This window comes from Crinia signifera, chromosome 5 (genome assembly GCF_055691185.1).
Source record: "Crinia signifera chromosome 5, ASM5569118v1, whole genome shotgun sequence".
In the NCBI taxonomy this organism is placed as follows: Eukaryota; Metazoa; Chordata; class Amphibia; order Anura; family Myobatrachidae; genus Crinia; species Crinia signifera.
Window position 1 is genome coordinate 268,096,948 of NC_139221.1, and position 121,896 is coordinate 268,218,843.

The window sequence follows — 121,896 nt, forward strand, 5'->3', positions numbered from 1 at the left end:
GCTACCTACGGGATCAAGAAAGGTAAGTATCAGTATGTGTGTAATGTATGTATTAAACTTTTATTTTCATTGTGTCAGTGTGTGTTTATTGTACTATTTTTTTAACTGTGGAACTACAAGTGCCAGCGGGCCCTTTAATGCCCAGCAGGCTGGGACTTGTGGTTCTCCAAGTCCCAGCTTGCTGGGGAGGCTTGCTGGCACTTGTAGTGCCATAGTAAAAAACAATAGTTTAATCTTTTTTTTACACTTGAATCAGCCCGATGCACACCGCCCAGGGGCATCGGGGACAGTACCAGGCTTCAGCCTGGTCAGGTAAGTCCTGGAGGGGGGGGAACCCTTCATTGGGGGGGTCCCCACTCCCCCAGGGCCCCTGGCCAGGCTGACTGGTCGGTAGGGATAAAAAGTCTCCCCCCGGCTGTGGCATTACCCTGCTGGCTGGTTTTGCCTGGGGCTGGTTCTTAAAATACGGGGGACCCCTAGTCATTTTGTCCCCCGTATTTTGGGAACCAGCCCCAGAGCAGGAGCCTGGGGCTGGTGGTTAAAAATCAGGTAACCCCTATTTGTCGGGTTCCCTGATTTTTAATTACCGGCTCCAGGCTCTGTCAGCCTGGTGCTGGTTTCGGCTGTGGGGGGGACCCCACGCCGTTTATTTATTTATTTTTTTACACTCTGCAGCCTGCACGGATCTGACTGATCCGTGCATACTGCTAGAAAAATTCGTATTAGCGGCCGTATATATGGCCAGCTAATAAGAATGGTTACACCATCGGAGGGTTACAAAGCAGTCGTATATGACTGCTTTGTAATTTCCCCTCCGGAACACGACTTTGCATATGACTGAAACAGTCGTATGCAGTCGTAGGGGAAATACCAATACGAAAAACTAGGTTTTTCGAATTGGTAAATTTCCCCCATTATCACTTTCCCAGGCTTTATACATCTGTCATTGAAAATTTAATTTCACTCAATTCTGTATGGGCAATCGATCAGACCCAATTGTTTACCATGAAAATCTGGTGAATTGGTATGCAACTTTATCATAACCCTGATCCTCTAGGCCACATACCAATGGCATCCTTGCACCCCAGCAACAGTGAATGAGAGGTATTATAAAATATACACTCAGCTCGGGGTTACAATTAGGGATGGCCATCGACCATCAATGAATCGAAAACATCAATGGTTCATGGCCAATGTTGAATACTTTTGCCATCGATGGGGGAGAACCAGATGGTTTCCCTCCATCGATGGAACAGCAAAACAATGTTTTTCTTTTTTCTCAAAGTGCTGGATTTGATTCATGAATCAATCAAACACAATGGATGACCATCGATATGTAAAAATATCGATGGTCATCCAGTGCATAGTTTAGCACTATCGATGGCCAGTTGCAGAATTGCCATCGATGGCAACCATCGATGGTGATGGCAACCATCGATGGTGATGGCAACGATGGCCATCCCTAGTTACAATTCTATTTTCAGGTTAATTAAGCTGTAAAGTTGGAAACTTATTTTATAAACTTCTCTGGCTGTGACCATCTCTTAAAGAGAATACTAACTGACACTCACATAGATGCTCTGTGTACTGCTTGGCAGTCACTGGGATACTGCCTGTATTGTCTGACGGTTGAGTGGTATAGTAAAGACTTGTAGTTGTATACCGCATATTTTCAAGTTCCGCTCATGCACTCCTATTAGTACATATGGCTGTCTGTTCCCAATTAAGCAGTGAACACATTGAGCTTGTTTTATACGATGTCCAGCCTCAACGGTCACCGACGACGCCGTTTGAGACGGAGGAGGTACACTCATACATCAACGGGCTAACCAACTGCCAATAGAATGTGTCTGTGACGTAACAAGGTTGCCGTAAGTCGCACCCCTCACGTGCGCAATAGACCACCAGCCAATGGACGGGTCGCGCGATAGGACGTCGTGGGAAGTTGGAAGCGTGGCGTGCGCAATATGATGGCTGGAGAGTAAGAGCAGCAGCGGTAGGAGGGGAGATACATGTAGGCAGAGGAGGAGCGGTGGCATTCCGGCTGCTCCTGTGTCTCTCTGATCGGCCCAGGTGTATGTGGCTGTGCTGCTCTCTTCCCTCACTGGTGGTAACGCAGGTGGAGAGATGCTTACTGACATAGGGTCCGCCCCGCGCCCATAGTCTAAAGGTGCGCACAGACCAGACACTTTTTATTTACATGTTTGCACTATAAAGACCATTATTAACATTATTGCACATATTGTCTGGTGGATTTTGGTACACATCACGTTTCCTTTGGGGCCCAGCTCGGTTCTGCACATGCGCAGTTCTGATGACCACACATGTGCAAGGACAGTGCTGGAGTGGCATCCCTTTTCTGGTCAAGTCTGTGGAGTAGATAATTTCAATATCTGCTGTGGTCCGCCAGATGTTCATCTAGCAGATACTTATGTGTGGGGTTATGCCACAAATATTCTTTAATAAACCCAATAGCATACTTAAATCATTTTCATCAGCAAAATAATGCTACACATCTGTATTCTTTTAATTTTCATTACAACCCGTAATAGTATCACTTGTAGGAGTCAATAAAATTAGGTGAAAGTTTCTGCCAAGTTTAATGCCAGCACCGCTTCTTGTACCATTAGTGTCTCCAATTTGCATAAATGTGCCAGCAGCCTTAAAGGGCTGTCAGCAGTTTTGCCTGAGTTCAGCCTGTAGTAAAGTGTGACTGTTGCTGCACTAACTCATGGGTGCGAGAAATTCAACCAATTGAATTGACCCCTGACTATGTCACCTGCACAGCAATCTGCTTCCTAAAAAAACACTTATGATATTGTAATCAAAATGGGACATATTCAAATGTTTAATGATGAACCCTAGAATGTTTGTGTGTGTGTATATATATATACAGTATATATATATATATATATATATATCGGGAACGTTGGAGGCACTCCTGGGGCTTGTAGCAAATAAACGTCACAGATACGGGGGTACGGGGCGACGTTTCAGTCTATTTAATGACTTTTTCAAGCTTGAAAAAAGGTCATTAAATACACCGAAACGTCGCCCGGATCCCCGTGTCTGTGCCGTTTATTTGCTACAAGCCCCAGGAGTGCCTCCAACATTCCCGATATATATACCCTGTGTTCCCCCACAGAGGCAGGCACCCGGGCAGATTCTAAACACGCTAAATCCTGGAGGTCCGATCACTGCTGCATACTATATATATATATATATATATATATATATATATATATATATATATATATAGTATAGGAGCTGGAGGTGCGACACTCACAGCTTCAATATTCAGTAAATAACCACACCGTAACACGGTTTAAAGTGATCAACGTTTCAAATAACGTGTATTTGTCTTCAGGATAGAGTATAAAAACAAACATACCTTTATAGGTGAGTACAAACAGTCATGTGAGAGAACATTGTGCAGGTGAAAAGAAGCCTGCCCTTCCGCAGGAGGGGGGGTGACATCATTATTCGTCCAGCCAAGCTGAAGACGCTATGTGGTAACCAAAGTGATCTGATACGATAGACTACACAGGAAATAAATATACACAAGTTATAATCTCGAATGGCATATTGGCATACTAAGTATCTTATTAGCATTTTATATATCAATATAAAACAGAGAGTATTATTAATGAAATATTTGCCCATGGGAATGCCCAGTGTTTCATGGGCATTCCCATAAAAACACTGGGCATTCCCATGGAAATTTTCCAATGAGGCAGGTGCAGGGTGTGGGCAGCTGCCTGCCCGCTTCCCACAGAGGTGTCTCAGCACTGCAAGCACTGTAGAACTCATTTAATGGTCACCAACCATCAAATGATTTCTCCTCTGCAACCAAGGCTGCAAATGGATGATTATGCAAATCATCCATTCGCAACCATGTGGGGGATCGCGGATGCGAGGAGGGGTGGGCAGCAGGCAGCCTCTTGGGGACTCGCAAGGCCTTGCAACCAACCAGATTAAGGTTCTATGTCAATACTTGAGATTAATAATTTGTTGGGTACTTATGTAATATCTGGACTCCCGTTTTTCTTATGAGACCGCGTCCCCTCGCCACGCTTCGGGCACGGTGGCTCGCTGCGCTCGCCACACTATATAAAATCAACTCCATGCGTAGTTGGATAGTAGGGGTATGAAAAAGTGGGGAGCATTTAACATGGGAGTCCAGATAATACATAAGTACCATTTGGTGTTATTTTATTTTGTCAAGACAAACATGTATAATTAAAGAAGTGACCGATAAATCATATTACATTTTCACAGTAGACATTGAGAGCCTCAATTTTAAATATTTGAATAAATACTTTACAACTGTAATTGTCAATGTTCCAGCTAAGTATAAAAACAGAATTCTCAAAGCAGATATAGAAAACTTATTTTGAAGGATGTTTAACTTTCCAAACACATGAAACTGAATATCAAGCCAAATTACATGAAGCCTCAATCAATCTCTTCACTAAGCCCCCCTACTATTTGCTTAATAAGAAAGTAATTGCAGACCTGAAATGGAACCATAAATACTTGCTTCATTAACAGTACTTATTGTGTCACACTTTGAAAGTAAATTACATTTTGTTTTACCCAACAGTTCACAAGGGTAGACTGAAATTGGGAAATGGGCATGTAATTATACATAATAATCTCATTTTTTTTGTTAAAATGTCATAGCAAGTAACACATGAATGAAGCCATTTCTATAGAAGACTGATACAGGGAGAAAGTTTGTTGAATCTAGTTTATACAGTACATTGAGAGAAAATATATAACTTAACAAGTAGAAGTGGTGATTTGGGTAAGCCAAACAATCTCCAAGATACATACTGGAGTTACTGTTTGGAGTATACAAGGATCCAAGAACAAATGCAGGATTTTTTTCGCAGGGGTGTTTGTGTGTGTGTTTGTGTGTATACATATATATCAAGCAATGCTGGAATCGCCAGATTCCCTGTGCTGGTAAGAGCTGGTGGAGAGGAGCTCCGTCTGATGGGGATGCGCGAGCGTCTCACACACACACACACACACGCGTCCCTGTCAACACAGTGGTGGGGAGCGCTTTCTCTGTCTGTCAGGGAGGTGGGCAGGGTTGGGGGGTGCGGGGAGCAATGGGAGAGTGGCAGGGAGCAGAGGGGAGGCCAAGGGAGGTGCAAGTAAATCATGCGCCCTTCCGTCTGATGGCGGGTCCTATCGCCGGGACCTGCAACAAAGAGAGGAGCTCCATCTGTATACTTGTGACAATACATTACACACACACAAACATATACTGTACACACACTGGGTGACATTTAATGGGATGAGATCTACTGACTTTTGCGATTTTTCAGGTTTGCAACGTGGTCACTAGTTGTTCAGTTATTTACGACAAGGTCGCTGATTATTCAGTTGTTGGCAACAATGTCGCTGTGTCTTTTTAGTTGTTACTATCCTTAGGTAGCCCTTTAGTCAGTTCCCCTTTTGCCTTCTCCTTGGGGTCTCTAGATCCTTGTATCCGGTAAGACTTGTGGCACCGAAGTTAAGGCGGACCTAATTCACCCCATCAAATGAGGCTATTATAGATGAATCATAGCAGCACAGGATCTAGTCATCCCCAGGGAGACGCAACAGAGTTAAGAGTGAAGGGGCTCACTGTGACCGTTCTAAACATCGGTCATGGCTTGGTGCTCACACCCTGGATCATAACAGCTTGAGTTTTTATTAATTGGCAAAAAATACTACAGGGTAACACAGAAATAATGCAGTTAGACAGTAAATATACAATGCAGGCATACAGTATAACAGGTAAAACAGATGCTGCCAGGGACATATTGGAATATTTACTAAGATTCATGGCCGATCAATCATGCTGAGCATCACAGGAACTCGGAGGAGATTTGTTTTTATCAAATGTCAGGAATTTACTAAAGGTGCATACACACTGCATATAGCACTGGTGTCTGTGGGGTCTCCACTGTATCATTCACAGTGTCAGCGCAGGAGATGCATAATCACATCCTCTAGCATACCTCCCAACTGTCACGATTCCGTCGGGACAGTCCCGATTTTCGGGTCCTGTCCCGACGTCCCACCCGCGGCAGGCATTGTCCCGCTGCGGGGGGTGGCAGTTGGGAGACCCCCAAATGTAGTAGAATAGACGCTGTGCGCATGCGCACAGCGTCTATTCTCGTATGAAAATGAGGTCGCGGCTAATTAGCATAAGCCGCGCCCTCATTTACATACGCCACGCCCCCTTTTCGGGCGAAGCCGCGCGAGTGTCCCTATTTCTTCACATGAAAAGTTGGGAGGTATGCTCTACTATGGAGGACAGGGAAGAGTAGAAGTGCTGACAGTATACACATGCACAGTAACAAAAGCAGGAAGGTTGTTGCTGATATCAGCTTGCCTCCATCAGTCCTGGTCCCGGCAGTAAGAGACGTAGGGGAAAATTTATTAGGGCAAATACGCCTAAAATTTGTATTTGCATAGTAAAATACTAATTTTTTAGGCATATTCGTATTTTTTTAATTTACTATGCCAAAAATACACATATTCGTATTTATGGCACATTCGTGTTTGTATTTACAAATACGAATGTATACACCACTGGGAAATACGAATAGGAATCACCATTCAAAAGTATGGTGATTCCTAATTTTCCCAAAATTTTTTTTACTAATTTGCTATTAAAATATGGCCACTAATTATCGGCAAACTGCCGATAATTGCCACTCAAATACACCAGGAAAATAGACTTCAATTTCCTGGCGTATTTGGCTTTAGCCTGCATGTATCAGTCAGATCTGTGCAGGCTTCAGTGTAAAAAAAAAATCCATTTTAAAAACCGGCATGGGGTCCCCGCCACGGCCGTAACCAGCACCAGGATCAAAGAGCCGGGGCTGGTTTTAAAAAAAAATCAGGAAACCAACAAAATAGGACTCCGCTGAATTTTTAAAACCAGCCCCAGGCTGCAGGGCCGGGGATGGTTACCAAAATACGGGGGACAAAATGAATAGGGGTCCCCCGTATTTTAAGAACCAGGCCCAACCAGCCAGCAGGGTAATGCTACAGCCAGGGGGAGACTTTTTATACAAGTCCCCCCGGCCAAAGCATTAACCATTGCACTGAAGGAGAGGCAAAAACACACACCGACACACATAAAAATAAAACTTTAATACATACATAGCCCACACATACTGATACTTACCTTTCTTGAGCCTGTAGGTAGCCCTGGGTCCGGTGATCCTGGGTCTGCTGATCCTGGGTCCAGGGTCCACTGATCCTGGGTCTGGGGTCCATAGAAATCCTTTGGGGGACGTGTGGAAGTAAATTCTTCTTACCCAGGTCATTCGGCGAAGATCGGTCCTCTTGGGTCTGCAGTAGTCCCGGGATCTTAAAAATATCAAAATGCAAGTGTCCCGTACCATCGCACTGAAGGAGAGGCACTGAAGTTTCATATTCAGTGCCTCTCCTCCGAATGATTCTATTGGCCGCCTAGCGGCCAATCAGGAACCAAGAAATTTGGCTCCTGATTAGCCGATAGGCGGCCAATAGAAGAGGCGCTGAAGATGAAACTTCAGCGCCTCTCCTCCAAATGATTCTATTGGCCGCTTATCGGCTAATCAAGAGCCAAATTTCTTGGTTCCTGATTGGCCGCTAGGCGGCCAATAGAATCATTCGGAGGAGAGGCACTGAATATGAAACTCAGTGCCTCTCCTTCAGTGCGGTGGTACGGGACACTTGCATTTTGATATTTTTAAGAAGATCCCGGGACTACTGCAGACCCAAGAGGACCGATCTTCGCCGAATGACCTGGGCAAGAAGAATTTACTTCCACACGTCCCCCAAAGGATTTCTATGGACCCCAGGATCAGCGTACCCTGGACCCAGGTTTAGCAGACCCAGGATCACCAGACCCAGGGCTACCTACAGGCTCAAGAAAGGTAAGTATCAGTATGTGTGGGCTATGTATGTATTAAAGTTTTATTTTTATGTGTGTCGGTGTGTGTTTTTTTAACTATTTCTATTACTGTGGAACTACAAGTGCCAGTGGGCCCCCGCATGTTGGGACTTGTGGTTCTCCAAGTCCCAGCATGCAGGGGGGGGGGCTTGCTGGGGCTCATAGTTCCACAGTATTTGACAATAGTTTATAATTCTGTTTTTTACACAAAGATCAGCCCAGTACCCAACGTCCAGGGGTACCAGGGACAGCACCAGGCTTCAGCCTGGGCAGGTAAGTTCTGGAAGGGGGGGACCCCTTCATTGCGGGGGTCCCCACTCCCCCAGGACCCCTGCCCAGGCCGACTGGTCAGTAGGGATGAATGATTTGGCCAGGGGGGACTTGTATAAAAAGTCTCCCCCCCCCCCCCCCCGGCTGTGGCATTACCCTGCTGGCTGGTTGGGCCTGGGGCTGGTTCTTAAAATGCGTGGGACCCCTAGTCATTTTGTATTTTGTTATTAAGTCAGCGGAGCCCTATTTCGTTCCTGATGTTTTAAAACCAGCCCCGGCTCTTTGAGCCTGGTGCTGGTTACGGCTGTGGGGGGGACCTCACACCATTTTTTTTAATTATTATTTTTTTTACACACTGCAGCCTGCATGGATCTGAATGATACATGCAGACTGCCTTTACTAATACGTATTAGCGGCCGTATATACTTAATAATAATTAATACGAATGAATACACCATTGGGAATTTACAAAGCAGTCGTATTTTACTGCTTTGTAAATTACCCTCCGGAACACGAATTTGTATTTGGTTAAAACAGCCGTATGCATTCATATTCATTCGTATTAAGAATACGAATACAAAAAATCAGATTCGTATTCTTAGCAAATTTCCCCCGTAGGGTCAATGCATCCACATCTGAACAGTTTTTTTTTTACTAAGAAGTTCTGTCCCTCTGTTCCCCTCTTTTATGTAAAAAACACAGCAAAGTGGGGGATTTTTATTCTAGCTCTAATAAATTACAAATGGAGAGGATTTACAGGTATTGTAACTCTTTCTTTATCCCCTTCAGTCAGTTCTAGTGAAATAATTTCCCAAGATATGTAATGGAGGGATAAATGGAAAGTCCGTCTTTCACCCTGAGGGAATGTATGTGACCCGATGACCTTACTCCATCAGACAATCACAATATGCGTAGGAGGGTATTCTTCTTTGAGCTACCTGAATGGTCTTACTTCAGATAAACCAAGTACCTCTAATAAATATAACTTCCTCACTAAAGTTGCTGAAGAACATCACAGAGAAAAGATGGACGGAGTTTAAGAGTCGTAACAAGGACAGGGCAAGGAGCACATGTCCCGGGGCTGCCATAACAGGCCCAGCAAAGGGGGAACCATTGGTCAGATTAATGTTAGTGTAGGCTATCTACACTGGTGCTCCAGACCATCCAGGGGTGCAGGAACAGTGCAATGCAGTCTGCTAGGTAAGAAATACAGAGAAGGCTATCCACTCTCTGTTGCTGCTGCTGCCACTTAAGGCACTGCGGTCATGATCCCCAAGGCCTCATTAATTATTGTGCTTTCCAACCCCCCCCCCCACACACAGACACACACACACTGGCGGGTGCCCCCCATTCCCATGATCGCTGATGCCAGTCTGTGCTTCACTTACATTGCTTTCAGATCGATATCTTGGGTCTGAGATTTTTATCTCAGGCCCAACCTGGCTGGATTGGCCCTTTCACACTAAACCTGGGGAGCCCATTATACAAAGGCATATATTCAATGCCGTGGGCGAGCGGTGACTGCGAGCAGGACTTATTGCTCGCAGTCACCGCTCACCCTGTCAGTATTCAACTGACCCCCCCTCATTCGCAAATTCCCCCTCGCTCCGTTTTTTGAGCGAGGGGGAATTTGCGAATGTGCCTCCAAAAGCTGCGAGAGCCGAGGCTAATTACAGCGAGTTTGCTGCACTAGCCGCGGCTCTCGCAGTTTAGGGGAATCCTCGCCGTTCTGTGACGGTGAGGATTACTCCGGAACGTTGCATAGTGCGAGCGGCCGGCGCGCGGGTTAAACTGCGAGGATCACTGGTTTTCTGTGATCCTCGCAGTTTAACCCCCTCGCCGGCCGCTCGCACCGGCATTGAATACTGCACATTGAGCGACCCGGGTTTAACCCTTCTTATCACCGTTATTCAGTTTGGTGATTGCTGCATTTCGACCAGTGTTGACCCCTCAAAAACCGGACAATAACGGTTATAAATGCGATCTGAAAGGATTATTACAATTCTCTATTATACTTCTCCACTACAGCTCTTACTCCTGAGTCAAATTAAGGCACTGAGCAAAACTATAGATCCAGTAGATGTGAAGACATTTCATCAAAAGATGTACTCACCACAAACAGTCCAAGTTTCCTTAATAAGGCGAGAAGGAAAGGCTAAAGCACAGAGGCTAGTAACAATACCACTGGTAAAAGGATGGAGATCACTATGCACTACAATACTGGAACTTTTAGCTATAGGAACAGTTAAATGTCATTGGTCAATTATCCAGTTGGAGGTGGGACTGAATTAGCTTAGTATTATCTATCCAGATTCTATTGTCTCTATGGGGTTTATTCTAGTCCATTCTTTCTGACAAAATCCTTCTTAGATGGACAAAACCATGTGCACTGCGGGTGAGGCAGATGTAACTTGTGCAGAGAGAATTAGATTTGGGTGGGGTTTTTCTTCAAAGTGAGATCTATATTGAAGTGTAAAATCATGCAGTCAGTATTTTCCCTGCACAGAAACAAAATAACTCACCCAAATCTAATTCTCTCTGCACATGTTACATCTGCCCCCCTGAAGTGCACATGGTTTTGTCCATCTAAGAAGGATTTTGTCAGAAAGAATGGACTAGAATAACCCCCTATATTTTTGGAATTGTCATCGTTAGGGAGAACTACCATTATGCTATGTTATTTGTGGGCCAAAAACATCAAGGATATGGTTGTGCACCATGATATAACACACAACCAACCTTAACCATTTGAATGCCAAATGGTGAGGGACGTGCAAAATATCGGCTTTAAATGCCAGCATCACTCACATTTGATATATAAATTCAAATAAAATTATGATGAATAAAAATACCTGCTTGGCAATTTTCGCACCTATTTTGACAAATTCACTCGGCACTCAAAGAGTTAAACTCCCCATGGTAGATCCTTAGCATGAAGCCAGTTGCTATAAATGTGTAGCATGAACAACATACTAATGTATAAATCCATGTTAATTATTTAGCTGACTATTAGGTTGGCTTTATTTTCCCAAAATAGTGACGGGGATATTGAGCAAGTTGATATTTAGGGCACAAAGAGTGCAAGATTTAGCAGAAGAACCCAGATGAGAAATATCCAAGTTTGCATTCAAGTAAAATAATGTGGCATTTTCCCATTAAGTAGCAGCGAGATTTATCAAAGCTTGGAGATAAAATACAAACCAATCCACTCCTTTTACAAATACAGTCTATAAAATGGCAGCTAGAAGCTATTACTTTATTTCTCTCGACTTTATAACCCGTTATAAAAATGTAAATTAAATTATGACTAATAAGTACCATGAGAAATCACAGCTGTGCATAATCTGCTTCCGCCTCTGTGTCAGGCCCTATGGGCCTTATTCTAGTTCACTCTTTCTGACAAAATCCTTCTTAGATGGACAAAACCATGTGCACTGCAGGGGGGCAGATGTAACATGTGCAGATAGAATTAGATTTGGGTAAGTTATTTTGTTAAATACCTTGAATGTGGGTCTTTAACAGATGTAGACCATATTGGTGCAGTTCCTTAGAACGAACGCGTTTTAATTAATTTATCATATTTTCAAGAGTTTAAGAGGTGTCCCTCTTCCACTTCAACCTAAGGAAGTCTTTTGGCCCATACACATGGTGTGATTTGGGTGAGGTTTCAATTCGATTTTGACTATAAAACCAAAATCTAATGGAAAAGTTTTAGCCGCATTCAATGCCAATTCGATCGCGATACTCGGCCCCTCTGCATCGAAATCGAATAGAAAAATAGACTGTGCAGGCAAGACTATATAGTACAGATTTGTACTATATAGTCTAAATCTAATGTGCACACTGCGCCGTGTGATTCAGTACTGATTCGATTCTGGTCGAATGGGAATTGAATAGTAAATGAATCACACCATGTGCTTAACCTTACTCAGGCTGTCTTATTGGGATACGGTCATTAGGTCTACACCAACTAGGTTGACAAGCAATGGGTCGACACCACTAGGTCAACAGGCAACAAGGTCGACATGGGTTTAGGTCAACGTGGGTCAAGGTCAACATGGGTCCAGGTCGACAGGTCATTTGGTTGACACAAGCATTATGTTGACATGGGCTAGATCGACAGTCAAAATGTCCAAATGTGGTTTTTCACTGTTTTTGTAGCCAACATGTGCCGACAGGCGGTATTTCATGCCCTGCCATCCACTAGGGCGTGGTGGGAGAATAAAATAGTGTGCCGAGCATAGCGAGGCACCGTGCCCGAAGCAATGCAAGCGATGCGAGGGGATGCGGTGCACTTCAAACTGTCCATGTCGACTGTGTCAACATTCGGGTAAAAAAACGGTGACAAACCCCATGTCGACCTTTTGACTGTCGACCTTGCCCATGTCGACCTAATGCTTGTGTCGACCTAATGTGCTGTCGACCTTGACCCAAGTCAACCTAGACCCATGTCGACATTGCTGTCCGTCGACCTAGTGGTGTTGACCCAATGCTTGTCGACCTAGTTGGTGTAGACCTAACAACCCAAACCCATCTTATTATAGCCTGGCTTGTGAGGATTTGCGGTGCGTTCTTTGGCCTGGCCACTACAGCCAGTCATTGCCAACCCTATCCCTACTGATGTTTTGCATCATGTTTGTTACCAGGGGCGGATTGGCCCACCGGGAAACCGGGCCGTTTCCCGGTGGGCCAACACCTTTTAAGTCAGAATGGGCCGCCTACCTCACTGGGCTGCCGCGGCATCTACGTGCTGGGCCGCGGCACTGTGCCCTCAATGAAGATGGCTGCGTGTGCTTCGTTCCGTCCGGCTCCCTCCTCCCTGCTGCTGCTGCTGCAATGAGCTGCAGATACAGCCGCTGGCAGCCAGGGGGAGCACCTCTCAGACTGATGACGTCAGCCTGAGAGGGAAGAGAGACGAGGAGCAGCAGCGCTGTGGCCGGCCAGGTCAGCTTCCAGAAAGAATTATAATGTGAGTCACACTTGTTAGGGAATGAGAGGGGGGGGGGGGGGTTGGGGTTTGGTGTAAGGGGAGAGAGAGACACTCACCTCTGTCGCTGTGTGTGAGGGACATGGGAAATAAATCTCCCTGCATGTGCCAGTTACAGTGTAGGTAGGCTTTGCTGGAGGGGAATCTGTGTGTGTGACATTCCTGCACATGAGGGGGAAGGGGGTCTGTGACATTAGGGCAGACAGACTCACTGTGACAACTCAGATCCCCCTCCAGCTCAGCTCCCCCATAGGCAGACATGTGCCATTCAGATCCCCCCCCCCCCCCCCTGGGGCATGGGAATATGTGACAAGTCTGCCTATTTGCTGGGGGGACTTGGGGCTGTGCTGGAGGGGGATCTGATTACGTGACATGTCTGCCTATGGGGGTGGGGGATGTACTCAGGCCCGGCGACAGGGTGGGTCAAAGGGTACAGCTGACCCGGGCCCCGGCGTTCTCAGGGGCCCCAAAGCATGGCTGCGGCGATGATGCACTCAGCCGCCTACACAGCACCCTACTCAGCCGACCGCCCACTTAACCCTCCTGCCGCGCAAGTTCCTTCACCCACCACCCAGCCACACTGTGGGCGTTACATGTATAGGCGTCATTACAACTGCGGGCATTATGTGTAAAAGTATCATTACTACTGTGGGCATTATGTGGATAAGTGTTGTTACTACTGTGGGCATTACATGTATAGGTGTCATTACTACTGCGGGCATTATGTGTATAAGTGTTGTTACTACTGTGGGCATTACATGTATAGGTGTCATTACTACTGCGGGCGTTATGTGTATAAGTGTTGTTACTACTGTGGGCATCATGTGTATAAGCGTTGTTACTACTGTGGGCATTACGTGTACAAGCGTTGTTACTACTGCTGGCGTTATGTGTATAAGTATTGTTACTACTGCTGGCGTTGTGTATAAGTATCGTTACTACTGCGGGCATTACATGCATAAGCATTGTTACTACTGTGGGCATTATGTGTATAAGCGTTGTTAATACTGTGGGCATCATGTGTATAAGTGTTACTACTGTGGGCATTATGTGTATAAGTATCGTTATTACTGCTGACGTTATGTGTATAAGTATCGTTACTACTGCGGGCATTACATGTATAAGCATTGTTATTACTGTAGGCATTACGTGTACAAGCGTTGTTACTACTTCTGGCGTTATGTGTATAAGCATTGTTACTACTGTGGGCATTAAGTGTATAAGTATCGTTACTACCGTGGGTGTTATGTGTATAAGTATCGTTACTACTGCTGGCGTTATGTGTATAAGTATCAGGGTTCGCAAATACGCGCTATTTACCATAAAATGGTCACCGGGGACTCAGTTTTTCAAACTGAAGGGGTCCCCGAGGACGCGCTGAGCAGCGCCTGTGAGCCGCTGTAAGCCAATCACTGCAGCGGCCGCCGGGACCCAATCATTGTACAGTGGCCGCCCGGCAGCCAGTCACTGCAAGTGCGCGCCCTGCCAATCACTAAAGCCGTGCGCCCTGCCTTTTGTTTTGAGAGCAGGTTCAATGTCACCGTGTCTGTGGCTCTGTGCATCTTTCTGCCGCCCCCCGCCATGTAAGTCCATTCTGCTGCTAAGGGCGTGGGAAGGGATGCTATATGGCTGTAACAACGGACAGCCACTCTCAGCATAAGAGGTTGGCGGGCTGTCAGCGCAGTGGGGGACTGGATGTGGCTGGAAGAGCTGACACGCTGCTCAACTCAAAGCAGCGTTTCAGCTGATCCAGCCACATCCAATCCCCCGCCTCGCAGACAGCCCGCTCACCTACTCTGGTGAGCGTTGTATCAATGGCATATGTATAATGGGCATCACGGTGTGCAGCATATGTATAATGGGCATCACGGTGTGCGGCATATGTATAATGGGCATCACGGTGTGCGGCATATGTATAATGGGCATCACGGTGTGCGACATATGTATAATGGGCATCACGGTGTGCGGCATATGTATAATGGGCATCACGGTGTGCGGCATATGTATAATGGGCATCACGGTGTGGGCATATGTATAATGGGCATCAGGGTGTGCGGCATATGTATAATGGGCATCACGGTGTGCGGCATATGTATAATGGGCATCACGGTGTGCGACATATGTATAATGGGCATCACGGTGTGCGGCATATGTATAATGGGCATCACGGTGTGCGGCATATGTATAATGGGCATCACGGTGTGCGACATATGTATAATGGAGCATCAAGGTGTGCGGCATATGTATAATGGGCATCACGGTGTGCGGCATATGTATAATGGGCATCACGGTGTGCGGCATATGTATAATGGGCATCACGGTGTGCGGCATATGTATAATGGGCATCACGGTGTGGGACATATGTATAATGGGCATCACGGTGTGGGACATATGTATAATGGGCATCACGGTGTGCGGCATATGTATAATGGGCATCACGGTGTGCGGCATATGTATAATGGGCATCACGGTGTGCGACATATGTATAATGGAGCATCAAGGTGTGCGGCATATGTATAATGGGCATCACGGTGTGCGGCATATGTATAATGGGCATCACGGTGTGCGGCATATGTATAATGGGCATCACGGTGTGCGGCATATGTATAATGGGCATCACGGTGTGGGACATATGTATAATGGGCATCACGGTGTGGGACATATGTATAATGGGCATCACGGTGTGTGGCATATGTATAATGTATATACGCCACCCTGCTTCCCCCTGCCTACCTGAATCCTCCGCAAACCCACATCCTATGCCACTCTGTGTCTCCCCTCTGTCACCCTACATCCAACGCCACCCTGCGTCCCCCCTCCCTGTATCCTCTGCCACCATGCAACCAACGCCACTGTATCCTCTACCACTTTGCGACTCCCCTCCCTGCATTCTCTGTCACTCTGCGTTCCCCCTCCTACACTGCATCCTGTGCCACCATGCCCCCTCACAATCTGCGTCCTATGCAGTGGCGTCACTAGGCAGGTGCGGGGGGTGCGACCCGCACAGGGTGTCACCAGTAAGTGGGGTGACACCAGTGGTACAAGTATGGCAGTATGGCGTACCGGTAAAAGATATACTGCCGGTACCCCGTACCCCCATAACTAATTCCCCTAAAACTTGTAAATGCGCATGCGCGCATATGTAAGTGGCAGGGGCGTGGCCTCCGCCGCCCCGCCACTGCTGATAGCGTTCGGAGGGGAGCGCATCGCGCGTCTCTCCTTCCCCTCCCTGTGTCACTGTGACACAGACACCAATCAGAGCTCGCGGGCTGGCAGCCAGTCAGGAGCCAGCCCACGAGATAGAAGACGGAGGGGCAGGAGAGACAGAAGATGCGCTCCCCTCCCCAGGGAAGAAGCAAGCAGCGGCGACAGGGGACAACAGTAAGTTGCACTGTGGGGGCATATCTGGCACTGGGGGCATATCTGGCACCGGGGCATATGTGTTGCACTGTGGGGGCATATCTGGCACTGGGACATATGTGTTGCACTGTGGGGGGCATATCTGGCACTACGACATATGTGTTGCACTGTGGGGGGCATATCTGGCACTGGGGGCATATGTGTTGCACTGTGGGGGCATATCTAGCACTGGGGCATATGTGTTGCACTGTGGGGGCATATCTGGCACTGGGACATATGTGTTGCACTGTGGGGGCATATGTGTTGCACTGTGGGGGCATATCTGGCACTGGGGCATATGTGTTGCACTGTGGGGGCATATCTGGCACTGAGGCATATGTGTTGCACTGTGGGGGCATATCTGGCACTGAGGCATATGTGTTGCACTGTGGGGGCATATCTGGCACTGGGACATATGTGTTGCACTGTGGGGGCATATCTGGCACCGGGGCATATGTGTTGCACTGTGGGGGCATATGTGTTGCACTGTGGGGGCATATCTGGCACTGGGGCATATGTGTTGCACTGTGGGGGCATATCTGGCACTGAGGCATATGTGTTGCACTGTGGGGGCATATCTGGCACTGGGGCATATGTGTTGCACTGTGGGGGCATATCTGGCACTGGGGCATATGTGTTGCACTGTGGGGGCTAGGGATGCCAATCCCGGGGCATTTTTTCAATCCCGGATTCCGGGATTGAAAAATGCTCAATCCCGGGATTCTCAGGATCCCGGGATTGGCATCCCTAAAAGAAAAACACACCCTGTCCACCCCTATATGGGCGGGCAGGTGCGTGGCAGCCGGGAGCATGGCAGAGCAGCGCTGCGGGGGTGCAGATTTACTTACAGGCTGGCGGGAGCGGGGCAGACAGCGGCGCTGCGGTGATGCTTGCCTGCCTCCGGGCAGGTAGCGGCGGCACCAGAAGCAAGAGGGGAGGCTAGGAGTCGGCCGGGAGCAGTCCTCTGTAGCAGGACGCTGGCCTGCGCAGCGTGACGGTCAGAGGTCACGCTGCGCAGGCCGCACGCCGGGGTCGGGAACAGCCGGGCAGCTTCTGAGCGGGTGCTCAGAAGCTGACAGGCATTAGACTGCGCATGCGCAGTCTAATCCCAAAATCCCGGGATTGGATACTCCAATCCCGGGATTAAAATCCCGGACATTTTGGGGCCAAATCCTGGGATCCCGCCGATCCCGAGATTGGCCACCCTAGTGGGGGCACATCTGGCACTGGGGCATATGTGTTGCACTGTGGGGGCATATGATATCTGGCACTGTGGGGGCATATGTGTGGCGCATATGATATCTGGCACTGTGGGGGCATATCTGGCACTGTGGGGGCATATGTGTATCTGGCACTGTGGGGGCATATGTTTAATGGACATCACATTGTGCAGTGTAATGGGCATTACGGTGTGGGGAGCATTGGGTAATTGCCATCACAGTGTGGGGTGTAATGGGTATCAAGGTGTGCGGCATAATGTGTAATTAGCATCACAGAATGCAGTGTATCGTGTAATTAGCATTGCGGTGTGGGGCGTAATGTGTAACTGGCATCACGTGTGCCGCATTATGTGTAATTGGCATTACGTCATGTGTAATGGGTATAGTTTGCTAAAATGTGTAATCTGCAGGTACACAGTACAATCATGGTACAGACCACGCCCCCTTCTGATAGGCCACACCCCCAATTTTTCGGCACTAGGGTTCGACACCAACCCTAGTGACGCCACTGGTCCTATGCCACCCTGCATCCCCCCTCCCATCATTCTACACCACCCTGCGTCCCCCCTCCCATGCGCCTATTCTGTAGCCTGAGGGGCTGGGGACACAGCAAGCAGCTCGGAGAGCAACTAGCCATGCCCCCACAGCAGCGAAAATGGGGTGTGGCCTCGTTGAAATAGGCCACACCCCCATAATGCTACACACACACCCCCATTAGGGCTGCTTCAAGATATTTCCCGGGCTGGTTTTAATTCCCAATCCGCCCCTGTTTGTTACATCTATCGGTACTTGTGTATTATCACGGTGCCCCCGATATTGGTTGCGCAATGTTTTCATCGCATCGCATGCCATGCACCCGATGGCATGCGATGCAATTTTAGCCCCCTATTCGATAAAAAAAATCGTACAAGCACCCAAGTGCTTACAATGTTAAATGCACCCCCACGCCAGCCCCCACTATAAACGTGAACCCAAAGCGTGGCGAGCGCAGCGAGCCCGCGAGGGGCGGCGGTACGCGTCCTACGACCTTTTCATACCCCCACTATCCACGTCGGCGTGGAGTTGATTGTATAAAGTGTGGCGAGCGCAGCGAGCCACCGAGCCCGAAGCGTGGTGAGGGGGCACGGATGCCTTCACAGGTATCCGCGTCCCCTCGCTGGCTTCACAGGTATCCGCGTGCGCTCGCCACGCTTCTGGCTAGGTGGCTTGCTGCGCTTGCCACACTTTATAGAATCAACTCCACACCGACGTTGACAGTGGTGGTATGAAAAGGTCGTAGGACGCGTACCGCTGCGCTCGCCACGCTTCGGGTTCAGGTTTATAGTGGGGGTGCATTTAACATTGTAAGCACCCATTAGGGTGCATTTAACATTGTAAGCACCCATTAGGGTGCTTATACAATTTTTAATCGCATCGCATCGCATTGTATGGCATTGTATGCCATATACAATGTCATACAATTTTTAAATTGTATGACATTGTACAACATCGCGCGATATCGCGTTGCATCGCATCCCACGCATGCCTTTTGGTATGCGATGCGATGGGCGCCGTGATAATACACAAGTACCCATCTATCTATCATTTATCATTAGTTACTTGGTGCTAATATACAATATAATATACAAGTTAATAGTTTCTTTAGAATATCTGGTTGGTTTACGCTCTCTTCCCAAAGGAATGGAGCCACTATATAGACCTATTGTTTATCAGGTGTTCCTTCGGTGCAAAGAAAAGCGTCAAGGCATCGAACCCTTCATCATCGTTCTGAATTGTGATCTGTGTTATCTTGAATGCCGGCCATCAGATAAGGGAAAATAAATAATAAAACAGATGGATTAATGAGGATAAATCAAACACAAATTAGCAATCTGTTGGCACATTATGTGTTTACAAAATCAATGCAGCCATGAAAATCTCAATCTAAAAACCCTTTGTAGAACTATACACAAATCATTCACTTTTCCCATGGTAAAAACATTTTATGTGGTGAAAGGTGATCCGCACAAACATTCTAAAGTAACAAGGCTGAAGATGGATTTTAGTGGAATTTATTGTTTAATATAAATATAGCTTTTGGTGTACATTCTTTAGGCTTTGAACTGAATTTCTATAGCTTTGAAACAGTTTGTCTAATTTAATGTTTATCTGAAACAAACGAAAAATGTATTTTATTTATATAATATAATGCTGATATAAAGTTTCTATTAACTGAACATACTGTATACAGAAATATCAAATAGTATCTGAACAATATAATAACAAGCATGACAGAACAGCGGTGCAGATAATACAGGTTATTTGGTTCTAGATCAAAAAAATATCAGCAGGACTGGATATAGGGACACAACATATAACTCACTGGGGTATGCAGATAATGTGCTGCAGGTCTGTACTACACCCCATTGAGTTTTTGTGCCTCTGTAATTATTTTTTCTATGAAATAGTGTAATGCTGGGTACACACCAGGACGACTAGGGCACGATTCTGTCAATTTAGATCCAATTCCGACCGGTTGTATGCAGATTGTATGTACTATCGTGTGTTTTTGACATTTATTTGATCCGATTCCGATCAAATGCGCGTTCACGCCGCTCGTTTGGTCGCATCTTTGGTCCTACGTGCTGCAGGTAGGATCTGTCAATCCCAGGCCGACCGACCGTCAATCGTATGCAGATCGTGAGTGTTTTTTGCCGCCTCCGTCGTCCGTCCGTCGGTGCGTCCGTCGTTTGATCCAGCCTATTTGAGTGGCATTTCCTAAACACTCCCCCGGCGCCATGTTTTTCCACATAGCAAACAGCGCTGGCGCAGCAGTTGGACTCTCCTTCTTGTCTCATCTCCCAGAACAACAACCTGGTATGTTTGCACTCCCAATGCTCTTCTATGCATGCCCACTGTTGCCACCAATGTATATAGTGTGTATAAAGCACTGGTTTGGCAACCGTGCACCCGACCATGTCACTGTTTTTTTTGGGTGGGCCCCATGTCTGTGTGTATACATATAACCAATGTCCACCATTGCAGTATTCAAAGCACTCCTCTCTGCTAGGCCCCATTCACCTGTGTGTGTGTGTTTGTGTATATATAGATATATATACATAAACCATTGTCCACCATTGCAGTATTCCAAGCACTCCTCTCTGCTAGGCCCCATTCACCTGTGTGTGTGTGTTTGTGTATATATAGATATATATACATAAACCATTGTCCACCATTGCAGTATTCCAAGCACTCCTCTCTGCTAGGCCCCATTCACCTGTGTGTGTGTGTTTGTGTATATATAGATATATATACATAAACCATTGTCCACCATTGCAGTATTCCAAGCACTCCTCTCTGCTAGGCCCCATTCACCTGTGTGTGTGTGTTTGTGTATATATAGATATATATACATAAACCATTGTCCACCATTGCAGTATTCCAAGCACTCCTCTCTGCTAGGCCCCATTCACCTGTGTGTGTGTGTTTGTGTATATATAGATATATATACATAAACCATTGTCCACCATTGCAGTATTCCAAGCACTCCTTTCTGCTAGGCCCCATTCACCTGTGTGTGTGTGTTTGTGTATATATAGATATATATACATAAACCATTGTCCACCATTGCAGTATTCCAAGCACTCCTCTCTGCTAGGCCCCATTCACCTGTGTGTGTGTGTTTGTGTATATATAGATATATATACATAAACCATTGTCCACCATTGCAGTATTCCAAGCACTCCTCTCTGCTAGGCCCCATTCACCTGTGTGTGTGTGTTTGTGTATATATAGATATATATACATAAACCATTGTCCACCATTGCAGTATTCCAAGCACTCCTCTCTGCTAGGCCCCATTCACCTGTGTGTGTGTGTTTGTGTATATATAGATATATATACATAAACCATTGTCCACCATTGCAGTATTCCAAGCACTCCTCTCTGCTAGGCCCCATTCACCTGTGTGTGTGAATAGCAATCTGCACAATAAAATGTATAGTGGTTTTCATAAAAGTTTATTAACATTTTAAATACTTAAAACATAAGAACTAGGTAAACTGGTAACTATAACTATAAAAATTTAAATATGAAACAAAACATGGGTATAACTATAACAACTAAAATGGTTTTATCTTTTTACAGTCCCAATGTCCAACGCAAAGGAACAAGAGTTTTTGGAAGGGTTTATTGAAAAATATCGTACACACGAATGCCTGTGGAGAACCAAATCCAAGGAGTATTCAAACAAAATGAAAAGAAACCAAGCCTTGGAGGAGTTGGCACGCTACAGTCTTCCATTTCACCCAGAGGCCAATGTTGAATGGGTGAGGAAACGCATCCAGAATATGCGCACGGTGTTCTTAAAGGAACACAAGAAGATGGAGGCTGCAAAGAAGTCTGGTGCTGGAGTCGACGAGATGTATCAAACATCGCTCTGGTACTATGACCGGTTGACATTCACCCTCAGCCAGGAGTCGATGAGGACAGGAGTAGTCCTTATGGTCGAACAGGAAAACCAAGAAGTCGCGGCGCAGGAGGAGGAGGAGAATTCGCAGTCTGCATCGGTGAGTCTATTTTTTTGGCTATCTAATTGATTCCTCCTGCCAATCCACAGCGCCCTCCCCATTAAAGTAGGCCATGTACTCTTCCCTCACCTGTTTGGCTCGTGCACTCCCTGTGTAGCGTTGTGTTGGGGTTTGCAAGGAGGATATCTGCACTACCTCCTCTGGCAGTTCTTGGTCTTCTTGGAGTGCTGTGCCTGTAGCCCTTTGCTGTGTGGCTTTTCTGCGGAGCAAATTGTGCAGGACACAGCACGCCGTGACAACCCAGTCAATTTTGTCCACCCTCAGGTTAATGGCAGTGTGAAAAATGCGAAACCGGCTTGCCAGGATGCCAAAAGCATTTTCCACAACACGCCGTGCCCTGGATAGCCTGTAGTTAAAGATCCTTTTGTCATGGTTCAGGCCCCTTTGCGCATATGGCTTCATGACATGCTCGTGCAGGCCAAAAGCCTCGTCAGCCACAAAAACAAAGTTAAGCCCCTGTTTAGTTTCCTGGACAGACGGCAAGTGAAGGGTGTTCGCTATGAGCCTTTCGTAGAACTTTGTGTCCTTGAAAGTGCCACCATCCGATGCACGGCCATTCCTTCCTACATCCAGGAAGATAAACTCATAGTTGGCATTCACCACAGCCATTAGTACAATGCTAAAATAGCCCTTGTAATTAAAATAGTAGGAACCACTATTGATAGGCTGGGCTATGCGGACATGTTTGCCATCAATGGCTCCACCGCAATTTGGGAAGTTCCATCGCTGTTCAAACTCCTCTGCGATGACTTTCCATTCATTCACGCTGGTAGGGAACTGAAATTAGAAGTAAATAGAATTGATTAGTAAACATGTTCAATTTTTTTACAGCTTGGTGACTACCCACCTGCAACCCCAGACCTATCTGTCCTATCTGATAATGCATGCACATCTAACGAAGTTCCTACTCCGGCACGCACTCCGCCACCCACCCTGGAACCCACTCCACCACTCCCCCGTGCCAAAAAAATGCGTGGCAAAGGAAAAAAAGGAGAAGCAGCGGCACATGAAGAATTTATGATGCGGGCACATCAAGTCCTGCAAAGAAACCCGGACAAACATGACAACTACTTCACTTATGTGGCAGAGTGTGTTCGCAACATGGCTCCTGACCAGCAACTTACTTTTGAAAAGTTATGCATGGAGTTGGTGTATAATGGCAGTTTAGGGTATCTCAACAGTGGCACTAAAATAGTTGGCATTGGTAGTGCACCAGACACACCACTGTCATTAGAATCACCAGTGCCTACTCCGCCTGCCACCGTAGCAGGCCAGTCGAGCACAATTCCAACACATACCCAGTCAACACCTACACAGCCTTCTCAACCCCCCCAGTACCGTCAATTCTACAGTTCTTTACTGATAGAAGATCCAGAGTGTCCTGTTTTTGAGGATCTGTCTTAAAAAATAGGCTACTTTATCATTTACCATCGACATGGTCTCAGCTGCAGGTATGTGATGGCCACTGCTCACATGGCGTATGGCGCACATCAATGGGGCCGGGACCATTGCATCTGCGCCATGCGCCATGTGGGCCGCAGCCTTTACATATCTGCAGCAGACATCCTCTGCCACACAAGGGCCACAGTGTGTATTTTTGTTTATTTATATGCTGCTACCTGTACCTGCATTACCAGAGGGAGAACAGGATTCTCCTCAATCTGGATAGCAAACTCCATTTATTGCCCTTTTGTCTTTACCAATAGTATGGGGTACTGTGCGGCAGACATGGTCTCGGCTGCAGGTATGTGATGGCCACTGCTCACATGGCGTATGGCGCACATCAATGGGGCGGGGGCCATTGCATCTGCGCCATGCGCCATGTGGGCCGCAGCCTTTACATATCTGCAGCAGACATCCTCTGCCGCACAGTACCTTATCCCTACTGTTGTAAGGGCATGTTCCAGAAGTTACCAGAGTGTCTTTTGTCTTGGTTTTCTACATATATGCTGCTACCTGTACCTGCATTACCAGAGGGAGAACAGGATTCTCCTCAATCTGGATAGCAAACTCCATTTATTGCCCTTTTTTCTTTGCCAATAGTATGGGGTACTGTGCCGAAGACATGGTCTCAGCTGCAGGTATGTGATGGCCACTGCTCACATGGTGTATGGCGCACATCAATGGGGCGGGGGCCATTGCATCTGCGCCATGCGCCATGTGGGCCGCAGCCTTTACATATCTGCAGCAGACATCCTCTGCCACACAGTACCTTATCCCTACTGTTGTAAGTGCCTGTTCCAGAAGTTACCAGAGTGTGTTTTTTGTTTTTTTATATGCTGCTACCTGTACCTGCATTACCAGAGGGAGAACAGGATTCTCCTCAATCTGGATAGCAAACTCCATTTATTGCCCTTTTGTCTTTACCAATAGTATGGGGTACTGTGCGGCAGACATGGTCTCAGCTGCAGGTATGTGATGGCCACTGCTCACATGGCGTATGGCGCACATCAATGTGGCCGGGACCATTGCATCTGCGCCATGCGCCATGTGGGCCGCAGCCTTTACTTATCTGCGGCAGACATCCTCTGCCACACAGTAGCCCGTACTTATTGGGAAAGTTTAAACTGGGTCATACATACTTAAATCTTTATATATAGTGTGTGTTTTTGTACAATATCTTTTATATATGGTATTATAATATATTTTTGTTGACACAATCTATTTACTATTTTACATGTTTTAACCATGAAAGGCCTAAAAAACCTGTTTCTGTCCTAGGCCTAAATTATAAATAAAAATATTTTGTTTGCACAATAAAGTGTACAGTGTATATTTCATCCTTACCTTGCAATACTGGTACTGCAGCACCTTCACAATGGCTTTGCAGGTCTCCGGGATGATGAGGCCCAAAGCTTGCGGGGAGATGAGGGATCCAAACTTTAGGTCAGCAAGAGACCGTCCTGTCGCCAGAAACCTCAGGGTGACCACCAGCCGTTCCTCAGCAGGGATAGCCATGCGATACTTGGTATCCTGCTTCTCGATGTGGGGAGTCACCAGACGCAGCAATTCCTGGAATGTGGCATCATCCATCCTCAAGAAGTTACGGAAATCGTCTGGGTTATTCTCCCTGATGTCCCTGAGCAGTGGCATGTGCGAACGAGTCTGACGCTGAAGTAGCCACTGCTTTGTCCAGCATGATCTTTCTCTCCTGCGCTGGGCTCTCTGACGCCTGAGCTTCAAAACTGCATAATAGAGCAGGTACTGTTGCTGGTGACTACCCATCACTGCATTCTCCATAGTGCAGGGTTAAAAGACACTTTGTAATGGCAGGCAAAACAAAGTAATGTGTAAATAGCTATGTCCAGCGTTCAGCAGGTATAAACCAAGCCTCACTAGTAACAAAGCAGAAATACACTGGTTTAAAATGGCTGCTGCTATTCCTATCCCCCTCTGCTAGTCCTCCCCCTCTGCTAGTCCAGCCCCTTCATTCAAATTTCAAAGGCCCATCTGACGACGGTCGCATGTGTTCTTGCAAAAAAAACAAAAACCAGCGATCCGACCGTCTTAACGACCATCGCGGGCGCATCGGGATCGGATCTAGATCGTTCCGCAAAAAAACACAATTTTTGCTAATCGTTTGCTGGGGACTGCCTGGGAGCTCCCGGGAAGTCCAAGGGAAATCGTTCCATGGTCGTCTATCGGTCGTGAACGACGGTGGTCGTCCTGGTGTGTACCCCACATTACTTGTATGACTGGATTCATATTTCTTGCTGTTTACAAGAAAGTAATGTTGACAAAATGTAGACTGTGTTCCCTCAATGTAAGGCACCTGTGCAATTGCTTTGTGGTTGTCACACCAGGAATTGATCCTCTTAACAAATTAATAATAGTGTTCTCTATCATTTAAATATGTATTTTACTTAATAATTGAAGTGAGGAAACAGTAGAGGTTACAAATGTATAGGCCAGATGTTATTTTAGGGAAAATAGAATTTAAGTAAAAAAAATAAAAAGTACTGTATATATATTGGAATATGGAGTAAGCATAGAATAGTATGGGTCGGAGTTGTATTGGAGCGCTCCAAAAGAGGAGCTGCCTCTTGATGATACAGAGGAGTGTTAAGGTGCCCATACACGGTACAATTGCTGGGTGCGATGAGATACGCGCTCCCATCACGCAGCTTAAAAAGTATGTGCTGCACCTACTCTTCGTACTTGATCTCATCTCCTCTCTATTCATTGCATTGCAAAACCCATGCAATGTGATGCAATACAATGCATAGCATTATTGTATACAATAATTGTACTGTGTATGGGCACCTTTATCCTTTAGACTCTAGAACAACGGTACTGAATAGGGTGTTGTATATCAAATGGACACAACTATGATTCTGGGGAAAGGAATAAAAAATAAGGTGAAAGGCGTAGTGAAATACTTCCCTATTTTCTGTATCACCTTAGAGGGGTGGGAAACCTTTTTTGTGCCAAGGGCCGTTTGTATTAGGAAAAAGTCCTTCGGGGGCCATATGTAAAAATTTATCTTACAAATTGTCCTGCTGCAGCCGTCCCACGCTCCGGCGACTGCCGCTGAATAGAGCTGACAGTCTCTGGCTGCTGTTGATTAAGAGGAATTTCGCGAGAACTACTGACCTCTTGCGAGAATTCCCCTGTACTTGACTCCCGGCAAAGCCACTGCGCGGGTGGGTGGACCACTCAGAATGTCTACGGGGGCCGCATACGGCCCCCGGGCCTGAGGTTCTCCACCCCTGCCTTAGATGGTGATAGGATGCAGATCTGCACCGCCTTGGTTGGTGATGAGACACAACTTCGTCCTATATTCCTGTAGTGATATCACAAATATTTTTTCAGACCATGATGGCTTTATGTATCACCGAGAACAGAAAACAGAAACAAGCACTGGGTGAATCTGACATTAAATTGATATAGGGTTTAGGATGCACTAAAGTATGGCACACCTTTATACCAGGGTTGCCGACTTTAAGATTCTCCTCTCCGGGAGAAGCCCGGAGAGGAGAGTTTCACCAGCCGCTCAGGGGGCAGGGCTTACGAGTGACATCACTAAGCCCCGCCCCCATGCTGGTAAAACAAGGAATTCACAGATTTCCGTGGAGGGGGCAGGGCTAAAATGACGCGATTGTGTCATTTTAGCTCCGCCCCCTCCTCTGAGCCCCGAGGATTGCGGCATTTTAATGCCGCGATCCGGGGGACAGCGGGGGTCCCCCTTGAATCCGGGAGGGTTGCCCACCCTTCCGGGGGGCCGGGAGGGGGTCCCGATTTTCGGGAGACTCCCGGAAATTCCGGGAGGGTCGGCAACCCTGCTTTATACCCTTACTGAAGGGGATTTCCAGTTCTGGGGCTTCCATTAAGCTGCTCCCAATATGTGTGCCCAGGATCAATGTGTATATTCATAGGTCATTAGGTCTACCCAATGAAGGTAGACATGCATTAGATTGACCATTTATTTCGACAACTGAAATAGGTCGACATTGCTAAGGTCGACAGGATGGAAGTTAGACACAAGCATTAGGTCGAAAATGGGACAGTCGACATGAGTTTTTTCCCATTTTGGTACTCTTTACCTAGAACGGCGCCCATCGCGGTGATCGCGACATCGCGGGCAGCACATAAACGGCCGCGACGCGATGCCCGCGATCACCGCGATTTTCCCATAGGGAACAATGTTAAAAAGCCTAATTGACCGCGATTTTGCATTCAATGCCTCAATGCCCGCGATTTTCCCATAGGAATCAATGTTAAATGGGCTACAGAGCCCAAATAGCCCCAATTAACCCTTAAATGTCCCCCCAATTTTTGTACGCCACCCCACGATCCACGCCAACCCGAAGCGTGGCGAGCGCAGCGAGCCCGCGAGGGGCGGCGGTACGCGTCCTCCGACCTTTTCATGCCCTACTATCCACGTCGGCGTGGAGTTGAGAATAGAATAGTGTGGCGAGCGCAGCGAGCCACCGAGCCCGAAGCGTGGCGAGCGCAGCGAGCCCCGCGAGGGGACGCGGATACCTTCACAGTTATACGCGTCCCCTCGCGGACTTCACAGGTGTCCGTGGCGACGCGGACACCTGTGAAGCCCGCGAAGGGACGCGTTTACCTGTGAAGGTATCCGCGTCCCCTCGCGGGGCTCGCTGCGCTCGCCACGCTTCGGGCTCGGTGGCTCGCTGCGCTCGCCACACTATTCTATTCTCAACTCCACGCCGACGTGGATAGTAGGGCATGAAAAGGTCGGAGGACGCGTACCGCCGCCCCTCGCGGGCTCGCTGCGCTCGCCACGCTTCGGGTTGGCGTGGATCGTGGGGTGGCGTACAAAAATTGGGGGGACATTTAAGGGTTAATTGGGGCTATTTGGGCTCTGTAGCCCATTTAACATTGATTCCTATGGGAAAATCGCGGGCATTGAGGCATTTTACAGTAAAATCGCGGTCAATCAGGCGTTTTAACATTGTTCCCTATGGGAAAATCGCGGTAATCGCGGGTACCCGATTTTGATGTACCCGCGATTTACCCGCGATGCCCGCGATTACCGCGATTTTTTACCCCCGACGCCCGCGATTCTGATCGCGGGCGCCGTTCTAGGTAAAGAGTACCCCCATTTTTGTTTGAGCCAACATGTGCTGACAGGCGGTAATTCATACCCTACCATCCACTGGGAGAGTAAAATAGTGGTACACTTAAACAGTGTCAATGTCAACATTCAGGACAAAAAACACACGTCGACCTTTTGACTGTTGACCTTCCCATTGTTCACCTAATGCTTGTCACCTTATGACCATGTCGACCTATTTTAGGTGTCGACCTAAGCCTCGTCAAACTCATTCATAGCATGCTGAGCAGTGCTTATCTTGTTATTCTGGGATTGGTCTAGGCCATTTGATTGCCAAAACCAGTCCATGTGACACCCAATTGTAGTCACATGAGCGTCAGTCAAGTTCCATGCTAATTTAGCGACGATATGTGACTATGCTAACCAATGAAAATAAGCTATTGAGCTACAGCCGGGACTTTTTTCTATTGTAATGCAGTTTGAAACTACTAATGCGTGTACAAAAGTTTATCTCTAGTGATGATCTCCATATATAGATTAAGAAGATAGCCTTCTTTTTAGCCGAATATAATTTTCTTTACTTTTTGAAGATTATCTGTGTGTATCGTGTGTGAATGATTGCCCACATTAGGAGAGTATAAATGCCCAATATGAAAGGGATACAATATACTTTTGATAAAGCTACTTGTCGGGTATGCAGCGAAACGCATCAGTAACCCCTTTTAATTGCATCTCTACACTCCTGGATCGTGGCCTGCAAAGTTTAAACCAGACCCAGACCCAGCAAAGTCAATACCAACCAACCAAATACCGGTGCCTGAGGATATTGCCTATCAGCATTCAGACCTCCCATTGGTACTGGTACCAGCTGGATGTGAACTCCTCCGCCAACCATACTTGCCTACCTTAAGCGTCTCCTCTTTGGGAGAAGCCCAAAGAGGAGACTCTCTGCAGCTTTTTCGGGGGGGCTGGGATGGGGCTTGCTATCTTTAAGTCCACACCAATTCCTGTAAATGCCGTGATTTGCGGCTCTTCAGGGATGGGGTGCTATTAAATGGCGTGATTTGTTTCACTTTAGCCCCACCCCTCCCCAAAGAGCCATGAATGTAGGTATTTGACTGGCCGAGTGATGGGGTGTGGGGGCTGCTCTGGGGACCCCGCTAAATGCTGGAGGCTTGTCCACACTTCAGGGGGGCCTGGAGGAGGACCTGATTTTCTGGCCCTCCTGGCCATTCCGGGAGGGTAGGTATGCTGCCAACTGACGGTGACACCATCTTTGCAGACTCTCTCACTAGTACAGCTCCAAGCTGATGGTCCTAGGGGAATGGACTTGTAGATTGCCCAAAGGGAGTATATGTTACGTGGACTTGCATTTACAAGCTTCTACAATTTTTTTTAAAATGTGACACAGTGTGCACAATTGTTGTTTCTAGTTTTTTAAATATTAAATATTATGAACAGCTCTAGTCTTATATACTATAATCCTCAAGTAACACAAGGAATTTATGTTTCATACCATACTTAGGGGTAGATTTATTATAGAGGCGCTTAACACTTCCTGCTTTGCCTCATTAGCGAGGCAAAGCAGGAGGGGAGACTGTCAAAATGTATTAACATCTTGCCCGCTGAAGCGGGGGAGCGCTAACTCCCCCCTCTGGCGATGCCTCCTCCTGTTGACAGCGCATCAGTTAACACTGATGCACTTTCTACTTCCCCCTGGACGGCTGGACTGGGCATGCGCGGGATGTCACTACTCAGGCAATATCCCCAGCGTGGCTCAGAGCCAGCAGCAGGGACAGTAGCTGTCAAAGTCGATAGCTGCAGGGGGCGGAATGGTCAGCGCTGCTGACCATTCATACATTGGGTAGGAGGCAGGCACACAGTATAAAATATTGTCCCTGGGCTATGCCTCCTGCCCAGCCGCACGTTAGACATACCCACACAGCGGGTGTCCTATATCAGGGAAGCGCTATCCTCTGCAATAACGCATGGGTATAGCGCATATTCCCTTGATCGCCACTTGATAAATCTACCCCTCAATATCATGAAATACATCATTTAGTCTTTAGACTATTTTTCATAATTTCTTATCACAGTGAAAACCTACTGTGGACATTTGTCATTTGCACTACTTGGGACATGATATGAAACTGGCACTAAATATGTGCAGGAAAAAAAAAGGATAGCTTGGCATTCAAATTCAGTGTCTGAGATTGTACACAAACTTTGTTTCATGTTTTAAAACCTTGGGTGACATTTAATAGAATGAGAGATTTTCGCACTTTCAAAATCGCCCATTATCGCACTTTTTTAAAATCGCATTTTTGCTGCTGATTCGCATATTTAATGAGGTGCGTGTTCCGGAAAGAAAAGTGCGATAATGTGCGAATTTTAGGCATGAAAATGTGCAAATTCTCTATTAAATGTTGAAATCATTGATACAGGAAGAATAATGACTGAACTAAACATGTAAAGGTTTTGTGCAAGTACATTTAACAAAACAAAACATGTAAAATGACTATAAATAGCCTTACCATACTGAGCAAAATTCACTAAGACTACGAATCGTACAAGTCGTATTCAGAATATGAATGTATATGACTTGCATCGGTTGCATATTCGTAATATGTGTGTGTTTTTTCCCCTAATTTACCAAGGTGTCGTATTTTGAAAATTTGTATTTTGTGATGTCGCATGGAGTCGTATTTGTTTTGCATATTTTTGTTCGTATATGTGTGTGCGTACGTATTAAAAAATACAAAATCATATGATTTAGCTACTGCATATAAGTTTATATAGGAATTCGTATTTGAAATAAGAATCGTATAGGTTTACGCATTATATACATACAAATTTTTCAATACAAATTGATAGTAAATTCCAAAAACCCATTGCAGTAATGAGAAAATGTATACAATACGAATTCGTATTTTGCAACAATACGAATACCCATTGGTGTTTTTTGGCATTAGTAAATGCCAAAAATATGAACACGCCTAAATAATCATATTTTCCAATACGAATACGCTTATTTTAGGTGTATTTGCCTTAGTAAATTTCCCCCAATATCTCTTTAAACCGAGATGCTTATGGATTACACAGGTTCTGTGGCTGATTAAAACCAGCTGAAATGCAAGCTTGAAATCAGCCAGCCTCAGAATCTGTGTATGCTAAGCCTACCTATAAAGTTTGTCTTCATTGCTCTGCTCCAGTGGTGCCGGAACGGGGGGGGGCGAGGGGGCAGCTTGCCCCCCCCCAAATTACTGAGGCGCTAAAGTACCGTTGTCTGAGGGCGCTGTCAGGGCCGGCGACAGGGGGGGTCAAGGGGGACATGTGTGACGGGCCCCGGCGATCTGAAGGGCCCCAGAGCCTGGCCGGGGCCCGTCTGTGTCTTGATGTATGTGTGAGGTCTTTTCTACACTCACATATCCTGCAGTGCTATGCGCGCTGGCACCGCTGCGCCGGGTCTCTCCATCCGTCCTCCCTGTCAGACTCAGTCCCCTCCCAGCGGTGTTTGATTGACACTTACAGTGTCCGACGCCGCGGCCGCCCGCCCCCTGCTGCTTCAGCGACGAGCGTCGCATGGGCATGGCATCCAGCATCCAGGTCCCCAGCGCGCTCCAACCCCATCCTGCTGCGGCCAGCATGTCTGCCCTGCTGTGTATGGGAGGGATCCAGGCAGCAAAACAAAAAAAGTAAGTTGAGGAGATCTCTAAACTTGCTCACAATTTGAGTTAATGTACATTGGGGATGTATTAAGTTATGGGGAGTGTGTGAACAATTGATGTTCTGGGCATATGAGTGGTGTGGGGACATGTTCTGGGCAAATGAGGGTTATAGGGACATGTGCTGAACATATGAGGGATGTGGGGACATGTGCTGGACATATGAGGGATGTAGGGGCATGTGCTGGGCATATGAGGGATGTGGGGGCATGTGCTGGACATATGAGGGATGTGGGGGCATGTGCTGGACATATGAGGGATGTGGGGGCATGTGCTGGGCATATGAGGGATGTGGGGGCATGTGCTGGACATATGAGGGTTATAGGGACATGTGCTGGACATATGAGGGTTATAGGGACATGTGCTGGACAAATGAGGGTTATAGGGACATGTGCTGGACATATGAGGGTTATAGGGACATGTACTGGACAAATGAGTGGTGTGGTGACATGTGCTGGACATATGAGGGATGTGGGGGCATGTGCTGGACATATGAGGGTTATAGGGACATGTTCTGGACATTTGAGGGTTATAGGGACATGTGCTGGACAAATGAGTGGTGTGGGGACATGTGCTGGACATATGAGGGATGTGGGGGCATGTGCTGGACATATGAGGGTTATAGGGACATGTGCTGGACATATGAGGGATGTGGGGGCATGTGCTGGACATATGAGGGATGTGGGGGCATGTGCTGGACATATGAGGGATGTGGGGACATGTGCTAGACAAATGAGTGGTGTGGGGACATGTGCTGGACATATGAGTTGCATAAATATTTTTGTTAAGCATCATTTCCCTAATGTTAACTCTGCATTATGTTATTTTGTTACTAATAAAACTATAGTGTTTTTCTGTTACTCTATTACTATTGATGAAAACATATTTCATTAACTATCAGGGGGTAACATATAGCAATTTAGGGGGCGCCAAAATTAGATTATATCTTGCCCCCCCCCCAACCTAAAAACGTTCCAGCGCCTCTGCTCTGCTCTAAAAGCAATAACATCATACTAAGCTCAGTTAGTGCCTGGCTGTCATTGATTTTTAGGCTAGACAGCATCCATTATATTATGAAAATGTAAAATAATGTAGCAAAGGAAATTATTTTTCAACTGTACAAATAAATTAATCTCAAGAATGACAGAATGTTATTGAACTGTTCAGAGATCAGGCTGGAGGACAGCCAAAACAAACTTAAGATTTATACATGTTCTTAATAAATTAGTCTTATTTCAATTTAATTTATCCTGTCACACATCAAATGCTCCAATCTTTAAATCTATACCGGGTGACTTCAGGTAAATGTTTTGAAAAATATTAAAATACCCAACTGGTAATAGAGAATAAATATTTCAGCGATATCAGAATACCTTAAATTAGTATGTGAGCTACCTGGTAAGCGGAGGCATGAGGCACAGCCATGCTCTCATGGCTAAAATCTGAGATGATAGTTTCTCCACCCAAGTGTGGGACATATTCATAAGCAGTACAATAAAATGAGATTAATTATAGCAGTCAACCAGGCACAGATTTCACCAAAGCCAATTTATGCGTTTGTCTTGGTCCTGGTGGGTCCCATAACAGGACAGTGACCAATTAGCAAGAGAGTACTCCAACAACAGCACTTTGTGTTCACTTAAAAGTAAATTAGTCTGGGGTTTTTGCAAGACTGATAAACAACCAGGAAAAAAAAACTAGTGTCAATCTTTGTGCAACAAATCTATTTTAGAGCAAGTACAAAAGGCTCAATAATCACCCTTGGTTTGGGAAGTATTTTAGATAAATATCCCAGTGTGTTTATTAGATGACTAGGAAAGAGAGTGATGCAATTCCTTTCATTTATACTGCACAAGGCAGTGTCACAAAACCTTTTTGCATCAATGCAATATACAGTATAAGGCTTACCTCTCAAGTAGGTAAGGGTATTATTTTCAGGAAAACGAGACAGGCTTTCAGTTTTAGACAGCCGTGGAAATCACAATAGAAATCATAATAGATAGCATTGTCAACATATATACACAACTAACAATCAGACACCAGAGGAATTCCATCAACATTATTATTTTCATTCACAGTTTCTTATACAGTGCAGAAGGTTCCAATGTGCTGTACAATTAGAAATAGGGATAAAACAAACTGAGTAGTTACAGACAGGCAAATGGTAGGAGGGCTCTGCTCACAAGCTTACAATCTATAGGAAAAACGTCTCTCCTGTTCATCTAATATCCATAATCGAATGAGTTCCCAAATCAAGGGTTACTACAAGTAGACCCCCGAAAATCCGGCACTCTTGGTTCCGTCACTGTCACGGATTGTGCATTTTTCCAGATTATCGTTAATCTATACAGAACGGCATTCCAACCACTTTCCTCCCACCCCCCACTATCTAAACCCTAATCTCCCACAGTTTAATTAATCAATTAACACCTTCAAACTACCTGAGCCCCCCTACATCCTAACAAACCCCCTCCCCCACAGCAACTAAACCTCCCATAGCCAGAGAAGAATTAAGATCCACTAGAGCTCCCATCTCAGTTGTCTAAACTATCTACTGTGAGCAATAATTAACTGTGCGCCCACCAACTCACGTTTGGAACAAGTGAATGGGACTGACAAAGACCAGAAAATCACTGGATCTCTTAAGCCTTTGGAGACACAGACGTTTGGTTCTACGGCATGGATCATTAGGTCACCACAATGTTGGTCAACGCCATTAGGTCGACAGGCATTTAGGTTGACAAGATTCTAGGTCGACATGGGTTAGGTCGACAGGGTCATTGATAAGTAAACCAAAGAGCCTATCCTAAAGATGACAGACAATTCTCACAAGTATCTTTCTTTCTCTGTAGACAGAATACAATAAGAAACTGATTTAATGAAACAAGACGTGGCATGAACACATATTACAGTATATTAAGAAAAATGTCAAATTAAGCACTGAGTGAGTGCTTATTACAACTAACTTCAGTAATTGGACAGGCTGTATAGGTCAGATGGTTCTCATCTGATGTTATTAGGGGTATTCAATGCTCTGGCGAGCGCAAGGTAGCGAATCCTGTTTTGGATTCGCTGTGCGCTCGCCAGCAAATATCGCTGATTTTGAATTCGTGTGGCTCCCCCAGCCCACACTATTCAATTAGGGGTATTCAATGCTCTGGCGAGCGCAAGGTAGCGAATCCTGTTTTGAATTCGCTGTGCGCTCGCCAGCAAATATCGCTGATTTTGAATTCGTGTGGCTCCCCCAGCCCACACTATTCAATGCGTCAGGGGCTCGCTGCCCCTGACTTCGAATACAGGCGAATGGTAGTGGGGAATGGTAGTGGCGATTCCCCCCACCCCACCCCCCCAGCGCGCACAGCCCGCAGCAGCAGTCCTCCAGCTCCGGCAGCCCCAGCGCTGACATCACCGTGCTGTGGCTGCCGGAGCTAAAAGTCCTGCTGCTGCGTCCCTGTTCTGTGGGGGCTCCCTGCATATGAGTGAGGGGGGCAAGCAGCAGGCGGCAGGCGAATATGGCATGGCGGAGGGAGCCCGCGCACAGCTCCCCCGCCTCTGGCCAGCCAATCAGCTGCAGTGGCGAATCCCCGTGTCCGTCCCCCCCCACACAGCCCGCAGCAGCAGTCCTCCGGCTCCGGCAGCCCCAGCGCTGACATCACCGTGCTGTGGCTGCCGGAGGCAAAGGTCTGCTGCTGCTGCGTCCCTGCGACATCAGTGAGCCCCCCCCCGCTAATCTCAATCAGCAGGGGAAAGTATCATTGCGGAGGGGGCAGGCGAATGTGCAATGGCGGAGGGAGAGCACTACAGAACAGCTCCCCCGCCTCTGCTCAATGAAAGCAGCAGTGGCTGCTATCTGCAAAAGATTGGTCCTTGTCCCCCGCATATCTCTCCCCCCTCCCGTCCTGTCCCCTCACCTCCCTCCCCTCACCTCACGCCCAGGGCTGCAGGGTGCTGCTGGGGTCGGAGCCGCTGCACTCACTGGTCCCGATCATCGGGATCAGTGTGCAGTGAATATATGAATATTAATGAGCGGCTCCGGCTCCCGGCCCCCTGCTGGCGAATGTGTAAAAAAAAAAAAAATAAATATTGTTTAAAAAAAAAAAAAAAATATTGAAAATATATTCATGTGCTGCAAGTATATGAATAAAAATAGCATGCCCTTTCATAGAAAAAATATTCTGATTTTTTAACACCAAAAAAAAAAAAAAAAACGCTTTAATTTAAAAGAACACATTACAGTTCACCTAAAAAAGATGACGAATGCTAAACGGAGACTCATGGCGAATTTCAATGGAGAATGCAGCACTCGAATTGAGCATTGAATACACTGTCGGCGAATTCCACTGAAAACCCCATTGAAAATCACAGGCGAATTGTGGAGAATCATTTTCGGCGAATCGGCAGACATTCGTGGTTCATTTATGGCGAATTGCCTCCATAGAATATGGCGAATTGTTTTTTCTAACAGAAAATTCGCCATTCAACCAGGGAATTGCCAGATTCACTGAAAAAAAACGGCGAATCTGAGGCATTGAATACTGGCCAATGCGTCAGGGGCTCGCTGCCCCTGACTTCGAATACAGGCGAATGGTAGTGGGGAATGGTAGTGGCGATTCCCCCCACCCCACCCCCCCAGCGCGCACAGCCCGCAGCAGCAGTCCTCCAGCTCCGGCAGCCCCAGCGCTGACATCACCGTGCTGTGGCTGCCGGAGCTAAAAGTCCTGCTGCTGCGTCCCTGTTCTGTGGGGGCTCCCTGCATATGAGTGAGGGGGGCAAGCAGCAGGCGGCAGGCGAATATGGCATGGCGGAGGGAGCCCGCGCACAGCTCCCCCGCCTCTGGCCAGCCAATCAGCTGCAGTGGCGAATCCCCGTGTCCGTCCCCCCCCACACAGCCCGCAGCAGCAGTCCTCCGGCTCCGGCAGCCCCAGCGCTGACATCACCGTGCTGTGGCTGCCGGAGGCAAAGGTCTGCTGCTGCTGCGTCCCTGCGACATCAGTGAGCCCCCCCCCGCTAATCTCAATCAGCAGGGGAAAGTATCATTGCGGAGGGGGCAGGCGAATGTGCAATGGCGGAGGGAGAGCACTACAGAACAGCTCCCCCGCCTCTGCTCAATGAAAGCAGCAGTGGCTGCTATCTGCAAAAGATTGGTCCTTGTCCCCCGCATATCTCTCCCCCCTCCCGTCCTGTCCCCTCACCTCCCTCCCCTCACCTCACGCCCAGGGCTGCAGGGTGCTGCTGGGGTCGGAGCCGCTGCACTCACTGGTCCCGATCATCGGGATCAGTGTGCAGTGAATATATGAATATTAATGAGCGGCTCCGGCTCCCGGCCCCCTGCTGGCGAATGTGTAAAAAAAAAAAAAAAAAAAAATATTGTTTAAAAAAAAAAAAAAAATATTGAAAATATATTCATGTGCTGCAAGTATATGAATAAAAATAGCATGCCCTTTCATAGAAAAAATATTCTGATTTTTTAACACCAAAAAAAAAAATAAAAACGCTTTAATTTAAAAGAACACATTACAGTTCACCTAAAAAAGATGACGAATGCTAAACGGAGACTCATGGCGAATTTCAATGGAGAATGCAGCACTCGAATTGAGCATTGAATACACTGTCGGCGAATTCCACTGAAAACCCCATTGAAAATCACAGGCGAATTGTGGAGAATCATTTTCGGCGAATCGGCAGACATTCGTGGTTCATTTATGGCGAATTGCCTCCATAGAATATGGCGAATTGTTTTTTCTAACAGAAAATTCGCCATTCAACCAGGGAATTGCCAGATTCACTGAAAAAAAACGGCGAATCTGAGGCATTGAATACTGGCCTATATGTCCAGGTGGAATGCAGATAAAAAATAACTACTGCAGATAAGTTATTAGGGAACTGAACTAATCTTGTTAGACTGCCCCAGCCCAGGTTATTCTGGCAACATATGCTTCTAACAATTAATCTCACATTGAAGAGCTGAAATTTTTGCAGATGATCTGTTAGAATTGAGAAGTTTGTTAATTCGCACCAAGAACCTTGGGACCCAATAAATCTAATTAAGAAATATTGAGTTGGCTTTGATATAGTATGTTTTACCTCACTACTGCTTTAATTATGATCAACTCTTCAAATCTGCATATCCTTGGCGTCAGTACTGTCTTAATTAGCATAATGAGGCTATTTTCAAATATCACTAAATATACAGCAAACGACTTGCTCTGAATAGATTGCTTTTTATGAATGGCGATTAGACTTCAAAATTAATCAAATTCAATTTGTTTTGCCAGAATGTTCATAAATGATAAATTTCCCCCAACTGGGACGCAGAGAACAACCTGACAAAGCAGAGCCTTATCTCTAACATTTTTCAAGAATCTTGACAACTAGAAAGCACTGTGCATCAACGAGGCTTGGTTTATTCATGAGTTGGTAGATATATTGGGGGACATTTACCAAAATGGATTCGTAGAAAAAAGGTGTATTCGTAGGGAGAAATACACCTTTTTTTTACGAATTTGTATTTTCGGGATTTACAATCCCAAAAATACAACAATTCGTAGTCCTAAAGATGGAACATTCGTATTTGTATTTACAAATACGAATGTCTACACCATCGATAGGATACGACAGAAATCACCATTCAAAAGAATGGTGGTTTCTGATTTACTAAGCAGCCGTACTGATAATACGGCTGCTTAGTGGTGTAAAACACCCACGCAAATACGACAGGAAAATAGAACACCATTTTCCTGTTCTATTTGCGTTTTAGCCTGCACGGATCAGTCAGATCCGTGCAGGCTTCAGTGTAAAAAAATAGAAAAATTAAATAAATAAATAAAAAAACGGCGTGGGGTCCCCCCCCACAGCCGAAACCAGCACCAGGCTGACAGAGCCTGGAGCCGGTAATTAAAAATCAGGGAACCCGACAAATAGGGGTTCCCTGATTTTTAACAACCAGCCCCAGGCTCCTGCTCTGGGGCTGGTTCCCAAAATACGGGGGACAAAATGACTAGGGGTCCCCCGTATTTTAAGAACCAGCCCCAGGCAAAGCCAGCCAGCAGGGTAATGCCACAGCCGGGGGGAGACTTTTTATGCAAGTCCCCCCGGCCAAAGCATTAACCCTACCGACCAGTCAGCCTGGCCAGGGGCCCTGGGGGAGTGGGGACCCCCCCAATAAAGGGGTCCCCCCCTCCAGGACTTACCTGACCAGGCTGAAGCCTGGTGCTGTCCTCGATGCCCCTGGGCATCGAGCTGATAGCGGTGTAAAAAATAGAACAAACGATTGTTTTTTACTGTGGCACTACAAGTGCCAGCAAGCTGGGACTTGGAGAACCACAAGTCCCAGCCTGCTGGGCATTAAAGGGCCCGCTGGGTCTTGTAGTGCCACAGTAAAAAAAATAGTTAAATAAAACACACGGACACCCATTTTAAATAAAAGTTTAATACACACATTACACACATACTGATACTTACCTATCTTGATCCCGTTGGTAGGTCGCTGGCTCCGGTGTCGGCGGCTCCGTGTCGGTGGCTCCGGGGACGGCGTCCTGTCCGAGGATAATCCATGTTGGACCTGTGGAAGGAAATCCTACTCACCCAGGTCCTGCATGGATGGTCTTCTTTTTTCATCTGTCGACATCCAGGTCTTCTGACAGCTGCTGACGACTTCCAGCAGCTGTCGGCATCTTCCGCGACGCTCCCCGGCTTTCAGAGCCGGAGAGAACCTTCCTCTTCGGCGTCTGGGCTCAGAATGAATTCTGGCCAATCAGGAGCCGCCTAGCGGCCAATCAGGAAAGACCCCTAGTCATTTTGTCCCCCGTATTTTGGGAACCAGCCCCGGAGCAGGAGCCTGGGGCTGGTTGTTAAAAATCAGGGAACCCTGGTGCTGGTTTCGGCTGTGGGGGGGACCCCACGCCGGTTTTTTTGTTTTATTATTTAATTTTTTTTTACACCTTGCAGCCTGCACGGATCTGACTGATCCGTGCAGACTGCCTACAAATAATTCGTATTAGCAGCCGTATATACGGCTGCTAATACGAATTCCTACGACATCGGAGGGTTACAAAGCAGTCGTATATGACTGCTTTGTAAATCCCCCTCCGGAACACGACTTTGCATACGACTGAAACAGTCGTATGCAGTCGTAGGGAAAATACTAATACGAAAAACTAGGTTTTTCATATTAGTAAATTTCCCCCATTATATCTGTTTGTTATTGCTTATAATAGGCCTAATTCTGAATCGAGCACATCTAGCATGAAGATATTTTAAAAATGGAAAGCTATGGCCACATTTCTTATGCCAGTGGTTCCCAACATCGGGCCTCAAGTACCACCAACAGTTCATATTTTCAAGGTCAGGTGCACAGTTCTACTTATTATGTACTGACACATTCCAAAAGATCTGCAGGTGGAGCTAATTATTTTCCTTACTGTGGATGGAGACCCTGGAAAACGTGATCTATTGGGGGTATTGGAGGACCAGGTTGGAAACCACTGTCTTATGCAGTTGTCATCGCAAGTATTGGGCTTTACCAATTCTGTTCTGCTCAGAATTGTCAAGAGATACAGTATATATCCACTACAGTGCAATGTACTTCACTTTCAGAAGGGGGCTGGATGGCGCTCCAAGTGTCAGTATACCAACAGCCGGGATCCCAAATGGCCCCCATAGAAGGAGAAAAGAACCTGTGGCGAGCGCAGTAAGCCTGCAAGGGGCTTTGTTGCTCTCACCCCTCTGTCGGAGTACTGGCACTCGGGACTGCAAAGTCAGTATACTGACCATTGGAGCATAATACTACACACTTTCAATATCGACAAAATTAGGAATTGACGTGATCAAGTGGCGCAGAATGAAATAATAGTGAACAGTGCACAAATTAATACAGAGAAATAAATTAGTACATAATAAGAAAATACCTCCCTTGAATTCCAAAACCACTGTGATTATTCTGTGATAGGATGTGAAGTGCTTGCGTGTCCTTCAATATTATAAGGTAAGTATTTGTGATGTCCAACCACTTTAACCGGACGTTTTTTCATCGAACGATTGGAGATATATGTGAAAATTGAAAATCCAATTTAAAAATAAAAAAGTTTAAAAATTGCTTCCAAGATTTGGGAAAACCTCATACATGCGACCAAGGTGATAAAATGAAGGTGGCTGCTCACACTAAAAGGTACCCACCAATGCCGTTCGGTCCTATTGGACACAGCCTGGTTATGCCTTGATAAAAGTCCAATAGGGGTACGCCATCTCAAGCTTAAAAGAGATACCTTTATATGCTTCCTCATCCCTCCTATAGAGGTAGGCAGTAGGAGAAAAGAACCCCAAAGTTCTGAGAAAATGTTTAAAGTGTCTAACATTTATTTATTGGATCATTAATCCCCATTTTACCTTCTTTTTTTGCGTCATCTATAGATCTCCAATCATTGGATGAAATGCGAATGCGTATATTTACCTTATAATTTTGAAGGACACTCAAGCACTTCACATCCTATCATAGAATAATCACTGTGGTTTGGGAATTCAAGGGACGTATTTTCTTATTTTGTACTCATTTATTTCACTCTATTAATTTGTGCACTGTTCACTATTATTTCATTGTGCGCCACTTGATTACGTCAATTTCTAATTTTGCTGGTATTGTTTTGTTTTAGATGTGATGACATCCACCCAGGTTTAGATATATCAACAGGCAGCATAGCACCCCAATTTTGATTACTATAAATTCCGTTTACAAACTTTCAGACTCACTAGATGTGGCCAAATACAGAGCTGTGTACAAATCAAAATCAGGGGGGATTTAATTGTTTTGCATGTGGGCGCACCTCCGATCTCTCGTCTTAAGTGATAGGAGATTGCAGTTCTCAATTCAATTCCTTTTTAATTTTGCTGTGCTGATCTTGCCCAGGCTAGATAATAACATAATAACCAATGGTTCAATGTTGAGTATGCAGGAGCACTATACATTTAATAGATATTCCTGCTCTATATAACTGATTTTCAGTACAGCAAGAAATGTTTTCTCAAATACTATATAATAATATTTAATAATATCTAATGATCTTCAATATTTTGTTTACCTATTGATTATAATGGGTAACAAAAAGGCTGGGCACCACTAGGGCGCCGGCCACTGGAAGGCGGTAGTCGGGAGCAGGGAACCACCCTGGATGGAGGTGAGTGGCTGCCTGTCAATCCCCCCCCCCCCAGCAACCTCAATCCAGGAACCCTCCTGTATGGAGGTGAGTGGCTGCCTGTCACTCCCCCCAGCAACCTCGATCCAGAAACCCCCTGGATGCAGGTGAGCGGTTTCCTCCCCACCCTCAGCTACCTCGGTGGCTGCCGCCGCATCGCCCCCTCCCCCCAGTGGAATGACGGCGCCATCGGCATCACCCCCTCCGCACGCCACCCCAACCCCGCATAGCACCGGTGGCAACCCACCACCCCCCTGTGGAGCGACCGCATCACCCCCCCCCCCCGGTAGCGGGTGGGCGCGGGGCCCTGGCAAAATATACTCACAAAATATGCACCTACTTTTTGGCTTGTGATTTGAACCACGTGGGAGTGCCCATCGCATGCCAAAATAAACATGGTGCGATTTGAACTACACGCGATGCGTTTTGACCTAAAAAGTTCAACGCATCTGAGAATCACAACCAATAGGTTCTCAAGCATGGTTATCAGGACTCCACATAGTTGTTGTGTTTTTCAGGTCTCCTCACACAATCACAAGTAAAATAATTATCTCCACCTGTGGATCTTTTCAATGTTAATGAGAACACCTGTGCACCTGCTGTTTGACCTGCAAAAACGTGTACTGTTGGGGGCCCCGAGGACTGAATTTGAGAACCACTGCTCTATCTGAAACAAATAGAAAATATTATATGAGTATAAGAAATGCACATGATAAAGGTGAGTTATGGCTTCCAGCCTTCCACCCCAGTTGCTAGACAACTGGGATATTTTCTCTATAATGAAGCACACCTCCTAACATGACCCTCGCCAGTTTCCTGCCGCCACTGGGAATAAGTTAGGTTGTGACCCTTCTATCACTATTTGTTATAGAGCAGCATTTAACCCTTAGATTGCCAATGTTGCAGTGAGAGATCATCAAAATATCCACTAAAAATGCCAGCGCAGCTCACAGCGAATGTCCTTTTTTTGGTGCAATATTTAACTACACTTCAATGAATTGACTTGCCTGTATTTGTATTTACTTATACTAAAAGAACAGTCGTTGTGAGCAGCGTTGGCATTTTTAGCGGATATTTTGAGGTTCTCTCACAGCAACGTTTGCACTCAAAGGGTTAATAATGAAGAGAAAGTCAATGAAGCCTCAAGTTATATAATCATAGTAATTGTAGCCATGGGTTGGATGCAAGATGTTCTAGACGTCTACGGAACCCATTCGTTTGTACACATTTTGTTGCACTAAGTGTACTTAATGTACTGTGTAGCAAATTGCTGCAATGTATACTGTACAAATGCATCTGCTGCACATAATACAGGGGGGGATATTAAACAATCATTTATTGCCGACATCATACAAGGTACCCATATTTATTATTTCCCTTTTAATAATTTAAAGATCAAAAAAAAAATCGGAATGATGCACGTCATATTGGGAATTATTTTTTTTTTACTTTGGAAAAGTGAAAAGTTAATAATACAGGAGATTTGCAGGCCAATGTCATACTCTGTCTGGTTTTATTTCTGGATGGATACGTCTATTTTTGATTGAATTACACAAATATTTCAGGTTTGCACATAGTGGATTATTAAGTGCAGCAGAAAGTGGTTCATTAATAGTTTTCTTTTAATGAACCACTTCTGTAAAACATGATGAGGTGTGATGACATGGGTATGCATGGCTTCCAATAGCACTGGGTTCTTAGTGTTTATTGGTGATGTGACAAAAGACACTTAAATTCTGAAGTGTAAAGAGATGAACTGCCTGCTTAGATTAAAGGCCCATACACACTGGGTGACTTTCACGTGAAAGCCACTCGGTTTTCTCGTTTGAGTGTCTTTCAGCATGAAAGTCGCCCAGTGTGTACAGCCTAGCGATGAACGGTGAAGCGCGTTCCCGCATCATCACCAGGATAGCCATTCATCTGATGGTATTACCAGCAGATGAGCGGCTTTGAGGACGACTTTCCATAGCGATGCGCTATGGAAAGCCATTGCCCCCTGCTGAAGGCGCCGGGCAGGGGGAAAGTGGCTCAGTGTGTATGCACTGAGCGGATATCCCGCCAGCGATGATAGCAGTCATCGCTGTCCATACACACTGGGCATAATATGCCAGGGGGGAAAGATGTTTAGTAATTAAGCAAACTTGAATGGTCTGTGCTTCACAGTACAGATAGACAATGATACAGAACATAAAAGCAACCCAAGTCAGCACTTAAATTGTATATCCATTGATTTATTTCAAATCACATTGTGGTGGCTTACAAAGTAAAACTTAGGAGCATTGTGTCAGTGTGCAAATATATACAGACCTAAATGTAAATATATTTAAGGTCACTGAGGCCTTATTGTTCCTAAATAAATGTCCATGGTCCATAAATAAATGTCCATAATAGATTATACATTATTATGTATATTTTTGTTAGATTAAGTTATAGGTAATTGGGTTCTACACCTGCAAACATATGGCACCGCATTCCAAAGAGTATCTAAAACGCTCTCAACACTGGTGCATCAGTAATGGGTACAAAATGTGTCCAGGGGGAGCCACACACCACACACCCTGCACCCATTTATATATACTCATTTCTCCGTCAGTTAGACGCCAGCAGCACAGGGGCAAAAAATACAATGAAAATGGACGCAGTAGCCATTTTATCGATTATCGCCCGGCCTGCGAATTCTCAGCCTTGCAATCAGGTCTGAATAACTCCCCTCTTTACTTTGTAGCTGGACCGAATAGTGCAGAAAATGATCAGATCTGTGCTCCCAATCCACGTACAAACATTTATGGCAGTTCGGGTAAGCGAGGTGATGGGCACCTTATCAGTAGCCAACTGAGACGGCAGATTCACTACACATTTCCCTTCCCTGTCTGTTACTGCGTAGGGGAATGTTTTTTACTTTGTCCCTTGTTCTGATTATGTGTTCCTTTGTTGGGAAAGGCTGCCACCTGCTGGTGTTTAATAAATACAGTAACATAAACACATACTGCATTTGCAAATCTTAATTTGTTTACACCAAAACCCTCCTTTAAGATGAATATATAACATTTTAGTACAGTAAAGCTGGCCATACACTAGAACAACATGCTATTGACGTGATCGTATGCAGGTCGTAAATGTGATCAAACGAGCAATCGTATGTTCTTAGAAAGCACATACGATCTGCTTAAGACCACAAGCAAAGCCGCCAGATCACATATATGCAGCACGTCACTGAGAAGCGACCTCTCAACCTGCGGGACTGCACATCATACCGATATAGCTCACAATGGCCCTTATTCTGATCGGTGCGGCCCGATCAGAAATATGCGGTGATGTCCGTCTTGGCGAATCCCCGCCTTCCATACGGATCGCCACCTCCGTCCGTATGCGGATATGTGGCGGTCCGCATGAATGTGGACGGGGATACGCCTCCTCCATGGTGGGAGCAGCCCCTGCATTCGATGGTCGCCGAACATCGAATGCAGGGCCGCACGCTCCACCAGGTCCCGCAACACAAGACCACACGGACACTTGTCCGTGTGAAATCTTGTATGGGGGCGGGCAGCTGACATCCGGCGATGTCAGATGCCCGCCCCGTACCCACGCGTCACGGCCTCATTACCATGCATACGCCCCGCGTTTGCACGGGAACGCCCATGAAACGCGGGGCGTATGCATAGGGTAATGAGGATAAGTAGCCCCTCACGCCCCTCTACGCCCCCTGTGCGGCGTATAAAGAATCCATGCGGCGAAATCGCCTGCACATGCGCAGAGTGACCTCTGCACATGCGCAGACGATAAACATCGGCGGCCCGTACGCAAGCGGGAATATCCGCACCGATCAGAATAAGGGCCAATGTGCACACACTCGATCGCACAACCCATCAAAATCATGCATTCGTACATGATATTGCTCTAGTGTAGGGCCAGCTTAGGTTTAGAAGTTGGTACAGACTCACAGAAAATAGTAATATGCCTACTGTTATATTGACCTTTAAACCACTATCTATGATATCTACAAAAATGGCAATTCTCTGATACGGTATATAAATATATAGCGACATTTATTTATTTACACATTGTAAAATAAAAAATGTATTATTTTTGGTGTCTTAATAGCTGCAGTCTGCAAAGTAACATTATAAATGTCAGCAAAAAGAGTTAAATATATGGCATGTTATAAAACTGGGAAAACTATAGATAATATATGCCACATTAAGTGGTACAGTAAGAAACAAGCTTGTGAGCTGCCCGTCTCTGTCTGATTGCATCTGACATATAAATGATAGAAGAACAGTGGTTAGCATTGCTGCTTTACAGCACTGTGGTTATAACATTGGTTACCAATCAGGGCCCTATCGACATGGAGTCTGCCCACTTTCCCTCGTCTCAGTCTCGTTTTGCCCTTAGAGAAATTGCTAATTCTAAAGGCGACCAGACATTACTCCATTCAGAGAAGACGAATCTCCCTTGAGCCGCCCTGGGACATGGTGCCAAATATTATGCTTCTCAACAGAAACATATATATACTTTAAGGGCCACATTTGCATCATCAATGTCTTCATAACAGCACTGCATTCAGAACCCCATTACTTCTCCCCACTCATAAGATTTGAGAGTTACAAAGTACACGTGTTTGCAGAGCCACACACATGCATGTTTGTTTTCTGCTCATGTACAGTTCATGCTAGTCACAATGTGCAAACTGGAACAGCAATGACTGTTTATCGCTGCATATTGGAACATTGGGTACTTGTGTGTTCGCAGGGCACCCAATTAGCATACATACGCTAGCCAGGGGCTGGCTGGCAAAGTTTAGCCTGGGTGGCATGCACAAAGGACAGGCCCATGAGTGGCAGTCCATCCTCCGCCTCTCAATTACATATATACATGCAATGCTGGCTCTCACATAGCACCACTCTCATATATACACCGTCACTCTCATACATACATACATACATACATACATACATACATACACTGCTGCTCTCATACATACATACATACATACATACATACACTGCTGCTCTCATACATACATACATACATACATACATACATAAACTGCTGCTCTCATACATACATACATACATACATACATACATACATACATGAACTGCTGCTCTCATACATACATACATAAACTGATGCTCATACATACACTGCTGCTCACATACATACATACATAGCTGCTCTCATACATACATACTAGAGATGAGCGGGTCCGGATCTCCAGGATCCGACAGATCCGAATATCGCGATCCAAGTCTGGATCCGAGCCGGCTCGGGAGTTCCCGCCTAAATTCCGGACCGAAAACGAGGCAAAACGTCATCATCGCGCTGTCGGAGTCTCGCGGGATCTGGATTCTATATAAGACGCACGCGCGCCCCGCCATCTTTACTCCAGCATAGGAGAGGGAAGAGGGTGGTTGTGCTCTGTGCTGTGTGCTGTGCTATAATAATAATATATTATTTTGCTGCTGCTCACTCGATTAGGGTCTGCAGGGGCTGCTGTACACAAGTCCAGTGTACAGGGGCTGCAGTGGCCAGTGTACAAGGGGCTGTGTTCAGTGTGACAGGGCTTGTGTCCAGTGTGACAGGGCCTGTGTACAGTGTACAGGGTTTGTGTCCAGTGTACAGGGGCTGTGTACAGGGGTTGTGTCCAGTGTACAGGAGCTGTGTACAGGAGCTGTGTCCAGTGTCCAGGGGCTGTGTCCAGGGGCAGTGTCCAGTGTGACGGCTGTGTCCAGTGTACTGGAGCTGTGTCCCGGGGCGGTGTCCAGAGGCTGTGTCCATTGTCCAGGGGCTGTGTCCAGGGTAACGGGCTGTGTCCATTGTCCAGGGGCTGTGTCCAGGGTGACGGGCTGTGTCCAGTGTCCAGGGGCAAAGTCCAGGGGCAGTGTCCAGTGTGACGGCTGTGTCCAGTGTACAGGAGCTGTGTCCAGGGGGGGTGCCCAGAGGCTGTGTCCATTGTCCAGAGGCTGTGTCTAGGGTGGCGGGCTGTGTCCATTGTCCAGGGGCTGTGTCCAATGTCCAGGGGCAGTGTCCAGTGTGACGGCTGTGTCCAGTGTACAGGAGCTGTGTCCAGGGGCAGTGTCCATTGTGACAGCTGTGTCCAGTGTACAGGAGCTGTGTCCAGGGGCGGTGTCCAGATGCTGTGTCCAGTGTGATGGCTGTGTCCAGTGTACAGAGCTGTGTCCATTGTCCGGGGCTGTGTCCAGTGTGACGGCTGTGTCCAGTGTACAGGGGCTGTGTCCAGGGTGACGGCTGTGTCCAGTGTCCAGAGGCTGTGTCCATTGTCCAGGGGCTGTGTCCAGTGTCCAGGGGCAGTGTCCAGGGGCTGTGTCAAGTGTCCAAGGGGCTGTGTCCAGTGTGACAGGCTGTGTCCAGTGTAAAGTAAGAAAAATAAATAAAAGTAATAAATAAAATAAAAACACATTTTTGGAGGATGATGGAGGAGGAAATAGTGGGAGATCAGCAACCTGATAGAAGTGCTGAAGCTGCTACCACCAGTCATGACAAGGCCGATACCTCTTTGTATTTTTTGCTCTTTGGAGCATTTCTCTTTTTTTTGGGATAGTTTATTAAACTGCCACCCTGTCTGCCCCTGCAGTGCCGCTCTGCTTCCAAGATGTGCCAGGTTGGAAGTGTAAGGTCCACATGTATGTGATGCCCACTGCTGTCGCTTAGCTTAGTCATCCAGCTACCTCAGTATACCCTTTTGGCCCAACTACAGTAAATGAAAACAATTTTGTAAGCTGTGAAGTGATCAAAATTAACTAGAAATTAGTGGAAACTAATGTTATTGAGGTTAATAATACTTTAGAGGCAAAAACAGTCCCAAATTCTTTTATTTTAGCCATTTTTAGCATTTTTTCATAAAAATCCAGATCCAAAACCAAAACCCACAAGGTGGTTTTGCCAAAACCGATCCAAAACCAAAACCCGAAAAAGTGGCCGCCGCACATCTCTAATACATACATACATACATACATACACTGCTGCTCACATACATACATACATACATACATACATACATAGCTGCTCTCATGCATACATAGTGTTCCCGCTAGGCTGTTTTAGCGGGGCGCTGCGCCCTGCCCGATTTTTAAAGGGCAAAATGCGCCCTGCCCCTCTAGCAGCGCCCCGCTAAATCAGCCTGCAGTCTGTCCCGCCGGAGTGCCCAGGCCGTCGCATCGCTGAAGGGGGCTTGCCCGGCCATGGCTACGTCCCGGCAGCTCAGTGACGTAGTCATGGCCGGGCAAGCCCCCTTCAGCGATGCGGCGGCCCGGGCACGCCCCCATGTGCGATGCGGCGGCCCGGGCACGCCTCCTTTGGTGATGCGGCGGCCCGGGCATGCCTCCTTTGGTGATGCGGCGGCCCGGGCACGCCTCCTTTGGTGATGCGGTGGCCCGGGCACGCCTCCTGTAGTGACGCGGCGGCCCGGCCACGCCCCCTGTAGTGACGCGGCGGCCCGACCACGCCCCCTGTAGTGACGCGGCGGCCCGACCACGCCCCCTGTAGTGACGCGGCGGCCCGGGCACGCCCCCTGTAGTGACGCGGGGGCCCGGGCACGCCCCCTGTAGTGACGCGGCGGCCCGGGTACGCCCCCTGTAGTGGCGCGGCGGCCCAGGCACGCCCCCTGTAGTGACGCGGCGGCCCGGTCTCGCCCCCTGTAGTGACGCGGCGGCCCGGTCTAGCCCCCTGTAGTGACGTTGGCGGCCCGGGCACGCCCCCTCTAGTGATGTCGGCGTGCCCGGTCCGCCCCTCCAGCGCCCTGCCTCATTTGGTTCCTAGAAGGAACACTACATACATACATACACTGCTGCTCTCATGCATACATACATAAATACATACATACATACATACATACATACACACATAGCTGCTCTCATACATACATACATACATACACTGCTGCTCACATACATACATAGCTGCTCACATACATACATACACACACACACTGCTGCTCTCATACATACACGGCCTCTCTTAAAATCATATATACATTGAAACAGCTCCATACATATATATAACACCACTATCCTCCCTCCCCAACAATACAACAAAACGGATCCATACATAATTACAACAGCAACTACCCCCATTACAGCATTAGTGTGCCCCCCCACCTTCCCTCCGCATTCTAACTGACACCACTTTCCCCGGGTGGTGACTTCATTCAGCCACTACTCCGGGGCGGGCCACCTCAGTGTGCAAGATAGGGACGTGTCCTTACCGATGGGCTGGCAGCCTGCTACCATCTCTCCCTGCTCATGGCGCTGCCGCTGCAGGATCTGCTGATGGGGCACTGCTCCGCAACCCTGCCTGCTTCCGGATCCAGCCTCCATAATCCCGCTGGTCTGCTTGTGCTCGGCGGTGCTGCTGCAGGTGTGGGTGCGGCAGTGGCTGTGTGTGCGGGCGGCAGTGGCTGTGTGTGCGGGCGGCAGTGGCTGATTCCGGCCGGCCCAAAAAGCTGGAAATGGGACAGGCCAAAAAGCTGGGCAACTGTCACCCTGCCCGCCCCTGTTCCCCCCCTTTGCAATCTGAGCACAGAAAACTAACCCATCCATGCAGTACAGGTTCACCAATCTTCTCCCCCCCACCGCCAGGCAATGAATCTAAGTGGGTTCCCAACAAAATAACTAGGGGTCAGCCGCCGAGGAGAACACATGCGCCCATACATTGTACCCAACACATCCCTGCTTCCGACAGCCCTCCTGCGGTGGCCGCGGCTTCCAGAACACAGCCGCAGCTACAGGAAAATGGTCGCCGGCCCCCTGCACTGAGGACATGTCCTCAGTGCAGGGGGCCGGCGGCCATTTTCCTGTAGCCACGGCCGTGTTCTGGAAGCCGCGGCCAGCGGAGGAGGCGGACAATGCAGCGCGGCCCGTAGCCACTAACTAGGTAAGCGGCCTGGGGGGCACATAGCACCCTGCCCCCCGGCCCAGCCCGCCCCTGACGCTAGCGTAGGGAAATTGCATCGGATGGCCTGTTTAGTGACGTGCGATGCGATTTCCCTATGCAATTTATTCACTGCTCTTTTACCGCGGGCAGATCACATCACATTGCATGCGATCGCACCGCACGCAAAATCGTATGTTGTGTTGTTTTCAGGCCGGCACTGCAGTCCCATACGCAAGTCAAAAGCCTCTGGAATCTTACTTTCTGCGGCTAGGCTATGTGGCCATAGGGTTAAGGCCCATAAACACTAGAAGATATTGGCATCAGTTTCATTCAAAAAGGGGCTTCTGAATGATATTGAGGCCAATGTCTTCTAGTGTGTAGTGTTCCCTGGCCTGCTAGGGGCGGGCAGCTGACATCACCTGATTGCACTTACACATTACACCACACAATGTAATGCTTATTACACATTATACCACACACACACACAATACCCATGACACAGTATGCCGCACATCACAATGCGCCAATGACACATTATGCTCCACGGTATGCTCCATACACTAGGGAGATATTGCATACAATCCTTCCATTTTGATAGCATCTGTGCAATAAATTGAAGGATTGTAGTCACATCTAATTGGCCCCCTACAGTGATGCACGGGCCTGCCGGTTGCATATCGCGTCTATAGATATTATATGCTGCACATAATATTTATCTCATTACATAAGCAATAGCATGTGGTTTTTAACCACATGATCACTTAAATGCAATTGGTGGGCGGAAGGAGCGATTTCAGCGGCTTTGGTTCGGGGAGAGGGGGTCAGAGGGAGCGCTGGTGGCAGATGACCGTGGAGCGTAGAGCAGTGAAGGAGTGCTAGCGGGCTGTGGGAATAGTCAGCAGTGGCAGAATTTGAAACATGACAGCTCTCTCAGCCCAGTGCCCAGTGTTTGAAATTTTATTTTATTTTTTAATTCTGCCGCTGCCTCCCGCCGCTTGCTAGCCATCTTCACAATGCTACTCTCCGCCCACCCTCTTCCAGCACCCGATGTGCCATGGCATGTTACATGGGGTGCTGAAAGAGGACACTTGGCACCATAAGATGTGATGGGACATCACATTGCAATGTCCTATCGCATCCGATTGCATAAGTGTATGGGTACAATTAGACTTCTAATTAATTTTAAATTAATAAATTATTTTTTTTTACAATGGCTTGATTATATACAGAACTGCAGTACTCATGCCAACCTTCCCACAAATGCCAGCCATTTATTTAAATTTCTTGGTTTCACACCAGCCCATTATAAAAAGTACAGTCAATGAAGTGTCTCAGAAGATTGTTGCCAATATCTTTGGTCTTTCGTAAAATCTTTCAGTGTGGATGCACAATATCTTTCATGATCAGCTCAAGGGAAATTGTTCACCAATATATTTTGTCTTTCATATCTTCTAGTGTGTATGGGCCTTTACTCAGAAGCTCAATAATCTCCTGGTCTACAGTTGACCAGCTTCTTTCTACACAGCCACTGGGATTTGTAAAAGTGGGTGTCTCAATACAAATCCCAACGGCTGCAATATTTGCATATGCCGGATATACGCTGTGTACAGATTTGCATACATCTTTGAATAAGTCCCAAAATTTGATATTAGGAAAGAACCTACAGTATAAGTAAAAATCTACCTACAAAAGCTAACAGAAGATGGATCTACAACCTGTAAAAATAAGTCTATTGCCTGCAGATTCTATTCTATATATCAGGGCTGGGCAACACCGGCCCTCCAGATGTTAATGAACTACACATCCCAGGATGCTTTGCATTAGTTTTGCTATGTGGCCATGCTGAAACTGATGCAAGGCATGCTGGGATGTGTAGTTCACTAACATCTGGAGGGCCGGTGTTGCCCAGCCCTGCTATATATGGTCACAGAACTCTAACTCAACTTCAAATCATTTATACTTCAGAGTACAAGTTACACACCAATAAACAAGGGACAATAAATACTTGATGCATGCTTGCTGAGATGTAATGAATAGAAGTACTGAAGAGTAAATAAATGCATATTTACTTTGGGTAACAGATCTTGGATAGAACAATGAAGAACGTTTCCATTTCCATGCTCACTTTCTATTCCCTCTAGGCGCTAGACATTATTCTATACTTTTAGTGCCACTGGCTGATAACTGGGAAGGCGAGCATGTATTGTTACTACTAAGGAACAGAATAGGTTCTAAGTAGGGGTTTGCACCGGCCACTTTATTTGTTTCATGTTTTGGGTCTGTATCTCCGGCCGTGTTTCAGATCTGGATTTAAAAAAATAAAACATCAAAACGACTAAAATCGCAGAATTTGGAGGGTTTTTATGCTTCTGCACTATTATTAACCTCAATAACATTCGTTTCCACTCGTATCCAGTCTATTCTGAACACCTCACAATATTGTTTTTAGGACAAAAGGTTGCACCGAGGTAGATGGAGGATTATGCACAGTGACACAAATGGTTGACACAAACACGTGGCCTTCTAGGAGTGTCACTGCAGCAGCAGACAGGATGGCAGTTTTAAAACAAAGGCTCCAAAGAGAACATAATGCAAAAAAAAGAGGTGCAAGATGGAAATGTCCTTGGGCCCTCCCACCCACCCGTATGTTGCGTAAATAGGACATGCACACTTTAACAAACCAATCATTTCATTGACAGGGTCTGCCACATGACTGTGGCTTAAAGGATTGGTTTGTTTGGGCCCCTACAAAAAAAATAAGTAATTCCTCAATGACAGTACCAATGGACTTTAACGACAGTACCACTGGATTGAATTTATGCAAAAGTATCACTGGACTGGAATCCTACAGCTGTATCACTGGACTGGAATCCTACAGCAGTATCGCTGGACTGGAATTCTACAGCAGTATCACTGGACTGAAATTCTACAGCAGTATCGCTGGAATGGACCTATACAGCAGCACCAGTGGACATATGGCAACACAGGACACCAGCACTAGGCAACACAGGACACCAGCACTAGGCAACACAGGACACCAGCACTAGGCAACACAGGACACCAGCATTAGGCAACACAGGACACCAGCACTAGGCAACACAGGACACCAGCACTGCGCAACACAGGACACCAGCACTAGGCAACACAGGACACCAGCACTAGGCAACACAGGACACCAGCACTAGGCAACACAGGACACCAGCACAAGGCAGCACAGGACACCAGCACTAGGCAGCACAGGACTGGACTTATACACCAAATTGCCACCCCCACAGTACCAGTCCAATGCTGGAGTGAAAGATGGCGCCAACAGCGTGGGACTTATATCAAGTCCGGATCTCGTGAGATCTGACAGCTGGATGATGACGTTTTGCCTCATTCTGAGACCCCGAGCCTGGCGGTAATACCTTAACAGTGCGTGTGTCTGTACTCGGATTGGGGGTGTCCGGGTGTATTCGCATTTCGGAAGTTTGAACCAGCTCACCCATAAGTCCATCAGTGTAAGGAGGGTTATTACCTTTGATGCATCTAGTTCTAGTTAATATTTGCAATCCCTAGTATCGTATGTAATAGACCCTGGATGGCTTTGTCTATACAAAAGTAGCCCCAGGAATAGAACTATTTATGGCAAGTAACACTTACAATAAATTTAAAGTGTACAGAAAAATAATACGAGTTGAGATTGCCAGTTCTGCAACAAAATAAGTTCTAAGTATAAATATGCTGAAAAAGGGTCACGCTACTGGGAACATAGCGTGCAAATGCCAGTAAAGAAAACAAAACTACCCCTCTCTTACCAAAATCTAGAGCCAGACCTATTGGTCTGCCACCAAAAAGTCATGAGTTTGGAGCTATGGTAAGTACAGCGTATGGATGCATTTATTTGCAGTTAATTAAATCAACCTCCATAGAGAAAAGCAACACTTATAAATAAAAATGCAAATGACTATGTAATATATTCATGTATTTATTTACACAATATTTGGTACAAACTACAACACAGTTTATTATAAAATTTACATACAATAGTTTCAAAAATTGACTGAAAGCTTCTAATACCAGCACAGACTTACTTGCTGCAACTTGGAAGACACAGACCTGTACAATTTTGGACTTCTATCTTAAAAATGTATTCAACATAATGAAGTGTTTTTAATATATATATATATATATATAAATAAATATATATAAATATATATATATAAAAAACAGATAAAGAGAAACCATTTGTAGCTGGCTATCCCTATGAAACAAACAGAATTCATGAATTAGTGATAAAGGAAAGGTTGGCCACATAATACCACTTGAGCAGTGTTCCCTAACCTGGGTCCTTAAGGCACACTTACAGTCCAGGTTTTAGTAATAGTTAAATCAAAATATTTGGTTTACTAATTAAGTCACCTGTGAATATCATTAAAACTTGGACTGTTAAGGGGTGTACACACGCTTCGATTTTGACAGGTTTTCAATTCAATTTTGCTTATAGAAGCAAAATCGAATTGAAATCAAATTGAAATCTAATGGTTTTCAAGACGCTTTCGAATCGATGCGCTCTCCCGTTTTCTCTATATCGAAAATAAAAATAGACTCTGCTGGCAAGGATATATACATAGAAAATGAATGCGCGGGTACACACCTTTAGTTTGCCATGAGGACTGTGTAACCCTTACCCAGAGAGATGGAATTGGGCAGTTGTCATTTGTGAGATCGTGCTGTGCAGATATACGTGGAAATAAAAACAGTGTTTTTGGTAAAACATGGTCATGTCACAAAAAAAGTGTATATAGCATATTACTATAGGGAAAGTGTCATAAGCCTCCTCCCATTTGTGTTATAAGACTTCCAACTATCATAGGGGTTGTTTACAACCTTACTGTTGTTGCCAATTTGATGATCTTATAAATATTTATTCTAAAATAACAAAAGCCAAGAGCCAAATGTAATAGGGTTTAAGAATCAGAAAGTGAGAGATTTTGGGTGAGTTTTCACATTTTTTTAAAGCGGCAATCATTTCCACTAAAAAATAGTTTGACTTTGCCATGTAAAGGATTGCCGCTTTAAAAAAATGGCAAAACCCTCCCCAAATTTCTCACTTTCTGGTTTACACCCCTTCACATTTAGCCCTCAATATTCTCTGTGGAAGCGGATTGATATCAAAGAGCAGAGCTGCGCAAGCGACCGTGGTGATGCCCAATCCCCAATACTTCTAACCGCCAGAAACCCTGTAAGAGTATAGGTAGATCAATGGGGCAGAATAGAGCTGCCCAAATATAGTACCGGATCACTATAACAAGAACCCTTCCCTGGACGGATGCACAGGAGTGTGGGGGTTTTTTTTGCTCTTCTTTCTGGAAATATCCTGTTTCCATCTTAATGTTGAACAAAGCAATTATCCCTGGGAATTGCTCAGTCTGTGGTCTTGTACTTGGACTGTGGAACAAATTGCTAATGTCTAAATGTATAAAGTGACTTTGCAATGTCTGTGCGTGGTCCAAATGCAGGCATCATTGCAATTGTCAATATAAAGAATATTCAGTACAAAAATAGATATGAAAATATGTGCAATAAATTATTCTCTTGATTGTAGAATACAAATAGATTTGTCATATTGTACAAATTACACAAACAATGAAGGATTTGGATCTGTATGTTGCAGACAACAATATAACGGATCATAAAATCTCATGTAAAAGTAGATGTAATTTCTCGGACTCCTTTGGCTGAATCTTGGCCAATTTCTTTTTAATATATTGAATTTCCACTTTCCCTGAAGATTTGGCTAAAGCCAGCCCCATCAGATTATTGTTCTTTTCTGGTTCACCAAAAACCGACATACTCAGCACTCTGCATCAAATGACAAAACACAGAAACCCAGTCTAGATTATATACTGTACAGAAATGTCCCAGTAGAAGACGTCTTTTTTTATTTTACACTGCACAAAATTTTTAGCATTTTACAATACTGAACACCCAAGCGCATTTCTACTTTGACACAAACAGGTCCGCACGTTGATATGTGCAGGGAGGACCCTCTTGTGTACAAGAGTTCTGTGCTGCACACAGAGTTTATTTTGTAATCCGATCCTATTTTGACACCCAGGTCTTTCTGTAACTTGTGGTAATGGTGTATGCTGTAGGATGCAAAGTATCCCCGGCAGATTAGACAATGTCATTTTTTTTATAAATCCTAAAGTGAAGGAAGACTGCCTCTATATTATAATCTGTCCAATTTTATAGTAACTGCTATTAGCACCCCACACTAGCACTAGAAAGTAAGAAACTACAGTATGGGAAGTATTTAAATTGGGATTCCAACTGTAGGAACGTCCCAACAGTCGGAATCCCAGGCCATTTTCGTCTGATCCGACAGTAAGTCAACGGTCTGAATTCAATGTTCTGAGTGTCAGAATGTCCGTGGATCAGCGGAAATGGCTCCGGATTGTCGAACAACGGCCACAATCCGCATCTATTGCTGACAAAACAGATGCGACTTTAAAAGAAGTCTAATTGACCAGGGCCGTCTTAACACTGTTGGGGGCCCCTGGGAAAAATATTAGTGCTCCACCCCCTCCCCCACCGTACCTATGTGCAGCAGCATCAGGGAGCTTGTAGTGCTATTTTACAGGTGGCGGGAAGTGCTACTGATTTTGAAAAGACTGGGAATTCAGTGTCCGGCCAGGCTTTTCAAAATCAGCAGCACTTTCTGCCCTGCCGCCAGGCAAATAGCGATACAAGCTTCCAGCTGCCGCTGACTGGATTGCCGCTGCCCACCGCAGCAGCTCCCTGGGGCAGTGCCGTCTTTCCCATTAGGGTGGGCCCCTAGAACCCTTGGGCCCCTTGGCTACTACCCATTAAACCCAATGGGAAAGACGGCACTGGATCTGACACCCTTCAGCTGTCATTATCGGCAGCATTGACTAGGTGAGTGATGATATTTCTCCTGTCTGGAAATATATGCACAGATCGAATACCCCTATATTCTGAATCTCTAAAAATACAGACAAGGCAATGTGTACTTACTGGTCAGGCATAATGGATTCTCTGGCTACTGGCTTTAAATCATTCTGTGACAAATCCCATATGTAGATAGAAGACGCTGCATCCAAAACAAAGAACACAGTTGGTCTTGTCAACGACCATTGTAGTGCAGTAATGGACTGGCTGTTGGTGCTATCATTCCACTGCATTGCTGGGTACTCCGCACTCATGATGTGCAATCGTAAGCTGCCATCCGAGCACCCTGCCTTTATAAAGTACAACACAAAAAAAAATGACATTCATTTTTTTATCGTAGCTTAATAATTCTGAAGAGGCCAGGAAAAGTAACACCCCATTGGGGAAACATTACTGCTTGTATGTTTATTTATTTTACAATGGTAAGTGTCAAAATACTATAGCAATGGGTGTAAGCAAAATTCATACTCAATAGTATATATCACATACATCAGGGGTACAAGGAAGGGGTGTGGTATGGGACTCCGACAGTCGGGATCCCGACAGTCATTATCCCGACTGTCCGCAGTCAGACAGCATGGCGAGCGCAAAAAAAGCCCCTTGCGGGCTCGCTGCACACACCACACTGCGGGCACGGTGGCTCGCTACGCGAGCCACCTATTCTATTCTCCCTCTATGGGCGTTTTGACAGTCGGGATCCCGCCGTCGGGTAAATGACTGTCGGGATCCCGACTGTTGGGAACCCGTCCGGCACCCCAAGGAAGAGCTGATTTTGGTCCACAAAGAGCACTACTCAAACCAAAAAATGCTAAACAATACTGAATTAAGTTTTTTTTGTATTAAATGCCTATTTTGTTTAATGAAGGGCCCGATTCGGACATGCTCGTTAGGCTGCATATATTTGCTGGCTAGCGAGTAGGTAAACGCCGCCCGCAGAATGCACACCCCCCAGCTGGACGAATCCCCGCACTAGCATGCGAGCAGATGTGTACAATTACATCCACTTTCATGTGGCCACACAGAGCAAAAATCATTTGATGGTCGCACACTTATGATATTTCCTCACTTTGTGTATAAAATTAAGTCTATACTTACTTTTATCCTGTCCAGAGATGGCCGAAATGGGGGCGGGCACTGATGTCATCCACCGGCCCCAAGTAGGGTGCGCCCATAAAACGATGGGTGGTCCCCTGCGTCCACCCCCTGCCCGCCCATCAGTGAGCGAATGTACCAGTGAGTGCGAAACTCGCTGCAAGCATTCGCTCCAGGGGTTTGCACGTGCACACATTCGCTCGTGCGCAAATCCCAACAATTGGCCGGGGTAGTGAATTCGGACCTGACCAATCAGGTCTGAATCGCCCACTAAATCACATCAAACCACAATGAAAGAGAGAGATGGGGTGATGAGAGAAATAGGGTGCAAAGTAAGGAGAGGAACAAGAGGAGATGGAGAGAATAAGGGGAGACAGAGAGAACCAGAGAAAGAATAGGGAGAGATGGGAGGAATAGAGTACAGATGAGAAGATGGTGGAAGAGAGGGGAAAACCCCTGCACAATATTGGTGGAATTTTCTAGTATAAACATAACTGTGAAAACAACAGATAAACATAAGACTAAGGTACAAAAAGCAAAACAGTGGACAGAGCAAAGTGGCTTCAACGGGCAAGGCTTCTGGAGTAGCAAAAAAATATACATTTTTGTTTTAAATCTATTCAACACTATATTACAGCACAATGTAACATACATACAGTATATCAGCACAAACTATTACTTTTTATATAGAAACATCTCAAAATTAAACTATTTGATATAGTTACCAAAAATGCAGGTTCTCCAAATGGTGAAAAATCAATGGCAGTGACCTGTGATGGTCGTAGCTTGCTGTGCATAGATGTGTATTGCATTGGTGGCTCTATTAACCCGTATCGTGTTCCGTGAGTTACTATTCCCTAATGAAAAATGAAAAAAAAAAAAAGAAGAGTAAATCAGATGTAAAATGCAAGTTATACATCTATAAGTATCTGAAAATTGGCCTCATATCCGGAGATTAGCACTGGCACACTTGGGGGAGGTTTCTGAGTAATAGATCAAATGGCAACTGTTGAAGTGCTGAGATATCCCACAATGCTGTAAGCGGAATACAGAGGCTGGATGTGCAACACCCAATGCAAAAAGTTTGAATGTTCAGAATTAATCTTACGTTTACTTTACTAATGAGTTCGAGGTAACAATCCAATCCAAACTAAAGAATCAAAAAAGATGTGTGCTACCCCAAGCATGCACACTAAGTTATAGAGAATCTACCAAACTCTGATAGTTATGCAGACAATAATATCCTAGATTTTAATATGATCTCTGCTCTCGCTTCAAGACCCACATCAATAAATCCAACCAAAGATGATTATGATGTTGAAACAAACCTTAAAAAGGAGGTTTTCTTGCAAAGGCAGATATCAACTGTGAACCTCTGACTAGGGATGCCAATCCCAGATCATTTTTTCAATCCCAGGATTGAAAAATGCTCAATCCTGGGACTCCCGGAAACGACCTCCGACTTGTTGAGCGTGTCGGAGTTCCAAGTTTTTCTAGTCCAATCAGCAGCTACTGTACAAGAATCACTTCTGTCCTTTTTTAGGACATAAGAAGGCATTGGAATGAAAGGAAAGTGGTAGATCAACTCAGCATTTACACGAGATCCCAGCTGGCCTTGTTTTGTGCCAGTAGGACATAAGATGGATCTCCAAATGTCCCCAATGTTTCACGGTCTATTCTTCCTGATACAACTTTCAGATCACAATGCCTGGTCAGACCCAGGATCTTGTTACCGGATCCGGCACATTCACACAATACCCAGGTCGCTTATTATACAAAGGGTTTAACACCCTTCTTATAACCTGGGTCGAATTGCTGGTTTGGTCGTCCTGGTTTATTAGTTGTGGTGCTTTCACATTGCATCTCGACCTGGCAGCAACCCAGCAATTACCCAGAAAGGGTTATGAGAAGTATTGGCCAAAAATAGGCAAGTTTCAAACTCTTCTGGCCATAATTTTTGTGACTAGGGACAGCTCAGGTCTCATTTTGAACACATCAGGTGACTTAAATCTTTGGTTGATTGGGATCCACACAGTGGCTAGTCTGCACAGGAGACATTTTCTTTTTCAATGTGCGCACCCTATATGGGACCCTATTCCCACTGATTGCACTGAGGCCTCCCATTGTGACCTAAACAAAGACTGCTGCAGCTGTACCACTTCTAGAGAAAATTAAATAAAATAAAGTACAATACAAAACCCTAATTAGAGGAACACTGCCGCTTCATAGCATAGAAGCATAGCAACAGTCAGCTCCTTTAGCACCTAAAGTAAGGAGAAATTGATAAAGTTAATGCTCAGATCCACACCTTTAACACAGTCACATGGCATGAATGTCTTCCATATAGGATGAAACACTTATAGCACTGTGAAAGTCAACATGGGTAAAAACAATGGAAATGTATTTGCCATCCCTCTGCATATGTGAAAACCCTATTTCCCATCAGTCACAATCTAAAATTAAGAAAATGTATTTCTGTGCATTTAACTTACAATATCAGTTCCAATGACAAAGTGATTTAAGTCCTGTGGGAGAAATTTAATATTGAAGGTCTGAGGGATTCCAAGACTAAGGATATCTTTGTGAAAAAACCTACAAAACAAAGTTACAGTAAATCTCAGTCCACAAACTTAAATTTCAGAAAAAAACTAATTTTTATCGAAATAGTAGAGAAAATAAGCATAAATGTAGGTGATCGCTGAGTTCACAAGGTTATACCACTTCTTGCCATTATATGAAAGGTTGTATATTATGGGGATGAATGGTGTACCTTAACCCTTTAAGTGCCAAGTGAATTTGTCAAAATAGGTGTGAAAATTGGAAAAAACGTTTTTATTCAGTGTAAGGTTTACCTTAAATAGGAAATATAATCTTCTTTTTTTAAACAACAATTTTTTTTTAATTTATATGACAAATGTGAGCGACATATAATTTGCACACCTCTCACAGATAAGTCACCATTAATTACACCAGCACAGCCAGCATGGAACCAAATGTGGCATACTAGACCATATGCTGAATTGCACACATCTACATGACCATATCTCCCATACCTTTATGTTTTGTCACATAGCCATCCTCAGTGTCCCTAATGGATACATTTACTAAAACTTCTAAAAATGAAAAGAGGTGATGATGCCCATAGCAACCAATCAGATTCTGTCTATCATTTCTCTATTGCATCCAGTAAGACAGAATCTGATTGGTTGCTATGGAAAACATCACATTTTTATTTTTAGAAGCTATAGAAGTTAAGTACACTTACCTGTCACTTAAATGTATGGATGAACTGTGTACCAACTTCACTTTACCCCCTGGGATTAAGCCTGGAAAATATGGAAATATTTAGAAATTATTCTATAAAGTTACTATCAATTTATATCAAAACCTCATTGTAGTGTTTACACAAAACCCTAAATATTATGTCATATTACATCCCGTTAAACAAAAATTTATAAAATATGTATAAGTGGTTATTTATATTTTGGTATAAGTCTTATGTCTGCTTTGATTATGTAAGGAAAATGCATGTACTATACATCAGAAGCACACTTCGTATAACATTTAAATGAACTAAAACAAGCAACAAAAGAAAAAACAAAGTAAGTGTGTAAATAAATAATATGGTTTTGTGGCAGTGATAAATGAAGAGCCACCTGTGATCCCAATATATAATAGTAGCCTACTCTCCCAGAATCCTGCAGGACACATCCGATTTTTTGGGCTGTACTGTACCTTCGGAAGAGAGGTAACCTTTCGAATATCCCACCCACATCCTAGTGGAGTGGGCAGAATGGGGAGACAAACACCTTCAATTCATGATCCAACGGGAGAAAGGTGGGACTAATGATTCTATAGAAATTGCATCATTTTAGCACAGCCCCTATTGAAATCTGCGTGAATTTATTGCAAGAGGATGGGACATAACGGTGCAACTAGTCTTACCCCACCAACACCTCCAGAAGAGGGAAACTCCAAATATTTATGCAATAAATAATTTGTGTTCATAAGGTTTTTCTTTTGTTAGTATTATGAAGGGGGTCATTCAGGTGTGGTTGCATCTGCACTATCATGTGCAATGTACTCCTGCTGCATTACCAAGGAACTACTAGCAACTCCCAGCGCACCTGAATGAGTCTCATTGGCTTTCATTCCTGTAGTGGCAACAACTTAAAAAAAATAATAATCCATACAGCTCCTTTTACACAACTAACAGCTTATACATTGCACATTACCTTGTTGTGATTTACAAATCTCTATTGCACACTGCATTTATTCATATACTTATACATTGTATGCTGCTATGGAATAATATGTGCTTATCTTGAGATCCATTAACATCAGTTAATCTTGCAGACACAATTTACTATCTACAATTGTTTTTTTTTTCTTTATATAATATATACCGCCAGTTAACTTTTTGCACCTCATATGATACTTCCCGTTGTAATCCTTGATTCCCCCCCAGACACCAGTCTATACCTTTGTATATAAAATATACCTATTATATGTTGATTGTTTACATGAGGAGATGTATTACATTTTAATGGAACCAATTTTTATATTTGAAACCAGTCCAATTATTTTAACAAGCGTGCCACAACAAAGAGAGTCTTCATTCCCTTCTCCAAATCCGTTGATAGTTCAACAAAGACTCCAGGAAGCACCACCAACCTAGTTATAACTCAGGGAATTTTGAGCACATATAGATACTTTTCTCAGAGTTGGTTTACCATACACCTTTAGGCCGAGGCCTGTGCAGAACCAAATTTATCCCTCTTGTCCTGTGCCAACAACTTATGCAGTAGGAACTGCAGCATCCAAGAAAAACTCAAATAAAAAAATGTTTTTTTTTCCCATGTTTGTTGTACTTTCTATATGTAATATATATATATATATATCTACGTGTAATATTTACAGATTTAAGCAGTTTTGAACTGTAGAGTCAAATACACAGTAACAGTTGACATTAAACACTTACCCAAGTCACTTTGGGAGCCAGCTAGGTCAGCCTTTCTCAGTTCTACCACTACCTGAAATTCAATTTAAAGACTTTCAATTTAAATGAAAACTAATTTGATTTGAGCACCAGATCTTCCAAAGTCAATAAGAAAATATTGTGCATGTCTGGAAAACAATGACAAAGGGTACCTGGTAACTTTGGCAGTTGTGATAAAGATGTACTATAAAAAAAAGTTCTCATTTAAAAGTACATGGGAACAGATTTAAAGAAACATTGCGAAAACAGAGTGAATATAATACGTAATAAAATGTAATAGATTTTGTAATGGTTGAATCACATTTAGTGGCACTATACAGTGATCCAAACAGTATTCAGGAGTCCCAAAATATATACACAGTGATAAATTTAAATCATTGTCCCTTAGTAAGGATTTTCTCTTAATCAATCAATTACCCAAATAGTTAATAGAGATGTAATTTTGTATGTCCCAAACACAGTGCACAGAACTTGTAATCTAGAACTCATATAAATATACATGTAGATAAGGGACATGTCCTGGGTTAGATGGCAGAGAGGGGGGCATAACTGGAAGCAGAATGAATAAAGAGGGTGCATTACACTGTGGTGCCCAAAGTGGGTAAAATCAGTAAAATATGTTAATTTCAAGACATTTTTCTTAGCTATATTAATAATTATTATTGTTACCAGTTATTTATATATCGCATACATTACACAGCAATTGAAAGAAAATATTTGACCATTCACATCAGTCCCTGCCCCAGTGGAGCTTACAATCTATATTCCCTACCACATGTAGTCTACCAGTACAGTTTTGGATTGTGGGAGGAAACCCACGCAAGCACGGTGAGAATATACAAACTCTGCACAGTTAGGCCCATGGTGGGAGTGCTGTGAGGCAGTAATGCTAACCATTACACCATCCGTACTGCCGAGGTATAGCATTTTTTATAAGATTTACATTCGACCGATTCAATGTAAGTGCTGGTTTTCTGACTGAAAAATCTGCACGGTCGGAAAACAAGTAGATTGGCGAATTACTAGCCGATCCTAGTGTTTTAGTCAAAAACGCACCCATGTAAAGAAAGTCGAATCTGTAAAGCCGGCCACATTAAATAGACATGTCCAGTTTTTTTGGGTAGCCAAAATATCCGGACAAGATTGAATACCCTCCTATATATCCCCATTGCTAATGAATAAACATCCTGTACAATACTTGTATGACAGAACTGCAGTGAGAATCGTGCATACTTCATATGTTATTATTTTGTTCTTTCCAACTTACCCAAAAAATAAGATGGCCACTTTCATCCAGTGATGCCACTTGAAATGACAACCCTGCCATTTCTGCAAAAAGAAAAGACACAGAAATACTATTTATTTAGTGAAAAGAAAACTTTGTATGTTTAAAGATGAATTAGGACAAGACCCATAAAGATGGACAATTACTTTCTTCCCTGACAAGCAGATTTAGTAAAATAACACAATCTGCAGCAGTCCTCCATACAGAAGAGTCAAAAGCTGGGTACACACTGATAAACTGTATGTCATCTGATGCGACGGATTGAACCGTCATATCACTACTGACATATTGCTACTAGTGACATCGTCCGGTGTGATATGCTATACATCAAAGCTAACTATATCATTAGTGACATAATGTAGGCTAATGACGACCAGAATAGTGATCTTTCCATCCTTCATTTACATCGATCAATGGGTACCATGATCCGATGTGCCATCCCATCAGGCCAACATACAGTAGCAACTGGGTGCACAATGCTTCAGAATGTACACAGTCTTATAAGTATTATTTATTTTTTACAGTTTCTTATATAGCGCAGCAGAATCCATTGCATTTTACAATTGTAGACAGTGATAAAACAAACTGGGTAACAACAGACAGACTTGGAGGTAAGAGGGGCCTGCTGCAAGCTTACAATCTATGTTCGAACTCCATGATTTTCTGCCCAGGAAAATGTGGTGTTCTAAAGAAATGATATGGTCAGCATAATAAGAGAACCCCAGAAATACTATGGACCAATACCTATGTTTGCTATATTTTGTTTATAAACATAAAGCCCACCCTAATTCACTTAAGTAACAATTTTAATGTCTCAATATGAGCTGGGCAGAAAACCACAGAGCTGTAAAATACTTGTATGAAATTGCCATTAATGAAAATAGTAGACTGATTGTGTTTGCATGAATAAAATAGACCATGGATTATCAAATTTACTCAAATTACTGAAATAAGATGACATACTGTAAATGCCAAAAGTCATCCATTTTCCAGGTGGTCTGGAATCACTTTCTACAAAAACGAAATGTTTTATAGGATATTTAACCCCTTCCCGACATTTGACGTACATTTACGTCATGGCCGGGATGTACTTCCCGACACATGGCATAAATGTACGTCATGACTTTAAACTGTCACTGCGTCTCGAGACGCAGTGACAGAGGGACGATGTCTGCTGTCCCTGACAGCAGACATGTCCCTGCATGCCCAGGGGGGGCTGCGATGTCGCCCCCCCGTCGGCGATCGCTGTGATTGGCTGTTCAGTGTGAACAGCCATTCACAGCGTTTTCCTGTGTTACCAGCGAATCAGACGCTCGGTAACACAGGTGTCAATCACCGCCGGGCGTCAGGGGGCATGAGGGGGTCATCGGTGACGATGACACCTCACCCCACCCTCACCCCACCTGCCCCCAAGGCTGTGATTGGTCCGTGGGACCCACGGACCAATCACAGCCAAGGCGCGACATTTAAACTAACGGTGACTGCGCTGCAGACGCCATTCCGGTCTGGAATAGCGTGCAGAGCGGTCACCGTGCCTATCTGCCGTGATACTGACCTGATCCTTGCTAATACTTACCTGATCCTTGCAAATACCTTACCTGATTACCTGATCACTGCTTGTAGCGTGCTGGACGCTTCCTGGATCTGACTTCTTAGGACTTCCTGCTGCTGCTGCAGTGTGATAGAGAGAGAGATAGAGAGATAGTGACAGAGAGAGCTATATTTTGTGTCTGCTACCCCCCCTTTTTGGGGGTGCAGGGTTTTTTTATATATAAATAACTGTCAGTGCTGCTGCTGCAGTGTCATAGAGTGATAGATAGTGATAGATAGTGATAGATAGTGATAAATAGTGAGAGATAGAGAGATTTGTGTCTGCTACCCCCCCTTTTTGGGGGTGCAGGTTTTTTTTTTATATATATAACTGTCAGTGCTGCTGCTGCAGTGTCATAGAGTGATAGATAGTGATAGATAGTGAGAGATAGAGAGATAGAGAGAGATAGTGACAGAGAGTGATAAAGAGTGTATATTTTGTGTCTGCTACCCCCCCTTTTTGGGGGTGCAGTTTTTTTTTATACATATAACTGTCAGTGCTGCTGCTGCAGTGTCCTAGAGTGATAGATAGTGATAGATAGTGATAGATAGTGAGAGATAGAGAGAGATAGTGACAGAGAGTGATAGAGAGTGTATATTTTGTGTCTGCTACCCCCCCTTTTGTGCTGATCAGTATATCTGTGCTGATCAGCAACTTTTTGGGGGCGCAGGGTTTTTTTTTTTATATATATACCTGTCAGTTGCTGCCAGTTGCACTGTCAGTTGCACCAAAGGTTGTGCACCTGCTGCCCCTCACTGGTAATCAGTGTTGCATCACTGATCACCTTTTTTTTTTTTGAGGCTGCTGTGGGTCTTTTTTTAATTTTTTTTTTACACACACTGTGATTTTGTGGGTGTCCTGTGGCCACTGTGCGCTGATCAGTGACGTACATCACTGATCAGCTTTTTCGGCACAGGGTTGATCTATTTTTTTTTTTTTTTTTTTATCAAATTCCTGTTGCCTTTGAGCGCTGTTCAGTGACGGACGTTACTGACCAACATCTGTGCTCAATTTTTGGCGCAGGAGCTTTTTTTTTTTTTTTTTTTAACCCCTTCAATTTTTTTTTTTTTAATTGGGTTCAAATTCCTGTATAAAGTATTTTTTTTTTTTTCTGCACTACATACACACTACACACTACATACCCCCCGGGTTGAAATAAAGTTTGTACCCCCCCCTACACTATACACGTGTTGAAACATTTCACTACCAGTAACACAAAAATAAAAATGGCATCCCAAATGTCATCCCAAATGTCATCCCAGTCATCCAGAAGAATGTATTCAGCGGAGGAGGCATATGCCATGCTTGCCTCTGATTCTGACACAGCCAGTGAGGCAAGCGGGGAATTTGAAGGATTCATCTTAAGCTCCTCTTCCTCCTCTAGTGATGAGGGACCCCCTCAAAGACGCCCCCGTAGAGCAGCTGAGACCCCCCCCCAATAATTGATCTCGTATGGACCCCACCACCAGACAATTTTGAGCCCCAGGTTCCTGAGTTTTTGGCCATGCCAGGAATCCAATTTGAGTCCACAGGTCTCAGAGAAATTGACTTTTTCAAATTATTTTTCTCTGATGATTTTATAAATTTAATTGTGGACCAAACTAATTTATATGCCCAGCAGTTTATTGCTCAAAACCCCACGTCATCATTTGCTAGGTGGACCCCTGTAGATGCAGTAGAGATGATGACGTTTTGGGGTCTGGTGTTTCATATGGGCATAGTAAAAAAGCCAGAAATTAGGCAATATTGGAGTACAGATGTTCTGTACAGCACCCCATTTTACCGTATGGCCATGCCCCGGGCTCGATTTGAGACGATCCTTAAATTTTTGCATTACAACGATAATGCACAGTGCCCACCCAGAGATGATCCCACCTTTGACCGGCTATTCAAAGTCAGGCCGGTCATTGATCATTTCAGTGCCAAATTTGAAGAGATGTACATCCCAGATAAATTCATTTGCATAGACGAGTCCCTTATACATTTTAAAGGAAGGGTTAAATTCCGCCAGTACCTTCCCAGTAAGAGGGCAAGGTATGGCATAAAAATGTATAAGCTGTGTGAAAGCACCTCAGGGTACACCCACAGGTTTAGGGTATATGAAGGGAAGGATTCAAGAATTGAACCGCCAGAATGCCCCCCCTCCCTCGTAGGTGTTAGTGGAAAAATTGTCTGGGATTTAGTGCACCCCTTCCTGGATAAAGGTTATCACCTCTATGTGGATAACTTTTACACCAGCATCCCCCTGTTTAAGGCCCTTGGTTCAAGAGGTACAGCAGCTTGCGGTACTGTGCGCAAGAACCAAAGAGGCCTCCCAAAAACGCACATTGCCCAAGTAATGAGAAGGGGTGAAAGCAGGGGAATATGCACCGAAAATATGTTGTTGGTCAAATATAAGGACAAGAGGGATGTCCTTATACTGACAACAATTCACGGAGACAGTACCACCTCCGTCCCTGTACGAGGTACCAGTACCCACACCTCCAAACCTAATTGTATCCTGGATTTCAGATCAGGTACTGAAGCCGTACAGTGCCCTGCGGAAAACAAAAATCTGGTACAAGAAGCTGGCCGTGTATATCATCCAGATGGCACTGTATAACGCTTACGTGCTATTCCGTTCTACCGGCCAGAGGGGGACATTTATGCACTTTCAAGAGGAAGTCATAAAGGGCCTAGTATTTGGGAACCAGCAGGCAGAGGGCCCCAGTACTTCTAGTACTGGCCCCCGTATTGTACCAGGGCAGCATTTTCCTGATGAAATCCCCTCCACTGGAAAAAAGGGCAGGACACAAAAAGGTGCAAAGTTTGCTATAAAAAGGGAATAAGAAAGCAAACTATTTTCCAGTGTGACACTTGCCCCGACAAACCCGGCCTATGTATAAAGGAGTGTTTTAAAATATACCACACATCTATGGATTTTTAGGTTCATCATTTCACCGTGCTTCGGGGGTCTTGCTAATGCCACATAGCACCCACCATTCATTCCACCAGAATCTGAGCCGCAAAATCCAAAAATCACTCCTTCCCTTCTGAGTCCTGCCATGCACCCAACTGGTATTTTTTGGTCACATGTGAGGCATTGCCGTACTCGGGAGAAATTGGGGCACAGATTTTGGGGTGCTTTTTCTCCTTCATACCTTCTGAAAATGAAAAATTTTGAGCCAGAACTGCATTTTTGTGTAAAAAAATGTAATTTTTCATTTTCACTGCCCAGTTGTATCAAAATTGGTGAAACCCCTGGGGGTTTGAAATGTACACTATACCCCTAGATGAATTCCCTGAGGGGTGTAGTTTGCAAAATGGGGTCACTTGTGGGGGGGTTCCACTGTATTGGTGCTTTGGGGGTCTTGCTAATGCGACATAGCACCCACCAACATTCCACCAGAATTTGTGCTGCAAAATCCAAATATCACTCCTTCCCTTCTGAGTCCTGCCACTTTTTGGTCACACATGAGGCATTGCCGTACTCGGGAGAAATTGGGGCACAGATTTTGGGGTGCTTTTTCTCCTTCATACCTTCTGAAAATGAAAAATTTTGAGCCAGAACTGCATTTTTGTGTAAAAAAATGTAATTTTTCATTTTCACTCACCAGTTGTATCAAAATTGGTGAAACCCCTGGGGGTTTGAAATGTACACTATACCCCTAGATGAATTCCCTGAGGGGTGTAGTTTGCAAAATGGGGTCACTTGTGGGGGGGTTCCACTGTATTGGTGCTTGGGGGTCTTGCTAATGCGACATAGCACCCACCAACATTCCACCAGAATTTGTGCTGCAAAATCCAAATATCACTCCTTCCCTTCTGAGTCCTGACACTTTTTGGTCACACATGAGGCATTGCCGTACTCGGGAGAAATTGGGGCACAGATTTTGGGGTGCTTTTTCTCCTTCATACCTTCTGAAAATGAAAAATTTTGAGCCAGAACTGCATTTTTGTGTAAAAAAATGTAATTTTTCATTTTCACTGCCCAGTTGTATCAAAATTGGTGAAACCCCTGGGGGTTTGAAATGTACACTATACCCCTAGATGAATTCCCTGAGGGGTGTAGTTTGCAAAATGGGGTCACTTGTGGGGGGGTTCCACTGTATTGGTGGTTTGGGGGTCTTGCTAATGCGACATAGCACCCACCAACATTCCACCACCAAAAATCACTCCTTCCCTTCTGAGTCCTGCCATGCACCCAACTGGTATTTTTTGGTCACATATGAGGCATTGCCATACTCGGGAGAAATTGGGGCACAGATTTTGGGGTGCTTTTTCTCCTTCATACCTTCTGAAAAAGAGGATTTTGGTACTCACCGATAAATCCATTTCTCTGAATCAGCAGGAGACACTGGAGATTACATCGGGTTTAGAGCTGGGAATGCTGGGAGCTAGGCACTACTAAATTTGTTTCAGGGCAGGCTGGCTCCTCCCCTCTAAGACCCATCATACCCCCAGTTAGGAAATTGTCCTACTCGAGGAGATGGTAACAAAAAACATAATTATACAACTTGAATCATAACAACTTGCATACAACAGTCATATTTAACTTTTATGAACAGACCGGGCCTGAACTGGCCCCACAACCAACAGGATCAAGAGCTGGGAGGGCGTCCAGTGTCTCCTGCTGATTCAGAGAAATGGATTTATCGGTGAGTACCAAAATCCTCTTTTCTTTCTCATGCAGCAGGAGACACTGGAGATTACATTGGGGAGGTACCAAAGACCGTTCCCCGGGCGGGTGAGCTCTGTGGATCCTGCAACACCAACCGACCAAAGTTTGTCGCTGGTGCTGCAAACGTGTCAAATTGGTAAAAGCGAACGAACGTGTTCACTGATGACCATGTGGCTGCCCTACAAAGCTGAGATGCTGAAGCCCCTCGCCTGGCAGCCCATGATGTGCTTACTGACCTGGTTGAATGTGCTGTCAACACTGACGGCGGAGTCTTTCCTGCATGGATGTATGCTTGCCGAATGGTCAGCCGAATCCATCTGGCCAATGTCTGCTTTGACGCTGGCCATCCTCTGCGGAAAGCATCGTATAGGACGAACAAACGATCCGATTTTCGGATCTGTGCGGTTCTTTTGACATAAATCTTCAGAGCTCTAACTACATCCAAGGAGGATTGAGACGTAGGAGCCCCTAGAAAGGAAGGGACTACTATTGGCTGATTTATGTGGTAAGAGGACACTACCTTAGGTAGAAAAGACGGGTGAGTCCTCAGTTCTGCCCTGTCTTCGTGAAATACTAGATACGGCGCTTTGCAGGAAAGTGCACTCAGCTCGGACACGCGTCGTGCTGATGCCAGGGCGAGCAAAAGTACTGTTTTCCAGACCAGAGATTTTAAAGGAACTTCTTCCAGAGGTTCGAACATCTCTGATTGTAGGAATGTCAGGACTAAATTTAAGTCCCGCGGCGGAGCCGGTGGAACGAAGGGAGGTTGTATACTAAGAACTCCCTGTAAGAAAGTTTGAATCTCCGGAATGAGGGCCAACCTCTTTTGGAATAGTATCGACAGTGCAGAGATCTGTACCTTAAGTGAACCTAGGCGGAGGCCACCGTCTAGGCATCTTTGAAGGAATAGTAAGAGCCTGGATAATTTGAATATCCTAAACGGCCACCTCTTACTTGTGCACCACTCCACATACGATCTCCAAATGCGATGGTAGTGAGCAGCTGAAGATGGTTTACGCGCCTTTAACATAGTAGGGATGACTGTCCTTGGAATCCCCTTTTCCTTCAGGACCTCGGATTCAATAGCCACGCCGTCAAATGGAGGGAGGCTAGGTGTTGATGATGGAATGGTCCTTGTAGCAGTAGGTCGTGTCTCTGCGGTAGAGGGTATGGTTGGTCGGCCAGCATCTGTTGGATGTCCGAGAACCAACTTCTCCGTGGCCAAAACGGAGCGATTCCTTCCTGTGTTCTTTCCCTTTTTAACTTCTTTAGCACCTGTCCCAGTAAGGGCAGAGGTGGAAATAGATACACCAGGCTGAACGTCCACGGAATTGCCAATGCGTCGGTTGCTATGGCCCTTGGATCCCTTGTTCTTGCTACGTACCTTGGCAGGAGGTGATTTTTCCTTGACGCCATTAGGTCGACCTGGGGAGTTCCCCATCTCTCTGTGAGTTGCAGAAACACTTCGGGGTGTAGTGACCACTCCCCCGGGTGTAGATCCTCCCTGCTGAGAAAATCTGCTTCGAGATTTTCCACTCCCGGAATGAGTATGGCTATCAGATGTACCTGCCAATTTTCCGCCCACTGGAGGATTCTGGTGACCTCTGTCATTGCTTGTCGGCTCTTTGTGCCGCCTTGACGATTTACGTACGCTACTGCTGTTGCGTTGTCTGATTGGATCTTTACAGACTTCCCTTGAAGGAGATCCTGTGCTGCTATTAGAGCGTTGTAGATTGCCCTTAGTTCTAGAACGTTGATCGACAATAGACTCTCTTCTGCACTCCATCGCCCTTGAAGCCGAAGGTGGAGTACCACTGCGCCCCACCCTCGGAGACTGGCATCCGTTGTCAATAGGATCCAATCCCATATTGCAAATCGGCGCCCCTGCCTGAGATGGTCGGAGTGGAGCCACCACAATAGGGCGTGGCGGGCTCGAGTGGATAATTGGATCTGTCTGTGTAGAAACAGATGTGATCCCGCTCCTTTCCTCAGTAGGTCTAACTGGAAGGGCCTCGAGTGGAAGCGCCCCCACGTTATGGCTGGGAATGCTGCCACCATCTTCCCCAGAAGTTTTACACACAAGTGTAGTTGTACCCGACGGTGACTCAAGGTCTGTCGAATGAGCCTCTGTATGTCGCTGATCTTGTCGTTCGGCAGAAATACTCTCCGCTCTCTTGTGTCCAGCCAGAGTCCCAGGAACAGGATCCTCTGTGTTGGTCGGAGCGATGACTTCTTGAAGTTGATTAACCAGCCCAAACTGGTCAGGGTCTGGACCGTCGACAGAGCATGATGTTCCAGTACTGCTGGAGATGGTGCTTTTACGAGTAAATCGTCTAAATACGGTATTATAGTGACCCCTTGGTTCCGGAGGTGCGCTATAATGATCGACAGTGTCTTTGTAAAGACCCTGGGTGCCGATGATAAGCCGAAGGGCAGGGCCCTGAACTGAAAATGTTCCTTTCCTATAGAAAATCTCAGATACGCTTGATGAGGCCTCCATATTGGTATATGTAGGTAGGCATCCTTGATGTCCAGCGAGAGCATGTACTCGTTGTGTTCCAAGGATGCTATGACGGAGTGAATAGACTCCATCTTGAAGGGTTGGTAAGCCACCATCAGATTTAGAGATCTGAGATTTAAGATGGGTCGTACTGACCCATCCGGTTTGGGCACTACAAAGAGATTGGAGTAGTATCCCTTGCTCCTTTGAGTAGAAGGCACTGGGATGATTACCTGTGCAGCAAGTAAGGTGTCTACTGCACTCTGGAGTGCCCTCCTTTTGTCTTGCGCAATGGGGAGAGCTGTAGTGAAGAATCGGGTGGGGGGAGGAAAATCGAATTGAATCCGATAACCCTCTGAAATTAGGCTGCGAATCCAAGGGCCCTCCGTTAGAGAGAACCACTGGGTTCTGAAGTCCAGTAGTCTTGCCCCCACTATAGACTCTCCTAAGAAAGCTGGCAAATTGTCATGCCACTGGCTTTTGTGCTTGCTTGGGCTCTGTACGGGTGACAGTGGCCTGAGGTCTACTTCTGGCACGAGTACCTCTAGTGGAGTGGAAACCTCGCCCCCTTCCTCGAAAGGAATTCTGTGGGCGAAAGGAATTAAATGACTGAAAAGACGGCCCTGTGTATTGGCGTCTAGCAGGTGGAGGTGCTGTTGGGAGGAAAGCAGATTTTCCACCTGTTGCTTGGGCTATCCATTTGTCCAATTCTGGGCCAAAGAGGACTTCTCCCGTAAACGGGAGACCCTCTACAGCCCTTTTAGACTCAGCATCTGCCTGCCATGAGCGGAGCCATAAAGCTCTTCTGGCGGATATTGCGTTAGCTGAAATGCGTGCGGATATCAAAGAAATATCTCTGGCCGCTTCCCCTAAATAGTTAGCTGACTCTTTTATATGTTCCGCCAGTTGTCTTATTTCTTCCGGAGCTATGCCTGAGTCTAGTCCTTCTATAATCATGTCCGCCCACTTGGCATTGGCCTTGTTTACCCAGGCGGAGACAATAGCTGGTCTGAGTTGAGCCCCAGCCGCCATGTAAATAGTTTTGAGGGTGGACTCTAACTTACGGTCTGACGGGTCCTTTAAGGAGCATGCGCCTGGGACCGGTAGAGTGGTCTTTTTTGATAATCTGGACACCGATGCTTCCACTGGAGGCGGGGTCTCCCATTTTCCTAGGGCAGAAACTTCAAACGGATAGACTACTGGAAAACGTTTCGGAATTTGGAAACGTTTGTCAGGTTGCTTCCATGCTGCTAACAATTTTTCCTGGTTTGGACAGGGAAAGACTATGGAGGATTTCTTTGTTTGTCCAAACAGGTCAAACTCCTGAGGTTCTGGAGTTGGATCGTCTGGTAATTTTAACACCTGTTTTACCGCCACAATAAGAGCTTCCACTCCCATGTGTGTGGGTTCAGGCTCAGGTTCTGGAAGAACCTCCTGTACCTCTTCCCATTCTCCTTCCTCCATTTCATTATAAGGAGCATGATCCTCCTCTGAATCACCCTCCCCCTCAGAGTACACAACCTGTAGAGGACGCTTTTGTCTCACAGGTGCTGTTCTTTGGGGATTTTGCATGGATGTAGCCAGGGTGTCTACAGATCTAGCCAGAGTAGCCACCCATGGAGGTTCTGCACTACGGTTTTCTGCTAATTCAGCAGATAACCTCTCCATAGTACCTGATAAGAGAGATACCCATTGTGGTGTGGGTGCCTCCCCTGAATCACCTGCCTGGGAAGACGGTGGAGAAACAGTGCAGGCTTTACATATATTTGTCTTTCCATCAGCCGAGTGCTGTGTAAATCTAGCATTACACAAAGTACAAACATATAGCTTCTGTGAAGCCTTGGTGCTTGATTTGCTGGTCATGATTTCAGCACAAACCCGGTCTGAGAGTTATATTCACAGATACCTGCACGCACTCACACACAAAACACACAACACAGATATGCTGTTTGGGGTGTTGGGTCCTGGAGGTTAGAAACTACCACCTATTTTCCCTGTGCTGTCCACACTAGGACAAATAATTTTCCCCACACTACTGTGCTGTGTAGCCAAATGCTGCTGAACACCTATAGGGAGAAGCAGACATTAACAAGGCTTTAGCATGTGTGTGTTCTGGCCGCGCCATGCCGCTTACAAACAGCCTCAGGCTTCTTCCCGCCTGCACCCTCACCCAAAATGGCGGCTTCCCGCGCTCCTCCGACGCGCTGCTCAGGGCTTCCAGCCGCGCACCTGTCCCTAAGCCTCCGACAAGCACCTGCGTGCACCGCCGGAGACCGGGGGAGCGCGGCTCTGACCCCCGCTGCCGCCTGAGGGATAGCGCGCGGTCGCGATGCAGTTGCGGTACTCACTGTGTCTGTGTCTGACGGTCCCTTCGTAGGCGGCCGCAGGAACACTGGAAAGTCTGGCAGACGCCTTTTAGTGAGGCTCTGACAGGCTGCTTGGTAGAACCAAGGGCGCAGGACACCCGGACCCACACTTTTAAATGAAGCAGGGAAGGGTTCCTTTTCTTTAAATTTCTTCCGCTGTTGGAGCAGTGTAAAACTGTGACCAGCTCCCGTGGCACAATTTTCTAACTGGGGGTATGATGGGTCTTAGAGGGGAGGAGCCAGCCTGCCCTGAAACAAATTTAGTAGTGCCTAGCTCCCCGCATTCCCAGCTCTAAACCCGATGTAATCTCCAGTGTCTCCTGCTGCATGAGAGAGAAATGAAAAATTTTGAGCCAGAACTGCATTTTTGTGTAAAAAAATGTAATTTTTCATTTTCACTGCCCAGTTGTATCAAAATTGGTGAAACCCCTGGGGGTTTGAAATGTACACTATACCCCTAGATGAATTCCCTGAGGGGTGTAGTTTGCAAAATGGGGTCACTTGTGGGGGGGTTCCACTGTATTGGTGCTTGGGGGGTCTTGCTAATGCGACATAGCACCCACCAAAATTCCACCAGAATCTGAGCTGCAAAATCCAAAAATCACTCCTTCCCTTCTGAGTCCTGCCATGCGCCCAAATGGTATTTTTTGGTCACATGTGAGGCATTGCCGTACTCGGGAGAAATTGGGGCACAGATTTTGGGGTGCTTTTTCTCCTTCATACCTTCTGAAAATGAAAAATTTTGAGCCAGAACTGCATTTTTGTGTAAAAAAATTTAATTTTTCATTTTCACTGCCCAGTTGTATCAAAATTGGTGAAACCCCTGGGGGTTTGAAATGTACACTATACCCCTAGATGAATTCCCTGAGGGGTGTAGTTTGCAAAATGGGGTCACTTGTGGGGGGGTTCCACTGTATTGGTGCTTTGGGGGTCTTGCTAATGCGACATAGCACCCACCAACATTCCACCACCAAAAATCACTCCTTCCCTTCTGAGTCCTGCCATGCACCCAACTGGTATTTTTTGGTCACATATGAGGCATTGCCATACTCGGGAGAAATTGGGGCACAGATTTTGGGGTGCTTTGTCTCCTTCATTCCTTGTGAAAATGAAAAATTTTGAGCCAGAACTGCATTTTTGTGTAAAAAAATGTAATTTTTTATTTTCACTGCCCAGTTGTATCAAAATTGGTGAAACCCCTGGGGGTTTGAAATGTACACTATACCCCTAGATGAATTCCCTGAGGGGTGTAGTTTGCAAAATGGGGTCACTTGTGGGGGGGTTCCACTGTATTGGTGCTTGGGGGGTCTTGCTAATGCAACATAGCACCCACCAACATTCCACCAGAATCTGAGCTGCAAAATCCAAAAATCACTCCTTCCTTTCTGAGTCCTGCCATGCACCCAAATGGTATTTTTTGGTCACATGTGAGGCATTGCCGTACTCGGGAGAAATTGGGGCACAGATTTTGGGGTGCTTTGTCTCCTTCATTCCTTGTGAAAATGAAAAATTTTGAGCCAGAACTGCATTTTTGTGTAAAAAATGTAATTTTGCATTTGCACAGCCCAGTTGTATCAAAATTGGTGAAACCCCTGGGGGTTTGAAATGTACACTATACCCCTAGATGAATTCCCTGAGGGGTGTTGTTTGCAAAATGGGGTCACTTGTGGGGGGGTTCCACTGTATTGGTGCTTGGGGGGTCTTGCTAATGCGACATAGCACCCACCAAAATTCCACCAGAATCTGAGCTGCAAAATCCAAAAATCACTCCTTCCCTTCTGAGTCCTGCCATGCGCCCAAATGGTAATTTTTGGTCACATGTGAGGCATTGCCGTACTCGGGAGAAATTGGGGCACAGATTTTGGGGTGCTTTTTCTCCTTCATACCTTCTGAAAATGAAAAATTTTGAGCCAGAACTGCATTTTTGTGTAAAAAAATTTAATTTTTCATTTTCACTGCCCAGTTGTATCAAAATTGGTGAAACCCCTGGGGGTTTGAAATGTACACTATACCCCTAGATGAATTCCCTGAGGGGTGTAGTTTGCAAAATGGGGTCACTTGTGGGGGGGTTCCACTGTATTGGTGCTTTGGGGGTCTTGCTAATGCGACATAGCACCCACCAACATTCCACCACCAAAAATCACTCCTTCCCTTCTGAGTCCTGCCATGCACCCAACTGGTATTTTTTGGTCACATATGAGGCATTGCCATACTCGGGAGAAATTGGGGCACAGATTTTGGGGTGCTTTGTCTCCTTCATTCCTTGTGAAAATGAAAAATTTTGAGCCAGAACTGCATTTTTGTGTAAAAAAATGTAATTTTTTATTTTCACTGCCCAGTTGTATCAAAATTGGTGAAACCCCTGGGGGTTTGAAATGTACACTATACCCCTAGATGAATTCCCTGAGGGGTGTAGTTTGCAAAATGGGGTCACTTGTGGGGGGGTTCCACTGTATTGGTGCTTGGGGGGTCTTGCTAATGCAACATAGCACCCACCAACATTCCACCAGAATCTGAGCTGCAAAATCCAAAAATCACTCCTTCCTTTCTGAGTCCTGCCATGCACCCAAATGGTATTTTTTGGTCACATGTGAGGCATTGCCGTACTCGGGAGAAATTGGGGCACAGATTTTGGGGTGCTTTGTCTCCTTCATTCCTTGTGAAAATGAAAAATTTTGAGCCAGAACTGCATTTTTGTGTAAAAAATGTAATTTTGCATTTGCACAGCCCAGTTGTATCAAAATTGGTGAAACCCCTGGGGGTTTGAAATGTACACTATACCCCTAGATGAATTCCCTGAGGGGTGTTGTTTGCAAAATGGGGTCACTTGTGGGGGGGTTCCACTGTATTGGTGCTTGGGGGGTCTTGCTAATGCGACATAGCACCCACCAAAATTCCACCAGAATCTGAGCTGCAAAATCCAAAAATCACTCCTTCCCTTCTGAGTCCTGCCATGCGCCCAAATGGTATTTTTTGGTCACATGTGAGGCATTGCCGTACTCGGGAGAAATTGGGGCACAGATTTTGGGGTGCTTTTTCTCCTTCATACCTTCTGAAAATGAAAAATTTTGAGCCAGAACTGCATTTTTGTGTAAAAAAATGTAATTTTTCATTTTCACTGCCCAGTTGTATCAAAATTGGTGAAACCCCTGGGGGTTTGAAATGTACACTATACCCCTAGATGAATTCCCTGAGGGGTGTAGTTTGCAAAATGGGGTCACTTGTGGGGGGGTTCCACTGTATTGGTGCTTGGGGGGTCTTGCTAATGCAACATAGCACCCACCAACATTCCACCAGAATCTGAGCTGCAAAATCCAAAAATCACTCCTTCCTTTCTGAGTCCTGCCATGCACCCAAATGGTATTTTTTGGTCACATGTGAGGCATTGCCGTACTCGGGAGAAATTGGGGCACAGATTTTGGGGTGCTTTTTCTCCTTCATACCTTCTGAAAATGAAAAATTTTGAGCCAGAACTGCATGTTTGTGTAAAAAATTTAATTTTTCATTTTCACTGCCCAGTTGTACCACAATTGGTGAAACCCCTGGGGGTTTGAAATGTACACTATACCCCTAGATGAATTCCCTGAGGGGTGTAGTTTGCAAAATGGGGTCACTTGTGGGGGGGTTCCTAAATTTTAGCATCTTATGGTGCCTAGAAACCTACATGGTGCCTAAAAAATAATCTCATAAAAAGGAGGCTCCAAAATCAAGTAGGTGCTCCTTCTATTATGAAGCCTGTGGTTTGGTCAACGTGCACACTAGGGCCACATATAGGATATTTATGAAAACAAAAGAATTGGGGGAATCAATTTTTAGTCACATTTCTCTAGTAAAATGTACTGTGTTCCTTAGAAAAATGTATTAAAATTGCAAATCTGCAAAAAAAATGAAATTTTGAAATTTCACCTACACTTTGTTTTAATTCCTGTGAAACACCTAAAGGGTTAACAAACTTCCAAAATGCTGTTTTGAATACTGTGAGGGGTGCAGTTTTTGAAATGGTATCATTTATGGGGGTGTCTCACATACAAGTCCCTCAAAGTCACATCAGAACTGAACTGGTCCCTAAAAAAATCAGTGTTTGAAATTTTCTTGAAAATTTGAGAATTTGCTATTCATATTGTAAGCCTCCTCGTGTCCAAAAAAATTAAAAGGAAGTTGAAATAATGATGGAAACATAAAGTAGACATATGGTCTATGTTAGTTATTAACTATTTTGAGTGGTATGATTATTTGTCTCACAAGCAGAAAATTTAACATTTTGCAAATTGCAAAATTTTCCATTTTTTCACGACATCACAAAAAACCACAGACTGTATCGACCCAAATTTACCACTAATTTGAAGTACAATGTGTCACGAAAAAACAATCTCAAAATAACTGGGATAAGTAAAAGCAAAAAAAAGTTATCCCCACTTAAGTGAGACATGTCAGATTTGAAAAAAAGGGCTCTGTCAGGAACGCAAAAACTGGCTCTGTCAGGAAGGGGTTAAATGCCCAATAAATACTTAGATTGTTCAAGATTTAAAAAAAAAAAAAAGCAAAAAAAAAAAAGTACAAAAACTGTCCCAGGATTAGACAAGCCGACTGTTACTGAAGGAAAAGGATACAGATTTTACCAAAGCTAAACAAAAAAAACATTTATAAAATAATACTGAAAAGTATGTTTGTGTCAAAATTTTATTTTTTTAACTCGTAGCAACCTGTACTGTCTGTGTTATCCCCTTCTGGCCAAATAACAAGATAAAAACATGATACATGTATAATGTAAAGACATAGCAAGATGTATGTTTTGCAGCCTGTTCTTGCAAAGACTGCATCTATAAAATTCCAGAAGACATTATTTGTAGTATTTAAAAACCTCGGACATCACACGTACCTTCATGGGAGGACAGAGAAGATATCTCATGGTCCTTTGCCTCAGCACTCGGGACAGGTTCTATGGCTTTTACTGGGAGACTGTGACTCACTTGAGTGAAAACGGCATCTGCAGATCACACAAATATATCTATAAACATCCAACCAAATTGACGCACTCAGGAACAATACAACAACAACAACAACATACGTTTTGGAAACATCAGCATGGTTATGACAAAGGACGGGGCACCCAAAGCAATTTTGTCCTCAGTAGCAATTTTGTACCAGTGGAGCAGAACAAGTTATAAGCAAACAGTTACTAGAGTAATTCTCACCCTATGTCAGGTGTAGACAAGGTGTATGGCAGGAAACATCCTCATCAGCAGTGACAGATCCCAACTTTCCCCAACATGGTACAGGTTTGTTTTTTTTCGGGGGGGGGGGGGGTTGAAGTTATCTGTTAAACTGGCCATACACCAGAATTACCTGCTTGTGAATCTGATTGTGTTGTGAATTCCCATGAACAGCCCTGGACTCCCGATTTGTGGCGTTTTTGACACATGATGTGCAAACACTACATTGTGCGATCCAGCTGCTACATACGATCAATCATCTCACGGCAGGGAGGGAGTGTCCGAAAAACTGCCACTCAAATGAGGCGGGTCGTACGAGCCACCGAACAATTGATTGCTTGTGAAAAAAAACACAAAATCTAACGGCATGCAACCAATCACAACTGATCAGACGTGCAGCATGTATGATCGGCGGATCAACCTTTCGTCCCACGGGACCACGCATCAAACTGATGTGCACACAACCGATGTGAACACCATCAATCGCACCACCAGACGAAACGGTGCATTTGTACACGATATCGCTCTAGTGTTTGGCAAGCTTTAGTTATTCTCAGTGACACTGTGGGCTTTGTTGCAGCAGCCTAACACAGATATGTGCCCCGATGACTGTCAAAAGGGGGAAGGAAGTAGCAGCTCTATAACCCTCTATGTTTAAACTCACTGATTCCGCGTAAAATGCGGAATCAGTGTGTTTTCCCCAGTCATGAACCGCCAAGCGTGCCAATTCCTCGCAGGCCCTGAAGTTGAGAGGAAAAGTACCCTATCGGGAATACCATTTATTTATTAATACCATTTATTTGTATCAGACTGCTGCAGCAATTGGTGCCTAATTAAAAATGTGTTAATATTTCATCAATATGTCCACTCAGATTAGATGTTGTCAGAATATGCATATTCATATACTGATTCATAAACAAATGTTATAACCGAATAAGACAACCAGAAATCACCAACCTGTAGAAAATGTAGCAGATCTAAATGTCCAGTTAGTGTCCTCTATCCTCAGGGTCTGATGCATACTGATGTACTCACGTAGATCCCAAACTACCACAGAGCCATCCACTGTACCAGCAAACACCAGGGACGCTTTGCTAGGGCTGAAGCAGCAGCATTTCACCTACACAATCCCAACAAAAGAGTCTGTCAGGTCGAATCAGTAATAACAATATTCTGTATCAATGCCTGCGATAATTCAGGCTATTTACTTTCTGTTACTTCATTATAATAGCCAAAATAAAGGCATCAATTTACAACACATTACACTCTTCATATAATCAGTGGTACTGTGGTGCTCCTGTGCATGCAATGCAGGTTTGCCCATTAGGCACCATGAATACCTTCCCACAGAAGCCAATTCACAGACACAGCGAAGTGGACGCTGGACCCCAGAGCTGCCCCTCCGCTTTGCCTGCCACCCGACCAGCCCCCACAGGGCTGCCCCACCAATCTGCCTGGTATGTCAGTCTGTTGGTGACATGCAGACACACAGCCTCCCTATGACCTTGGCTTCTGCGTAAGTGCGTGACATGAGGGAGGGAGATTACGATTGTGCTGCTGTGTAATGGCGTTGGACTGCCCCTGTGTGTTTCAGCACTTACTGCTGTAGATATGGCAATCTAGTTATTACTTTAAACATTTGCCTTAAAGAAATATGATTATAAAAAGAATAATATATAAATCAATTTGTTCATTATAACAAACTTAAAAAAAATGGCAATAAGGCCTTCCTGTACAATGTCACACGTAACACACCCTACATGGCTTTACAATCCTGACTAGTCAGTGTGCTGCTGTAAGATTTGATCAGGCACCAGCAGCAGCATATACAGAATAATAAGGATATGTACACTTTGCATATAATAGGGATTCTGAGGCACACTGATCTCGTGGTTTGCAGCATACTGTGCTCACACCAGAGAAGACATATGATCATATTCTGCACTAGTGTGTGACCTGATGACTTATTTAGACACAAACAAGCACTTTGGGTGACAGAACCAGAAAGTGTGAGATTTGTTAAGAAATCTCCAGTTTTTTAAAGCGGCAATCATTTACACTGCAATACCAGTTTGATTTTGCAGTGTAAATGATTGGCGCTTTAAAAAAACTGGAGATTTCTTAACAAATCTCTCACTTTCTGAATATCTCATCCTATTAAATCTCACCCTTACTGTCTAATGTAGTAAACATTCCCTTTTAAAACGTTATTGCACAGCATAAACAAATGAGATGAAGAATGCGCTCATAGAAAGCTAGTACAAGGAGTTTGTACATAATTTAAACATGATAGAAAAGGAACCATTAATATCAAACTCTTACAGAAAGTCCAACACAACATACCCAAATATAGTAAGAGAGTATACACATACAAAAACACAGAATTAAAAGGTAATTTAGGTCAATTCTTGGGTATGTTATATTATACCCCTGTATACCAAACATTAAATTAGCAGGTGAAGCAGATCTACTCTGTAATTTCTGTAATTTCTGTAATTTCTTCTGTGTAAAAGGGTCAAACCTGGTCTTAAGTCGCATGTCGCCGACCCTGCTTTTTACCAGGTTTGGCGACCTGGATTGACCCTTTTAGACTGAAGAAGAAGTACACTTATAATTCATCAAATGGGGGTCAGACTGCACCTGGCAAAATGACCTGATGCTCAGAATGCCGGTATTTGCCAGGTCGCATGTCTAAAAGTGGTATTACATATTTTTTGCTGTACTATTTTAGCCCCCAGCAGTGAGTACAACTACATCACTGATGGTCACTGCTGAATGCCCAATTTCATACCTCAGACTCGCAGATGAGAACTTTCTGGGGTGTGGATGGTTGCCATATATTCCATACACAGATTAGAACCTTCTCCCGCAGGACAGCAGAGTCAGAGTGCTTGCACTGGCCATGCACGGTAAGTAACAAGTGTCTTTGGGTCTCGGAGAAATGCAGAAGGTAAACAGTCCGGCCTGTGAGGTTATCCAACATGATACAAATAAAAATTAGATAGGATAGGCATGGGAACCTGGGGATACCAGCTGCTCTAATGGCTTTCAGGGAACCCATCTTCAGGATACTATAGATATTTTACATGTAGTAGAAAACATGTACATAACCAATTAACACACTAAGATGATTGGTAATCAGGCCGATAGTCAGTGCAAAGGCACCATGACAGATTCACAGTACACACACTAAAGCAGTGTAATAAATCATGGAACAACATCTCATTCCATCCTTCATTACACTGCACCAGGTCGCACACAATATCTCCGGGTTGGCGGTGCTGTATGGTCAACCGGAAGATATCAAATAAGCCTTTTGGAAAAGTGCAATCACAGCTACACATCAGACCAGTGGTCCTCAGGACCCCCCAACAGTGCCCGTTTTCCAGTTCACCCGGCAGATGCACAGGTGCACTCATTATTCACTGACACATTTTAAAAGATCACAGGTGGAGCTAATTACTTCACCTGTGATTCTGTGTGGAGACCTGGAAAACGTGCACTGTTGGGGGGGGATTGAGGACCGAGGTTGTGAACCACTGCATTAGACGATCCGCACAATTTGATGTTCAATAGTGTGTACCCAGCCTAATAGGCCAGTAAATATAGACAGAAGTTGATGTAATATGAAAAGGCATATGGTATACAACATTTTTTAAACTTGCAGCAAGATTACAATGCAGATTCTATGTACCTTGCCGTCTTCATTACAGCAAGTGTCTTTTCCTACTGCCTGTATTAGACCCCTGAAGGCTCTCATCCACACTGCTTACGCCAGTCTCCCATAAGTTCTGTTTGCTACATACTGATGTAATGTTCTGTAACTGTCCAGAGTTTGTGAATAGTTTTGCTCTCTCCATAGATGGCGCACTCTACACCGGCCTCATGATGCACCCGACATTCACAAGACTAAATGAAAACTACACGATGTGAACACTAGGATATTAAACCCAGTGATGTGTGCTGTGCAAGACGAATGTGGATAACCCTAAGACAATGGTGTCTCAGAGGAGATAGGGTCCCCTAGGAAGGAGGAGTTCACAGGGACTGGTGTATTAAGCTATGGAAAAGCAGCATGATGTAACTACAAAACAACATATGACAAGTGAAAGTGGTAATCTATATATAAAAGCCAACTACTCCTCACCACTGTGAGGTGAAGTACTGCCACTGACTAGAGGCCACTTAATGGACCAATTTACTCCTTTGTGTGCTAAAAGATGTCAAATAGAAAGTGAAAACAATTTCTGCAGGGACACTGATCTGTTTCAAACTTGCTGGATATAGAAAGAGGGCAATGTAAAGGCACAGATTGGAGGCAGGAGCAGCTAGGAACTGGGGGTAGGGTGGAGAGTTTGTCGGCTAAAACGGTCACAGCTCAAAGTGATAGTCCATTGCAGAAGCTGTCATTTTGATACGCTTTTAATTAGTGGATGGAATAGTCTTCAAAAAGATGCTGAGTCTTTACAGAGGTTCCCCCACAGAATTCTTTTGTCCCTAGATGCTTTTTACAACGCTGAATAATTGTATTTTCTGGGTATTCTTTGTATGACAGCTTTATTTATTATAAAGCTATCTGGATAATAGTCTATGTAATGCATAGAGCACAGTAACACTATGCTGTATGCAAGAGCAATGAAATAGATAACTGATAATGGCTAAGAATATGGACTGCTAATGTCAAGTATTCAGAAGAAGTTGAAGGAGGCCATGTAATATCCAATAAATGAAAGTAATTTAAAGATGAAAAACATGTAATCCTTTTCTAACAATCTGCAAATCTTATGTTAACAATCATTATAAAATGTAGCATATCACAGTGATATCTAGCATTGGTCCGCTGCCATTTACCAGCTGGGTAAACCACTGGCTACTGGCAGCCTAATGCACCCAGCGAAGGGATGCAGTGATATGCGTATGCTCCACTAATGTCTACGCATGCACATAGTGATTTCACCTCGAGGACTCCCCATTTTTATTATTATTATCCTTTATTTATATGGTGGCACAAGGGATCTGCAGCACCCAATTACAGAGTAAATAAATAAATACATGACTTACAATTGAATACAGTAGAGGACAAGTACAGAGTACATAACCACAGCTGCATCAGCAGAGGACACTGGAATAAGTATCAGCGTGGCAGAAAACCGCAGGATTTGGTGCCATTAAAGACGGTTTACGTAAGAGAAGGAAAAACACATGAAGGGTGAGGGCCCTGCTCGTGAGAGCTTACATACTAAAGGGGAGGGGCAGACATGTGCTGGTTGTATGTGGATAACGCTGGGTCCCATTGTACGTATTGGCCAATGCCGATTCACTATTTGTTAAACTGCCTCAGGGTGTTAACTATAACTATGGTCTAAAGGGTCAACAGTGTCTAGGCCAACAGGTCAATACCAAAAAGGTTGAAAAAGTGTCGACAATTGCCATGTCAATGTTTTACTTTTGTCTATGTCAACCTTGTGCATGTCGACCATATGATGTTGACCTAGGCACTGTCCACTGGATATTGCCAACTATGTGGATGGAGGTAAACGGTGAAAAGACATATAATGCTGTTTATTTCTTGGCAAATTGTTAAAGAAAAAAAAAAGGTAAGCACTGATGGTAAACTATAAGAAATGGCTTATTCCAAGTTCATAATTATCCACAGGGGTTATCCAATAAAGCCTGGAAAACCATCAGTCATAGGGGATGTTTTTTTCATCTGCCTGAGACAGGAGAAAAAATATCCCCAATAATTACCCATTATCGAGATCGTGGCTATGAAAATATACGGGGACAGCAACTTATCCCAGATCATATGTGTTTTTACTCGTAAACAGGTCATAGTCGGATGGGGATTTTTTTTTTTTTAACTCAAAAGGTATTTTGTGGGTAATTGAATATCTCTAGGGCAAGATGTATCAAGCTTCACAAACACGTTTTTGCCCAGCATGTATGTTGACAGATGATGGAGAAAATCACTGGACTGAAAAACGCTCAGTGCATACACACTGAGCGGTTTTCGCCCATTTTAGCGATTTTCCCAGGGATGGATGGCTTTCAATAGCAGGACACTATGGAAAGCCATCCACTCTGATGTTTATCTGCTGGTAATGCCAGCAGATGAGCAGCCAGGCCAGAGATAATGATGCAGGAGCACGCATCAGCACTCACCGCTCGTCGCTGTACCGTACACACTGGCCGCAGTGGCGGAACTACCCAGGGTGCAGGGGGTGCAGCTGCTATGGGGCCCGGCGGCTGGGGGGGCCCGATAGACAGCAGACACTGCCCTGCACCGTGCTTAGACATTTTTTATTTATTTAAGTGAACCGATGCTGCCGCAGCCGCCTGTGTGAGGCTGAGCTGCTCACCGGAGGGAAAGTAATAAGCCGAGCGGGGGGCGGGGCGCGAGTCCGCAGCCCGGAAGAGACTGCGGGACTCGGGAGAGAGAGTGTGTGCTGCGCTGCTGCCGAGCTCTGGCACACTGACGCCAGCAGTGGTACTGACAGCGAGGGAGGAATCCTGAAGTATGGTGGTGGTCAGTGGCTGTGTTCAGACTGAGACGCACAGCCGCTCACCGCGTCCGCCACCTCCCCCAGCCTCCCGCCGATACTCTCCTCGCCCCACTCCTACACCCACTGCGGTCTCCGGCTAAACCCCCTCCCCGTGCCCCCAACTAGTGATACAAACGTGGCAGCATCTGCCTCAGGAGAGCGGCATGTTCAAAATGCTGCAGCGGCTAGAGCAGACATTAGGGGGAGGGAGGGAAGAGTAACAGTGATCTCCAGTTCAGGAGTGTTGTATCTGGGTCCACAATACCACCAGTCTCATGTGTCCACCTGATGGTGGCCTTGCAGCAGCATGCACACTTGCCCCCCCCCCTCCAACTATTGTCACCTTATTAAATGGACCCCCATGCTCCTACATGTACTGCCCAGCAGTAAGGTGACGGTGCACAGATCTCTCATACTCCAGCACCTGTGACGCAAAGAGGAGCCACAAGGAACAGAATAAGAAAGAACATTGGTAAGTTTGTAATTGTTGCATAATGTGTAATGGGCTTTACGGTGTGTCGCGTAATGTGTATTGGGCTTTGCGGTGTGTCGCGTAATGTGTATTGGGCTTTGCAGTGTGTCGCGTAATGTGTATTGGGCTTTGCGGTGTGTCACGTAATGTGTATTGGGCTTTGCCGTGTGTCGCGTAATGTGTATTGGGCTTTGCAGTGTGTGGCGTAATGTGTATTGGGCTTTGCGGTGTGTGGTGTAATGTGTATTGGGCTTTGCGGTGTGTGGCGTAATGTGTATTGGGCTTTGCGGTGTGTGGCGTAATGTGTATTGGGCTTTGTGGTGTGTCGTGTAATGGGCTTTACGGTGTGTCGCGTAATGTGTATTGGGCTTTGCGGTGTGTTGCGTAATGTGTATTGGGCTTTGCAGTGTCGCGTAATGTGTATTGGGCTTTGCGGTGTGTCACGTAATGTGTATTGGGCTTTGCGGTGTGTCGCGTAATGTGTATTGGGCTTTGCAGTGTGTGGCGTAATGTGTATTGGGCTTTGCGGTGTGTGGTGTAATGTGTATTGGGCTTTGCGGTGTGTGGCGTAATGTGTATTGGGCTTTGCGGTGTGTGGCGTAATGTGTATTGGGCTTTGTGGTGTGTCGTGTAATGGGCTTTGCGGTGTGTCGCGTAATGTGTATTGGGCTTTGTGGTGTGTCGTGTATTGGGCTTTACGGTGTGTCGCGTAATGTGTATTGGGCTTTGTGGTGTGTCGCCTAATGGGCTTTCCGGTGTGTTGCGTAATGCGTTTTGCGGTGTCGCGTAATGTGTAATGGCATTGCGGGGTGTCGCATAATGTGTGAGGGGCACTACCCTTTGAGGCGAGGCCACACCCCTTTTTATATAATGTGTGCATTCTTTATTTTTAAAATATCTATTGGAGGGGCACATTTTTACTGTTCCCACTAATGGTGGCCACAAACGGTGTGCACTAGTAGAGACCTGAGTTAGGGGGGGCCCCATTGTAAATTTTGCTATGGGGCCCACAAAGTTCTAGTTACGCCTCTGACTGGCCGGCTTTCTAGCTGAAAGCAGCTCAGACGAGTAAACTTGTCACCCAGTGTTTACGGGCCTTTAGATATGAAAGATACTCAATGATATTGGACATATTTGTTTTATAACTTCAATTTTGCATTTATATTATCCCAGCTGTTTCTCATTCTAAAGCAGTCACCCAGAGATTTTCATGTTTTACCTTGTATAAATGGCAGGTTGGTATTTAAAGAGAAGCAGCCATCACTGATGGACATACAAGGTTCTTTAGGCTGAACTTTGCGATTAAACTGGTTATCTGCACGATTCTCTTCAAGCAGAACAGTGATGACCTTTAAATAGAGCAACAAAGACGTTAAACGGTGTAAAACGGCGTATAGAGTGTCTATTCTGTCTTGATTACATTATATTTCCATAAACAGTGCCATGGCCTACTCAAACTATGTGTCTTGGCAAGCTAATATAAAACCATTAATTAAAAAGGTAAGAAAAACATACCAGTCTGGCAGACAAAATAGTGACAAACAAAGTATACTATGCGCTCTCCTTCAAAGACAAAATAGTAATGTATAAGTACCTGGCTAGCAGAATGAAGGAAAGTGGTCAGTCGCTGGGAGTTAACCTTGGCTATAAGCCCCGCATCCTCCGCTGCATTACTTTTCTGGCCTGTAATACCAAGAGAAGGCATACTGTATTATACATCATAGGTGAGATCCAACACATTGTTACCAACCCCTCCCGTCTGTGGAACATAAGTCATTTTGGCTATACAGCCAACGACCCAGGTCCCGGTGACGTCACTTAACGATATGGTTTACTGAAATCATTCAGTGAGTACACAGAATTCAATCAGCTGCGTCCAATACAGTTATCTACCGGTATATTGTTAACAAGCAGCTTACAATCCAATAGAATAGAGAACACTGACATTGATATAAATGGTATGTGAATGTTTTAAATAATGGACTAGTCATTTGTTAATATACAGTGATTTACAATTGTAAAGCTTTTTTAATAAGCAAAGAAATAAAGTGCTTTTGGGATCTTTGCATTATTTTACATTCATAGTACTGTGCCTATCCCTGTACTTTAAGAACACAATAAGGTCACCTCCACACACAGCAGCGCCCTCTCCTGGATGTTGAGTCCATTTTTCTTCACAATCTATTTCTTCAGTTTGAATTTCTCGGTCAACAGCATCATCATTGCATTGAACATAAGCCTACATTAAAAAAGAGTGTATTATTATTTTCTTATATTTAGAAGGCAGTGACAAAGTAGCATTGTACATGAGGGGTTAATGACACAAACACATTACATATAATAAAAAAAAAAAAGAGAAAGTAAAGATGGCCCTGGATCAAATCAGCTTACAATCTAAAAGGTATGGGGAGTACATCACATATAACATAGCTGGATAACAATTGTAGTTACTTTAGGGGAAAGTGAGGTTGCTCATGGTTTAAAGCAGCATCATTATAATAGATAATTATAATAAATTGTATATTCAGAATAATATTTTATGCATCTAATGTACGAGCGATTAGTCCTTAATGGTCAAGTTAAGCTGTTTTCACTAACATTTGAGTTTAATTATAAATGCCAACAAAATCTCAACTATTTTCAACCAACCATTTTAAAAATCCATACTTCATTCTAGAGTTTTTTTAACATAATAATTGTCCATTGAATAAAAAAAATACAAAAACAAAGCATATACCAAACTGGGTGCCTTCGGACACTCGCAGTGGTGCCCTCGGTTGGTGGTCCAAGAACAATTGAAATTCTTTATGGTCAATGTAGTAGGCAAGATCAGCGCATGCGACTGCCAATCATAAAATATGTGGCCACACATAATTTTCTGAATTTCTCCATAACAACCATTTGACCTAATGGTGTCATGACACAGATTCTATATACTAGGGTACTTAAATTAAAAAAAAAAGTTTGGAAACCACTGGAATATCCAATACAGTATACAAAGAAAATGCCACTAGAAGGCAGGAGGAAGATATATATGGAATGTATGCACTGAATGAGGTTAGGTCTTTAGTGTACTTGTTGCTGAACCAATATGTATAGTCAGCGATTATAACAGGGACATAGGAGGTAAACAAAATGAACACAGACATGAAAACAAATAAATAGAAAACAAAACAGCAATTTGGTGTCTCGGTACCACTGCTATAACACCCGTTGGCACTCTCCTTTAACTCATGGATTGTCAGACCTTCTGATTTAAACACGTGTTTATCGTATTTTGTATATGGTATTCCCATTAGACTTTAACTCTCTTTATATAGCATTCCAGCTCCTGATGAAGACATGTGAACACGTTGTAACACGTTGAGCCTCCACCTGCATTTGAACCTTCTTGCACCTTTGGAAATACCAGACTGCATCATTCTGTCACTCCGGACCAGTTTTTCACCTTAAGAGGACCAAACCATCTCAGATCTGCATGCAGCCAGGTATATTCATACCATCAAGGCTTATTTACATGCTGATATCTCTGAGCGAACAAAGATCCTCCACTGGGTATTATTCCAGGAGTTGGACATTACCATTCATCTTCATCATAAGGAACTTCCTCTATACTGCCACCTTTATCATCTATCAGTCTGGTAACCATTTACATTCAGGTGCATTGAACTGTTGCATTTCCTTCCTCATATTGGAGCAATATGCTAGCAATTTTTATATATTTTTTTCTTTTTTGAGAACTCTATTTTAGTCATTCATACATGTTATTATTGTTTAATAAATATATGATTTATTTTATTCATGTACTAGTTTACTAATTCAGTTAAACCCAGGCGCTGTATACTTATCTTGTTTTTTCATATACCCTATTGGGAGCCTTACACCCTCCCCATACAGCAGCTGTAGCTACACTTGTGGTTCTTTTATTTCTTCAGTTTCCCTCTTTATATGATGTGCCCCTCTATTGGTCGAAGGTGCGCCTTTACTGACTTTTAGGGATCTTTCCAGCAGAAAGTTTACAGGTATCCCTGAAGTGCTCTGTGCTGGTGACCTTTTCTCAGCCATTTGATTTTTTTATCGGAATGTGCTATATTTTTCTCTCAACGTAACAGTTTCATCAAACAAATTATAAATGGTTTAAAAAACAAAACAAAATAAACATGCTGGTTGCCACACAAGACAATCTAAAAATAGAAAGATCAAGTAAGTATCAAAAGAAGTGTGTAAACCCACTAAAAGAACATAGAGGAAGAGTTATTTTAATTAAATCAAGGGTAGGACAGGCACTGATCACCATCTACTGGGTAAATGCCACAGCCAAGATAAGGCGTACGGGATAGCTGTGTTAAGCACTAATAAAAGAGATGGCTTTTCAGAGAGTGTTTAAAGACCCAAAGCCCAGTAGAGTATAATTGGATGAAGTAAGTAATTCCACAGATCAGGTAGCAGAACAGGAGACATATTGTAGGTGAGAATGAAGGGTGATTAATAGAGAGGAGACAGGATAAGGTCTGATGTAGATCTAGGAGGATGTGAGTATTTCAAGACAAAATTTGAGATATATGGAGGAGTGATATTGAGAGCTTTGTAGGTGAGGATGAGGAATTTCAATTTGATTCTGGAGGAAAGCGAGTGTGGCCAGAGGCCCGGCACAAAGGACACACTCATGGTACATTCAATATTTTTTAAATGGACAAATTGGCTCTAGGTGCCATATACTGTACTGTACATCTATGTTCAATTACGTTGTTTAACCTAGTAGTGAGCTTGGTAAAGAGATAAAGTAAAAGGTGATTATGCATCAGCCAATGTGCGGTGTTTGAAAAATGTCAGTTAGCAGCTGATTGGCTGGTGCGTTATCACCTTCCATCGCTTAACCAGGTTCAATACAGCTATACCATTGTTTTTAAAAGGCTTTGACATTTGTGAATAAATGGCTGTTTGGGCATTCTCACATAGGAATTGATAAGTTAATGACTCTGCCACCTACAAAGGGAACACTGGACATGCAAAATCTTTGAGATGCAATCAAGGCGAGTATTCCAGAGACACACCAGTAAAAAGACTAGTGTTGGTTTTCAGACTTTCATGTTGTTAAGCCAAAATGGTTTTAGTTTAGATATGTAAAAAGGGGATGCACTGAAATTTGAGTTATATTTACATTTGTGAAATGAGACAGGTATATGTTAAACAGGTTGCGCTTGGAAAGCAAACTGGTTTGGGTTAGATCACAGGTTCTCAAACTCGGTCCTCAGGACCCCCGCACAGTGCATGTTTTGCAGGTCTCCTCACAGAATCACAAGTGAAATCATTAGCTCCACCTGTGGATATTTAAAAATGTGTCGGTGAGTAATGAGTGCACCTGCCGGGTGACCTGGGAAACGCGAACTGGGTTAGATACATAAAAGGAGCAGGGAATTACTTTATACAGTTATTTTACTCCAGTTATTTAACTCCTATATTTTGTGAGATAGCCTGTGAAATAGAGAACAGGGCAGAACCACCCCCTTGTGGGATTCTGTGTACAAGCAGGATAAAAACTGGGCATGTGAGCACTGAGAGTATAGATATTCTCTGACAGAGTCATGGGCTGTAAATCTTGTTTGCTGGACCCTCTAACAAATGCTTTTAAAGAAGAACGGTCTTCTCAAGATCTTCTGAGCAATAAACATCTTGCTTTCAAGACAACTGCTTTTTCATCCTATGACTAACGGCCCATACACACTAGGAAATTTGAGATGAAAGTAGCTCACTTTTGATGTTTTGAGCTCATTTCGGGCTGTTTTACCAGCCAAGTAAACTACTTTCCACAGTCTCCTAGTGGAAGTGGTACGTCCCGATGAAAATCGGGACAGGCGAAAATTGCTCAGTGTGTATGCATGGAACAATTTTCGGTACGTGTGTATTATGAGGGCGCCCGATTTTTTCATCGAGTCGGAAAAATTGCGTAGATCGCATCGCATGCAACCAAATCGCATGCGATGCGATCGACCCGAACGCTTCAGGTTGACGTTGATCATGGCGTTAACAATGGGTGGGGGGCATTTCACATACTAATTAAACATCAGGGTGGGTATACAATTTAAAATGGGGTCTGAGGGGCATTTAACATTGGACCCAATGTAAAATCGGGTCTCGGGGACCATTTAACATTGAATCCAATGTAAAAATCGGGTCGATTGCATCGCATGCTGGTTGCATGCGATGGACCCGATTTTGCCGCAAAATTTTTTCCATCCAGCAGTTTTCACATGATCGCTCCTCATACACGCTGGGCAAAAATGGCCAGAGTGTATGAGACTTAAAAGAGCACAGAGCAGCATGTGGTTCCAGATGCCATGTGGTAGGAGCACGGTGCAGGCAACAAACCCACCCATCCCATGGAGGGTGGGTTCAGTACCAGGCAGATACTAATGGATGGATAGAGGGAATCCCTTAATGTCCCTGGTACTGTTAGGCCCAAAACCAATGTGTGATCACTTGGCGCAAGTAGCAAGGTCACATCCAGTCACAGCGAGAATAGGGACTTAATGAGGTTAATTGACTGTTGAGCGATGGGTGAGGATAAATCAGCTTTACAATGTCATTAAGGGTGGACAGAAGCTAGAACAGAAGTCAAGATGGGAGATAATGAATGAATGAACACAGTTTGGGTGCATTATGGGTGAATTTATACATAAGCCCCTGAATGTGCCTCTAAAAAGCCCTAATATATGCTGAGGTTTCATTTTATTGTACAGGAAGTTTAACAATACATACCTGCTTTGTGTTGGTCTTTCCGAAATTCCGGATGTACATCTCATACTCTTTCACCGGAGCAAGATCCAACAAGGAAAAAGTGGAGGAAAAGTCTAAGTCAATGAGTCGAAGAATTTCCAAACTGCGCTTTCTTTTAAAAGAAATAAAAATATATATATTTGAAATTAAAATAAATTGAAAAAACACACTATCCAGACAACAATATATCAATCAACAATCAAATAGCCATCAATTGAGAATATGATAAATGATCATTAACTTTTCTGCAGACATTTGTTAGAAAACATTTAATAAAGATGTATTAATGTATCAATTCTGTTTTACTAAACCTTAATATGGTTCTCCATTCCCTATATATTACAAACCTAACATGTATGTGTAAGCAGCTAGAAGGAAAGTTACTCTTCTTACTGTACTTTGTGGTTCTACACTACAGAAACAAATATGTGTTTATATGTTCTTTATTGACCATAAACCACAATTAATGCAAACATTAACAGACTATAGGCCACTCACAATTTTTTTTTTTTTTAAATAAACCACATTATTGGGGATATATGTAATACAGGACCAGGGACGTGCAGTCAGGGGATGCAGGGGAGGCAGTGCTTCCCCTGTCATTTTGTTTTAAAATAATATAAATAATATACCTATGACACACATTCTGTATCATAAGTATTTTCTTTATATTATTTTACTAGTTTGAATTATTTAACCTACTTTGGGAGGCACTGATAAGCGTGCCTCCTACAATGAACTGCAAGGGGATGAAGCAGAGGAGTAGGTCTTGGGGTGGGACTAAATGGGCTAAATAAGCCCATTAAAAATAACGTCAAAAGCGGCACTTCTAGAAGTGCCTAATTGACAGGGGCTGCTGTGATTGGACAGCAGATCTAGATGCTGTCCAATCACAGCAGCCCAGTCATTAAAGATTCTGACAGTGCTTTTGCTCCGCTGTGACCTCTGACCTGTGCCCAGCTCCCGAGTCCGGCTTCCCTGCCTGTGTGCGGTGTGTCTGCACCCCTCTCCCCTGCCTGGTGAGTACACCTGGTGAGTCGGCGGGCGGGACGGAGGTGGCGGCGGGGGACGGCTGCTGCGGGCACTGGTGTTGGTGGGGGGGTTGGTTTTCGGGCGGCGGGGACGGAGGTGGTGGCGTGGAGCGGTTGCTGGCTTGCTGGCTGCTGCTGGAGGGGGTGGGGTGCAGCGGGTGTCGGCGGCAGCCTGGTGCAGGGGGAAAGGGCTACGGAGGTGGCTGTGACAGTGCCTCTCCATTCACAGCCACCACCGCACGTCACTGTACCGGACGCTCTCTCAGCCTTCGGAAATAGTGGCCCTCACCTATTCAATGCTGCCATTACTGACAGCATTGAAGACAACAAAACAGAACCGACTAAAATAAAAACAAAAAATCTGTTTAGTTGGAAACGGCTGCGGATTGCCATTTTTTGACAATCCGTGGATATTTTCACCAAACTGCTGAGTTTTCAACACGCAACAGCAGGAACATTGATTTCCGGCTGTTTAGTTACAGTCGGACAGAATGAAAACGGCCCGGGATTCCAACTATTGGGATGTTCCAACAGTCGGGAACCCAGATTGAATACCCCCCTAAATTGTAGACACAATGAAAACAACCCTTTTTCTCTCAGTCTTATCAATCACTTCAATTTAGTTCTTGCGAGTTAAATGTAGCAGCAGTAACTGAACAACAGACCTTGGCTTTCATGAGCAATAAGAGCTTGTACACACAGGCTCTGAGGCACAATTTTAGTAAAACAAAACCAATTCAATGGGGTATATTTGATGCCTTTAGGCGAGCTATGATGGCGAGCAGTGCCAATAGCTCGCCATCATAGCTCATGGGTTAGTATTCAACTGCCCCCCCTTCACTCGCCGTTTTCACCTTGCTGGTTCTTTTAAGTGAGGTGGATACAGCGAGAGCGGATGTCAAAACGGCAAGGCTCGCTGCTATATGCAACGAACTTGCTGCATATGGGGAGAACCTCACCCTTCAGGGGAATCCTCACCATCCTCTGACAGCAAGGATTTCCCCGGGACAAAGAATAGGGCTAGTGGCTGGCGAGGGGTTTAGATGGCGAGGATGGCTTGTTTTTGGTGGTCATTGACAAAAAAAGCCATTGTCGCTGCAAAAAACGGCACTGAATACCGCCCTTTGTATTTTATCATCACTTAAAATGGATAAGGTATTTTCTCAATGCCATCCTGCAGCAAAGTGGACTATGGGGGTTATTTTGGTTGACTCGCTCGGATGTGAATCCGCACCCTTGGGAGTAAATCAGAACCTGCCCTGCGAATGGTGGTATGCCCGGCCGCACCCCCTTCACACGCTGAGTTTGTTCACTTGGCATGCGAATCAATGTTTTACATAAAAATCCATTTGCAGGCCACGGGGAACCTCCCACATCTTTCGATGGTCCACCAGATGCCCACATATTTGGGCGATTACCATGGGAACTTCCATGAAACGCTGGGCGTTCCCATTGGCTAGTAACCCAGCCCATCGCCTATCGCCCCACCCCTACAACACACACACTGTTGGTGAACAGTCTGTTCACTGTGGCTGCATGCACCCGGCATATGCACATGCGCATACGCCAAACATTGGTCCCTGTGCAGACGAACTGCCGCTGCGAACTGACCTGAATAAGGTCTTATGTCCCTCATTCAGCATAGGGCAAGGCTGCTCCGAACGCCTGGTCCCTCCCCACCAAACTGTGTATTCCTATCTGTATTGTGCAAGTGCATCACTATTACAGAGAGGTCAGAAGGTATATGATGTGAAACATGCATTGTTCAATGACGTATAATATTCTGCTCATTAGTTCACTATGACTATATTGTCTTTATGTAATGCGAGTAGTTGGATGCACTTACTTCTGCTTACTGGCCACTTGGCTGCTAACTTGCCGTTGCTTTGCAGATCCAAAATCTATCAATGCACCTCTGTGAGCCCCCTTCCTAGGGGTGTCATCGTGCTCTAAGGACACATACATGAAAATTAATGAGTCTAAATACATCAGTCCATTTTTAATATAAAGAGACTGAAGACCTATGGAGGCAAGGGTTCTTCAAAGTGTTTATGGGGTGTGCTATAGCAGGTCAACAAAGTCTAGGTCGACCCAAAAAGCAAAGTGAGGAATATCATAGAGTTGTCCAAAGTAGAACATATATGAACAACATGAAAAACCTGTTGGCTTTGGTTGAAGTAGATCACGAGATTTCGATCTGGGTACAGTCGGGATAGAAGCTATGTTTTCATTCTCCAGGAGCATGGCTTTCTGGATTTCCTCTATCTCTGCATTCACAGTGACGGCTTTAGGTTCCTGCAGGTTTACACTCCTCTCCTCTTCACTTTCCTCATCAAAGTCATCATCGTAATCCTAGAAGTCAGTCACAGTTTAGAAAAAAAAATTAACAACTGTAAAAACAGGTGTACAGAGGTCTTCTCATTTATTATTTTATAATTGTAGATTGAATTGGGAGACTTGATAGGTCATGATTCAGAGTAGTACACAAACCTGAAGGTTTGAACATTAGAACCCCAATGGCATCTGCAGAGCAGGTCCTGCATTTATGCCCCCAAGCTGCAGTATGGGAGCAGTCATACTAAACATTTGCTTTAACAAATATCAAAACAGGATTTTTAGTACTTCCTGTTAAATCCATTTCTCATACCCCTTTCACATTGCACTTTTAAAACGGTATATTGCCGTTTTTTTTTCCATTTTAAAACGTTTAAGGCTGCAATGTGAAAGTGCCAGAGTTGATTTACCGGTTAAAGTTAACCGGTATTTCAACACGGTTAAAAAGCAGAGTCCTACACGTTTTAAAGCCGTTTTTTGGCAGTTTGAACAGCTCTATTTCAATGGCTTGAAACGTGTCCCTTGGGGGTTAAACGGGTTGAATGTTTGAATTCAATGTTTTAAAGTCCCATTTAAGAATACCGTGTCATTACCCATTTCTGCAATGTGAAAGCAGTATCAGAGTCATCTGTGGACCCTGCCAATTTGGGGTTAGGGATGTGCAGCCAAAATAATGTATATGGCTATGAAGTGCACATCTCCCTCATCAATTGAATTGTTCATTGAACTTTACTCTAACCGGTCTACTTGTAATCTTGCATACAAGGACATTAAATGCAAAATCAGTTGAAACCTTTTTTACCTGTTTTTTGTACCAGAAAAACATTGGAGTGAATCCCTGAACTTCTCATTAGCCACTTCTCCTGCCAAATAGAAGACCAATGGCTATTTCCTTTATTTCTTAGAAAATATGATGAAAAGTATTCTACGGTCCTAGAAAATGGAGGATGTTACCCTTCTCTATAACCGCAATACCCCATCACACATTTTGACCAAAAGAAGTCCTGAAGTGAGTGCTTTGTCGGGAGATCTGCTTGTCTGAGGATTCCCAGCCTAGGTGCTGTAGCTTTGCATGTTCAGAAAGAAGATTAAACCCTAGTACTCCTGATACCTTCCACCAAGGTCAGTTATTGAACTGTCCCTCAGAGAGAATGACACCTTGGCCTTATAGACCTGGTGCTAACTGCTAGGAGAAAAGCCGTTCTAGCACGTTCACTTCTGACATCCTTCTAACAAGCTCAGCGTATAATAGAAAAGCACTTTCAAAAGACAATGCTTCTAAACATTATTGTTCTCTGAATCAGCAGTGCATGACATAAGTCACATCATTTGTCTGACCATCAGTGCCAGGGTATGGGTCATAGGGTTGACACTATGAAGGATGACATTGCTTAGGTCGACATATGAAATATGTCGACGTGGCTAAGGGTGACGGTCAAAAGTTTGAGACAAACATTAGGTTGACAATGGGAATGTTGACATGAGGTTTTCACGTTTTCTTTTCCCCAGAATTTCGCCATAAATTGACATGGACTCCGTGTCAGTGTACCGTGTCTTCATAGTGTCGACCTAGCAACCATATCCGCAGTGCCAAAGCTAGTATCTTAGACTCAATAAAAGCTGCATCTAGAGTTGCCTTACACAGGTACTCAGATGCTACTCAATTATTAGAGCAGACGCGCTGTCGCAATACTCTCTCTTAGGACAGGAATGGCAAACCTTTGGCCCTCCAGCTGTTGTTGAACTGCACACCCCAGCATGCCCTGCAACAATTTTAGCATGGTCAAATAGCAACTGTAACAGGTCATGCTGGGATGTGTAGTTCAACAAGAGCTGGAGGGCCGGAGGATCCCCATCCCTGCCTTAGGATCTTAGACCCTTTCTCAATGACTTTAGACACTCAAGCAGCCGAAGGGCAGCCCCTGCAGCTACATAAATGAATCTTAGAATTTAGAATGGATTTTCATTTGCAATCTGTAGTATAATTTAAAGAAGTCCCACCATTAGGACATCTACCCGCAGTGGCTCCTGTTTATTTACTATATGTTCCATGTAATACAGTTTAGCTGGTATTAAACATGGCTCCACCTCCAGCTCTAACAACTGAGCAGAGAAAAGAAAAAAAAAATACTTTTTTCATTTTCTTCTTTCCAAAGATTTGGAGGACAGAGGATGTGTGAGCATCTTCCTGATCTTACGCCTCTTGATTCTGATGGGCAGCCAACACCAGGTTGAGTGCCAAGTGAATTTATCAAAAATAGTTGTGAAAATGATATGAAAGGTTTACCTTATATAGGAAATATAATCTTTATTTTCACAACATTTTGTATTTGAATTTCTATAACAAATGTGAGCTACGCTGGCATTTTTAGCGAATGTTTTACGCATCTCTCACAGAGATTTTGGCACTCAAAGGGCTAAGACACTCAGGTGCTCCAGAGTAAATAGTAAATGGAGAACAGCCATGTACATAAACACTGGTTTAATAATACAGGCCCTCGGTATCCCCTGGACCTTAGCTAGGTTGCCTAATCAAGCTCTGGTCAGCATGCCCTGTATAAAGACTCTTTAGAAGGTAAAAGGTTACATACTTCAAAATCCTCTTCGTAGTTCGCGGACTCATAATAAGCTACATCTGTATTGTGTATAGTCTCCTCAATTTCCTGAAAGACAACAAAAATGGGCATGATTATAGAAGGCAAGCACAGGTGTACATGCCAATGTCACCACAGGTCACACTGAGGCAATGATACTTATACTTATGCACAGGTACTATATTTCAGGTGCCGGACGGGGTTCCGACAGGCATTCACCCGACATCGGGATACCGACTGTCAAAACAACGACAGCCGGGTTCCCGACGGCCACCTGTTATTTTCCCTCGTGGGGGTCCACGACCCCCATAGAGGGAGAATAGAATAGGTGGCTCGTGCAGCGAGCCACCCTGCCCGCAGCGTGGCGCGCGCAGCGAGCCCGCAAGGGGCTTAGTTGAGCTCACCATGCTGTGTCCGGCCAGTCGGGATCCCGACTTCGGGATAATGACTGTCGGGATCCCGACTGTCGGACCCCCTATACCACATCCCAACATTTCATGGATACCAAATGGTAAAGGAAGGTGCCCATACACGGTGCGTTTTGCGGGTGCGATGCGCGTTCCCGCACACATCCCATCCCACAGTTCAAAACGTATGTGCTGCACATATTTTTTCAACTAGTTCCTGATCATTTTGCATCGCACGCAAAATGCATCCTGTAAGGGCACCTTGACTAAATGATTTTACATGAATATATTATACAGTAGATGCAGCTTAGAGGTTCACTGAGGAATGGAACATGTGTGACTGTATAGGATGCATTCTCATGAAATATAGAGCAGCAACAAAAACATGGTACCCCCACTGTGTGTAGGTGAAAGGTACACTTTATATACCTGCACAACATGCACACAATTTACATTTTTCCCTATACAACTCTCTGGTATAACAGTATGAGGGCGTATGAGCTGATTTCTAAGTGCAGTTAAAAGCTTTCATCTGTTCTGTACCTTAACGTTTATGCTGCTGTGAAATAGAGATCTGTTCTAGAAAAGCCAGACACAAAATAGACTTCTGAGCAGTAATTCAATGCAGTAGAAAATTGTTAAGGCTTGATTTGGAATTCAGACTGAACACAAATCAAACAAAACAGCAATGAATGGGAGACTGCTTATCTAGCATATTCCCTCGTACTTCACAGGACAGATTCCGCCATTGCAATTATCTGAAAGAACAGATGCTCTTACTACCAACAAGGTGGGTAGGTGAGCAATAATTTGGCAGCCAGTCTCCGGTCTAGGGCTTAATCAGACTGACATTTCCAAACAACAAAGTTCTAGCAAATACTTTTCATCATCAGTCTCTAACACTTTAGTAACCAAAAGTTTTAACTTTTTATTTTTAATGAGTTACGTTGGGAGTTTGCAAGTACAGGTAAAGCAATAATGAAACAGATAGGACAATACATAGTCAGGGAGGTCTCCAATACCTTCTCATCACTTTCCTGCTTTGTCAGAGATTTCTTAGAGCGTCTTTGAGTAGCACTGAGTTCCTAGTGAAATAACCACAGAACAACATTTCTAGGTTATTAAAGAAAGATTAAACAATCAAAAACTAAATATCCACATCCCAAAATCAAAAAAGTTAAATGGAGCAAACTAACTTCTATAGCCCAGTGATTTTCAACCTTTTTACCTTGCAGCACACTAAATAAGATTTTAAAATTGTCATGGCCCACCATGAGATCCCCACAGGGCAAAACACAATGGCCCCCACAGGAAAAGAAAAAAGTTATTGGTCCCCCAAAGAAAAAACAAACACTGCTCCCCACAGGTAACAAAAATAAAATACATTGGCCCTTTACATGAAAAGAAGAGACCAGTAAATAACAGTTGAATTGGTGGTGACTGTAAACTGGTTTAGGCATCTCTAGATCTGGGGGTACACTTGAGAACAGCTCAAGGCATACTAGTGTGCCATGGCGCAGTGGTTGCAAAACACTGCTCTAAGACAATGTTACTCTAAAGAACACCACAAATATTATATTTACATTATTACGACTTTTTGGGGTACATACAATAGCACTATGGTGCCTATTCAGACATGTACGTAAAGGGTGTAATTCGGCTTCTTCCCCAATGTTTTGGGGTTTGTCTATGCGCATGAGGGGTGAAGCAACTCATTAAAGTACATTCTAACTGCGCCATTTGGTTATCACCAAAGAACACAAGCACAGAACCATGTAGCTCCGCCTCATTCATTTCAAATGCACAATCTATGCATTGCTGTCAAATGCGCACAGATAATGGACTGCTGATCTATGAGCATTAAAATGGAATCGATATGCAAGACAAACAACTGTAGTAATAAACAACCTCAGAAGGGCTGTCAGTGTTCTCTCCATTAGATATGTGGCACCAATAATAGAGAATGTATTATACATGTGTTTTCTTACTATACCTGGCTATCATTCTGTTTAAGTTCATTTGCTTTTGTCCTGTTTTCTCGCTTTTCCCTGTGTCCTTGTTCCTCATTCTGTGAATACCGCTCCTTAGAAGAGGTCTTTTTCGCTCTGTCACCAGATTCCACTGAGTCCCCTGCAGACCTCAGTTCTATATCGCCATGTGTGCCCTTCTCACGTCTTCGGTGATGCCTCTTCTCCCTATCAGAATTCTCAGAGTGATTCAGGTCACTCCTCCTTTCTTGCTGTATCTCTTGTCTATTCAAATCCTCTCTGTGCTTCCTGTGTCTTTGGTCTCGGTCCTTGTGATCTTCATTCTTGAACAAGACAATAGAAGACATGTACATACTGAGCCGGATTTATACCCCCAAGTGGCACCAGACTACATAGGTGCTCCCTTTGTGAAAACGCAATTTTACATATTTATAGGAGACAAAAGAGATAATCACATGATAACAACAGTAAAATATTCAAATACGTTATTGTTACTGTTTCTGCTAAAGATTTTTTTTTCCAGTATTAACATAAATCAGTATGCCCGATATGGGCACATTCCGTCATATTATATATAAAACACACAAACATATAATGAGGAAGTATACTTATGATGTCTTCTGACGAAATGCGTTGGTGCTGAGGAGATTATCTTCTCACTAACATAAGCTACATCCTTATTTTACTTTAGGTATTTTTTTTATTTTTTTTTAACGCAGCTTTTGTGGTTTTATGGTAGTTTGCATGTAGCATCTTCTTTTTATATGTTTGTATCCTAAATAAAACAATTCTTATTTTTTTATTACATGCCCGTAGTATCTGGTTTATTCTGAAATTTGTAAATACTGTAGTTCAATATAGCTCAGTGTAGTGGCGGCACTCGCAGACTCAGAGGAAATGAAGCAGAGACTTACAGTAACTTGTTTCTCAACATTTCAATTTAATATATATATATGTCTAGTGTCTGATTGTGTCCCCCCAAAACACTGCCATCTGTTGGCAGTGAGATAAACTACATCTCTACACACATGAAGTGGGGTGTTAACAGTATGAACCTACCAAAAGTTGTAAAAGGAAGTATGACCAGTGAATTGGCGACTAGTAAGGCTTGGGTAAGGCGTGCCCAGGGCTCACTGATGCGCATGGAAGGGAAGGCTAGTCATCTGTAATGTTCCCACAGAAGAGCTACTGTAGCACAAATTGCTGGAGCAGTTAATGCTTTCTATCATAGAAATGTGTCAGAACACAGTGCAATGCACCTTGTGTATCGGACTGCTTGGCTGCATACTGGTCAGAGTGCCCATACAGACCCCTGTCACCATCAAAAGAATCTACAATGGACATGTGAGCATCAGAATTGGACAATAGAGCAAATCGAAGGAGGTAACTTTGTCAAAGATATTTAGGAGAAAGGGATGGTAATCGCACAGGGAAAATAAGGTAAATCAAAAAAGGTTGCCCCTCAATAAGTGTCTAGTGGTATAAATGTATATGACAAGTGAGGGTGTGCTACCACGGGACATCAGATGATTGCATTGTCCAAAATCATGTATGCAACTTTGTCAAAGAGTATAAACTGTAGAATTGGCCTCCAAATTCACAAAATGTCAATCGAATTGAGCCTCTCTGGAATACGCTGGGAAAACAACTCCAACCATGTAGGAACCAACTCGTAACTTTGAGGGGTTTATTTACTAAGATGGGGAGTTCTATTGAAGATGGGAAATTGTTATGGGCAACCAATCAGATTCTATCTATTATCTTCCAGAAGGTGCTAGATAAAGGGGATATTCAATATCCAGCCGCCATTCCCGAAGGGGGAAATGGCGGTGGGGCCCTATTCAATGCTGTCTTCCCGACATCACTTAACAGGGATCTCGGCAGAACGTGCCCGACTTCACAAGCAGTCGAGCCCATTCTGGCGAGAATGGCCGGGAATTGACAACCTCCCAGCCGATTTCCGGCCCTTTTTGTCTCAACAAGTCAGAGGTCAGGGCTGTTTTAGCAGTATGAGAGGGACCTACACAATATTAGGCTGCTGGTTTTAATGTATATACAGTGTGTGTGTGTGTGTGTGTGTGTGTGTGTGTGTGTGTGTGTGTGTGTGTGTGTGTGTGTGTATATATATAGATATAACATTTTAAAGGATTGCTGTTTTACAGAAGGAAAAGTACGCGACTGGAAAGTAAAAAAAAACAGTTCTAGATTTAAGATTAAAGGGTATTATATAATATGAAACCACTTAAGGTTACCTCTCGTTTTGTCCCCTCTTTTGACCGTCTTTCCTGATGTCTTCTTTCTCGATCATCACTTCGATGTTTGCTTTTTTCTAAGATTGAAATGGTCAATATTTACTATGTACACGACAAAGTGTTTGTCCGCTGGGAATAATATGCAGGGGTGGTGGGGGGGGTCATTGCAGTGCATCCAGGCATCTGCTGCTTTCACTTCGGAAAGCACCAAATATGTTTTTCTTTTTACAGTATGTAAAGATTGTGAAAATATAAACACATTGGGACTGATGAAAAGCAAAGTTGTTCCCATCTCAAGTTGTGTCTCCACCTGTTTCTGTAACAAATGCGGCTGGTGAACTAAAAAAGCAAAAGTCAGCATTGGCCAGAGCGTCCTTCAGAAATGTCCCTGAGAAATGGGCGGACCTGAGTAATTGGGTGTTGCTTAGCTCCATCATTGAACAGTTCCGTATGGTGTGTAGCAATACAAAACAGCCCTGCACCTGCCCCATTATCAGGGTCATCTTAAAATATAGCAACACATATATGTACAGTGTGCAGATTCCCTGGACCCATTATTATAAGCAGGGGAGGGCTGGGCCAGGTGGTTGCCTCTAGAGATGTGAACTATACACAATCAGAGCAGCCAGGCAGCATTCTCTACCTGACTAGCAGCCAGATAGTGAAAGACTGAAGCATGCCGATTGGTAGATGGCTGAAACTATCCACCAATCAGAGTGCTGACAGCTATTTATTGGGTGAATGCACATAGAGACAGTGTGGGACCACGGGGTAAATTATTTTCTTTAAATGTATTCCAATGAATGGGAGGGTAGGGACCTGAGTGTATTGCTTTGCCCACAGTCTACTATGCTATTAAGAAAGCCCTGCCCATTATGTACTTCTATGTTGTTTCCCAGCATTCACAACTATTCTGCCACGCCAATGAAAGGTTAAATTGGATCCTTTTAAAAATAGTGCCATTTCCAAACCTGGCATTATGGAGTAAATTTACTAATGCTTCTATATTATATACTAGAAAATAATAGATGTATTTTTATTGGCTGCTAAGGGCAACATCACCTCTTTTTATTTTTAGAAGCATTAGTAAATGTAAACCTAAGGTGGGTATTCAATCTAGGGTCACGACTGTCCGGCTGGCCCGACAGTCGTGACCCTGTCCCGTTCTTGGCCAACTTGACTTGAAATCGGCATACGGGATTTATTGTCCTGCCTGCCGATCGGCGAGAAGGGGCGTGGCTGTGAGATACACTGTGGATCGTCGAGCTGCAGCCGGGAGCTCAACGATCCGCGGCCATTTTCGTCAAAACAAGCCCGACTGCTTGTTTTGCTGAGAAGTCTGCTCAATGCGGTCAGGGAAGACAGCATTGAATAGGCTCCCGCCGCTATTTCTGACGGAGGAAATAGCGGCGGAGGATTGAATATCTAAGTGTATGACTGTCCTGCAGTTTACATGCAAAACATTTTTAGTTCATTTTTTATGAAAGAAAAAATGACAGTTTTAAGCCTCACTACAAAGATAACTCAAGCAGGGTATCCTATTATTAAGTAGCTAGGCTCTGTTTGTGAACAACCACCCAGCGAATCCAGCATAAGAGCAGGTCATTTATATGTGTGTTTGAGGGAGCCTGGTCTACAGTTGAAAACGATGGATATGCAGATACAGTACGAGCTCATCATGGTGTTATATTTTAGGAGAGATGTAAACAGCCTCATATACATAGTAATCTGGAATCCTATGGACTGCAAGGCAATACATTAAGAAGAATAACCCATCATAATGTCTAAGAATGGTAATAGAGTCCACTAATCTCACTTACCTAGACTGTCTCTCATCTTCCGTTCCTCTTTGCTCGGGTCAGCCATTCCATACTCTTTGGCTGGATTTCCCCCACTGCTCTTTCTTTCTGTAATTTGTTCTCTCTCCCTAATCCTGTGCCTCTCAGATATCTTGTGTCTGTCCCTGTCTGTCTCTGTAACTTTTTCCTTCTCTCTGCGGCGTTCTTGAACCTTTTCCGTCTCTCTGTCTGCATGTCGGTCTCTCTCTTGGTACTTGTGACGCTCTCTTTCACCTGTCTTGTCAATGGATTCATGTGTTCTGTGTTTTGCACGTTCATCTCTGTATTCCTCTCTGTGAGGCCTTCTTTCCTTAGGTCTCTTATTATTAGGATCTTCTGACTGCATAGTCTAAATAACAAAATAAGAATAACACGAGAGTGAGAGATAGAAACCCACAGACACAATAATAAGATAGGATAAAAGTGATCCACAAGAAATGCTTTGGGAAAAATATGCAATCCAAAGAATAACACACATACAAAATCCATATGATCTTTCTCTCTATGTAGTGCAGGGACGTGTTACTTCTTAGAGAGATCACAAGGGGCCACGGACACAAAAGACACAGAGCAGTAGAAGCATTAAATTAGGATATTTGGTCCTGCAGCCCAAGCGGAAGCCTATAGCTGGTTACAAAACTAATATACAAACCCTCCTGCATCACTAAACCACAGATGTATCTTATGAGCAGAAAGCAGAAGTGATAAAACAAATGATTTCTAGCAGGGGCAAGTCGTGATGCCCCTACGTCCCCCTCTAACTTAACAAATCTCAAGTACCCTCAAGTAATGACTAACAATTGGGTTTAGCGGTTAGCCCACTTTTTCAAGCCAGCAGCAACATATGCAAGGTTCTAAGGAGTACTCAACTCCACAGAAGATGCTTACAAAAAATTTTGCTCAGACCAAGGACTTTCCTCAGCGTATGCCCGAGCCTTCCGTGTGACTGACAGTCGGCCAACATCTGTGGGTGGCACCACCAGCATTTTCTGGGAGAGCCACCAAAAAAATGTAGGTGGGCCTGACCATTGGGAGGGAGGGCTACTGACGTCATCAGCGTCCCCGATCTCACCATGGCCATTGCAGAGCAGAGAAAGTATTGACTTATGCAGCTCTGCACACAGGGGGAGGGGGGGTATTCCTTTTTGATGGTGAGTGATTTAGAAAGGAATTCCCCCTCTTTGCCCGGCTACAATGCCATTGGCAGCAGTGAACAGGGGAGGGATTCCACTCTGTCGTAGGGGGGGCTAACTGACCGCAAAAAGGTCTGAATCGGCACATGGTACAGAAAAAATTGATACCACGTGAAAGTGTTTCTTTATTGCAGCAGGAGCTTGACTCAGACCTAAACTAGTGTCGGTGTTGGTAAATAATGCAGTGGAAGGATGGACAGAGGCGTTTCTAGAGGAAGGACTCACGGCTCGAAGCCAAAAATCGGTACTGTTTGATTTAGTGGCGCACATACTAGAATCTTCTATTTACCAAGGAGAGGTGGCAATCATGGATGGACTGGCACACAGGGTTACAGTGGAATCCTTCGATGGTCCCTGCTGCCTGGGGGCCCTACTCCTGCTCTAGAGATCAGGTCCCATACTGTGCACTTGAATTATACATATGATACATTATAATGGACAGGACTATGGTGAATTTTCTAAAGTGCATTGCGGTTATGAATCTGACCCATTATCATGCATGTACTAGTAGTATTTATTACATATATTTATCAAGGGGCCCAGCCCATGCACTCTCAACCAATGAGAAAGCTGACCACAACCTCAGTGGAGACTGGCCACACCACTAAACATGGGCTCCTATCACTGCATTCTCCCCGGTGGGCCCTTCATGACGCAGATGGCACTTTAGGCGGAACTAGCTGCAGATTACTGACCTGAGAACGCTTCAGATGCTGTCAGATTGATAATCAGGTCTAGCAGTTGTACATCTGAAATCACTGGAATCTCATGTTATATGAAGCCGAGGGCAACACTGGGGTCAGTAACACCCAGGGAGGTGAAATGCCCATTACCTGCACCAAAAATGGGGCTTGGCTTTGAGGCTCAACCCCATTTTCATCATCACTCAGATGACAGAGAAGCTCAGCTGCCCCAGCTACTTATCTGATTGCACTGCTAGCTAGGCATGGGCAAAGCGATTCATTGGAGCAAGTCAGGACACATGACTCAATTCCGTGAAGTGAGTCAAGTCAGTGACTCGTTTTGTGGCCCGGTATGGCTCATTTGAATGTAGAGACAGTGCACACCCACAGCACAACACATTCAGTGAGTTGTGTCACTGCTGCTGCTGCATGGATCTGATCCGTAGCACAGAATCACTGAGCCTGCACAGTAGAGATGGGCTAAGTGACTCACTAAGGAGAGCAGGGATCTACCGAGCGCACTGTGAAAGGATCCGGCTCTTTGGGGTGTCTCACTGGCTCACTTTGACAGGTTTTTTTTTTCCTTATTTACGGTTTGAGTGTATGAAGTGTAGTATCTGTTCATTTTATTTACATTTCAATTGATTCTAGTAATGTAAAGTGAATTTCATACATTAATCTCAGAACAGTCAGCTGAACACCGATAAGATCCATATGCCGCCGGCCAGACCCACGTGTCCGATAAAGCCGCTAAAATGATTATCTCCACAGCATCAGGTCTCAATGTGTTCAACACCACACACACAAGTGTGTAAATGAAGCCAGACAGGGGGGACCGTTTGATACCAGACAATGATGTAGCACACGGCTGTTAGTGGTCACTGGTGTAATAGAGGTGAGATACACCAGGAAGTGAGAGACACAGACAGATTGAGCCCAGCTCACTGGAGTCCAGATGCACTAAGATTTAAAAGTGATAAAATGGAGAGTGATAAACCACTAGAGACAATCAGCTCCTACCTGACATGTCACAGACTATGTTTGAAAAATGGCAGGTAGGAGCTGATTGGCTGGAGGTGTATCACTCTCCATTTTATCACTTTTTGAAGCTTAGTGCATCTGGCCCATGATCTTAACTTCATAAATCTGGTGCTGTCAAATGAAATTTAAAAGTACTACACAGCCCAGCAAACACAGATCTAATAAATGAAAAAAAAAACATGTACACTGCCTAGCCAAGGTCTGTGTGTCTGAGTGAGAATGTGTGGTCATGCTTTGTACATTTCTGTGATACTATGCTGCTTCTTAACTGGGTACACTCCTGTGAGCAGCAGCACCCAATCCTCTGCTAAGACCTGTGGTTAGGGTTGCCACCTCTCCAGGATTTCCTGGATTCTCCATGAATTTGCGGCAAACCTCCAGGACGTTTTTGCAGTCTCCCGGATTCTGGGATTCTCCCGGAATCCGGGTGACTTTGAAAGCCTCCACAGCCTCCCAACTGAGTGTGCACACGGTCAGGGGCGTAGGGAGGGTGGTTCCGGTGGAGCGCGAGCACCGGCACCAGAAAGACCACAGGACATGCATAGTGTGTCTCCAGCACTTGGGAGTTGCTGTCCACCGCACAGCTCCCTCTACTTCCAGAAATATTTAAACTGGGGAGAGGAGAGGACAGAGGAGCACTGTGCAGCCAACAGCTTAGGATGCTGCAGCAGCGCTTCCTCCCAAACTGAGCCTCAGAGGAGAGATAAGCCGGCTGCTACTGTGTATCAGTCCCAGGGCAGAGCCGTCTGTGCTGTCAGCTGAGGAAATGGTGAGGCCAGTGTGGAGGGCAGGATTTGTGTGTGTGGACGGTCAGTGTTTGGGGCAGATACGCATGTTAGAGAAGTGAGGTGATGGGGGAGGTTGCTGTGAAGTTGTTGTCACTGGTGTCAGGGTGAGGGGAGGATGTATGAGGTATCTCTGTGGAGGAGTTGTCAGTAGGGGAAATGTGTTATTAAATGTAACAATAGGGACTTCAATACATGTCTGTATTAGAGGCCACGCCCACTTTTCTGAAGAGGTCATGCCCGTTTTACAAAGCTATGCCCACTTTTCCGGGAGCGCACTCGCACATGAAGGTGTAAGGGGGAATCTCCAGGAATCGAAGATGCCTGAGGTGGCAACCCTACCTTAGGGCTTCCAGATTGTTCTGCAGCAGCCCTGCCCCTGTTGTGATGCAGCTCCGCCTCCAATGCAATACTCTCTGGACTGAGTTAGTACAGCTCAGCTGCCACAGGTGGCAGTGCTGAGCACAGACATGGTATGGATTGGACTCTGCGGAGCTGAACTACAGCTCTGAGTCAGTCAGTACACAGTTACTCTAAGCTACCATGTGTGGCATTGCTGTGCTCAGGCAAATGCTGCATTGTATAAAAACGAAACTGCAACTAAAGGAAAACCATTCACCTTTTTGGGAGCAATGACTCACTCTCTCTTTTAAATAAGCCATTCAAATGAACCGCCTCGCTTGCGAGCAACCCATCTCAACTGCACAGTGATCAACTGTTTCGGCTCACTGGCATGCTCTGGGATTTTTCCACGGCTCCACGCACAGCAGCCCTGCCCCTGACTCAATAGTGTGTCATGACTGCTCATCCCGTCTCCCTCCCACTGGGTGTCTCCCAGCCTTTGCCGGCCAATAATAGCTGAGCTTAGCCCCCCTGGCCTGGCCCTGCCCCCATGTCAGTGACAGAGATTTTTCCTCCTCCCCCGTCTCCCTGCCTCCCGACCTGAGACTGACGATGCACGGGACTCGACTGCAGTGTCAGTAGTCTTCTCCAGACTCGGGTCCCTCCTGGTGAGCCTGACTCGAGTCTGATAGAGACGGAGTTCTGGTTGCTGCCTCGACTCAGTGCCCGGCGGAGCCCGGATCATTCACTCATCCGAATTATTCGATTCACTGAGCCTGGGCAACGAGGTGGTAGCCATCTCTACGGCTGGCTCCTACACTGTAGCAGCAGCTGAGGGCTGCATGTAATGTTATAGTGAAGTACTGTCACTTGGGAGAAGCTGGGATTTTGGTGTTTCCCCTCAGTGAGTGATACCTGGTGTGGCCTGCATCCCACTAGTGACACTCCTGAGAAAAGCAGTATGGGTAATATTCTACTCCTTCTACGAGGCTACAGCATATCAATGGCAGCAGTCGTTTCGGTACTTATGTATTATCTTGGCTCCCATGTTAAATGCACCCCATTTTTTCATACCCCTACTATCCAACTACGCATGGAGTTGATTTTATATAGTGTGGCGAGCGCAGCGAGCCACCGTGCCCGAAGCGTGGCGAGCCCCGCGAGGGGAAGCGGTCTCATAAGAAAAACGGGAGCCCAGATATTACATAAGTACCGTCGTTGCCTCTTAATTTATAGTCAACAAGAATACATTACCATGAAGCTTACAGTAAATGTAAAACTCTTCTAGATCAGAAGAAAATAAGTCACCTTTAGGTGTTTCTTCAGCTCTTCTGATTTCCAGGTGTCCTCTTTAGTTTTCTGCAAAATAAACAAAAATTAAAAAAAAAAACATATTTAATAAGTTAGTAGTTACTTTCAATTAGTTTTTAGAAATAATTATGATACTGTACAAAACAAAACTCCCTTAGTTCTCTATATAAAAGAGGGGTCTCCACACACTATTACTTGCAAGACCGTCTTTTTCACTTAAATGTGAGTCTCACAAATAAAACAATGTGAGTCTCACAAATAAAACAATCAGATGTGACATAACTGCTTAATATGTGACATTGGTATATCGGAGTCTAAATCTATACAGCAAGTGCTAAAATGTGTGACTACAGAATTGTGTGACTACAGTAATTCTAGTGCGGTTATAGTCACAGTCTAGCGTCTGTGATACAGATTGGAGGAGGTGTCTCACTGCTCCAGTGATGCACTGAAGCACTGGTTAGCTGTGGTAAGGTAGAGGCTGCGGTATCTGGACAACCAGAAAGGTGCAACCTCCCTTCAGCTTTCAACTGCACAGCTGGTAGTCACAGTCCTATGTAGGATATATTTATAGGATTTCCTTTAGTTTGTTTAAAAAAAAACAAAAAAAACATAAAACCTTTAAAACTGGTTACAAAAGTACTAGCACAAGATGAAAATGCATGCAATACTGCTGTTGCCCATTTAAACCCACTAAAAAGAACCTAGCAAAGCAAAATGCCTGGCAGTTCCATTAACAATGTCGGTTTTATTGCAAATCCTTCTTTTGCACAGAAACTTTCCCCAGTGATGTACTATAGGTTAAAATTTCCAAGCACAATTCTGGACATAGTGACTTCAGGGCAATTATTGGGTAGACATGAAACAAAGCATAAAACATATAAGTTTTCTTTTTAAGGAATACTAAAATTGCTAGTAGAAGCGGCTGATGAGAACAAACACCAAATGATTATACCGTACTTCATTTCTAAGGCCATTGACACAGTCACAATCGCATTTCAATGATGGTTCTTCTAACAATTACAGGAATAGAAATACATGTCACAGTTTGTATTCTGAGAGATTATACATCCAGTAAGTGATTCTCAGTATTACAGAATGGAGAGACAAGTAGCTTAACCTTCTCATCCGGCAGATGGCAACCAGCCTGGACCCATACCTGACTATAAGCATCCTGGTATATTTACTTAGAGGTTAACAACAAACAAGTACTGTATGTCTCCTAATATCGCCAGTTATGAAACTGTGACAAATACATGATGTAACTTCACAAAAGACTCTTACGTCAATGTAGCTGTACTATTAATGAAAACAGGTCAGTCATCATCCCTACAGCTACAGTGACCTCAGCAGTGTTCCTATTATGTATACTAACAGTATATGTATTCACATGCACACATAAATGGTGGATCAGATCAAGTTATTTGCAACAAAAGCATAACATAATATTTTTTCTAAAAGGTTTCACTTCTACCCCTTTTACACCCATATGCCAGATCCGACCCGTTATTTGGAACACGGTTCCAAGCCATATCGGATCCAGGTTTTAAACCAATTACAGTGTGGTGCCGACCCGCAGTGTAAAAGGGGGCGGCGCTTGAAGATGTCATCATCTATAAGCACCGGTACCGCCTGCGACCCGGCCAGGACTGGCGATCGTCGCACTGGGGCAAGCCCAGCACCAAGGTAAGCTGCTGGGCTGCCCCCAGCTCCCTGCCTCCGCTGCTATCTTCAGAGTACAGCAGACAGCAGCGGAGGCTGTGTGCACACACACACACACACACACCCCCCCCCCCCGCCATGCTTAGGGCATGGTGCCTCATTGCACTCAGCACACTATTGTATTCCCAGTCTATGCCCACTTGGATAGTGAAGTATGAAAAACCAATCTTTTTTTGAAAAACTCATGACGACCATTTGACTGTCGACCTTGCCTATGTCAACCCTAAGCTTGTGTCGGTTGATACCCCCTTTCACACCAAGAAGCAAATTCCCAGGTTACAGCTTTTCAACCCGGAAATTTGCTGAAAAACCCAGGTTTTTCTGTGATGTCAAAGGGTCAATTCAGGTCTTAAATTCCAGGTCGCCGACCATGCTCTTAGCCAGATAAAGTGATGTAGTTAGATCAAGCACTATGTACGCGCTCTTCTGGGAATTCATAAAAAAATATACATTTTCCGCACTGCATCCGCAGAAATAAAATAAATAAAATCCATTCCACATGCAACTAAGCTTGGCATACACCTAAAGATTTCTCTGTCCAAACTATATGGTGATATCAAAAATCTGGTAATGTATGGGAGCATATGACAATCACCCATTTGTGCCCAAACACTGGAAAATAGTCACTGGTCATTCAGACAAATTAGTTAAAGCCAGTTGATTTAACAAATTTATCAGAACAATCATTTTTGTCCATTTTCCAGTGTTTGGTAGTGAATGGTTGATTGTTATATGCTCCCATCAGGGCCGGCGCCACCACTAGGCAGCTTCAGGCATTTGCCTAGGTTGCCGGCCACTGGAGGGCGGTACTGAGCCGCCGAGGAGAGCAGGAAGAAAGCTGCAGCAGGCTACCAGGTCCCAGCAGGATGGAATTCATCACAGCAGGTGAGTCCAGTGATTTTGCCTCCCCCCCTGTACTGGTCGTCAGCGGCACCCCCCCCCCCCCTCCTGGAGCCCCCCTCCAAGCTACCCCATCCGCTGCAGAAATATATGTTTTGTGACATAGCTGCAAATATTCCATATATCTGCTGCGATTCCTCCATTACTGCGGGTAGCTGCTTTCCCCATAGTTTTCTATGGGGAGTGCAATGCTGCCAGATTTATCACTTCCCGTATGCAAATAAATTCCGAAATTTACCCTTGCAGCTACCACCATCTGAAAGTGGCAGTTGCCCATTGTAGTCTATGGGCTACACTTAACACTCCTAGCCAAGTGAGAGTTTCCCCTACCCTGGAAATGGCCTCTGTCAGTGGTAGATTTTACCTATGGGCTGCAGTGCTGCTCCAGCACCCCCAGGTAAAATGGGAGACGGTCATTGGGTCATCACAAAGTAGGTCGACAAGCATTAGGTCGACATGCAGATAGGTCGACAGGGACAGTAGATCGAAATGGGTTAGGTTGACAGGGTCATTAGGTCGACATGGGTCATTAGGTCGACATGTTTTTTTTGGGGGGGTTTTTTACTGGTTTGTGAGCCGACATGTGCCAACAGGTGGTATTTCATGCCCTACCATCCATTAGGGCGTGGTGTGAGAATAAAATAGTGTGCTGAGCGTAGCGAGGCACTGTGCCTGAAGCATGGCGAGAGCAGGGAGCCATGCGAGGGGACGTGGTGGTACCTTTCGGTGTCCATGTGGTGTTCCCTCCCGCTAGGAGGCCTCTATGGGCTGCTGCAGGGGCAACCTATAAAAATGGGTTCTGCGCATGTGCAGTACCGAGGATGATAATGTGCATGCGCTGGACCAGACCATGAATATGCTTCTATGGACTGCTGCCGAAGCAGCCCGATAGAAGCTGGGAGACAGCGCATACACAGTACCAAAGAAGCTACTGCACATGCACTGGTCCTGTGACCGCAACGGGGGTCAGAACCAGCAGCACGGACATGCAGGCAGCGGTGGTGGGGACCAGCTGTGGCGGCAGCAGAGGGGGCCCCAGCATCATGGCAGCTCCCTCCACCACTGGCCTCTGTGCACACTCACCACATTGCAGGGACAGTCTCCTTTTGGAGCCCCTGTCCGAGAGGGTAGAAAATAATAAATGTGACAGCATTCTGCAATGTGATCTTGTGCGCCAATATTGTGTCCAGGTTGCATTGCAACTGGTTTCAATGATAAAAGAGACCTACAGTAAAACTCTTATCCATGCCTTCAATAGTCACTTGTATGCTCCCTACTTGACTTGGTGCTACAGAACCTTTAGGGAACTTTAAAAATAAATGATTACAAATAATAATGCAACCAAGGTAGTATGAGATTGGATCCATTTGGCATAACACTTCACTGATATTTTCCCCACCGATAGTACCTAAGCTACAGTACATGTGCAGTTATATCACATGCAGAGCTCTCAGTCCTGCTACTACATTACCATGACCTAAGGCAGAAGGATGATGCTGAGGACAGCAACTCATATACCTGCAAGACCTCCTTAAAGCAAAGAGCTGCTATAGAATACATGTCACTACACCAGGAGGAGGCAGAGGTGTGACTGAGCTCTGCCTGCTTCTCGCCAGCTGTAGTAGAACCATACATCACATGACGCCCTATGCTGGGATTTGTGGTTCCACAATAGCTGGCAATCCCATGTGCCTAGGATGAGCGGAAATGTGTATAGATATAATATGCATGCTTCACCCTGTCCGGCTGCATGGCTCTGTACCACCGTCTCCAGTCTCAGCAGGAACGCAGCGAGCACCACCGCCGTCTCCCCGTTACTATGGATGACACCACGCACTGTTTACTCTCCGGGTCGACGCCATGACACCGGCCACATCCTCAGTGCGCAGGCGTAGGCGTACAGGTCGAGAGACACCAAGGTAACGGTGGCGTCAGTATGCCTGGCAACCGCGGCCGGGCGAGAGGAGGGGATGTTAGAGAGCAACATGTTTCTCCTCCTCCTCCTGTCACGCCCCGCTACGCCCGCCCCTCTTTCGTGCTGCTGGTTATGACTATGCGCTGCGCAGGCTGAGTCAATAGTACAGCTGAGCCGGGCACAGGATCTTAGCAGGGGCGAATTTAGGGGCCAGTCCGCAAAATACACCCTCCCGTTATTTTAACATATTCATTACACAAAAGTACACGGTGTACACCGCTCAGCTCAGCTGCTGGCCCTGCCCATTGTATGCACAGCAGCCTATAGGCTGTGTGTATAGAATAGCCAATGGGCGCAGGGTGGCAGTGAGTGAGCCTGAGCCAGTGAGTGGCGGCGCCTCCAAGATGCGTCCTGTGACTAGGGTTGCCAGCCACCTCAGGCATCTTCGATTCCTGGAGATTCCCGCCACATACACCTTCATGTGCGCGTACGCTCCCGGAAAAGTGGGTGTGGCTTTGTAAAACGGGCATGACCTCTTCAGAAAAGTGGGCATAGCCTCTAATACAGACAGGGGCGTAACTAGAACTTTAAGGGCCCCATAGCAAAATTTATAATGGCCCCCCCCCCCTGGCAATGCCCATTACACATGGGTGCCGGACGGTATCCCGACAGTCATTTACCCGACATCGGGATCCCGACTGTCAAAACGCCGACAGCCGGGTGCCCGACGGCCACCCGCTATTTTCCCTTGTGGGGGTCCACAATAGAGGGAGACCCCCACACACACCTATTATAGGGAGTGAGATAAAATGATGGGGGGGTAAAGACTGAAAGTGGGATCCCTGTCCAAACCAGCGCATGTACCTTCTTCAGGCAGCAACGCAGGTAACTTTAACTGTGTGGGGCTGCAGGTCTTCAGCTCCCTCTCCCCAGCATAGAAGGGCGCCATCATCTCTCCAGTGCCGGGTCTTTAGCAGCAGACACGCAGGCACAGGGCTGCCTCTGTCACCAGCATCACAGGGCTGCCTCTCTGCCTCTCCGGCGCCGGAGATCGGGTGCTGAACCCGGAGAGAGGCATCACCTGTAATGTCAGTGAAAGGAGTTTCTGCTTCCGGCGCCGGAGATCTAGTGCTGCTAAAGACCCAGAGTTGGAAGTGCAAAATCCTGTCAGTGACATTACCGGGCGGCCTCTCTCTGGGTGTTCAGCACCCGATTTCTGGTTCACAGATGCTGTAGGCTTAGCTGAAGGGGTGGCACTTCCAGGGCGGCGCAACAGTATTTTTAATACAAAAAATAAAAAAAAATCACACCACTGCTAGCCATTGCCGCCCCCAGCAGGTGCCGCACATAGGCCCGTGCCTCACAGGCCTAGTGGGAAATCCGGCCCTGCACATTATGCAACACACCGTAATGCCCCTTGCACAATATGCACACCGGGGCTGGAACTTAAAAAAAAATGAGAGGAGGGGCGGGCGGACTCCTACGGCACAGCGAGCCCCATGTGTCTGCAGCTGGCGCAACATCATCCTAGCAAGTATACACAAAATTCAGTAGTGGTATGACTGCGCCAAAGGGCCTGTTGTACAGGTCAGTGTTCTTCCTAGGACCAACATATGGATATTTTTCCAATTTGGAATATCAGATTCACCGATTGTGTGCATTTGTTTCCTTCTTTCCCACGAGCTTGTAAAAACCTTGGACAGAATACAGGACCAAGGAAGAAGGAGTGACCAACACACCCTTTCTATCTGACAGCGCATCAATATACTCCCGCTTTGTATTTTCTTATCATCCTAGCAAAGCCGCTTCCCACAGACCCTGCTAGCTCCCCCAAGCCTCTGTGTGGTCTGCAGGACAATGTAGCCATGTTAATGTTTGCTGCGATGCAGCATGCTGCGCCGGCCTGTGACTATCCGTTTCTAATGGAATGATCACCCATCACCGCCTGTGAATAGTCGCAGCCCGGCGCAGCATGCCGCATAGCAGCAAACATTACATTTGAATAAGACAGATTCAACACATTTAAAAAAATTTTTTTAAATAAAACATTTGACACTTATTATGTACAGTAGTACATCTCACCAGCAGCAGCCAGCAGGATCATCTTCTTTAATGCTTTCTGTCCCAGGCACTTGGCTGGCATCGTGGGTGGATGGCCCATCTGTGAATCAGGAAGCGGGCGGGCACCAGGAGGCTCCGTGCGTGTCACTCCTGCTTCCTGCTTCATCTCCCATACGGCACCACCTCCCACCCTCCGCCCCGGCTTCTTCCGAACTATGCCACCTCTCACCCCACGCACGGCTCCTCTGCATGGGGCTGCCCCCCTCTCTGCCTCTGCTAGACTTACCCTGCATGCCGCAACCTCCTACACTCCCCGCCCGACTATTCATCACGGCACCGCCCCTTCTGCATTGCGTCGCCGCCCACCTGGCTCTTTCTTCATGGTACCAACCCCCCCCCCGCCCGGCTCGTTGTACACTGTGCCACCCCCCACCTGCCCTGCAGTGGCGGAGGCGTGGTGAAGCACAGACGGCCAGCAGCGGCCGCGGTGGCTTCTCTGAGTCTCAAACAAAATAATAAAACTATGGAGGGTGCAGGGGATTGCTTGCTCTCCATGGGGCCCCCCTAGCCGCCGGGCCCCATAGCAGCTGCACCCCCTGCACCCTCGGTAGTTCCGCCACTGAATACAGACATGTATTGAAGTCCCTATTGTTACATTTAATAACACATTTCCCCTTCTGACAACTCCTACACAGAGATACCTCATCCTCCCCTCACCCTGACACAACTTCACAGCAACCTCCCCCACCCGCTCACCTCTCTAACATGCATATCTGCCCCAAACACTGACCGTCCACACACACAAATCCCCCCCTCCACACTGGCCTCACTATTTCCTCAGCTTACAGCACAGACAGCAGAGGTCTCCTGGGATTGATACACAGTAGCAGCCAGCTTATCACTGCTCTGAGGCTCATTTTCGGAGGAAGCACTGCTGCAGCATCCTAAGCTGTTAGCTGCACAGTGCTCCTCCATCCTCTCCTCTCCCACGGCCCAGTTTAAATATTTCTGGAGGTAGAGGGAGCTGTTGGGCGGGCAGCAACTCGCAAGTGCTGAAGACACACTGTGCATGCCCTGTGGCCTTTCTGGCACCCGGAGCTCACGCTTTACTGGAACCACCCTCCCTATGCCCCTGACAGTGTGCACACTCAGTTGGGAGGCTGTGGAGGCTTTCAAAGTCACCCGGATTCCTGGAGAATCCCAGAATCCGGGAGACTGCGAAAACATCCTGGAGGATTGCCACCAATTCAGGGAGAATCCAGGAAATCCTGGAGAGGTGGCAACCCTACCTGTGACTGATGGGCAGATTTATTAAGCTTGGTGAAGTGATAACGT

General features: G+C 45.1%; 1 protein-coding gene across 1 annotated transcript; it reads right to left on the reverse strand.

Annotated features, from left to right (window-relative positions):
• Nucleotides 1-55,673: 55,673 nt before the first annotated feature.
• DYNC2I1 (dynein 2 intermediate chain 1) lies at nt 55,674-118,567 on the reverse strand. Its single transcript, XM_083188993.1, has 23 exons — nt 118,323-118,567; nt 113,961-114,011; nt 108,591-108,957; nt 106,771-106,847; nt 104,524-104,841; nt 103,553-103,615; nt 102,121-102,192; nt 99,355-99,547; nt 99,042-99,144; nt 96,147-96,276; nt 91,515-91,626; nt 90,982-91,070; nt 90,607-90,736; nt 85,165-85,337; nt 83,331-83,493; nt 82,040-82,147; nt 66,026-66,087; nt 64,741-64,792; nt 63,025-63,085; nt 62,252-62,351; nt 60,485-60,616; nt 58,734-58,957; nt 55,674-57,557 (listed from the first exon to the last, which is right to left on the reverse strand). Exons 1-23 carry the CDS (start codon nt 118,335-118,337, stop codon nt 57,386-57,388), a joined length of 2,967 nt encoding a protein of 988 aa, XP_083045119.1. The 5' UTR covers nt 118,338-118,567; the 3' UTR covers nt 55,674-57,385.
• Between the last annotated feature and the right edge of the window lie 3,329 nt (nt 118,568-121,896).

Coding starts and splice junctions, on each gene's coding strand:
- DYNC2I1 (XM_083188993.1), bottom strand. Junction 91,627..96,146: donor GAAAGACCAACACAAAGCAG/GTATGTATTGTT, acceptor TTTTTAATGTAG/GCTTATGTTCAATGCAATGA. Junction 83,494..85,164: donor TTCTCATCTGCGAGTCTGAG/GTATGAAATTGG, acceptor GGGATTGTGTAG/GTGAAATGCTGCTGCTTCAG.